The sequence below is a fragment of the Lygodium microphyllum genome, chromosome 21 (genome assembly GCF_053477565.2).
Source record: "Lygodium microphyllum isolate KBCC chromosome 21, Lygodium_microphyllum_v1.1.10, whole genome shotgun sequence".
Lineage (NCBI taxonomy): Eukaryota > Viridiplantae > Streptophyta > Polypodiopsida > Schizaeales > Lygodiaceae > Lygodium > Lygodium microphyllum.
Genome location: NC_141155.1, coordinates 59219300 through 59344544, shown reverse-complemented (window position 1 = coordinate 59344544; position 125245 = coordinate 59219300). Strand labels below are relative to the sequence as shown.

The following is a 125245-nucleotide window of genomic DNA, read 5'->3' as shown; positions in this document are numbered from 1 at the left end:
CATGTTCTTGGTCATCCATAAAAAGTCTAGCCTATACTACCCTCATGCCCATGGCTAAGCTGAGGCTACAACAAAGTTCTCATTAGTGTCTTGACCAAAACCATCTTAGCATCACACTCAGACTAGAATCATAGACTCATGGCAACTCTTTGGGTCTATTGCATAGCTTATAAGACTACTACAATGCAAACTCCATTCCAACTTACCTATTGCCATCATGCCCATAGAATTTTCTATCCCTATCCAAGAACAATGGAAAGGCACTAAGACATGGAAACATCGCCTCAAAGAGCTACAGGATTTAATAAAAACACAATTGGTATAGCTACTCATGCCCTACTTGTGGAGAAAGCTCAATGTAAGGCTACCTAGTTTCACAAACATGCCAAAATGATCTTGTTCTAGTCTACTCAATCAAATGCCATAAGCAAAAATTAAAATTAAGAGGCCTTGAACCATTTTGCACCCATGTCATCAATAGGATAGAGAATGTTGTGCTAGAAACTTTGGATGACCAACCCATTATCCACTTTAATGGTATTACGATTAAGAATACTAAGCACCTAGGTACCCCTTGCATGAACCGCCCATGATGAATCCAAAAAACCCCTTGCTGCGAATAGAACAAACTTTCTACAAGAAGTTTGAGCAATGACAATACTACCTCTCCTTACCACCAACTAGGACTCACTACAACCAAAATCCTTTAGCTGATGCATTGATAGATTAGGGCTTTGATTATGACATCCATCCTTACTACTATTGGAGCAATCTAGGGCAACCCCACTTGTAGCCTATCCATGCAAAGTTGAACCAATATGGAGGACTACCCTTATTCCTTGCTAGGCAAGTGCATATTAATGGTCACTGACTAAGAGCATTCCACTCCTCTTCTATGTTCTCTCAGACAACATCAAGGGCATTGGCACCAAAATCCTCCTAGGCTAAACATTCAAGTTTATCAAAATTTGCATTAATAACTATGTTGACAAGCACACTAACCTGCAATTTGCAAACACTCATGTGATAACAACCTTATGCTCTAAGGAGGCATTGTTTGACCAAGCGCAAAACACCCATAACCTACAACCTAGCCCACATCTCATGAAACTAATGTTTGTGAACCAACTCTTGAATGATCACACAAAAAAAAAGCCCCCTATTAGTGTACCTCCACTATGGCAACGGAGGCTAAAATCCCATCTGCATGCTCCTAAGCATTGCATCCCCCAAAGGCCCAAGCAAAGGTAATCATGCCAACGCCGCCAACCATACTATAGCCCATGCATCACGTAGCATTGGGTCCCTAAAATATTGTTGGAGGAACAATGCTATTAAAGGGCTATCACATGCTTTGGTTTCTGAAATTGCCCAAGCACACCATGACAACAACAACTTCTTCACCCTCCGTAGCCTCCTGTAGCTTGGTCCCATCAACTCAATAGAACCCTTGCACCACACTCCTATCAAAACATAGGGTTCACCTTCAATTCCTTTCTTCTCTCACCTTCCCCCATCCTCACAAAAAATGAATGGAGCTGAGAGGAAAGCAGAGAATGAGCTAAAGAGAGAGGAAGAGAGGAAGAAGAAGAAGAAAGACATAATAGGAGAGAGAAAGATAGAAAAGAGGGGAGAAAGGAGGAAGCCATGGAAGCTAGAGATGAAGGTGAAGAGTTAATTCTTGATAATATCTAGATGCTCTAAAGTGGGTCTCTTACACCTTATATACCCTGGTCAGTGTGACTGGGTGTCTAACCCCAAGTTCCCATGTATCTCGATCATTACATTCCATCCCCACCTTGAAAGTTTTTTCCCCCAAAAACAATAGACAACTAGAAGGACTTGATAGAGGGACTAAGGAGTGGGGTGTAGATTACTACTCTCATCCATTATAGTGAAAAGGTGTGGGTGAAGACTATGGATAGCATGATGTCCACTACAAGCTTGGTGAGGTGAATCTATCATCATAACTTTTGATAAGCTACTCCAAATGGGGCATGCCACATATCGAAACAGAGCTTATGACACTACTTTCATCCCATGTAGGGATGTAATTTAGGCAAGTACAAAATTGTTCTAAAATAGTGTGTAGTCTCTCTATAGGTAGGGTGTAGTCAAAAGGAGACATAACTTGCTATTCTTCAGCCCATTAGGTATCTAGAAGACAAGGAAATTCATTCACAATAGTGGGTGGGCACCTAGGGGCTTCTTCCAAGGGTAGGCCTTCCCATTTCATGAGGTTTTCCTTGATGGATTGAAATCTTAAGTGTTTATCTCGTTGCCCAATTATTGCCTCAAAGATGTACTAAATGATACCTTATTTGTCTATGGGGGGAAACTCTTCAACATAGTCCACTGTGGGATTCACTTAACCGCCAAGACCCACGGACCGCTTATTGATTCAAGCGTTCCAAGCTGAGCACTAATGGCTACCTCTCACATAGCCGACACACAATGCATGCCTTACGGGTGTAGTGAGTCTACCTTGATGCCGTTCGAGTTACCTCCTCTCCCGCACACTCCGGTAGCTCCACGATCCAAGTGCAAGCTGTAAGCAAGCTCCATCCTCAAGCTCCACGCTCCAAGCTCCATTGCCGCGAGCAAGACAAGAGAAGAGAAGAAAAGAGAAGAAGAGAGGAGACGATGGAGAGCTTCTCTTCCTCGGTCCCTCACCCTCACACACTCACTCCCTCTCACTCTCACACTCCTTCTCTCAAGCACAAGCTCAAGCAAGCAAGAAGAAGAAGAAGAAGAAGAAGAAGAGGAGAGCTACTTTTGGCCACACACAAGAATGAGCTTCTCATTCACTTTTCAACTTTATATACAAAACCCTAAATCCCTTTTGGGCGGTCATCCCCTTTTCCCCCTTTTTTACATGGCCGGCTGTAGCCTAGGCCCTTTTCCCTATTGTCCTTCTATCTTTCTAGCTTCCTTTCCACCGCCCGTCTATATTTACAAATTGCACGGGTGAGAGCCCGGCGCTCCTTGAATTAAACCATGATGCGCTTGCGCTCTTTTACAATAGTTGGACTTGCGCTTTTCCTCGTGCACCTTTGTCTTCCGTTTCTCTTTGCCTTGGCCTTTGTCTTTACCTTCTGTTTTAGCTTTCCGGATTTTCCACCGCCTGGCACTCTTTTACAAGATTTCAGGGTGCCCCTTTATATTTTAAAATGCGCCTTTCCCCTTTTGCATTTCCCTTAGACTTTTAAGGTTTCCCTTGCACTTCTGGCCTTTTCTCCTCTTCTTTCTTCAATTGGGCTACCTTTTTTCCGCCTTTGACTTGCATTTTTTTTATTTCCTTTTGCTTTCTTCGTGTTGGGGTTAACATTACCCCCCTCCTAGATGAGTGCCAGTCCCATGGCACTCACCGTCGTAGGTAGCAGACTATAGCATGCACCGAAGACGTGGGTGACAAGGACGCCGGTGGTTTCCGTGGAGGAGTGTTGGTGGTGGTGTGGTAGAAGGTCCGGAGGCCCTGTTGGTGGCCATGGTGGCTGGTGGAAGGTTGTTGGAGTTGGCGGTAGGGCTATTTTGTGTTGGGAATTGCATTAATGGCCAGCACAAGTGGTAGTTTGTTGGGGATTCTGCACATGACGATTCTTTGCGGGCTTCTCGGATGGTAAGGGATAAGTAGTCAGAGTTTGATGAAGAGCGAACAACACCTTATACCTGCAATTAGAAAACCTCGCATGTGGTCTCTCCTTAAGGGATAGTGCTAGTCTTCTTATAGTGCATAAGACATATTTGGATTAGTTTGGGAGACAGGTCAAACTCTAAGCAAGCCTGGAGTATTGTCCTGCACTTGAGGACCCAAACCGTGTATAGGTTATAGTGTGAATATTAAGTGTGTACACGTGCATATTTAGGTATTACTTAGTTAGAAGACTATCGGCCTAGTTCCTTGTATAGCAACCAATGAAGCAAGGGGCTAAGTTGACGGAAAAATTTATCGATGAAGACGGGGAGTACACTTGAAGATTGCTTGAGACATCATTATGGTCTTGTCAAGGCCATGTAGCATAAGTGAGCTCCTTGATGTCTAGCGCTTGGTAGCTAGTGACTACCTATAGTGCGTGAAAGGTATGGTGTACTTTTCCATTGTCTTTCATGCCTTCCTTACCACTGTGGAGTGTAATGGCATTGAGATTAGTGCAAAAGAATTGTGCAAGTGGTTCAGGGTGATAGGTCTAACCATAGGTGAGGCGAGCTCCCTAGGTATGTCCTGCCCTTAATGTGCCCTGAACAATTGTGGGGGATGTACAAAGGGCTAGGGGATTAGGGACGGAGCCAGCCGACCAAGGTCACTAGACGTACCTAATTTGAGGACCCCTAGGTGCGGTGCCGTGATCGTGTGTGCTCTTTTTTTCTTTTTCTTTTTTTTTCTCCCCCTTCTTTTTTTTCTTTCTTTCTTTCTCTCTCTTTTTTTTTTGGTGGGAAAAATGAATACAATCAATGCCATACATTGAGGCTGTTAGCCTTTCATTTGGATTGAGAAATGTTGGGATCCAAAGGCTATGAAGGATGGATATTACAGAGATGATTGTGTCACTAGCCTTGATGCTAGAGGAACTGTTGTTGAGATGAAGAGATACACTTGAGATTTTGCAAACCTCCTTGCGACACACTCGATGTTGATACAAGTGAGGTAACGACTGTCGTGAGCCAACTATAGAGTTTTACCCAAAAGGAGAGCGTGTCCCATGAATGTGCTTTGGACCGTGCGATAGGGGCGGTTGGCAAGGGTGCTTTCGGCAGCGTGGCTTTGCCGCGGCTCATTGTGGGGTTGTTGGTGTTACAGTGATTGGGCATTGAACATTTTCGCACAAGGACCTGTATTATCCTGCATCCACTTGTCGCTTTATGAGAGTACATGCATTGTATATGCCGCAACTATAATAAACCAGTGCAATGCAAGGAGACATCACTTATCGGAATTCTATGGTGTTGACTTAAATATTTATCACCTGCGCTTGATTAGCTTTTTCTTTTGCTAAAGACGTGAAATATATTAAACGCAGATATGAAAAGTTCGTACAATTCGGGAACATGTCAACACTTAACAAGTCGGGAACACTTAACCATTTAAAAACAAAAAGTTATGGCCAGTTATCATTTGATAAGCCCTTTATGCATCATGGGCTACTCGATTTGTATGAGGCGGGGCGAGTCTGGGTGGCCGGGTGATTGGGGCTCTGGATATCGAAAGATCTCCTGTGAGCACAAGGATACTATGAGGGCAACCCCTGGATATGGGTGCCTAAGGATGGACACTCAAGAAGCTCAACTCTGAGCAACCCCACTCCAGCTGGACAGGTTGGCACATGCAAAGCACAAGTCACAAAGAACGCTAAACTAGCACCAGTGATGATTAAGGACCCCCAACACATTCATTGTCCCAAGCCGGATGTCCCAGCACCATCCAGATCAAAGGAGGTGTGCACCCCCATGCCGGCTCGAATAGAATGCAACACGCCTCCCATGCCACGAAAGCCCGTTGCAGCATCTCCAAGTGCTCTAGAGTGCAAAGTCCCATTTGTGACGCTAGCAAGGGAGTCACCACTATCCAGCCGAATTGCGCCATCACCACCAGCAGGTCTTAAGCCTTTATATGAAAGACGATCTTTCCTTTCAGCAGCCAAGGATCTCGCTGAGACCTCGGGGAATGACGTAGTGACATGCATCAAGGAGTTGGATGACACCTTCACTACATTCGCTAGAAGCTATGAGAGGCTTGACCTAGGACTTCTTGACGAACCATTCGCTCCTAATGTTCACGCGTTGCCGTGCACTTGGGAAGACTACGAGTTTATGACCATAAAATTTCCCAAAATTACAGTCGAGCTAATCGCTAATGGAGAAATCTCAAAGGAGCAAGCTGTTCTTAGATGATTAGTCACCTCGTACCGCAAGCCTGCTCGCTCTACACCTGAACGAGAACTGGAGGAGCTCACGCAGCTTGCCAGCTCTGCTTCTCCATTCTTACAACTGTGGTATGCCTTATGTCTCCAATGGGAGAAAAAAGGCCGCCGTATCATGACCAATGCTGAGCAAAGGAGGGCAATCAAAACAATTGAACGTGACCCTACTTATGTGGCACCTCTTTTGTTTAGAGTTTTGGCCATTACATGCAACATGCACTTAGATGATCAAGTATTGGCCCACCCGTACATTGACCAGTTCCTCACGGAAGAGGAGTTGCATGTTGCTAGTCATCTCAACTCCGGGGACATCTTTCATGATGTCTTGACCTACATCACTCAAGCTTCTATACAACCATGAGAACTTGATCATCATGCCTAGTTTGAGTATAACCCTAACCTTTATACTTGGTTGTTGGCCAAGTAGCTTGCCCCACGCAACCCATGCGAGCCCTCCTCCTCCCCTCGCAAATCCTAAAAAGGATTCCCGTAACACTTAGGAAAAAGGGGGGGAAGAGGAGGTGACAACCGAGTGACAAACCAAGTGATGTAGCAAAAGGTGTAAAGGCTGAAAGTGCTCAACTAAATTCAAATAGGAAAGAACGCAAGAAGTAGATGTTGCTTGTGAATTATTTCTAAGTTTCATCCCTTTGAATCCGCACGGCAAACTGTCACACACATTCTTTCTTGGGTTTTGCTAGGAATAAATCAAGTTATAACTCTAACATTGACTTGGGTGATGATAGGCACCTACCATGCCAGGACAGGGTAGACTTCCATTTACGAAAGCGGAGCTGACGAAGTATGGAATCAGCATCGAGACACGGGGATTTAGCCAATTCACATTCAAGCATACTATGAATCTGGATGAAGCCATCTTGGAAGAGCCGACCGTGAGAGAGCTGGTGGACAAATGTAACCTCCAAAAGTACATAGAAAAGGTTGGGCAAGCAGTACACTACAGCATGTGTGCAGATTTCTTAAGGAACTTCGATGAAGGACGGAGCTGTGGCACAATCACAGTGAGGGCGGGTGATCAAGAAAGAAGGGTGCAAGTGCCCCTTAACGCAGTCATTGTCGAGAGAGCCCTGGGACTTGTGCCCAAAAAAGAAGGATGCCCAAAAAGAGATGCGTACACCATGCTGGGAGTCAGAAAAGAGGACGTGCACACGGTCGATGGAATTAGTCTAGCTGACATTCCAGACCTTGCGACGAGGATGCAGCCTAAGATCATCCACGCTCTTTTCTCGGGCCACAGATACAATGCACTCATGAATAGAATCAGCGTGCCAGTGCTGGAAAGCATTACGGCAGGAGTCCCGGAGGAGGTGGACTGGAACGGCTTTGTCCAAAAGACTATCAGGAGTTCAGCCACCCTTCTAGCTCTAGCCACAGCACTAGCTGGTGGGGAATCTCCGGCCTCTACTGCACGATCCACAAGAAAGAATCCTGCCACCAAAGCCTCTACAATCAGGTACGGAGGTATCCTCATAGCAATCATTGATGAGGCTATCAAGGATGCCGGCATGGAGGAAGAGCAAGTTAAGCACCAAGGCTCACCACATCATGAGGAGGAAGGCTCGAGTGAAAAGATGGCAAGCGACGAAGGAGAGCCTGAAATACCACCCGCTCAAACGGCCGAGCCTCAGAAGCAAATGAAGAACAGCAAGAGCCAAAAAAAGGAGGAGAGACTAAGCAAAGAGGAGCGGGCCGAGGTGAAGAGAGCTTGAAGAGAGTCAAGGAGGATGGAGGAGCAACGACGGAAGGAGGAGGAAGAACTCGAAAGAGTTAGAGAAGAGTCAAAAAAGGCAAAAGAGGAAATAAGGCAAAGAAGGGCGGAGGAGGAAGCCCACGAGCTGAGGATGAAGGAACTGGCTGAGTTGGTAGAAGCCACTCGCAGATCTATTGAAGAAACTCATGAAAGAGGAGAGATCAACCCCTTGAGCCCTCACCATGAGGCCGAAGCAAGCGGCAGTGTGAGAGCAGCCCCAATGATCGTAAGCAAGTGGAAGTCACTGTTACACCCCCTGCCTTCCTCCTTCGTGTCGGCGCCAATAGACACCATAACTGCCCCGCAACCCATGCCCTCTCTGGACCCGGCCTAGCTGATGAGCATGATGCAGATGCTTGTCAGTAAAGTGGTTGAGATTGTCCTACAGACTGGAGCGAAAAGACCTGCCATAGCAGATGTTGAGTCCAAGGAAGACCCGAAACGGCAAAAGCTAGAAGCGTCAACCACCACAGCTCCTATTCCCATGCCACCTGGTGCGGACTATGACACCTATGTGGCTAAGCTCCTAGCACAGTTGGATAAAGCAAAGGAAGAAAAGAAGGTGGCTCTGTTGGATCTTGAAAAGGAAAGGGAAACTTCGGCAGCCCTGAGGCTCGAAGTTTCAAGGTAAGGAGATAATCGGCAAAGGGAGATAAAAGTGCTGCAAGATCAGTTGGAGGCAAAAACAAAAGAGGCCCAGGATAACGAAAACCGCTTGAGACAGAGGCTAGAGGACAAAGAACAAAACCTGGTGGCCGAGTAGTGGAGCTTAAAGTTGCTAGTGCAGCAATATGCTGACCTAGAATAGAGAACAGCTAAACTAGAAGGGTATGGACAATTGGCAACTCAAGAGGGTGAGCCGACCGAGCGACAGGAGAATACCATGGCAAAGCTACAGTATGAACTCGAGGAACAAGATAGGCTGGAGAGAGAGATAGAGTTCCTAGCATGGGAAAGCCGGCAACCCTCGCAGCAGAAGCATAAGAGCAGCAATAGGAGGCACAACGACTGCAAGGTGCATTGGAAGTTTCCAAGGAAGCCATAGAGGGCCTCATGGCCATGGCCTTCATGCAACGAAGACTGCACCTTGCAGAGATCCAGAGCCACGAGCAGCTAGTGCATGAAAAATTAAAACTAATTGTTGAGGCAGAATAGAGGTTCAGTATTGCAAATCAAGCAAAAGAAATCGCCGAAGAATAGCTGGCTCGGAAGTCTAGGGAGTAGCACCAACTCTGGGTCTTAACAAACGAACAGCAGCAAGTGGTAACCACATTAGCAAGTGAGCTGGAAGAAGGAAGGAGAAGGATGGATGAAAGAGCCAATGCGTGGGAAGAGAACAACTGTGAAAGAATCAAGCAGTTAGAGAACCGCTTGGCAGTGGTTGAGTGCGAGAGAGTGCTTGCCGAATCCAGAGCTGAAGCAGCCGATGTATGCGCCAACGCATAGAGGCAAGCCTTTCTCAGCACCGTGTTACATGTCACCCAAGCAGAAGGCGATGATTCGGTGGAGAGGGTGAGAAGGAAGCTGGAGTTGACTACCCCAGTGCTAAGATATGGCCTTCAGGAACGGGAGCTCCCCACCGGCACGGGAATCACCAAGGAGTAGCAATTCCACTACCTGCGTTGTGCCGGCCTCTCCACCATTGAGCTCAAGGAGCTAGGGTTCGAAGAACAGGAGCAACTCGCACCACCACCACAAGCGATCCCAGCAGTGGCTGAGCTAAATACCGAAGAGGGCTCGGACTTGGAGCAGGAGGCCAAAGAAGAACAACGAAAAATGCCCAGTCCGTCTCTACCAGACCTCCCACCAGACGAGCCTGAAGATGCCCACATGGCTGAGCGCATCATGGCAGCCAGAAGAAGGAGGCAGGAACTGGCAGAGGACGCACAACACAGAGCCAGTCACTACCCAGACAATTTCCTGACGAGCTGGTGCCACTACGAGGGGACCCCAACCCTATCGATTGGCCTCAAGAATTGATCATTTGGCGTGACCGGGAGTTCCAGAAAAGACCATTTGAGCTGTCATTTTCCTATCCACTCTCGCTGGACCGTGCGTTGCCTCTAGGCATCCTATCCAAGATCAAGGACCTGGCCAATGACCTGGCGAATAGATGGATAGAAGAGAGGAGCCTTATTATAACCAGGTGGAGGCAAGAGCCCGCAGATTACTGGCAGGACAAGGTGAACTGGATTCCCAAATCTGTCCAAGGCTACGAGACGCAGCCGAAGTGGCAGAGGAGGATTTGGGACGCCAATTTTGATGCCTGGACTGCTTTCTATAACTCACTTCCCGAAGAACATAATGATCCCACCTACATGCCCTACCCTTGTCGGCATGGAGTGGATTATGACCGCACTATTCATGGGGATTTTGATTTTCCTAGAATATATAATGTAAGGCCGAAATCCCAAGGAATGCCAGTTTTTAGAGTAGAGGATATCCTTCCATCCATCAATCGCTTCCTCGTGGACTTTGCTTCTTGCTCGGATCCCCGCCTTCCTAACCACCTGCAATTATCTTAGGTTGATCAAATTCCTATTAATGCAGAGGCCTACGCTCGAGGAAGCCCACCTTCCCCCCCTCTTTTTTTGACATCAATCTAGGAATAGATAGCAGGGCTATGACTAGATTAATGATGAGGGCAACCCTGCTTCCCTCTTTTTGCTTAGAACTATTAGAGAATATGAATGACACCCGCTTCATGAGGTGTAACCATCCCTTTTTGTCATCCACACCTCTGCAGGCCCGGGCTGCTATTAAAGAATACCTCCAAAGCCGTGCCTTTCTATCCCAATGCCTGCGGGCGACCACCCCACACTTCGGCTAAAGTTTATATGCTCTAGTCAAAACGCCTTCTATGTATACAATCTTCAAAAAAAAAAAGAGAGAAAAGAAAAGAAAAGAAAGGAAAAGGAAAGAAAGAAAAGAAAAGAAAGAAAGAAAAAGGCACGCAGCCTCACTTTGCTCATTGCACCTAGGGTTCACCCCTAACCCCTCTCCCCACTTCACTCTTAGGGCACATCAAGGGCAGGACTTCCAGACCTATCACCCTAAGCTCTGCACTGCATCTCCAACAACACATGAACTAGATCCTCAAGTGTGGGACATTACCGAGGGCTAGACCCATCTCCCAGTTCCACTACACATGCACTTACACCTCACCGGGAGACAGACACACCCCTTAGGGAGTGCACAACTTTCTCTTACAGGCTGTTCGTAACTCAGTCGGGGCCCGCCATTGAAATAGATCTTGGAACCACGTGTTCTTCAACTGCTTACGGAGCCTCGGTTTTGACAGTCATCGTCGACGACAAATTCCAACTGTGTAACAAAGGCCGAGCATCTTCATGAAGATCAAAGCAAGTCGAAAACTCTCCAAATCATCAGGAATCAACACCCCATCATCTCTCATTCATAGCACCACCTTTTTGATTGTGGTCATCTGCCCACCAATTCCACTCAGCACCAACCCCAACTTCACTGCTGCTCCCCACCCCAGTGCCATGGGACTGGCGCTTCGCTAGGAGGGGGGTAATGTTTATTGTAGCACAGAGGAATGGAAAATGGAGCAGAAGTGTGGGAAAAATGGAAGAAGGAGACAACCAAGAAGGCACAGGACAAAGGAAGGAAAAGGTGTCCTGGATGGAGGTCAGACCCTGAAAATTTGAATGACGGTGTTGCCTCGAGAAAAGAAAAGAGTAAAAGTGCGCCATTAAATATGAAGGCGCTCTCGAATCCTTATAAAAAGAGCATCGGGCTCACTCCTATGCAAATTGTATACATTAGTGGGAACGGGATAAGTTAGAACGGTGGGAAATAGGAAAAGAGGCCCTAGGCTAATGGTCAGCAGGCTAATGGCCGGCCATGTAAAAAGTGGGGATGACCGCCCAAAAAGTAGGGCATGTATATAAAGTTCAAAAGTGAATGAGAAGTTCATTCTTGGATGTGGCTAAAGCTTCTTCTTCTTCTTCTCTTGTCTCTTTCCTTCTTGCTTGTGCTTGAGTGAGGGATTGAGGGAGTGTGTGGGAGTGAGGGAGTGAGTGTGTGAGAGTGAGGGATCGTGGAGAAGAAGCTCTCCATATTCTCTCTGCATCTTCCCTTCTTCTCTTCTCTTCTCTTCTCTTGCACGGCTATGGAGGATGGAGCTTGAGGGAGGGGGCTTGAGGTTGCTTGAGCTTGCCACAAGGATCGTGGAGCTACCGAAGTGCAAGAGAGAGGAGGGAACTCGATCGAGCATCAAGGTAAGCTCACTACACTCGTAAGGTAGGCATTGCACGTCGGCTATGTGAGAGGTAGCCATGGCCGCTCGGCTTGAAACGCTTGATCAATAATAGCGATCCGTAGGTCTCGGGGTAGAGCTCTGTAGCTCCCCCTCCAATCCCTCTACATAGTAATGTCAAACAACTTCGAATCATCTAAGTATCAAGAATGCTACTCTAGTTGTTGTTGCTATTGCCAATATATAGTTTAGAGAGCCTCCTAGTTTGCACCTAATTCTTGGCTTGATATGGTTTCCATTGTTGGAAGTATTGGGACAATTCAGCTCTCCTGCTACCCTCCCTTTAGCTCTCTTGCTACTCTCCTCTTACTCACCCAAAAATTTGGCCAACCCTGGGCACTCATTCAAAACTCTCATTTCCCCCCTTTTAACACACTTGCCCTTGAAGTAAACCCTAGAAGATGGACATCAGTTGTGGACAATTTGGGCAGCCATAAATTCTTCATCTGGAGCTATCTTAGCCATTAAATCTTAGCTCAAGCTTTCCCACCTCTAAAATCTCATTCCTTAGGAGCTCCTTCATCCATTCTTGACCTCACTTACTTGGATTGAAGACATGAAGCTCCACAAGCAGGGATTTCTTGTGGGCAACCATGAAAGCTCTCTTTGAAGATTTTCATTCTTGAAGATTAAGCTCACACACAAGCATGGGAGTCTCTACCATCAATGGAAGCATTAAATCTTTGAAGGATTCATCCATTGGAGTGCTCTAATCAACCGGGCTTGCTTAATGGAGAACTTGGCATCATGGTGGATCATGCCTTGGCATCATGGTGGATCGTGCTTCATTTCATCTATCTATCCCAAAGACTAAAGAGGTATGCCAATACAATCTTAATCTCTCATTTTAATCCACTTGTTGAGCTCAATCCCCTTTGTTGGAGAGATTACAGTTGCATATGCCCTCTTAGTTGAATCTTTCATTGTATGCACGCTACCCACCTGAAATTAGTGAGCATGTATCATGATTAACACTCCATCCTATGTTCTTACTAACATTAACTCTTATTTGATCATGTATGTCTTGCATTAATCTCAAGTGGATAATAAACCATTATAAAAGGGTAAGTAGTAGCCTGTGAGTCATAGGACTGCCAAGATAAGCACTACCCAAGCTCTTGTTTCATCCCTGCAAGACCCAATGATTACTTTCCAATGCACCTCATGCTAGTTGCTTAATTAAAAATGTGTGCCATGTATACTACGATTGAGGAAAAAGGCCGATGCCAAGCGAGGTGATAAGAGAAAATAGAATGAGCCAAAAGAGAGGTGACCCTCCCTTACCACTTAAGATCCTAAAGGGGTGCACAACCCGACTGCACGGGGGAAACTTTGACCACCTTTTGGTGATCTGGAGCCTGATACTTGTATGAGGTGTAGGTACACTCCATGGTTACCCATGGTACCAGTGTATTACACTTGACATGTATGCAGTCAAAGGAGATATATGGCACTAAGATCCACTTATGTAGTGATAGCAGAGCAAATGGATATGTTAGTCTACTTGGGATTATGCTTAGTATGCCCAAGATGTTGCTTATGATGAAGCTCACACCCCTTAGCCCATGAGCCATTCATACAATACAATTGGGAATTGGGATATATAGTGTTTAAACCACAGTCACTCAAGGACAGTCATAGAAATCCAATTACAAAAAATTTTGTATTGCACCTGGGACTCCTTATAGATTCTCTCAAAGAGGGCTTTTTACCTTTCAATATGAATAAAAAATCTCCCTAATTGAAGCTATGATCTAAAAGTTATGGCCATTTTTATGCATTGAGGTCACTGTGGACAGGGTGCAAACCACTTTTATGCATTGAGATCACTGTGGATAAGCACATATATCCAATTGCAAAATTCTTTGATGATTTTGTATCACAAATCTTAATAGCTCATCTTGAAGAGGACTCCTCCCCTTAGATTTGAATTAAAAATCTTACCGATTGGAGTTTCCTACTAGAAGTTATGTCCCATTTACTGACAGTGGGTCCTATAGACTACATCTAAATGTTTGGTAAAAAAATGCAAAAGTAAGGCCCTTGAGGAGATCCAAAGGGAGATTAGAGACTTTAGGAACTCAATGAATGATGAACCTAGATCAACACAAGATTATCATGGTGATATGCATGAGACAGTGCCCGATATGGATCCCGACAACTTGCTCAGTCGTCACACTTTATGTCGGTAGCATGAGCTTTGTCATATGGAGAGGCATAATGACATGATTAGCAACCATCACAAGATGCTGTCTAAAATTGATGTAGAAAATGAGAAAATGGCCTCTCTTGATCTCAGAGACTTAGCAAACCCTAGAGTAGCTCACCACTCTTGTAGCCTAGTTAGTACCACCTTAGGTCAAAGAAAAGGAACAAGTCCAAGCATGAGTCTCGACACTACATGGTTCATAGGGCATTCTTGGATCCAAGGGCATTCCCCCTTCCACCTATGAAGTTGGCAAACCTTCTCATGCTAATGACAAGCCTCTCTTGAGTTCCCCCATTATCCATGCAGCCAACCCCTAGTGAAACCCTTACCCACCATTGGTAGAAGGTCCCCCACTCTTCCTAGGAGCCCTAATGGAACTTAGATGGCTTAGCTCCATCATGGACAATATGGTATTAATGGCTAGCATGGCAATAATGAGCAACATGGCTATAATGGATAGCATGGGATAAAGACACAACATGGTATGTATGGATAGTATGGTATATACAACCATCACTGTATGTATGGACATAAAGGTTTCCATGGGTAGCAAGGCCCCAATGATCTCTTTCACAAGATCCTTCTCACTAAGTACAATGGGTAGTCCTCATCACCATCAAATTTGGAAGAATGGATTTCAAAATTAGAGTCCCACTTCAATATCTACCCTCGCATAGATGATCAAAAATTTATCTTTACATCTCTCCACTTGGAAGGGTTTTCTTACACATAGTGGAGCTATATCAATTGAGAGAATCATAAGTTTATTGATTGGGAAGACTTTAAAATGCATGTGGTTCAAGTATTTGTATTCCTTGTGGAAAAAGAGTGGTTGGCGTAAGATGATGGTACACTCTTGACCAGCACAATCTCACTGTACAAGAGTACATAAACCAGTTTATGAACTTGATCGTGTATGTGGAGAGCATTAGTGATTATGCCAAATTGTAGAAGTACATCTATGGGTTGGAACCAAGCCTATCGGTAGATGTCATGGCTCAAAATCCTACTTCCCTATTTGATGTAATTGAATTGGTTGAAAGATATGGAAGAAAGCATCATAAAAATGAGAGTTTTCAGCAACGTTATGGGTAACTCCGTGCACCCCATGGAGTTTAGCCTCATATGGGGATTTTTAAAGAGGAAATCCCATGCCTTATAGCATCCCCAAAATACCCACTTATCTCCCCTTTCATGTTGAAAGAAAACATGGCACTTTTAGGACAACACTTGGCTCTAATGGTGAGAGCAAATATGCTAAAAATAGACCACACATTGCATCACCTTCAAATGGTTCCAGTGGCGGTCAAAGGTTCATTTCCCCAGTTGTTGTGAAGGAATTGAAAAAAAAAAGGCCTATGCTTTAAATGTGGAGATAAGTACACAATCAACCATGCCTCAAAATGTCCTTACAAGACAACCAAGGTCAAAGTTGGAACAATGATGAGGAAGAATTACCTACTGAAAATGAAGAGTATGCTAAAGATGTGGACCAAGAGCAGTTCTATGATCTGGAGGATGGGTTTCTCTTTGACCCAGGTAATTGCCCCTCCCATGCTCTTGATTTGACAACCCATCCAACTGGCATTTGTTTTTTTCTTGTGGATAGTGGTAGTACACACAATTTTGTCAATAAATAATTCATTGATCGGTTGAAATGCAACCCTATGGAATTACAACACCCCCTAAAAGTTCAAGTAGCAAATGGCAATGAGGAAATTAGCACACATATATGTTCCAAAGCTCCCATGTACTTGGCTGGGAATTATGTGGCATTGGTTGACCTAATCGCATTAGACATGGACCCCATTGATGTTGTCTTTGGTTGTTACTGGTTGAAACAATCAGATTAAATTTCTATAGAATTTTCTCAGCTCTACACAGAGTTCGTGATGCATGGATAGCTCATTTTCTTAGAGGGAGTTCATGATAATGCTGATTTTTAGCTAATTACAGTAAAGCAACTCAAACGGGAGTTTAAGGAATGCTCATAGATCTTTGTCTTGCACTTGAATAAGAAAAATTCAGGTCAACTCTCCAAAGTACCTAAGAATTTAGCCTTATAGGCTTAACTTAAGGAGTATAATGATTTATTTTAGGTGCCTACAGTCCTTCCCCCTAAGAGGCAAGTGGACCACTCACTTGATTTAGAGCCCCATTCCAAGCTAGTGAACAAGCCATCTTATCAATCTCCAAGTGTGAACATGAAGAGGTTGCAAAGCAAGTCAAGGAGTTACTTGAGATGGGTTTAATTAAACCAAATTCTTTCCCTTATGCATCTCCCATCCTATTAGTTAGGAAGAAAGATGGCTCTTTCCACATGTGCATTGGCTACAAGGACTTGAACAAAATCATAGTTAAGAACCGATATCCCATTTCACACTTTGATGACTTATTGGATGGGTTGAAAGGGACATGCTTCTTCACTAAAACTAATCTACACTTGGGCTTCCATCAGATACATATGAGAGAGGGTGATGAGATCAAAATAGCTTTTAGGACTAATCGTGGGCTTTATCATTTTCTAGTGATGCCTTTTGGGTTGATTAATGCCCTTGTTACATTTCAGAGTCTCACGAATAAAATCCTCTACCCCTTCCTGTTCCAGTTTGTGCTTGTTTTTCTTTTGATGACATTTTTATATACAAAAAGTCACAAGAGGAGCACTTGGCACACATGTCAGAAGGGTGTTTGATACCTTGAGAGAGCTTTGGCTCTTTGCTAAGGAAAATGTATATTCATATAGACATCAATGGAGTACTTGGAAACACATTGTTAGCAAAAATGGTATACAGGCTGATTCCAAGAAGGTGCGATGTGTAAAGGACTCTGGCCCACACCATCCACCACTACTTCATTATGTGGTTTCCTTGGTCTGTCTTCATTTTATAGATGCTTCATTAAGCATTATGCTACCATTGCAACATCTTTGACTAATCGGTGAAAGAAGGAATCATTCTTTTGGGATGGTACTTATGATCACAAATTTACACAGTTGAAGGAAATGCTTACTTGCCCCCATTCTTGTACACCCTAATTTCTCCAAGGAGTTTGCCATGTAGTGTGATGCCAGTGGTTGGCAGAGGTATTGATGTTGTATTGTTGCTAAAGTATGGTGTGATTTCTTTTGAGAGCTGTAAGCTTGATGATAAGGAGATGCAAATGAATGTCAATGACTAGAAGATATTGGCCATCCTCCACACTATTAAGAAATGGTATCACTACCTATATGGCAGTAATTTTAGAGTGAAGTGTGACCATAGAGTCCTCTAGTTTTTCCTAACTCTGTTTACTTTGACTCTTAAAAAAAGGCAATGGGTGGCAACCTTGCAAAACTACGATTTCGACATCTCTTACACTCGGGGTAAATATAACATCATGGGGTTGATTCACTCTCAAGGATGTGGGCATGCAGAGTATCCTCCATTTTGGAGTTGCATAGTGATAGAATTGAGGAATTTTAGGAAGCTTATTTGTTGGATGAGAACTTCAACTACATATTTTAGAAATTACAACATGGGGTAATGGCTAAAAACTCCCAATACCAGCTCTTAAACATTGTCTTATTTGGTCCCATGGCAAGATTGTCATCCCCTACACTTCTCCCTTCACATGGAAGAGATGCATTCTTGCCCTACTATTGGTCACTTGGGTGTTTTCAAAACATACAATAGGATTGCCAAGAGCTTTCACTAGAAAGGATTATTAGTGATGAAATGTGTTCCATGCCAACAAAATAAGGACAATGCCCTTAGACCCGTCAGCCTCTTGTAGCCCCTACCTATTTCTTGAAAGGAAATGGACACATATCACCATGGACTTCATCACTAGTCTCTTTGTTACCAAAGGATGGAATAGTATACATGTGGTAGTTGATTGTCTCACCAAGGCAGCCCACTTTATCTCCACTAAGACCTACTATACTGCCTCTCATGTGTAATGTACCCATTACTTAGCTTATTTTAATAGACAATGTGCATATACATTCCAAAAATCAATTTATGTTGTTTTTAAAACTAGATTTAAATATGAAGATAATTGTTATTATTAATGATGTATTATATGCCACTTCATGGAAGAAAGACTTGGGAAACCCTCCCAAGACTAGATTATTAAAACTATGTTTGTAGTATAGAACAACAAAAAGAACTAGCCTAGTGGATAGTCACTTAGTAGTTAAGTGCACTTGGGTGATGACATTGCTAGGATGGGTGACCTCCCCCCAAGATTTTCCTACAAGCTAGTGGAAGCTTCTCACACATAGGCAATAGCCCAACGAAGCCTTCGTAGCCCATTGCCAAGTATGCCAAGGCCAAGATGCCAAGGTCTATGCCTTGGTCGCCACCTCAGAGTGACGGTTGCCCGATGATGTGACATGTGGTGCTTGCCCATATATTCGTAAATTTTTATCTTCGTGCTACAAAAATGGAGCCCCTCTTTGACGTCATCGATGATGTCATCAAAGACGCTAAAAGAAAGTGTTCTCTCTTTATCATCGATGATGTCATCGAAAACTCTAAAAAGCAAGCACCCTCTCTTTACTCCTCTTCCCTCCCCCCCTTTACTATATAAATAGGGGTAGAGCGTTATGTCAAACACAACAACGACCTGTGCAAAAGTCTCTTTGCTATTGACATGACGAAGCTCTGCTCCATCAAGCTTCTTCCATGGCTCCCAAACAAGAGACATTAGGGCGAGGTCATGCTCAGAGAGCTCCCCAATGAGAGGAAGTAACTACTACTATGGGAACTCAACACAAAGCTGAAGTGCAAGTGGAAGTTTCCTCCAAATCCATTCAACCGGAAGGACCGGTTATTCCACAACAAACCAAGGTTGTGGCCATAAACTGTAATCAAGATGTATGGCCGAATGGAGATAATCAGGTTTAGTACATAAGAAAATGATTACTTTTAAGCCATTAACTCTACAACTTCCTAATGAGGGATACATAGATTATGATCAGTTAAAATGCACTTGAACTTATAAAAACATGTTAGTATTATCAATTACTTTTTAGGAAGGAACACAGGAATTGATGGAGGGGATAGATTCTATGCATTGCATACATTGACAAGTGTGTTAAAAATGTATTATGGCTATGACTGCTTTTGAATTTGTAAATGATGAATTATTCTTATGATTTCGTGATTGCATAAACAGATGAGTTGTGGATTGTGGTGGTTTGGGACGTTGGGGTCCCCAACCCAATACTCCCTAACACTCTGCGGAGTGTGGAAAAACTCACCTGCGAGTGGGGGTCCTAGGCTCCCGAGGGAGGTAGGTGTTTTTGGTTTTTGATTACTTGAGCACCTGAGAGGGCAAATGGTCGAGTGATAAGTGTCCCTGTTATGTAGGATGGCTCTTGAGGCTTAGGGAAGCTTAGAGGGGCTCTGAGTGAGTAAATTCCCTATTGACAATGGAGGAGTGAAATCACATACAGCTCAATCCCAAGGGATTGGAAGGTCCTATCCTAGGCTGGAAAAAAGTGTCTTTCTGCGGAAAGATAGATTTTGTTCCACTCTGTAGAGTGATGGTTCTGGATGTTACTATGAAATAAAGTATTTGATTTCCGAATTGTTTGTTATGTGCTAAAGATTGAGTTTAATGAACCTAGTTTAATGGGGCAATAAAAGGAAGCTATTTTTATATGTCCAAACAACGTGGTAGTATGCTTTTCTAATTAGAAAACTAAGCAAACCCAATCGAGGAAAATAGGAGGCCTCAATCCTGACGATCAAATGCCTATGGGTGGCTGGGTGGACTCGATAAGTCTGGGTAACTTTCCAACACTAGATAGAGTTGATTAAATTGTGACTCTCCCAATATGGGTAGGATTAGCTATCAGGTTTAACACTGTTTTAGGGGATCAGAGCTGAGATTTTACCTTATGGGTAGGGGGATTGAGTTACACTCTCCTTTGTCTCTCACTCTTTTTGAACCAAGTGCGGTGTTAACCTCACTCTTGCCTTTGATTGATTACAAAGTGGTATTTCTTAAGTGGGCGTTAGATTGTTGTTAGGGGTGACTTGTCCACACTTCCCCTGTGAAGTAGAACTGAGATTCCCATGTTCAACTAAGTCCGAGGCTTCCCATGGGGAGAGAGGATGGTGATGTGCATGGATATGAATTTTAGTCGACTACTAAGAGGACTCCTCCAGGGCTATTGGAGGAGGCACCTCACATCAAGTGGCCACTTAGTTTATGAAGTATATATTCAAGTTGCATGGATTATCACAAGTCATAGTGCATGATCAGGATACCAAGTTTTTGAGCAACTTTTGGCAGGCAGTTTTCACATCTATGGGCACTAAGCTTGCTCCATCCATTGTATACCACCCATAGATAGATGGCTATACAAAAATGATAAATAAATAACTTGAGACATACCTACGGCACTTCTGCCATGATGTACAACACAATTGGGATATGTGGCTCCACTTGGTTGAATTTTCATATGGCAACTCCGTGCACTCTAGTAACGGGGTTTTCCCTTTTAAGGCATTATACATGTATAAGGTTTCCCTCCCTACAATCTTGTTTGATGATAAGATCAACCCTCGGAGTAAAGCCAGGTTGAATCATATGCATGCTCTACTTCAGCAATGCAAAGTGAATCTCCAAAAGGCATAAACCTGCATGAAGCTTTATGCCAACAAGAAAAGATGGCATTTGAAATTCCAAGACAGAGAGCTAGCCCTCTTGAAGGTACCTAAGTCATGTTAGTCCACTCTCAAAGAAGGCATCAATAATAACAAGCTGGTCCATTGTTTCTATGGCCCCTACTGTATCCTCAAGAAGGTTGGTATCTTGGCTTATTGATTAGAGCTTCCCCCTACCACCAAGATTCACAATGTGTTTCATGTTAGCCAGCTAAAGCCCTTCATTGACACCTCAGTGGATGTTAACCCCAACACGAAGAAAGCAAAAGGAAATAAAAAAGATGCAGGTCAAAGGCGGAAAAAAGGTAGCCCGACTGAAGAAAGAAGAGGAGAAAAGGCCAGAAGTCCGAGGGCAACCTTAAAAGTCCAAGGGAAATGCAAAAGGGGAAAGGCGCATTTTAAAATATAAAGGCGCACCCTGAAATCTTGTAAAAGAGTGCCAGGCGGTGGAAAATCAGGAAAGCTAAAACAGAAGGTAAAGACAAAGGCCAAGACAAAGAGAAACGAAAGACAAAGGCGCACGAGGAAAAGTGCAAGTCCAACTATTGTAAAAGAGCACAAGCGCATCATGGTTTAATTCAAGGAGCGCCGGGCTCTCACCCGTGCAATTTGTAAATATAGACGGGCGGTGGAAAGGAAGCTAGTAAGATAGAAGGACAATGGGGAAAAGGGCCTAGGCTACAGCCGGCCATGTAAAAAAGGGGATGACCACCCAAAAGAGATTTAGGGTTTTGTATATAAAGTTGAAAAGTGAATGAGAAGCTCATTCTTGTGTGTGGCCAAAAGTAGCTCTCCTCTTCTTCTTCTTTTTCTTGTTCTTGCTTGCTTGAGCTTGTGCTTGAGAGAGGGAGTGTGAGAGTGAGAGGGAGTGAGTGTGTGACGGTGAGGGACCGAGGAGGAGAAGCTCTCCATCGTCTCCTCTCTTCTTCTCTTTTCTTCTCTTCTCTTGTCTTGATCGCGGCAATGGAGCTTGGAGCGTGGAGCTTGAGGATGGAGCTTGCTTGAAGCTTACACTTGGATCGTGGAGCTACCGGAGTGCGCGGGAGAGGAGGTAACTCGAATGGCATCAAGGTAGGCTCACTACACCCATAAGGTATGCATTGCGCGTCGGCTATGTGAGAGGTAGCCATTAGTGCTCGACTTGGAACGCTTGAATCAATAAGCGGTCCGTGGGTCTTGGCGGTTGAGTGAAAGCTCCCACATTTTGGTTCCGTTGCTGGGACCAACAGATTCAAGCCTTGAGTGCTTGCGCGCTTCGAATCGAGCATTGGAGTAGGGTTTTCCCCGAACCGGTGCTTGAGGTAGATAGGTAGGAAGCAAGGGGGTTGAAGAGGGTATTCGATCTCCTTGGCAAGTAGGTTTTTTGCTTTCTTGAGATTTATGTTGTGGAATGGAGTAGTATAGGTATTTATTTTGTGATTTGGATGCATTTAGGATAGAAAAAAAAAAACAAAGAAAAAACAAGCAAACAGTAGGGTTTTCTGTTGCTGTATAACAGGCTAAAACAGGGAAACAGGGGACCAGATTCAAGTTTCTGGGTGAGACATGGACAGGGAACTAGCTATAAGTTTCTACAGCACTGGGAAAGGACCTTAAGAGGCCTGGGACGCCAGGACAGACCTCATTTCCTTGGTTGGGCTTGTGAGAGAGAGAGAGAGAGAGAGAGCTTCTGGTTCACAGGACGAGGAAGTGCTACCTCGATTTCTAGGCGACAGTGATTCGTGCTGCTCCAGGTGAGTCTGGTGCTTCCCAATAAGTGCTCTAATCAGATCTAGGAAGTCTGTGGTGATTGTGTGCAATAGACAGTAAGGAGGGGTCAAGCGCGCGGGAATCGCACCCACCGCCGATGCAGTTGGACCAACTCGCAGTGGTCCGATTCTAGGAATCGGACCACCCGAGTTATGGAGTCGGACCGTCCGACTCCCAGAATCGGACCATCGAACTGAGAGTGAGTCGGACCAGTCTGGTCCGATTCCCAGAATCGGACTAGCCCGATCGGACGTGCCACGTGGCACTCGGACCACTCAAATTCGAACCAACCCATTTGACTCAGACACTCGGACCACTCGGACCAACCCGTCCGATTTTGAGAATCGGACGCTCGGACCAACCTGTCCTACTCGGACACTCGGACACTCGGACCAATCCATAAACCGGACCACTCAGAATCGGACCAGGCCATCCGAGTCCCAGAATTAGACCAGCTCAGAATCGGACCTGCCAGAATCGGACTACCCTGTCCGATCCGATTCCCAGAATCGGACCACTTTGAAAATCAGACCACTTTTTGATCCGACTCCCAGAATTGGACGTGACCAAAATCGAACCACTAGGCCGATTGAACCACCCAGAATTGGACGTCCGATTTTGATAATCGGACTCCTGAAAATCGGACATCTGAGAATCGGACAAAAAATTGTCAAAATCGGACAGGTATCTAGAATATAAATTTTGACACATCTAAACCCCGAGATTGACCCCAAAGGCTATTTAGAGCTAAAGGCACATCACACATCCATCACCGGGCTAAAATTTAGAGCACGTAGTTCAAAATTTGGCTATAAACGGTCCTCCAAATTGTACATGGCTTTTACCGTAACGGCCCTGCGGGCCGGGGGGGACTGCCCCCCTCGGACCCTCGCAGAGGGGGCTCCGCCCCCTCCGCACCTCCCCCGAGTAGGTTGGAGAGAAAACGCGCGCAGTGACATGTCTTCCAAACTGGACCCTAGTGAAGTAATGGCTCTACACCAGCATGGAGTCTCACTTGCAATAGAGCAACCAAAAGCCCATACCCGAACAGAGAGAAACAGAGACCCTAGAACATCAATGGGCCAATCTAGCCATCAAGGGCAAAAAGGCCACACCACGAGAACACAAAGACATTGTGTTCAAACCGTGTCTAGTCAGAGCAAAATGCAACTTTAGCAAGCTACAAATGCGAAGATGACTAGACATGACACTCTTGACGAGAGATGTACCTTGAATAGCACTGCATTGACGATCCAAGACAGCAGTGGAGAATCCACATCTGGTCGTGCAGTCGAGAACTCAAGGGCATCTGTTAGAAGGCTTAAATTTACAAGCCAAGACTCGGAAGATGAAGACATAGTACCACCTGCTTATCTTAGGGTCAAACTCACCGCGAAAAGAGAGCATACTATTTATGCTCTAATTGATGAAGGAGAAGATTTTAATATCTTGACCTATGAATCATGGACCCTACTAGGCCAACCAGAGCTCACACCGACTGATGCAACTCAATCCTTACGGGGAACATCCACAAGCACTTCTAGGAAAGTGCAAAATCCTGGTAACAATTGAAACAGAAAGCTTGCCACTCCTGTTCGATGTTCCTCCCAATAGCGAGAATGGTGGAAAGGAAATCCTCCTAGCAAGTCCCTTCAAAAAGGCTACCAAGTGTGAGGCTGACTACGTAGCTCAGAGGATACACTTGACACTACCGAGTGTGAGGATAGTCACGACCTTTAGCAAGGGTGACCTCAGCAAACCTCGAGGGGAAGGCAAGGAAGGTGCTGACGTACAGTCAAACCCATTAACGAGAGCAAGGACTTGTTGGAAGAGTTAATACAAGCACAGGTCGAACAACGAGAGCCAGTGAGTGAGGCCATGCCTGAACCAAGAAGGTCAAGAGACAATGCCAAGGACAGGCTTTGGACTTACAAATATCGTAGAAGACCCCAAAAGAAGCCCAAGCCTTATAGACGCAAGCATCGATGGAGAGCTAGCACAATGCCACGATGGATATCCAAGGCGTTGCTTCGGGCTCAAGGGTATTATGTAGGCAATCGATGGATTTGGGTGCCAAAACCTCTTGCTAAACCTCCGTGGTCGATTGAAGGCCAGATTGTATCAAAAGCAAAGAAGCGTAGGAGGAGATCTAAACGAAAAACCAAGTCTCGAGTCAACAATAGTGGAGTGACCGAGCCCCTCATGGTCGAAATCAAGAAACCAAACGGGACCAATCGAAGGGTAGATCCTCGGCCTAGCGTGCTTGAAAAGCAGATGCCAGATGTAATCGTTGAGGATACGCAGAAGCCGCTAGTGCCCAAGGAGCTTTTGATTCCCCAAGAGGATAGCAAGCATCATAGGCACAACATTGCTCAGGGCAAGGTTAAATGCTCAACGAAGCAAATAACACAATCATCTATCAGCCACGAGCAAATCATTCAGTCAGTGCCAAGCCCACCTAAGAGTCCTAGATCTCCTACATCCTCTTTCGCCAAACGGACACAGAAAGCACAACAGCAATCGTCAAGGGCGGCTGCTCAATCCCAATCTCCATCTCCATCTAAGCTTCCAAATGTCCAAGAGGTGGGACATGACACCATCTGTAGCTCTCGGCCCAAGGATATGCCTATGAGACCTAAGGTGGCTAGCTCAACTGATACTCGACCTACACAAGTGAATGCTCTAAGAGCAACGACCACTTCTGATCTGACTAGGGATTTGACACCGCAATCCACCAAGGGTAGCCAGCCCACTAAACTAGTTGCTACTACTTCCAATCAGGGATCACAGCAATCACAGCCCTTGGCCGTGACAATGCCCCTTGTGGAACATGTCCTTAGAAGTTTACCTATGGAGGAGGTGTCACAACCAACTCCCTCGACAACTCCAGCACTTTCAAAGTGCCTAAAGCCTAGGCTGGAGGAGTCACGCGCAAGGGAGTTGGCTGAAGAGCTAGACTCTCCAAAAAGGGAGGCAGTTGTGCTCTCACAACCTAGCGAGGCTATTCAACAGGCCATGGCCATGTCCCATAAGGACACACTAGAGAAGGAGAATGTTGAGGTCCAACCAAGCACATCAACGGTTGACCAAGAAAAAGAGGAGAAAGCAGAGAAAACAACAACAGTTGCATGTGGTTGTGGACCCCAAGAACATTGAGACGAAGGGCGCTGGAGAGCTGATGAATAAAGCATCGAGTCTATCCACCAATGAACCCACTGATGCCTCTCCTAATAGCGGTGAAACCTCAGACACATCTGTGTGCTCTGACAAACCAAAGCAACAGTTTCCATCAACAGTTGCTTGCAACACTCTATCCACTGACAATAGAACTCACATTGATCAATCAAGAGTGGATACAACGCTATCACAACAGGGTGACAAATCTATACCAGTCACATCCGAGAAGAATCATGACGAAATAGCAGCAAAACCTTAGGAGAAACGTAAGAACCCCAAGAGCATAAGAAATCCTAGCGTTGACCAATCTTGCTCATCTAGGCCTGAGCCCCCAGCCATGCTAACGCCTAAGGAAACTCTTAGAACTTTGCATGAGATAGCAACCGAGCAAGCCCTTATTGAACATAGGAGTGTCACAGAATGCTTAACTGAGTTGGATGCTAAGCTCAAAGTGGTCGCACGTGTCTACGTCCTTGCGGACATGGGCACAATCCCCAAAGAGTAGCTCGGAGATTACTTGACCTTTCCTCTAACATGGGAAGAACAAGAACATCTTAACGGGCACTACGACAGGCTCCTGCATGAACGCATGCGACTCATCCCTGACGAACTGCGCTTAACCGTCACGTTCAATGAAATGCTCTGCCGACCGAATCTCGTAGACATAGAGCAACTAAAGCGACTGTCAGCAGGCCAGAGTCAATTCGAGCAGCGTTGGTGCGAAAGCCGCGTTGTAATGGCCGAACTAGGGGCTCAGATCATGACAGTCTCAGAGGAGAGATTGGCCAAGTGGCGGTCTCAAAGAGACCCAACCTATGTGGCACCAACTTCCCTTCGAGTGCTGACTGCCATTCGAGGTATGGACTTAGCTGGAACTAGCCAAAAGAACGCTCTGTTTGATAAGGTTCTCACTGAGGAGGAGTTACATGTAGCCAGTAGACTCGGACAAGGTTCCATGCTACTCGATGTGGCAAAATATCTATCGGTATTAAGTAAGCTGCCACGAATACTAGATGCGTGTGCCACGCTCTGATACAACCCCGAGTTCTACACTTGGTTCTTATCCTTGTGAAGTGACATGGATTCATAAATATGTATATAAATAAACACTGCTTTTTGTGTCACCGTGTATAAACAACGTCAACACACACAAGCAATGATAGTCAGGCGCAGGGAGAAGAGTGGGGTCAGATAAACTAAGCTCCTCAAGTCCTCCTCTCATCACGCATTTAAAAGTGTGTGACCAGCCCCACCTCCAGGTGAGAGCATGCAACCCACATTGCCGCCATAGGAAGCCTTGACCAACAACTCTGATGGTGTAGACAGGGTGTAGTCCTTTCCAATACACCTGCTTCCCTTTTTGGTCTATCCTTTCGAGGATGTGCCCTGTCCCACTCCACGACAACCAGTCCACGCGACTTAGCATAAACTAATATCCACTAATGACTGGAGGCCACACGAACATCAACATGGGGGCCATTCCTCTACAACAAACACCGCATGCCTCACCCCTCCCCTTCTTGTCATATGCGCTTCATAAACCACACTAAAATCCCTTCCATGCAAACAGTTGTATCCTGTATCAAGGTCTAAACCCTTGGATTGCGTCTTGTAGGTTTCCTTTTGCGGCGGAACGCATGGAGAATCATGGAGATCTAGCATGCAAAGACGCTCTTCGCAAAAGGCGGGAGCATGTGGCATGCACCCCTCCACCGGAGCGCTATGTGCCCACCATCAAGAGGTATGCCAAGAAGCGAGGCCCTAAGTGACATTGCCCAGGGCAAAGGCCGAAGAATCCTCGAGTCAAGAAAGTCGAGACTCGAAACGCGCAACAGGTGGCAGCACTAGTGGCACGAGCTCCCAGCTCCCGCTCGGGCCCTAGATGCTCAAAGGCAGAAAGGGCAGCTCAGGAAAGAGAGGAATTTAATGAATTATTTAAAGACATTCTGGAGATGGTAGCAGGCAAGGACTACATCATTCATGTCCTGGCCGACATGTTCCTTGCTCACCCCCCGGGAGCCCCATACCAATGGCAATGCACCTACGTCAATAGCTTTTGGGCTGCCTCTTAGGCTGCGACTGATAGGTTTTGCATTTAGAAGCATGTTTTTGCGGTCTACCAGAAGGTGGCCCTTGCCATTTTGGCACCCATATATGCGTGGGCTCTTTGGCCATGTGAATGGCTTGGGTGGGTTTGATTTTGGCAGTTGGAGCACGGGGTACGATATCCATGCCTTTATCCTTAGGCTTGGTCATGGGGGTCTCTATCGGTGGCTCTGCAGTTGTAGAAGGCGCACAATGGCCCTTGCTGAAAGTAGTTACTATGCGCACATTTCCTATAGCAAGATGGATGCGGTCTAGGTTGTAGTCCACATTGCAGCTTGTCTGCTTTTTGAAAGTGCGGCCTAGTAATGATTTATCACCGGTCCCCTTAGTGTTTGGTAACACATAAAAGACGACTGGGATGCTTTCAGACTCGACGGAGACAGCCACCTGGCATTTTCCTAAGAGAGAGTAAGTGTTGCCCCCAAATGGGCTAAGTTTTGCATTTGTGGGCTGTAATTTAGGCTGACCAATGAGTGTCCAATGGTCATGCATCAAGATATTACGATCGGCACCTTCATCGATCAGGGCATCAAAAGAATACGTCCGTTCTGTAGTGACCGTGATTCTTAGGTAGGCGGGTGCTACTGTTTTCTCATCTTGATCTGTTAGTTTAGTAATTGTGACCATGCAGACGTTGACAGGAGCTTCGCGCATAGGTGGCTCGTGCAATGGATGGGAAGGAGGATATTACTTTTTCATGTGGCTGCCATTGAAGAAGCCTATTCCTTCCCCTTTGAGCGTCTCCAGCTCGACATTGCCCGTTCTACTAATTGCACGCACTCAGAAAGGTCCCAGTCCTCGAAATTTCATTTTCTGCTTGTGACCTTTCACCAAGTAGAGTAGGACAAGGTCTCCTTGATCAAACTTGCACTGGTTGACATGCTTGTCAGACCACATCTTTCGTCGTGCCTTCTCATAGATCAAAGCGTGGGTGGCTAAAAGTCGGGTCTCCGTGAGATGCTCTAACTCCACTAAGCGGTCAGTCCAAGCTTCTCTTCCCTCCCAACGCTCCTGAGTTGCTATTCTTAAGCTAGGGACAAAGAACTCTAAAGGTAGAATGGCCTCCATCCCATAGGTCAGCCTAAAGGGTGTTTGTCCGACAACAGTCTTATAAGCTATCCGATAGGCCCACAAGGCCGCCATCAATTTATTATCCCAGTCTCTTCGTGATGTGGATACTATCTTAGTAAGCACATTGACTAGGATTTTATTTGTGGACTCCGCTTGGCCATTTGCTTGAGGGTAGTAGGGAGAGGACCTTCTATGAATGATTAAGAAGGTTGAGAGCAAGTGGGATATCACGTCATTAATGAAGTGTGTGCCTTCATCACTCACTAGTTCAATTGGACAACCAAATTGTGAAAAGACTTGCTCCCACAGGAACTTCGCAGTGGTTCTAGCGTCGTTCTTTCTAGTGGCTCTTACCTCCGCCCACTTTGTTAGGTAATCCATTGCAACAATGATGTAGCGTGCTTGGGAGTATTATGCCACAGGACTGATAGGTCCGATGAAATCAATGTCCCATTTTTTTAAGGGCTGTCGCGCTATTACTAGGGTCAACTCTATCTTATCTTTGCACATGGGCACCTTAGTCCTCTAGCACTTATTGCAGTGTTTGACAAATTTAGCAGCATCAAGAAACAGGGTGGGCCACCATAGTTGGGATTGTAGTACTTTGCGGGCAGTCATATCCCCACTAAAGTGCTTGCCAGCTATCTCGCCATGTGCCTCTCTCAATACATCGTGCATCTCGTGCTTGCACACACACTTACGCAACAAACTATCCTGCCCCAACCTATAGAGTTGGCCAGTACAATCAGTTGGTATGGTTGGATTTTTAAGATAAGTCTCCTTAGCCTAGCTTTGACACTGACCCCGGCACCAGTGTCTACGATTCCTTTTCGTATTGCATCCCCCAAGGCTAAAATAGCTAAGACTGCATGCATCTCCGTGCCTTCCCAGAAAGCATTGACGTGCAGTGAACTTGGAACTAAGTGCAGCGTTAGACTTGGAATTTGTGTGACTGCGTCCTGCTCTTGCAAGTCAGCGGCAGTATGCTCCCCCTTTCCCTCCACCCGGTGCTTTAATTCTTGCCATAAGGGAGGGTGTTGCCTAAGCAAATCTCCCAGGCTCACGGTCACTGGGGTGGTTAGTAAAGTGGTGAGGAGGTTGCTAGGTAGTTGGCTTCCTCCTTGGTCACCATTCTTTGGCCATATGTCCTGGTTAGCTTGTTGATAAGCTTCTCCTTGGTCTTGCCTCTATGGCATCTCTCGTGGTGTGGGTGCGCTCCCCAATTGAGGTCGCGATAGCAAAACGGGTGTGCTCACACTAGAGAGGTCTTCCATTTGGTCTTCCAGTATGGGTTCTACATCTTTAAGGCATTCTTGGGCGTCCTTGACCCACTCCTTAACTTTGGTGATAGCTTCGAGTTGCCGTCTGGGATGGGGGTATTCCCGTTACCTTGGCACTCCCTAGTTCTACTTTCTTAGGAGCTGAGGTCTCTGCCTCGGCATTAGTGACCCCCTTTCTGCCACTAAGGTTGTAACTTCCTCAGTCTTAATGGTAATCCTTGCGCCTGTTCTCTTTCTCCTTCTTCTCTGGCTTTTCTTTCCCAACGAGGCTGCATCCAGGTTACTTGGCCCAGGCAACGAGATGCATGTTCGTTTTTTTGGGCTTGCGTCATGACATGCAGTGGGATGGGTGTATCCTCCCCGCCAAAGGTCTCCACACCAAATAGTCCCAAGGGCACGGACGACACGTTGGTAGAACTGGCTAATGGTTTCCGTCTAGGGCAGTCAAGGAACATGTGTGTGATCCCACACTCCGTGCATCGAAGGTCAGCTTTGTCCCGGTTTGCCTGTTCCTTTTCCGAGTGGTGTGATGAAATATGACCTGGATGACCGCAAGTCCATCATGAGATTGGATCTTGACTTGGTCCTCCAAAGCCTCTACCTCTTCCTCAACCCAGCGCCATCATCGGCACCGATCGATAGTCCATCAGGACTGGATTGCCTTCCTCGTCATAGGAGATGTATGGGTTCACATAGCTTTCCTCTTCACTAGGTTCTTCCACATAGTGAACAGGAGCGTCACTCAGTGGTTGGGTCACATAGGGTCCTGGTGGTCTGGATATGCCTGTTGGGTTCATCTCTAGCCTAGGAATGGTTGGTCTTGCGTCATTTGGTGTGGGAAGCACCTGTTGGGCTCCCCTGCCAAAGAAGCTAGGTGGCATGTTGCCTAAGTATGGAGGGTTGTATTGCTGCGCATATGGGAACCTCCTGGGAAATCTGCAGTGCAATGCGTCATGACCAAACCTACCACAGTTCAAACATGGCCTAGATCTAGGATCTTGACACTCGGCTGGGAGGTGGTTTCCACCACGGTGTATACACTTCATGTGAGTCCGTGCAAGCTTCCTCATTTGTTCTTGCAATCATGCAAGCTCCATTCTTACCTCAGCCAGCTCCTAGCCTTGGTCAACATGCTTTCTCTTATCCCACATGCTAGAGTTCTCTCTCTCTCCCAATGTCATTGTCCACTCCGAATCTCTCTGGCTTGTACTGTCCCGACTGGAATTCCTCATGCTTCGCTCCCTAAGCTGATCGTCCATCCTTATTGCCTCTTCAAAAACTATAGCTAACACATCTCTGTGTAGGGTGGAGTTACTAGCCAAGGCCTTATAGAGCTCCTTGCTTCGGATTCCATTTATAAACACTATAGACACAGCCTTCTCGTTAGGTCGCTCATTGGCCGCGGATCCTCTTGAAGAGGCTACACACATGAGTGACGTAGTCTCTTACGTCTTCCTTTTCCCTCTGAGACATTCATCAACTGGACGATGAGGTTGTCTGAGTACCTTGCCTCAGAGAACCTTTTGATAAAATGGTCTTTAAGATGGGCAAATCTCGTGCGCTCGGCTGCATCTAGACTAGTGTACCAAATTCTCCTCTTATCACCTAAACATAGCCCAAAAGCTTGGGAGCATTGTGCAGGGTCCATGAGGCCGTTTGCTTTGCAAACTTGTTCGAACTGCTCCACAAAGCTATATGAGTTGTTGCTAGGCTCATACTTGTCCAGTTGCTTTGCTACTACAGGGATCCTAGATTGCCCCTTTGCCCCTTGTGTGACCCCTAATCCCAAGAGTAATGTTGTGGCTAAGGCTGCTGCGCTCTGCTCAGCGGACGTGTTGTCAATGAGCCGCCTGGCTACAAGTTCACTCAATGATAAGTCAACCTCCACTGCTCGTTCTCTCTCTGCATTTGGTCCTGCTTTGGCTGCTCCAGCTAGGGCTAGAACGCGCTGGGCTTTGTACATGTCCACATCTTGTTGGAGTTTCCTAGCCTTTTGCTCGTGGTTATAGGCAATAATGCTCTCTAGCGCCCTTTTAATCACCCTTCTTTCCTCTTCTAGGGTTGCTACTACTTCCTCTACTGGCCTACCCTGAACAACCGTCTTAGTCAACAAGTCATACTCATTGACTAACTCCTGCACTATGACTGGGAATTCTCCCAAGTCCAGTCGGTCCTCTCCCTTTCCGCCTTGTGATCCTGACATTGCTCCCACTTCCAGCTCCACAAGGTCGTCGATCAACTTGAGTAACTCTAGCAACGTCCAATCCTCTATGTTGTTGCCTTCCGGATCTTTGTGTCCTCTTAGGGTCCTACTGATGGGGCTCTCTAGTAGCCAGCTATGTTCTGGGTTCTTCTCCTAGTAGTGGGTTCCTTGATGTTATTATGTTTCCTGATGAGCTCCTTGTTATTGGAAACAGTGTCAATCTTATCCACAACTTGTGCTTCGTGCTTTCTAGTGCTCAGTGCAAAAACATGCTTTTCCTTTCCTTGTAGTGCACCTTAGGTGATGAAATCAAAAAGCGAGGTGAGGATGCACGAAATGCTCAATGCAGACTCCACCCTATCCCTTACGTCCGTAGCCTGATGTGGCTCTAAGCGCAGGTTCTGGCCGATCTAAAGGTTTACTGAAAGACCCTGCTGCATTCTCTATTCTGCTTCAGGGTTGGTTAGTTGGTTGGATGGTCACCGAACGTCACGTCCAATTCCAAATCTGGTGTGCCCACTGTCTAGCTATTCGGGGTGAATCTTCGGTTATCCCGTCTGGCCTCTAGCTTCTACGGTTAAACTGGGTTCTCTGGGGGATCAGAGACGTAACCAAGGTGGCCAGGACTGTGGGACAGGTTTAAAAACCTTCTATTCAAACTCTAGTGAACTGGTTCGATTCTGGGAATCGGACGAACGGGTCCAATTTTGGGAATCGGACGAGTTGGGGATTCATATAGGGTGGTCAAATTTTACTTAGGTCTGACTTCCCTAGTCTGATGGGGGTGGTCCAACTACTACAATGGGTCGAGTGGTCCAAGTCCGGGACTAAGACATGTGGCCTGAATTTGACACCGGGTCCGATTCTGGGAATCGGATCGAGAAAGTGATCTGATTTTCGGCTCGTCCGACTCTAGAGATCGGATCGGACAAGTGGTCCAATTTTCGGAGTCGAACAGTCCGACTCTAGGAATCGGGTAGTCCTATTCTGGGAATCGGACGCACTGGTCCGATGGCACGGACGCCGGCCTGCGAGTTGCGCACGATGCCTCTAGGTCAATGTCTACTCTTCCGAATCATACCGTGCCTTCCAAATAGATGCAAAGCAACAGAGGGAGCCGCCTGGCATACCTCAAAGCGATATGGCTCTCAAATCGATCAGCACTTCGATTTCCCGCAGCTCTCTCTCTCTTGCTCTCTCCTGGCTCTCAAGCTCACTCTCTTCTCAGAATCAGAATGTCAAATGTGGCATTCCCTGGCTCCTTGGGCCCCTTATTACCTATTCCCAGCCTACTGTAGACTCAAATATTAACCTCGCACACTCTTCCAGCCAGATGTCTGAATCTATGCTCCTACTTCCCTATCTCCAGCAGCAACAAAACCCTTCTTTTTCCTATCCTACACTTAACCTAATGCAACATAAATCAAAAACAGAGATAGAGATGGATGGTTCTACTTTAATATTCAACAACAAATCAGGAGCGACTGGCCAAATGGCGGTCCCAAAGAGACCCGACCTATGTGGCACCAACTTCATTTCGAGTTCTAGCTACAGTTCGACGTATGGACCTAGCTGGAACTAGCCTAGAGAGCCCTTTGATTGATAAAGTTCTCATTGAGGAGGAGCTACATGTTTCCAGTAGACTCGGACAAGGCACCATGCTACTCGATGTTGCCAAATATTTATTATTGCTAAGTAGGCTACCATAGAAGCTAGATATGTGTGCCACACTCGAGTACAATCCTGAGTTCTACAATTGGTTTTTATCCTCATGGAGTGACATGGTTTCATGAACATGTACATAAATAAACAACGTGTTTTATGACTGTGTAAATAATACCAAAAGAAGCAAAGGCCAACACATCCCACGAGCAATGATGACCAAGTGTCGGTGATTCGCATCAAGTCAAAACTAAGGGATTTAGGTTGGCGATGTCTTGTTTAGCTAGAAATTTTCATTATGGTTGAAGCATGTGACTTGCATATACTCTCACGCCTTTCCAAGTGAATGCAGAATGACACAGGTCAATGCCTAGAAGCGTTTAATATCCAAGTCACCACAAGATCACCAACCCCACAAAGAACCATTATGGGGGAAGTGACAAGAATACCAAGAAACAAAAGCCATGACGGAAGTGCCACTACATGAGAACCTAAGGACACCTCTACAGAAAGCACATATTGCAACTGAGCATGGCCAAAGCATAATCATCGATTACCTCCTTCTTCTTGGCCAAACTCTATATTCGGGTAAGAGCCATGCTCTCAACAAGGGCGAATGTCTCTTCATCATCCAGGATTCAATTCGCAAGATGCTCTACCCTTGTCCATGCACAGCTCACTCCAAGTGCTACCTCAATTGTTCGATGTCTCACATGTTACAAAGAGGTTTGCAAACTCTCAAGTGTATCTCTTCATCTCAACAACAGTTCCTCTAGCATCAAGGCTAGTGACACAATCATCTTTGTAAGATCCATTCTTCATAGCCTTTGGATCCCAACATTTCTCAATCCAAATGAAAGGCTAACAGCCTCACTGTATGGCATTGATTGTATTCATTTTTTCCACCAAAAAAAAAAGAAAGAAAAAAAGATTTAAAAAAAACACACACGATCACAGCACCGCACCTAGAGGTCCTCAAATTAGGTATGTCCAGTGAGCTTGGTCGGCTGGCTCCGTCCCTAATCCCCTAGCCCTTTGTGGGCACATCAAGGGCAGGGCATACCTAGGGCGCTCGCCTCGCCTATGGTTAGACCTGTCATCCTGAACCACTTGCACAATTCTTTTGCACTCCATCTCAATGCCATTACAATCAACCGTGGTAAGCAAGGCATGAAAGACAATGGAAAAGTACACCATACTTTTCAAGCACTACAAGTAGCCACTAGCTACCAAAAGCTAAGACATCAAGGAGCTCAATTATGCTACATTGCCTTGACAAGACCATAATGATGTCTCAAGCAATCTTCAAGTGTACTCCCCGTCTTCATCGACAAATTTTTCCATCAACTTAACCCCTTGCTTCACTGACCCATTGCTATATAAGGAACCAGGCCGACAGTCTTCTAACTAAGTAATACCTAAATACGCACGTGTACTCACTTAATATTCACACTATAACCTATACACGGTTTGGGTCCTCAAGTGCACGACATACTTTCAGCTTGCTTAGAGTTCGACCTGTCTTCCAAACTAATGGAACTATGTCTTGTGCACGAAAGAGAAGACTAGCAGTACCCCTAGGGAGGGACCACCTATGAGAGGTTTTCAATTGCAGGTATTGAAGACTCCAACGAAAGTGTCGTTCGCTCTTCATCAACACCCAAATCTCAACTCTTATACTTTATCATCCTGCAAGCCTGCCAAGAATCGTCATGTGCAGAATCCCTAACAAACCAACATGTGTTGGCCATCAATGCCATCCCCAACAAAGAATGGCCCTACGACCAACTCCAACAACCCTACAACCAGTCACCTCAGCCACCAACGTGCCCCCAATGACCTTCCTCCACACCACCACCAACACTTCTCCACGGCAACCACATGCGTCCTTGCCACCCATGTCTTCGGTGCATGCTAACGCCTGCTACCTGTGACGGTGAGTGCCATGGGACTAGCACTCATCTAGGAGGGGGGTAATGTTAACCTTTAAACAAATGAAGGTGAAAAGCAGAAGACAAAGACAAAGGCCAAGGCAAAGAGAAACGGAAGACAAAGATGCACAAGGAGAAGAGTCCTAAATAAGGGAGAAAGGCGCACAAGGAAAAGCGCAAGTCTAAACTTTTGTAAAAAAGTGCAAGCGCATCATGGTTTAATTCAAGGAGCGCTAGGCTCTCACCCGTGCAATTTGTAAATGTAGACGGGCAGTGGAAAGGAAGCTAGGAAGATAGAAGGACAATGGGAAAAAGGGCCTAGGCTACGGCCGGCCATGTAAAAAAGGGGAAAAGGGAATGACCGCCCAAAAAGGGATTTAGGGTTTTAAAGTTGAAAAGTGAATGAGAAGCTTATTCTTGTGTGTGGCCAAAAGTAGCTCTCCTCTTCTTCTTCTTCTTGCTTGCTTGAAGCTTGTGTTTGAGAGAGGGAGTGTGAGAGTGTGAGGGAGTGAGTGTGTGAGGGTGAGGGACCCGGGGAGGAGAAGCTCTCCATCTTCTCCTCTCTTCTCTTCTCTTCTCTTCTCTTGCTCGTGGCAATGGAGCTTGGAGCGTGGAGCTTGAGGATGGAGCTTGCTTGAAGCTTGCACTTGGATCATGGAGCTACCGGAGTGCGCGGGAGAGGAGGTAACTTGATCGGCATGGAGGTAAGCTCACTACACCCATAGATATGATTGGCGCGTCGGCTATGTGAGAGGTAGCCATTAGTGCTCAGCTTGGAACGTTTGAACAATAAGCGGTCCGTGGGTCTTGGCAATTGAGCGAAAGCTCCCACAATCACTTCTATTTGTACACACATAAGTGAAACTACATTACACATATTTTTGCTACATTCAATTGAGCATTATTGCATGGACTTACTACAAGAGGATATGATATCAAACAATTTGTTATACTTATTTCAATAATGTGCGATATCTATTGTTTTTTAAATTATTCAAATAGTTAATATCAGGACTAAAGTATTACCTTGTTACTCAATCCATTATGCATATATACATTCACTTGTGTGCATGCATCTACACTCCACCCTTCCCTAGATATTTTGCACGTGATTTAGTTACACATCTTGTAGTACTACAATTGAGCAAAGGCATGTACATAATCTTCTTCACTTGCACATTCCTCTCTCTCTCTCTCTCCTCTTCTCTCTCATCATCATTTCATTGTGCTTGTAAATCAACACAATTGAATAATTCTAAAAGTATATATTCATCATGCACATCAAATATCAATTGATTTCCATTGCTGGAGGGTGGAATGGGTGATCCCTAACAAATTCCAAGATTGAACCATGAAGCTACATTAGCTCGATCAAGTAGGAAAGCATGTACTCTAGGAGGACCGTGTCCATGGGATTTCCCTCAAATGGGGGTGGGCATATAAAGATGTTGGGTAGGTTCCTCTACATATTCTCCATGCTATCATCCACAAATAGTGTCGTTGTTGGGCTGAAGTGTGGCTAATCAATGTCATCAAAATATTTCAAGAAAATGGGATTTATGTAACTCCTTTCCAAAGAAGTGGTTGTGGGAGTTACTCTGCACTTACCGTATCCACATTGAAATACAATGGTTGGTGCTTGCTTTGACGACTTCACACATTCACTTCTAGACACTTAGAGTAACTCACTTAAGTTGTCATTCTTCATTGAGCTCCAAATGGAAATATCAAACAATGTGAATATTTTCTTCAAAAACTTTGCAAGCCCTAGCTGCAAAATCACCCAATACCTACACACTTCCAGGGGCTTCAGCAGTACGATCCCTTTTGCTTTGGCCACCTATGTAGAAGCACCCCATTCACTTTGAATACAATTAATTTTCAAGTTATGGGCGGTAGTTGTACATGCACACGTGGAAAGGTGAGCACCCATGTATTGGTATGATATAAAAAGAGTACTACACTACAATTAAATATTATACAAGTTTATGTAAATGTGTTACCTTTGCTCTAAGAAATATTTCATCTTCAGTAAAGCGATACAGAAATGCAATTTATCTATTCAAATTTAGTGCTATTGATGCAAGGTCACCACATCCCACATTGCAATCTAAAATATATTTTGTGTACATTTGCAAGAACGAGCTCCAAAAAGCCCTACCACATTATATGTCACCTCCAATATGTGGTATTCATGTAAGGGATTATCATGACTTTAAAACTCTCACCTCTCTACCTCTCCAATGACACAAATAGGTATCTCACAATGAACAACTTGTGCCATGCATAAAGCCCAACATTTCCACCCCAATTCCATCCTCAACATCCATCCTCCACAACCTACTCGACGAGCTCTACCATGGAGTGTGTTGTGGCAAGGAAAAGTAACATCCATGTGTCCTTGAGCATACAATCGACCAAATAGATGGCATCAACTAAATTTGCCTTAGTATGGGAGTTCCATGATGGAATTCTATACCCCAATCCATGCACTACACTATCTTTAGGGAGAGGAACCACCATGATATCAAATTTTGTGTTTATGGTTTCTTTGTCAACCTCCACCATCTTCTGTTGGTTGACCTCCTCCAACACCTCTACCAATTGAGAGAATGCCTCACTTAGCTAATCACTTCGTAATGCATTTTCTATCTCGAATGGGTCTCATAGAGAACAGTACATCACTCCAACTTCGCCATCATAGTGGCATGGGGAACAACGACTTGCAAGGGGTCTTCCATGCAGCTTTCAGTATGAGCCTCTACATATTGACTCCACAATTAGCAACATATTCTTCTTACTGAATGTTATTATAGAAAATATTCTTGAGATATGTTTATTTACTTGTGTGTGTGGCTCGCACATCCTACACCATTGAAGCTTTGTGGGATATGGTCTGTTGCAAGGGGGCTTCCATGTGACTTTCAATATGGCTCTCTCCACAATGAACTCTTCTTTCAAAATGTTACTATAGATAATATTCTTGAGGCACGTTAGTTCACATGTGTCTATGTGGCTAGCACATCCTCCACCATTGTAGATTCATAATCTCGAATCGTACCCCCTTGCAAAAAGACAAACCATCCTTATTGATATTGTATTGTTCGGAGGGGGGGTCACAAGTTATGCTTGTTTATCAATAGCTGCCACATCCCCTAACATAGATAGTATGTGTTCTTGCTTTCTTTCCTTCCCTACATAGGGAGACATATCACTATTAATATTGTATAATGATAGAATGATAGAATGTTCTTGCTTTCTTTCCTCCCCTACATAAGGAGACATGTGAAATTCATGAGCATCATTTATTTACCTCTCTACACACAGGTCATGTCTGCTGTCATTGCAAATCTAAGGCATTCTGTTCTTTCACCCTCTACACAGTACAAAACATTTTTATTGTTATTTAGATGATGAATAAGGTTTACATGCTTTCACATCATGCATTTTCTACATAAGCAAGGTTACCATCTCGGTGCTCTGTGATACATGTGTCAGTGGGATGCTATCATGTGTGTCTCTCTATAGTGGTGTATAAGGTAAGCATCTCCACTGGAAGATCTAGAAGAACTTGCTCTATCCTTTTATCCATGGCAACAACACTGACCTCCTTGGTAGTGGCTTCCACTACAAATCAAGTCCATTGGAAATATGTCAAAGGATGGAACAATATGGATTAACATGTAATAAATGGAAAACTTGTAACTTTCAATCATCTTACCTCCACTACTTGAGTGTGTTGTTTGTTGCATTGTTGGGATTGTGATCTGCTCTTCAATGGTATCAATCAAGGGACCTACATGATCTAGTGATTACAATTCATGTCAATGAAATATCTTCACTACATGAATACAATAGATGTCTAGACTGTAGTACTTCAAAATATCAAACCTTTCAGGTGTGGAGAAACCAAATTAATTAGCAATGAGGATCTATCTCCACTTGGCCTTTCTTCGACGATCTATTTTCTTTTTCTAACAACTGTACTATTAGTATCAGTTTCTTGTAAACCAATCATAGTCTCTTTATTAGGAGACAACAAAGTGCAATATATCACTAAGAATGCAACTCATTTTACTTACCACACCTCTAGAACATTGTGTCTTTTGCATTTATGTTTTTCCTTGAGTATTTCTGATATAAACCTTTCTCATTGGAGGGGTATTCACTGTTTGGGTAGTTGATGAAGATAGGGCATCTCCCATATACCTCATGTGTAGTTTACTCTTACCAAGAATGGGTCATCAAGAGCCCCTTATCAGGAGAAAAATAAAGCCACATGTTCACTTGTGGCTTTATTTTATTCTCAAGGAGGGGTCGTCATCGACAGCCCTTTCTCAGGTAAAGAAAAAAGCCACGTCCACTTGTGGCTCTATTTTTTGCCTAAAAGGGATCGTCGCGACGATCCTCTTCGGGTGAAAAATGAAACCATAAGTTTGAGAATATAGAAAATGGGGGGAGAGAGCAAAAGAGTGATGAGAGAGAGAGAGAGAATACAATATGTACTATTTTTTCTCACCAAGAAGGGATTGTCAATAGCCCCTTCTTACGCGAAAAAAGAAAGGTGCAAATCCACTTGTGGCCTTTTTTTTGCCCCAAAAGGGATCATCGGCCATTCCTTCTTGGGTGAAAAAAAAATTCACAAGTGGATTTGTGGCTTTCTTTTTCACCCGAGAAGGGACTAGCAACCCCTTCTACTTGGTGAAAAAAAATCCACAAGTCCCCTTCACCCCCCTTTTATATATATAATTAGTTAATATTAATAATTTTTAGTACGAATAAATTAATAATAACAATATTAATATTAGTATTAATTAACTCATTCTAACTAATAAACTAATTGTGTAGGGGGTGAAAAAAATTTTCCCCTCTCTCTCTTCCCTTTACCTAGCAGTGTGTCTCATCCGTTGTTGCTACTGTTGCCGCCCATGCCACTAAAGCATCTACCCACCATTGTCCCTACTCGCTACTACCCTTGCCTCTCTCTCTCTCTCTCTCTCTCTCTCTCTCTCTCTCTCTCTCTCTCTCTCTCTCTCTCAAATACAATGCTTGTGTTTTGCTCTTTTAGTTAATTAATTAGTTAATTGGTAATAAGTTAATTTAAATTTAGTAATGTTAAGTCATTAATGTGTTACTTAATCTAAATACATACATACATACATACATACATACATACATACATATATATATATATATATATATATATATATATATATATATATATATATATATATATCCCGGACACGTCTTAGCAGTCCATCGGGAAGGATGTCTAGAAAGCTCCGCCCGGCACTCCCATGGAATGTTACGGGACTTGCGTTCTAGGTCTTCCCGCGTCTGCCACGTAGCGGAAGTATCTTGGCCGTTCCCACTTAGGATCGACCTGAATTTGGGTTTTCCTGTCATTATCTAGCAACAACTAGCATCAGACCCGAGCGAACTACTTTACGCAGAAGCGCCCGGTCTGAAGCGGATTCACGCTGCACTTGGTTCAAGGAGAATGGGAAACGAGAGGGATGCAAGGCTCGACCTCTCTGCCATAAGGCATAGTCCCATTCCGTTCCCCTAAAACAGCGTAAATCGGGTAGGATGTAACACTAGGTCATCGTCCTCGTTATTCGTTTTGATGCTGAAGATCAACCTGCTGTTCGTCGAAGACCTTGAGAAAAGTTCCCGGCTAACCGGGACCACCCATCCATAGGACGGACCCATGGTCCATCCTCCGCACTTTCCTCGGTTTGTTTTAGTTATGTAATTACCTACCACATTAGCTTGACATATACAAACAGCTTCTTTGATTAACCCTGTTATGCACCGATTTCTTTACGTAATCTTATCACAGGACATAAAGAAAACAATGCCAAACAACTCCTTTATTATCATTTTATCCTTTTATCTTTGAAATACAAGGAGTTCCCCGCCCGTAGGCGTATTCATAATCCGCCCGAAGGCTATCCAGTAATCCGCCAGGGATCACTAATCCAAGTTCCCGCCCGTAGACTAGTATGCGGGCCTCGAGATCCAATCCCGAGTCACGTTAGCCTCTTGTGCAGGGCTCGGAAGGCGAGGGATTTACAGCCAGAGCCCCCCTGGCACCCAAGTGTCCTCCTACTCCAAGTAGAACTCAACGGAGAGACCTCTCACGGCGGGTTCGGTCCACGTTCCCGGCGCGGTTAACAACCCCCTCGGTTAGGGTCAGGCAGGCAGTCGGGGGTAACTGAAGCTGCCTCTCCCTTCAGGCTTCAACCTGAAGTATTTAGATATCTTTTCATCCTTTAGTTCATTGAGCAAACAATGCAAACAGTGCTTTTCTAAACTGTTACAAGCACAATCAATTCCAATGGTCGTTTAGCTGGCAAACTGTTAAGGAGTGACTCCTTTTCTCCGAACGCAACCCGCATTCGATCCGGAATCAATTGCAACTTGGCAAGATTCCTATCATTCTTGGGTTAGGGTCATACCCTACCAATACTTTAGGTCTTATTGTGGTAGATTCTAGCGACCATGTCGCTTTAGTTTATTGTCTGGTCATTTGCTTAAAGGCAAATACCTAACTTTCCTTTTCCTTGGCAATTATTTCCCAAGAAAGGTGAGTAACAGGATGATTATTCATCCTCTTGTAAGTTAAGTTCTTTCAATAACTTGCCAACCTCATTTCGAGAGATGACAAAACTCTCTTGTGGACAAATCTCAAGTCTATACACTGTTGCAGCTTTTTGCACATGTATTGCATCTATTCCACGGGTTCATTTCACCCATTGGATGGCATTTTCTGGTCACGGAATTACCTCCAGCCAAGTAGCAGGGTTTAGGGTGTCTTCTTACCCAGCCCATTCCTAATTATATTGGTCCACGGTCTTAGAAATTCGCAACTCCGTCGGAGTTTCATCATTAGAACGAATGATCCTTAGGATAAAACCTTAGATCATTTTATGCATGAGCATCCAATTGATTCGACATTTCGTGAATATGTGTAAGATCTTTGGGTTTGCGGGTTTAGACTTGGCAACAAGTGTAAAACTAGGTCGAAATCTTATTGCACTTGGCACTTGGGATACCTATCATATCGACTGAACCATGCCCATATGAATCCCTGTGGTTTAGGTGATTTAGACAACACAATATACTTGTCTTGCGACAAGGATGAACCTTTCCCAAAGGTGATAAACTAGATCAATAGTTACAACTACACCTATACGTGTAAACATGCGATTCACTGCTTCTACGCAACACATGGTTCACAATAACCCTATCCTTCCTTGGTGTAGCAAAAATGCATGATAATCTGGATACTAACTTTTCCTAAGACCTATTAATCATGCCTACAACCTTGTAGTTTATACTTTCGAATCTTATGCTTTGACGAACCATGCAACCTTTCCTAAATGCGGCTTCTGATGAATGTCGTTTCTGCATGATGACTATGCAATACGCAACATTCTCCTAGCTACAATGTAGTTGACGAAGTTTATACCAAACTAGAGCTAGTGTTAATTCATTCCATTTTACAAGTCCATAGATCATTTTCGTGCCCCTCTATTCCTTTTCGAATAACGTCTTATGGGTGTTAACTTTCCCTCATGAATCATTACATGGAAGATCTGTCTAAAAATGGGACATGCCATTAATCTTTCCATGCCTAGTAAAAAGGTGTACCTCAATAATTTCAACCTTGTAATGAGGCAACAATTATCCTAGGCTCGTCGCTTTTGAATGCACAAAAGGAACTTACTAATAAGGTCCTGCAAATGCATAGACACCTTATGCTCTTTTCATTAACTCCATTGAACGTACCAATGATCAATTGTCATATCTTAAGCTATCTCTAATAAATGTTCAAATAGCCAATTCATTTTCCAATTGCATTTAACTTGACTAGTTGAATTCGAACATGCATGAGTGCTTCCTAATTCGTGAAGTTATCGTAAATAATTCCAATACTTTTGTGTGGAATCCAAATAGATAAAACCTGGACTTGCGGACTCCGGGAAATATCCACGTATGCTCGGGGTGAACCTCCCGCATCGCACCTTGTGATCTTTCTAGAGGCCATCGCGAATTCGATCTCCAGTTAGTCTTTGTGGATTTCAACTTTTTGCCTTGGCTTGCAGTTTTTATGACCTTGGTCCGTCTCCCTTGTATGCGCAATTTCCTTTGAGATATGGCTTCCTTGACCGAAGTTCCGACTTGCGGAATTTGACTTGGGAAGGCCTTAGGGTTCTTATGAGGTCCTTTAGACAATGGAGATTTGAGAGCTTTTAATCCACCTTGAAATTCCGGGTTTAGGAAGGATTTTGTGGGCCTCGCGGAAAAGGGAACTCTGAATCCCAAGCCTAGGGCCTTATGGGTGATTGGTGGGAAGGGCCTTTATGGGCTTCATCTCTTATTCTTCAAAATCCCGGTCCAGGGATGACTGGCGTGGGAAGGGGTTTTGTAGCCTCCTCTTCCTCAAAGTCCCGGAATGGACTTATTGGGTGATTGGTGAGAAGGTTCGTAGCTTTCTTCCCTTCAAAGTCTCGGGGGGGGGGGGGGGGGGGGGGTATGAATGGACTTTATGGGGATCTCGTGGAAAAGGGGGCTTAAGAAGCCCCCTTAGAAGCTTCTTGAAGAAGCTTCTGTCAGCACGTCCCAGGGGGGGGAGTCGAATTCCAGGCGGCGGCGGACTGGCCAGTCAGGTGGCTATGGTGGACTGGGCGGCAACGTGGCGGCTGGCAGCTGGCGGCTTCCTCCTCCTCCCTCTCACGCTTGTCCAGCACGTCCGTCCCTTCCACCCCTTCCTTCACATGGTCTGCTGCCGCCTTTTCCTTCCTCACACGCTTCCTTCCCTCCAGCACGACCCCTCCTCCAGCACGTCGACCCTTCCTCACGGCCGTCTGGCACTTCCTCACGACAGCCTTCTGCCCATTGTTCCTCCCCCTTTCCCCCCCCCAAGAGGGGGTTCTTATAGGCCTTGGGAAAGGAGGGCCTCCACACACGTGGAGGACTCCTCCTCATGCATATCCGTCCCACTCCTCCTTGGCCATTCCTCCCCACACTCCCTCTCCTCCAGCCATGCATCGGCTGGGGGAGGGGATAATAATTAAAAAAATTTGCAATTACCTTATCCTCTTGACCTCTTCCCAAGAGGCTGTTTTCCCGCGGCTATGCCGGTTTGAATCCCCGACTCATTTTCCTAAGGTGGAGTGTCTCCATTTCCCGCGTGTGGATATATATTAGCTGCTGGCAATGGTGATAATCTTTGCACGAGTTTACGATGAGAGCGGGGAGTTAATATTTACGATAGGAAGTACACGGAAATATTACATTCTCTCCCCCTTAGAAGAATCGAGATGTCCAAGGTATTGTGGACCATACAAGATCCTCAAGTGCTTAAGACCTAATGTATATATATATATATGTATGTATGTATGTATGTATGTATGTATGTATTTAGTTAATCATTATTATCAATATATTATTTATATGGGTTTTTAAAAAAAGGGTATGAAGAGAGAGCGCATGTGGACTAGGATCATTCTATTGTTGCCAAAGAAGGGGTCACCGATACCCCTGTATTTGGTGAAGAAAAATATGTCAAACACCCATTCTCCCCCCTTGCAACTCTCTCTTCATATGGCACATGTCTCTCATCTCTCAATCTCCCTCTCTATATGTGTGTGTGTGTGTGTGTGTGTGTGTTAACATGCATTTAATGCTCCACTATCTCAAAGTGGTTATATAAGACCACACACCCCCTATGATACATCATCCCCCCCTCTTCCCTAAGTAGTGGAATATACTTAATCCTACATGTACATACACCTCTCTCCCTTATCCTATCTCTCTCTCTCTCATCTAGCACCCATATCCACACACACTCTCTCTCCAGGTCCCTCTTTTGCCCTCTCCCTCCTACCTAAATCTATATATCCTCTCTCCCCCTCTCTATCTCTCATATATGGCACCCTCATCCATATACATGTATACGCTCTCTATCTCCCTCTTTATCTCCCTCTCTCTCTATCTCATGCACAAACGCTTTGTATATCCTCTCTCTCTCTCTCTCATATGACATACACCCCCACACTAAGTCTTTCAATGTCACCCATATCTGACATACGTACTCGTATATATATAGATAGCCTTGGAAATGAATCCAATGTCAACAAATGCTGCACCAAATACCAAGGTTTGCACATATGTATCCTCCCACACAGACAAACCAATTACGTACTACACAAGTAGTCGGTTCTTGATGTTGAATAAGGAATATATTTTTGCAATGGCAATGGCTACCGTGTTCTTACTATCACCCATGAAAATGGCCAAATACAAAGCACGCCAATCCATTGCAACAATGACCATGAGGTTGGCCATGTATATGTTTTGGACACCTTTGTCTCACAAGATTATCTTATCAAACAAGAAAATGGGTCTACATTACACCCCCCCCCCCCCCCACTTTAGACCTTACCCAGAGTCCTTGTAGCATTGAGAAAATAACAATCATTATGGAAGCCTCACCAGCCCCTCTGGACACTATGAAAAACAAAACTGCCCCAATCATGCTTGATGTGGAAGAGGAGGGGATACAACCATCATCTTATGCTGCAAGTGTGGTTGGGGATATAATGTCTTTGGGGGGCAGACATTGAATGTTATGTCGTTTGCTTTAGAATACAAGCGCTATAGAGAGAGTGGAGAAGTTCCTAGTTTTGTATGATGGCAATGTGGCATATAAGCTTAGCAAACAATATGTGTCCAATGGAGGGTATGAAGCAAAAGTACAATGGCCATTACTAGACAAAGCTCACGTCAATATCAATGGCATTCCCTAGTGTTGTTTGCCAAAGCAAATGCGTTGGAGAACTAGAGTATCCAGATGGAAATTGTGTTGGCCGATCAATTTCTAGCTCACCAAACTAGGTGGCATGGACATGTGTAAGACTCTTCATTTGCTCCACTATCATTAAAATGATTGTAGAGGAGCATGACCTAGTTCTGATACCCCATTACGAGTAAATCGTACTAATTAAGTCCCATTATATGCCATGCAAGAAAACTTAATACCAACATACTGGTTGCCGAAGTGTCAATTGATGGTCTCAGAAGCTTTGGATGCTTCCATTGTAAGAACCCCCCCACCCTGCTCTCCAAGTGTGAGTGTGTAAGGTAAAAATATCGAGAAATTGTTCATCCATCAAGGCACACAGAATCATGAGATTCAAAGAGGCATGTGCAAAGCTAATGTCAAAGAGGTACGCAAGACCATAGAGAAAATGGTCAGAGACTTTAGTGCAGCTAGACCTTGACACTTGCAAATGATAGTGGCTAGAAGACTAGTGATGAGTATCCTCGTTCATGAGCAAGGTGTTCCCATGTTTGACATTGAACTCTTGACAATGTTTGAGAAACTCCAACCACTCATTCAAAGGAATGTGTAACATATTATTCCATTCACAACACATCCAAAAAATATTATAAAAGATCCATGCATATGAAGATCACTATTCTATGCATATAGGTTCAAACACATGGTTTGTGCAGCACATGCTAAGAGTAATCAAGGGATGGAATCTTGTCTTCTAAAGTTAAAGCAATGTTGTGCATGCAAATTTTTTCATGGTAGCCTATTTCTTGGGTAAGCCATTGACAATGATAGTAGGTGTTTTATATTCAAAATGTCAATTATTGGGCTAGTCGTAGGGGTTGACTTAGTAAATCATATGTGAAGGAATGACATTGGGGACCTACGCAGTAGTTGGATATGCTTCGACCACATGCATAGCATTAATGATTGGACCACCATGGCATCACATGTGTATGGCCCAAGGTAGTTTCTCTTACATGATTCTACCATCACAACATGAACTTAATGAACATAGTTCTTCTTAATCTTCAATTTCTGTATTGTGTTTCTGTAGTGTACAAGAGTTAATAACTCTAGCAATATATGAGATGAAGGAAGAGGATACAGATGCACATGCACTTTTCTAGATAAGATGAATGAAGTGTATCCACCCAAGCGCTAATTTTTTAGGATTCATGGCAGATGAGGCAATTGCAAACTAGAGTGCCATCTACATAGTGTTCAATAGTGGTTTGGACAACATAATGCAAGGAAGTGAGAGAACTTGCTTATTTCGTTGGAAACAAAGTCTCTAAATATACACATCATAGTATGTGCACTAGAGTTTCCAAGACCAGCACAAGCGTTTGTGCCACATATGTGGAGGTGTGCAACCACGAAAGATGATGCAACAATGCAATATCAAATCATTCAGGCTTGGTGGGCCTTAGGAAAAGCTGTGGATTGCAATGTTCTAGCAATGGATTGTTAGCTTAGTTGGTAGCATATCAAATATCCACGTTGGAGGTGACACTTTGTTGGGGTACAACTAATTCGTAATAGTAAGATGTGATGTGTGGTGCAATTGTTTTCTCATTCTCCGTACCCTCTCATCTTTATATTTGTCCAGGTAGTGGAGGACATTGCTCATATGCCAACCACGAAACTAACAAAGCCAATGTATGCAAGTTGGTTGGTAGGGGAGGGATTTAAAGGATGTATTGGCTTGTATGATGCATGTGTTAGTGATTTGGCTTATATGATGCATGTGTTAGTGAAGAGAAGCTTTTGAGTCAACTACAACAAGGAATTAGCTCCACACCTCAAGTAGCAACAAGGATGGATGAGGAGGTGACAAGAAGAACTAAATTGCATCAACATCCTGATTTTGAGGGGACAATGTGACTGTAGCGAGGAAACATAAGATTGATGGAAAAGTGGGGTCAGAGGAAGCACATGCCTCTCACATGCTTGAGTATGTGACTAAAAGTATACCTAGAAGAAAGAGCACAAGAAAACTAAACTTTGAGGACCCTTTGCCTTCCAACCAATCAAGGGCAGTATCACCAAATTCATTGCAGGAAATGGTGGTGGAGACAGTCCTTCATGACATCGTTTGGGCTATAAGAAGGATTCTAGCTCGCAGTCATTGCAATATTAAGGATGGTTGGAAGCTAGACATGGAAAATGCATAAAAACCAATCAAAAACACGACACATAGGGTGCTACACCTTCATTGTGGGGCATCGTGGAGGGGTCCAACTCATGAGGAGAAGCTACCAATCAACATGAAATGCAACACTAGTTCATGTGGTTCTATAATGACAGTGTGGGCCATACATGGAACCTTTGTTCTTCCATTCATCGTGCACTGCCCAAAGTTTCACAAGTCTGGCTAGTGGCATGAGGCACAAATTTGACAGCAGAAGAAATCCACATGTTGGAGAGTGGTGGGTTGTTTTACAAAAGGAAATACAAGAAATGGATGCTAACAAGGGCTCATGTAAATATTAGAGAGGTGTTTCACAGGCTGCTGGGAAAAGGATACACTTGGCATTGACTCTAGATACAATTGTGAGGAGGGACCACATAGTGGTGAAGCCCTTAAAGCATAAGCTTTTTAAACTAGAGACACCTAACTCAAGTGTCTTGCAGGAGTGTTATGATATGAACATTGCAAAGAATCCAACATGTAATTGTTGGGATTTCATGGATCATGTCACAAAATGAAAAGTATATTTGGCATGCAAGCACCTGTACTATGTGTAGCTTCTAGTGTTTGGAATGGATACAAATATAAACATGTTTATACACCAACTTATACTCACTGAAGAAAACTGGCACCTTGTATTTGGAAGCATAAGAACTTTTTCAGCACTAACTTTATTATGACTAGCAATGCAATGCCAACACTACCTCTTAGCATAGCTGCATTTTATTTTGTCGAGAAAATACTGTCATAAAATTCACTTGGTTAGCTTATGTTAAAATTTTGACAAGTTTTTGGTGACTTTCTCTCTCACAGTTTGTTAAGCAATAGCACTATTGCCAAAAGTTAACGCAATATAAATGTACACTCGGATTGCTTGTATGAATTGTCTTGTATTGAATTCATTGTTGGGGAAAGATGTGAAAGGGAGAGAGAGGGGTGGGGGAAGGGGAGAGAGCTATCAATTCATTGCAATTAAAGTTCTAATGATACAGAGTAACCGCATTGAGAGAGAGAGAGAGAGAGAGAGAGAGAGAGAGAGAGAGAGAGAGAGAGAGAGAGAGAGTGTGTGTGTGTGTGTGTGTGTGTGTGAGTGATGGAGAGAGAGGCATATTCATGATTTAAGGGAAGTGTTTGTTACAACACGTGTTGTAATTAGATTTGAGGCATTATTATACAATGTAAATTGATCACATGCACGAGAGAGAGAGAGAGAGAGAGAGAGAGAGAGAGAGAGAGAGAGAGAGAGAGAGAGAGAGAGAGAGAGAGAGAGAGAGAGTGTGTGTGTGTGTGTGTGTGTGTGTGAGTGAGTGACAGATTTATATATGTATGTATGTATATATGTATGCATAGGTGCTTACACAACACAAAGAGAGAAATAATGTAGAGAGAAAAATTGCAAGTACAGAGAGAAACACACACACACACACACACACACACAGGTGAGGGCCGTGATGTACCATTCCAGGGTGAACGCATGAATGTATCCACGTTGTATACTAGAGAGAGAGAATCATTTACACGAGATAGAGTACTATTTGAGCAAAGAAAGAGAAAAAAAAGAATATGCATGTAGAGAGAGAAACTGAGAATGAGTGATAACAGAGAGAGAAAGAGAGATAGACAAAGTGAAGGTAGTGGTGGTGGTAGTGGAGGCGTTGAGGGTAATGGTAGTGGTGGCAGCGGTGGTGGAGGTAACCATGGTGGTAGTAGTGGTGGCGGTGGTGGTGGATGTGGAAATATCTAGGGGTAGAATAAGTGGACTAGTGGAATAAGAAATGGAGGTTGCCCAAAAAAGCTTGCTTCTTGCCCTTCCATGTTACTTTCTATTTTATGAGCTTATTGCAATGTTGAGTTTATGGTTTTGTAAGTGCATGATATATTGACTTGAATCTCTCACCCTCACATGTTGTTCCTAAAACTTTACACACATATATACACATAGGGTTTGCATGTGTGCATGATTGCATATATATGTGAGGACAAGTAGCATGAGAGGGCAAGTTTATTTAGGAGAGAGATAGAAGCCTTTGGATACATCTACACAATGGCAAAACCTAAAAACACACCTACAATAGTCTCATACATACACATTGATATGTTACACATGTCTATATGTGGACTGATTCTTAATGAGGGTATCCCAATAGAGATGAAAACTATGCAAAGAATAGTAGTTTTACATATATTATCCCACATGTATAGACATAAAAATACTTGCCAAACAATATTAAATTTAAACCCAATGTGGATGGGGTAACACAAAAGCTATAGTTAAGAAATAGCTATAATGATTCTCTCTCTCCCTCTCCACCTTTCATGCTCTTACTCATGCTAGGCATGTTGGTGCCTATCAATGCATTTCTAAGACATAACATACCCTTAATTTTGTAATTGTTGTTGCAAGTACTCAATTGAGTAACCTCACTAGGATGACAATTTCAAATATTTGATATTGAAGTGGCCATGAAATCAATTATGAGTATGATTGTGAAGCGACATTCCATGTACTTGCACTCAATGTTCTGCTAACAAAGGCAAGTATAATTTGATATTAAAATGGCTATGAAATCAATCACGAGTATAATTGTGAAGCGCTTGCCATGTACTCACATTCCCCTTACTATTCTACCAACAAAGGCAAGCAACAGTGCTACTTGAAAAATTATGTCATTTTGCTCATATACAAATTATATCTTTTTACATGAAATTTGCGAGGAACATTTTGCTTTTATTGTACTTATGCGAGATAAATAGATGACAATTGTATTGATATGAATGACAAAAGGGGTGGAAGTAGTGTAACAACACACACATGTGCACACACACATACACAAAGTTCATCTTACTATTATATTATTTTAGCTATAGGTTCGGAAAGCCCCGAACCTCCAGAGGGCTTTCCGAACCTACCCCCTTTTCCAAACCTCATTTCTTTAATCAAAACCCCCTCCCCTCCTCTCTTTCTCAAGTGTAATATCTCATTTTCTCTTCCCCTTCCCTTTTTTCATTAAAGCCTCCCCCCCTCACCTCCCTTTTTAAAATTAAAACCCCCTCTCCTCTCTCTCACTTATAATCTCTCTCTTTCTTTTCCCCATCCCCTTTTTATTTAAATTCCTCCCCCCTCATCTCCCTCTCTCTCATGTGTAGGGCCTAGGTTCTCTCTCTCTCTCTCTCTCTCTCTCTCAGATTAAACTTCTTAATTTATACTTTTTTAATTAAACATTTTAAAAGTTTTTTAAATTTAAAGTTTTTCGAACATAGTTTTTCACACACTTTGAGAAGGAGATAGAATAAGAGAGAGAGAGAGAGAGAGAGACGAAGAAGAAGAATGATAAAAAGAAGAAGACGGAGAGAGAAGGGGGAGAAAGAGGAAAGAGAATAGTCATTTTTTAATTAAACATTTTTCTTCTCCCCCTCCCCCCTCTCTCTCATGCGTAGGGCTTAGGTTCTCTCTCTCTCTCTCTCTCATATTAAACTTTTTAATGTAAACTTTTTGTTATATATATATATATATATATATATATATATATATATATATATATATATATATATATAAAGAGCAAAAAAGAAAAAAGAGAAGAGGGAGGGAGAGAGAGAGAGAGGGGGAAAATTTAAGAGAGAGAGAGAGAGAAAAGAAAAAAGAAAAAGAGAGGAGAGAGGGGGAAAGAGAGACAAAGAGAAGAAAATGAGAGAGAGAAAATAAGAAGAGAGAATTTGAACACAATGAGAGAATTATAGAGAGAGGAAAGATAAAATTTAAAAGAAAGAAAGAGAATTATAGAGAGAGAAAATATAAAATTTAAGAGAGAGAGGAAAAGAAAAAAGGAAAAGAGAGGAGAGAGGGGGAAGAGAGAGAGAGAAGAAAATGAGAGAGAGAAAATAAGAAGAAGAAGAGAGAATTTAAATACAAAGAGAGAGTTATAGAGAAAGGAAAGATAAAATGTGAAAGAAAGAGAAAAGAAAAAGAAAAAAAATAAACTTTCTTTTAATTAAAATAAGGAGAGAGAGAGAGAGAGAGAGAGAGAGAGAGAGAGAGAGAAAGAGTAAAAAAGAAAAAAGAGGAGAGGGAGGGAACAGAGAGAAAGAGAATTATAGAGAGGAAATATAAAATTTAAGAGAGAGAGAGAGAGGAAAAGAAAAAAAGTAAAGAGAGGAGAGAGGGGGGACAGAGACAGAGAAGAAAATGAGAGAGAGAAAATAAGAAGAAGAAGAGAGAGAATTTGAACACAGAGAGAATTGTAGAGAGAGGAAAGATAAAATTTAAAAGAAAGAGAAAATAAAAAAAATTTAAAGATAGAAGAAAAAAGAGGAGAGAGAAGGAAAGGAGAGGAGAGGGGGGAGAGAGAGAGAGAGAAGAAGAATAAGAAAAAGAGAGAGGAAAAGAGGAAGAGAGATGGGGAAAAAGAGAAAAGAGAAAAGAGATGGGAAAAAAGGGAAAAAGAGAAAAGAGAAAAGAGAAGAATTATTTTTTAAGAGAGAGAGAGGAAGGGAGAGAGGGGGGAAGAGAGAAAAAGAGAGAATATAAAATTTAAAAGAGAGAGAATGAGAGAAGAAAAAGATAAAATTTAAAAGAGAGAGAGGGAGAGAAGAAAAAAAGGAAAATTAGGAGAAAGGGGAGAATAAGAAAAAGAGAGAGAGAGGAGAAGAGAGAGAATATAAACATAAAGAGAGAATTATATATTAAAAAAATATAAAATTTACATACTTTAAAAGAGACTGGGGGGGAGGAAGAAAGTGAAATAAGAAGAAGAAGAGAGAGAGAGAGACCATGTAGAGAGAATTATAGATAGAGAAAAGATAAAATTTAAAAAGAGAGAGATAATAAAAAATAGAGGAGAGAGAGAGAGAGAAGAAAAGTGCAAAGAGAAGAAAAGGAGAGAGAGAGAGAAAATAAAAAATTTAAAAAGAGAATGAAAAGAGAGAGAGAGAAGAAGAAAAAAGGAAAAAAGAGGAGAGTGAGAGAGAAGGAAAATAGAGGAGAGAGGGGGGAGAATAAAAAAGGAGAGAGAGAGAGAGAGAGAGAGAGAGAGAGGAAAAGCGGGGAGAGAAAAAAAGGAAAGAGAGAGAGAGAGAAAACCAAGAGAAAAAAAACTAAAATAGAAGTCAGAGAGAGAGAGAGAATTAGACAGGGGATTTGAGAGAGAGAGAGAGAGAAAGAGAGAGAGAGAGAGAAGAGAGAGAAATATAAGAAATTGATTGTTGAGCGAAGTTGCCATATGACGGCGGCAACTTCGCTTGCCGCTTTGAGGCAGCGAAATTGCCACGAAACGGCCTAGTGCGAAACACTAGTATATATTGATAAACAAAAGGAAGTGGCCGTGTGATCACATAGAGTATGTCTTAGTTTCCGAGCAAACCTTCGTTCACAAAAGCTTTGAAAATTTGCAAACCGTGCAACACACGATTATTAGCAGGACTATCACACGACCGCTTTCGTTTGCTCACGAAATCACAAAATGAACTTTGCAAGTTTGCAAACCACGCATTGTGCATTTACAAAATAGTTCACGAATCGCCTTGATTTTCTTTTGTCTCCATCTCGTCAGAGACCGCTACTGCTTGAAGCGCCATAGCCAACAATCTTAGCGCGCAAATATGGTGCCAACGGCGGATCCTCTGTGGCTTGATGGTCCTCCTACCAACGTGAACCTGGGCGAAGCCTGGTTGGCCAAGATCTCCACCCTCATGCCTGTCTACCCTGAGCAAGAAGCACCGGGCTTCCATGAAAGTTTAGTCTGCCACGGCCTCTCCATCGATCACATCCAGCCTGGCCAGCTTCTCTGCACTCTCCTCGTCACGCCTGGTATTCTGGTGAGTTCCGGAGAGCAACCAACAAATGGAAATTCTCATAAAATTTTTGGTATTCTTGTGAGCTCTTGATGAAAAGCAAGAAAAAACTCCATGAAAGATCTCAATCCATATGATTGGTCAATCAATATAACCAGATGTTTGCATACGGCGTCTCGATACATCTCAGAAGGCTATGCCACAAATTACTGGTCGATTGCCATAGCTGGATTCGCTACTCTCTAGTATAAGAATGAACCTGTTGCCTCTCTCTCCCACAACAAGCGAAGCAAGCATTTGAAGCCGGGGAGAAAACAGCATTGTGAGCAGTAAATGCTTAATCAATTGGGTCATCCCAAGCTAATGTCAATTGACTGTAGTGCCGGTCCATTTGGTTTGTTTGCAACCGTTTGCTTGCAACGGTATGGTCATGAGAGGGTATTGTATGTATTATATAGCCATTTACTTGCAACAGTTTGGTCATGCCTGGTACAACCATTTGCATATACTGTACAAATCGTTTACACTCGGCATTCCAAGTGCAGTTTCAGAAAGATTCCAATTAGCTCAGGCAAGGGTGGCATCCCAATGAAAACAGAGAAATTTCTGTTGAGAGGACTGCTCTGGAGTGACCAGCTGATTATGCAATCATGTACATGTGTGAGGAATGAAGGCTGAAAGGGAGGGGCTGGGTGCTGGAACCCGGTGCTGCTGTAAACACCCACACTGCCCTTAAAGGAGTAGGAAGCTGTCATACTGGTGGACTGCAAGCCGGCTGCTGAAACACTGGCAGAAAATGCTGAAGCTGAGCACAATTGGTGACTGGAACAGGCAGCAAGCTGTCAATTGCAGGGCTGATATTGGCAATGCAAAATGGAAAAAAATGCTGGCCTGAAGAGCACTTATGGGGACTGACTCTTGAATTCTGGCTTTAGACCCTCACTGAAATTAGAGTATAATAAGTTCTAAATCAAGTCATCCCAAACTCAAGTGGGTAACAAGGGATTGGCTAACTGCTTGGTAGCTAAGGGTCACCGCTAGCCTGGCTTAAGCTCACCAAGATGCAATTGTGCCTAATATGCCCAGTCTAACTTGACTTGTGAGACCTTCCACACTCTTACCTGTCCAGACATGTTGTGTGGCCCAAGTGCTCTCAGGTGCATGTGACATCACCTTTCCACTTATGTTGTTGGTGCTAGTTGCATGGTGTCCATATAATCCACCAACAAACTTGGCAACTTTGTAAGAGTGCAGAGTGGAAGTAAATCACGGCGAGAGAAGGGAAGGGGGAGACAAAAAGAACAGAGAGAGAGAATGAACAAAACTCCACTGATTAGAATGCTGAATACAAGGCCGCAACAGTCAGCCCCTGCATGCTGCTGGACTGCATTACTGAGGGTGCTGGAATGTGATAGAAGAATGTTGAGAGAGTAGGCAATGAATGAGAGAATGGAGGCGAATGAATCTAGTGAATAATTGGCCCTGAAGGCAGCAGCAATGTAAATACAGAGCCATCAGAAAACTGATTGACTGCCACCCAAAACTGGCGAAAAATACATCTCAAAGGTGGTCAAGAGCTCATGCACATACTGCTGTTGGGAGAGAGAGATCCCCTCTCAGTTTGCCATATCTCATGACCTAGAAAGAAATGAAGAGGCACCATGTCTGTCACTCAAACTTCTCACGGAGTGCTTTCTTACGTTACTTGACCATTCGGGCATGGCCACTTGTCCTGATGAGATTGTCCACATGAAGCACAGACACCGTGTGCCTTCCAGCTGATGTGTGGACGTATAAATTTGGATTGGATACGCATCTCCGATATGCTAACTTATCCCAAAGGAATGAGTCTATCTTCTCATTCCAAGGATGAGGAGCTTGTTTGAGGCCATAGAGGGCCTTCTTCAACTAGTATACCTTGCCGTCTGAGGAAGAAAATCTAGGAGGCTGCTCAACATAGATCTCCTCCTTTAAGTTGCCATTCAAGAATGTGGGCTTGACATCCAATTGGTACATCATCCATCTCCTTGTGAGAGTGTGCAACGGAAGAAGGAACAAGGGGGGGAGAGAGAGAGAGAGAATTTGCAAGGAAAGAAGAAAAGAAACTTAGAGTGAGCAAGGAAGAAAATGCTGAATACAGAAGGGCTGATCAATCCGTACATGGCGCTAGTGGGGGCACTAGATTAGGGTGATGATGATGACAACATTGGAGACAGAGGAAGATGACGGAGTTAGAGTGTGCTCTTGCTAGGGAAGGAGGGAGATGATCTACCAAGTGTGGGAGGGGCAGGCTATATATAGCCAAGGATCCCCAAATTTGGCCGATGCACCTTGTAGATGCAAAAAAACTGACCAACCAGCATTTAATGCTGGTCATGGTCCATAAATGCTAGAAAAAATACTAGATGGCCTCAAAAAATCCCGATTGGCAAGGAAAATATCCGGCAGGTGAAGGCAGACTGGGAAATGCAGAAATTGCTTGGCAAATGCATACAAAATCCCAACTGGAGGAGAAATTGCACTGACAAGTAATAAATTGACTACTCTAGAATGAGCTACCTTTTCCATCAAGACAAGTGACAGACATGTCAAAGCTCCCAAAATCCTCGTCTCACTCATATTGGGGCTCACAGCCAGGAGATGACAAGGCATGACAAACATGATTGCTAATACCCCCTGTCATGAGGACGTGAAAATTTGATGCTTTGCTTATGTTTAATTGACATTTGATTAAAGGATTAATCAAATGTGCAATTAAAAGATGCACATGTGTTGCACATGTGAGGTGCAAGCTACTTTTTCACAGTTGAAGGCCGAAGGACCCTATGAAAAAGATGGGTGTCAAAGGCAAAAGTTGTAGCAAGTTACACTTGTTAGATTCTAGGTGAATTTTGTTGTCAGTTTGCCCCTAGGATCATTAGTTGGTCATTAAGTGTCAGTGGTGACACTAGGGACTAGGCATTAATTAATGGATTAATACTTGTCCAAGGGTCAATTAATGCATGGGACCACTTTGGGTTGCAAATGGCCTAGCCAATTAATTTTTGGATGGGCAAGGTCAATTTTCTGAGCATGGATTAAGGGCTGAATTAATTTTCAGAATTAATTAATTCTGAAAATTAATTAAATGACTGGAAATTGCTGAAAATGGATTAAGAAAGTTGCCACTTGGCAAAACTTTCCCATGCAAGTAGGGGAAAGGCTGAATAGGGCTGAAGGAAGAGGAAAATCTCGTTTTTTCATTTTGGAGCTATTGGGAAGAGGTGTTGGACTGTTGCTGCCAGCTTTTGGGGCCTTTTCCCAGCCATTGGAGACCATTTTGGTGATGGAGATTGCATATTCTTGACCTTGGGAAGCTGGCAATTGCTGCTGATGCACTTTCTCCTAAAGATCACAGTCTCTGATGCTCCTATTGTTGTTGGTGCATCCGTTTGGGGCTGGTATAGCAGGGTAGTGGAGGCCTTGGAGGATGATGCCTTGCGATCGATCGGGATGACGGGGACTCTCTTGCCACGGCTCTCCCTCCTGTCGCTAGGGCCTTCACCGAAGCCTCAATTATCTTTCTCACGAACCCATTAAGGTTCACCTCATCCAGCAATTGCGCCGCAATGCTGTCAAGCAGAGGTACATTGATTCGGGTCATAATGCTGTTGTACCTCTGGCTTGAGAACAGGGCGTGCACCTTCTCATGGGTCCTCGATGTAAGAAGGCTGGTGTAGAAGACATCAAACCAGGGGGACGGCAGCTAAGTCAAAAGAATCATGGCCATATCCTTTGAAGAGATCATCCTGCCAAGGGATGTAAGCTCATCCCTCGTATCCTCCAACGTGTTGATATGATCCTTCATGGAACGAGAATCATCAATATCAAGGAGCATTCGTAATTTCTTCTTAAGAGTAATCTGGTGGGCAAATGTCTTTTGATGGTACAAAGAAACAAGCTTTGTCCATATTTTTATTGCTAGCTGCCGCAACTTGCACCCATGCACAAGGTCATAATCCTATAAGCTCATGGAGGAAAGATCGGGCTCTAGAGTTGAGATGATTCCATAAGGCTACACGATCCATCAATGATCCAACGATGGGATCCTCCATTTACACTCCACCTTACGCGACCAAAGCGAGTAGTTTGAACCATCAAGTTGGTTGTCTTTGGGTAGAGAAGGGAGTACTGACACTTGTATAGAGGATGCTATGGATGGCATTTTGAGGCTAGTAAAATGGGCCTTTTGAGAAACATGGAGAGAATGGGGAGGAGAGGATTATCGAACAAATGGGCTAGGTTATCTCCGTTCTTCACAATTCGCATGATAATCTTCACGATAATCTCGCCACCGTTTGGAGGAGTGTTGAGAAGGCTCCTCATTTGTATCATCAAAGCGGTGAAATTGGTTGTAAGGCATCTTCAATATCATGCAAAAGAATCACCCATGATGATTGTGTTTGGACTAGACAGGCCCTCAAACAGTGGAAAGTAGCTATAAGATCATGAAGGGTTCGATGTAGATGGTTCGCTGCAGGAAAATAATTGTTCCTTGCCCAAAAAAAGGCTGTATTTGTTGAAAACGATGATGTAGAAACTTGTTGCCTGTGCTGATCTAGTTAGTCGCCTGCTCCATGAAAGTTTGTGTTTGTTGATGTAGACAAGAGCTGACAGAAAAACGCACGAAAGAGGGGAGGAAACATGCTATCTGCAAGGAAATTGTCTCCATGGCAGCAAAATGCAGACTTGGGAGGTGTTAGGAGTAGTTTGGGATGGTCGCCTATACTTTGGAGTGGCTGCCCCAGCAATAGGAGTGCTGCAGCTCCACATAGTTGTGTCCTCTCATGTGGCGATGATACCATGTGAGAGTTCAATGGAAGGAGAGAGAGAGAGAGAGAGAGAGAGAGAGAGAGAGAGAGAGAGAGAGAGAGAGAGTGTGTGTGTGTGTGTGTGTGTGTCTGCAAACAAGGAAAGAAGAAAAGAAACGTGCACTGAACAAGGAACAAATGTTAAATATAGAAGGACTGATCGGTCCCTGCACACGACCCACAGCGTCATTGAGGGCACCAGATCAGGTTGATGATGATAGCAACACGAGAGACGGAGGAAGATGATGGAATTGGAGTGTATACCTACCAAGGAAGGAGGAAGGTGATTTGCCAAGTGTGGGAGGGGCAGGCTATATATAGCCAAGGATCCCTAAATCTGGCCAATTGCACCTTGTGCGTGCCAAAAAATTGACCGACTATTGTTTAATGCTAGTCATAGCACAATAAATTCCAAAAAAAGAAAACTAGATGGTCACAAAAAATCTTGATTGGCAAGGATAATATTGGGCAGGTGGTGGTAGATTGGGAAATGCAGAAGCTGTAAAAACATGGATCTAGAACATGGCTTGAGACGGAAGCTATGGATGTTGGAAGAGAAAGAGTGAGTTCATGAAGACACTGATATGAGTTACACAAGTGAATTAGCTTCCAAGATGGAAGCTTGGACTCATAAATACAATCTTGTGTATAGACTGACAATGACACAGAGACTTTATTGAAGGACAAAAGTACTATGACATTGCATTAGAAAAGAGAGCAAGTACAATGCTTTATAGGAAATTGGATGGTAGCACTTCTCCTACTGTGCTTATGGGATTCTAGTCCTGAGTCCATATTGCTCCATACAAAGAGGCTAAGTAGGTGTGATTACAGAAATCTCAACACCCCTCCTCAATCACAACTAGAAGTACTATTTGTGTAGAGGCTTTAGTGAGAGCAACACTTGCAAAGTGTGGGCACACCATAAACATGGCAAAACACTAGAGGCTATTGCAGAAAAGGCTAAGTGTGGATACCACAAACATGGTGGATATCCAGAGGTTATAACAGGTGCCTCACAAAGTGTATAGAGGTTGTAGTGTAAGGCTACATGAGGAGTTTACAAGCGTATGATAGAGGCATTTGGGGTAGGTGGTGCAAAGCTAAAAAAGTCTATCAGAATAGTGAGAATAGAAGGACTGGTGAGGCTTGTCCTTCTGATCTTGGTGGTCTTTTTCTTCTTCTTCCTCCTTTGCTCCATGGTCTTCTTCTTCTTTCACTGTAGCAAGATATGCCTTCTAGGACCTCTTTCTGGTATGGCAGAACTTTTCAGTGTGTCCGGTCCTTTTGTAAAAATCACAGAATAGCTGGTCCTTTTTGCCTTTGTACCTGTTGCCAACATATAACATTTGTTCATCTCTAGAGGTGCTTGGTTCTTCTTTAGATTTCAATTTCTTTTTCTCCTCTAGCAGTGATGCCTAGATATCAACAAGCTTAGAATTTGGCATATTGATTAAGGTTGTTGATACATTATTATATTCAAAAGGCAAACTTTTAAGCAAAACACCAATACTAATATTGTCATTCATTTTCAAATCTATTCTTGCAAGCTGGGTTAGAAGTCCTTCCATGTGATTTAAATGTGTTGCAAGAGGTGTGTTGGACTTCATGTCAAGCTTGAAGAATTCAATCAAGAGACCATACTTTGATGACTTAGAGTGTGTACCAAACAAAGTGTCAAGTCTCTTCCATGTATTTGTTAATAGTCAGATCCTGTCCAGGTGTAGTCGGACAGATTCTGTCCAGGTGCAGTCGAACTGCCACGTGGCAGTCCGACCTGTTCCTGTCAGTCGGCAGCCGACAGGTCTTTTTCTGGCGGCCAGATCCTGGCTATTTATAGCCGAGTTTTCCAGCAGTCTCCTACACTTTTCTACTCGCAGATTACAGATTGGTGGCTCGCGCAGATTCCGTCTCTGTTCTCAGATTTCTGACAGGAGACAGTGCAGACTTCAGTGGACTTCGAGGTGAACAGCAGGTTGCATCGTTGAGGTGGAGACATGCAGTCCAGCGCACTACGCCCGTGTACATATCTGCATATCTTTGTATACAGCACACTTTATACAACAGATCTTCATCTTCCACTGTCTCTCTCTCTCTCTTCTCTCTCTGCGTTCTCTCTGTCTCAGTCCTACGCTTCCGCACCGCAACACTCTGACATGGTATCAGAGCAGTGTTAAAGGGCTGACTGAGTGCAGAACCAACCTGAAGAGAAGTTTCTATCGCGACACAAGGCTGCGTTTTCAGCGTTTGAGGGCAGGCAGGAGGGCTGCGCCTCGGAACAAGGCTGAAGCAAGCGTGGGCGTGCAGGAAAGGAGTCCAGGTGGTGGATTTGTTGCTGTTTATTGCTGTTTGACGAGGAGGAAGTTTGAGTTTTCAGCTTTCAAGTGTAGGTTTTGCTTTTTCATCGCCTCCGGTGGGTGAAGAAGTTTCAGGACGCGGAAGAGCCCTAGCAGGCTGAGTTTTCACAGTCAGAGGGGGACTGCTTTTGCGTTTGTGAAGGCATTACAGGTGAAGATGTCTACAGAGATTGACTTGGAGTTCCAGACGATTATGGACCGGAAGGTGCCTGCCTTACCGGCTCTTCCCGCAGATCAGAAGCTCGATGGCGACAACTACTGCATCTGGCGCGTCATGATGTTGGCCATCCTTGAGTCCTATGATTTGGTGGAGCTTGTATAGGAGGAAATCGACCGGCCCTCGGTGAGAGATGAGTCCAATCTCTCTTCCGATGCTCGTGCGGAGTTGGCCAAGGCACAGTCTCACTGGGACAAACTGAATGCCAGGATTTGTTCCTTTCTTTTTCTGTCTTGTACTATAGCCGTGATAGCTCACATCGAGCACTTGACGGTGGCTCGGGAGATATGGTTGGAGCTTGATTAGATGTATAACCAGATGACCCTAATGAAGCGGGTTTCTTTGGAGGTTCAGATGTGGACCTTGTCCTGTGAATAAGTCTTCTTTGTTGCGGGAGTACATCAACAAGCTTAGACAGCTTCAGATGCAGGTTCAAAATGCGGGGAAGCCGATTTCCTCCGAAGATATGGCAATCACACTCTTATCCCAGTTGCCGCCACGATTCGGTACTTTCTACTCCGCTCTTATTGCTTCGGGGCGAGAGTCCACTCTTCGGTGGGAAGAGTTGGTTCCTATGGTCTTGGACCAAGAGGAACAACTAAAGGGACAGAATGCTTCCAAGTCGGAGGCACTGACAGGTCAAGCCTCTCAGAAGAAGGGGAAGGACCAAAAGAAGAAGAAGGGGGATAACAAGTCAAAGAAGGACAAGGACAAGGACAAAGAATCCACATGCTATATTTGTGGAAAGTCTGGCCATTGGAAGAAGGATTGCCCTGACAAAGACACGAAGGACACCAACAAGGACACGGAGGATTCTGGAGCGGTGGCTGCACCCTCATCAGCTGCATTTCTTCATCTAGCTGTCATTGAGGACTCTTCACCGAATGCTTCTGATGCTGCGATGACGGCTCCCCAGGCTCGAGAGTGGATCGTTGACAGTGGTGCCTCCCGGCACATGACTCCTTCATCAGATGGTGTTGCCCAGTTGCGACCCTCGCGTGGGCAGATTCTCATTGGAGATAGCTCTTCAGTATCTATTGCAGGACGGGGTGAGATGCAGCTTATTCCAGATGGACGTGGTGGTACCCATACCTCAGAGGTCTTGCATGCACCAGGTTTAGGGTATTATCTACTGTCAGTTCATAAGATTTGTTCCCTTGGACTTTTGGTGGAGTTTGACAGTGATTCGGTGCGATTGATTGTGGGTCAAGGAAGGTTCTCTCATCCGGATATGAGGAGAACGACATCTATAAATTGAAGTCTTCCACCGCCCTCTCTACTCTTCTTCTTACTTCTCAGACATAGTCAGAGTTATGGCATGCTCGGTTTGGTCACCTCAACTATGATTATCTTCGGAGGGTGTCACGTGGACAGCTTGTTCGAGGGTTACTGGATATAGTGGTGAGCCAGCAGCCATGTGTCTCTTGCATTCGTGGGAAGCAGCCTAGGGATGCCATTTCCCACAAAGCTTGGCGGCGGTCTACTTCACCGATGGAGCTTGTATCTACGGATCTTTGTGGCCCTATGAGGAACGAGTCCTTGCGAGGGAGCTCCTACTTCATGTTGATCGTAGATGACTACAGCAGGATGACATGGGCCTATTTTTTGGCATTGAAGTCAGAAGCTTTCTCCCACTTCAAGGATTGGCTTCTCTTTGAGGAGAACCGATCAGGCCGGAGATTGAAGACCTTGCGATCCGACAAGGGTGGTGAATTTGTTTCTAATGAGTTTGCTCGTTTTTGTGCAGATAAATGTATTCACCAGGAGTTTGCTAATACCAACACTCCTCAAGAAAATGGCATTCTTGAACGGAAAAACCGCAGTGTGATCGAGATGGCGCGCACCATGATGGAGCACTACAGACACCTCAGTTTCTGTGGGCCGAGGCTGTGGCTACTGCAGTCCACATCCTTAACCGATCCCCCACTTCGGCAGTTGATGGGATGACACCTTTTGAGGCTTACTTTGGGACTAAGCCCGATGTTTCATATTTTAGGGTCTTTGGGTGTGATGCCTATGTTCACATTCCCAAGGCTCATCGTGATAAATTTGAAGCAGCTTCCCGAAGACGGGTATTTGTTGGCTACAGCTCCCAGTCCCAAGGCTATCGTTTGTATGATCCCGTCAAGCGGGATGTGTACACCAGTCGAGATGTGCGGTTTGTGGAGTTTCCGGCCATACCAGCGGGTGAGGAGCATCCCGTTCTTGGAGATCCAGGGGAGAGTTGGGCTCCTGCTACAGTTTCTTTGGAGCCCATGCCTTTTGATTTTGATTCTGTTTCTGACACAGAGTCCACTGTTCCACCGGTCACCCCTGAGGAGTTACCACCGGTGGATATCCCAGAGTCTTCAGCTAATGGAGAGAGACGAGGGGAGGTCTGGCCTCCTCGTTGGGCCCGTGACACACTTCATGATTCAGGGATCGAGGGGGTTCCTGAGGAGTGGGGACCGCAGGATGGTCCGCGGCGGTCACGGAGGCACCAGGCACATTCTACGGAGCTTGTTTGCTCTAACTATTGTTTGATGACCCGTGTTATGCAGGATCGAGAGCCCACCTCCGTGAAGGAGGCTTTATAGTCTGCACCATGGAAGAAAGCTATGGAAGCCGAGTTGGAGGCTATTGAGAGGAATGGCACTTGGTCACTCGTGCCTCGCCCCCCGAATAAGAAGGTGATTGGCATCAAATGGGTCTTCAAGACCAAGTACCTTAGCGATGGTTCTTTGGACAAGCACAAGGCTCGCCTTGTTGCTAAAGGTTTTGCACAGCGCCTAGGGATTGATTGTCATGATACTTTTGCCCCACTGCTCGTATGGCGACTATTCGAGCTGTTCTTGCCTTGGCTGGCCATAGGAGATGGCCTGTCTACCAGTTGGATGTGAAGTCGGCCTTCCTTAATGGTGATTTGGAGGAGGAGATCTCTGTCGAGCAGCCTCCTGGCTTTGGATCTTCAGATGGGAAAGTCTACAGGTTGAAGAAGGCCTTGTATGGTCTCAAGCAAGCTCCCCGTGCATGGAACGAGAAGATTGATTCGTTCCTTCAGTCACAGTTGGGATATCGGCGTTCTAAGGCCGATCCGCAGCTTTATGTTCACACTTCCGAGGATGGTGTGTGCTTTTTGTGTTGTATGTTGATGATTTGATTGTCACAGGTGATCATGCACAGAAGGTCCAAGAGACGAAGGTAGCTTTACATCGGACGTTCGAGATGATGGACTTGGGTCTACTCCATTTCTTTTTGGGCCATGAGATTTATCAGTCTCAGAGGGGGATCTTCATCTTGTTAGAGATCACAGCTTGATCAGGGGCAGCAGGGCAGGTACGGTGGCAGCAGTGCAGTCGGACAGGTGTGCAGTCGGACTGCCACGTGGCAGTCCGACCAGTGCAGTCAGTCGGCTGCATTTAATGCAGCCGACAGGGTATTTCTGGTGCCCTGTTTTGTCCAGATTTTGGCTATATATAGCCGACATCTCCAGCAGTCTCCTACACTTCTCTGCTCGCAGATTACAGACCGGTGACACGCGCAGATTCCGTCTCTGTTCGCAGATTTCAGACCGAAGACAGTGCAGACTGCAGCGGATTTCGAGGTGAACAGCAGGTTGCGTCGTCGAGGTGGAGACACGCAGTCTAGCGCACTGCGCCCGTGTATATATCTGCATATCTTTGTATTCAGCACACTTTATACAGCAGATCTTCATCTTCCACTGTCTCTCTCTCTCCTTTCTCTACGTTCTCTCTCTCTCAGTCCTACGCTTCTGCACTGCTGCACTCTGACATGGTATCAGAGCAGTGTTAGAGCGCTGACTGAGCGCAGAATCAACCTGAAGAGGAGTTTCCATGGCGACACAAATTTGTGTTTTTTGCGTTTAAGGGCAGACAGGAGGGCTGCGCCTTGGAACAAGGCTGAAGCGAGTGTGGGCGCGCAAGAAAGGAGTCCAGGTGGTGGATTTGCTGCTGTTTACTGTTGTTTGACGCGGAGGAAGTTTGAGTTTTCAGCCTACAAGTGCAGGTTTTGCTTTTTCATCGCCTCCGGCAGGTAAAGAAGGTTCAGGACGCGGAAGAGCCTTAGCAGGCTGAGTTTTCCCAGTCAGAGGGGGCTGCTTTTGCGTTTGTGAAGGCATTACAGGTGAAGATGTCTACAGAGATTGACTTGGAGTTCTAGTCGATTATGGACCGGAAGGTGCCTGTCTTACCGGCTCTTCCTGCAGATCAGAAGCTCGACGGCGGCAACTACCGCATTTGGCGCGTCATGATGTTGGCCATCCTTGAGTCCTATGATTTGGCGGAGTTGGTACAGGAGGAGATCGACCGGCCCTCGGTAAGAGATGAGTCCAAACTCTCTTCCGATGCTCGTGTGGAGTTGGCCAAGGCTCAGTCTCATTGGGACAAACTGAATGCCAGGATTCGTTCCTTTCTTTTTCTATCATGTACTACAGCCGTGATCGCTCACATCGAGCACTTGACGGTGGCTTGGGAGATATGGCTGGAGCTTGATCAGATGTACAATCGGATGACCCTTATGAAGCGGGTTTCTTTGGAGGTACAGATGCGGACCTTGTCCGTAAACAAGTCTTCTTCGCTACTGGAGTACATTAACAAGCTAAGGCAGCTTCAGATGCAGATTCAGAATGTGGGGAAGCCGATTTCCTCCGAAGACATGGCGATCACACTATTGTCCCAGTTGCCGCCACGATTCGGTACATTTTACTCTGCCCTTATTGCTTCGGGGCGAGAGTCTACTCTTCGATGGGAAGAGTTAGTTCCTATGGTCTTGGACCAAGAGGAATAGTTAAAGGGACAGAATGCTTCCAAGTCGGAGGCGCTGACAGGTCAAGCCTCTTAGAAGAAGGGGAAGGACCAAAAGAAGAAGAAGGGGGATAACAAGTCCAAGAAGGACAAGGACAAAGACTCCACATGCCATATTTGTGGAAAGACTGGCCATTGGAAGAAGGATTGCCCTGACAAAGACAAGAAGGACACCAACAAGAAGGACACCAAGGATTCTGGAGCGGTGGCTGCACCCTCATCAGCTGCATTTCTTCATCTAGCTGTCATTGAGGACGCTTTACCGAATGCTTCTGATGCTGCGATGACGGCTCCCCAGGCTCGAGAGTGGATCGTTGATAGTGGTGCCTCACGGCACATGACTCCTTCATTAGATGGTGTTGCCCAGTTGCGACCCTCGCGTGGGTAGATTCTCATTGGAGACAGCTCTTCAGTATCTATTGCAGGTCGGGGTAAGATGCAGCTTATTCTCGATGGACGAGGTGGTACCTATACCTCAGAGGTTTTGCATGTACCAGGCTTAGGGTACCATCTCCTTTCAGTTCATAAGATTTGCTCCCTTGGCCTTTTGGTGGAGTTTGACAGTACTACGGTGCGAGTCCTTGATCGTGGATCGAGGAAGGTTCTCTCATCTGGATATGAGGAGAACGGCATTTATAAACTGAAGTCTTCCACCGCCCTCTCTACTCTTCTTCTTACCTCTCAGTCACAGTCAGAGTTATGGCATGCTCGGTTTGGTCACCTGAACTATGATTATCTTCGGAGGGCGTCACGTGGACAGCTTGTTGGAGGGTTGCCGGATATAGTGGTGAGCCAGCAGCCATGTGTCTCCTGCATTCGGGGGAAGCAGCATAGGGATGCCATTCCCCACACAGCTTCGTGGCGGTCTACTTCACCGATGGAGCTTGTATCTACGGATCTATGTGGCCCTATGAGGAATGAGTCCTTGCGTGGGAGCTCTACTTCATGCTGATCGTGGATGACTACAGCAGGATGACATGGGCCTATTTTTTGGCATTAAAGTCAGAAGCTTTCTCACACTTCAAGGATTGGCTTCTCTTTGAGGAGAACCGATCGGGCCGGAAGTTGAAGACCTTGTGATCTGACAAGGGCGGTGAATTTGTTTCTAATGAGTTTGCTCGGTTTTGTGCAGATAAAGGAATTCACCAGGAGTTTGCCAATACCAACACTCCTCAAGAAAATGGCATTCTTGAACGGAAGAACCGCAGTGTGATCGACCATGATGGAGCACCGACAGACTCCTCAGGTTCTGTGGGCCGAGGCTGTGGCTACTGCCGTCCACATCCTTAATCGATCCCCTACTTCGGTTGTGGAAGGGATGACCCCGTTTGAGGCTTATTTTGGGACGAAGCCAGATGTTTCTTACTTCCGGGTCTTTGGGTGTGATGCCTATGTTCACATTCCCAAGGCTCACCGTGATAAATTTGAAGCAGCTTCCCGAAGACAGGTATTTGTTAGCTACAGCTCCCAATCCCAAGGCTATCGATTATATGATCCCGTCAAGCGGGATGTGTACACTAGCCGCGATGTGCGGTTTGCTGAGGTTCCGGCTATCTCAACGGGTGAGGTGCATCCCGTTCTTGGAGATCCAGGGGAGAGTTGGGCTCCTCCTACAGTTCCACTGGAGCCCGTGCCTTTTGATTATGATTCTGTTTCTGACACAGAGTCTACTGTTCCACCGGTCACCTCAGAGGAGTTACCACCGGTGGATATTCCAGAGTCTTCTGTTGATGGAGAGAGACGAGGGGAGGTTCGGCCTCCTCCTCGCTGGGCCCGTGACACACTCCGTGATTTAGGGATTGAGGGGGTTCTTGAGGAGTGGGGACCACAGGATGGTCCGCGGCGGTCACGGCTGCACCAGGCACATTCTACGGAGCTTGTTTGCTCTAACTATTGTTTGATGACCCGTGTTATGCAGGATCAAGAGCCCACCTCTGTGAAGGAGGCTTTACAGTCCACACCATGGAAGAAAGCTATGGAAGCCGAGTTGGAGGCTATTGAGAGGAATGGCACTTGGTCACTCGTGCACTGCCCCCCGCATAAGAAGGTGATTGGTGTCAAGTGGGTCTTCAAGACCAAATACCTTAGCGACGGTTCTTTGGATAAGCACAAGGCTGGCCTTGTTGCTAAAGGTTTTGCACAGTGCCCAGGGATTGACTGTCATGATACTTTTGCCCCCATAGCTCGTATGGCGACCATTAGAGCTGTTCTTGCTTTGGCTGGCCATAGGAGATGGCCTGTTTACCAGTTGGATGTGAAGTCGGCCTTCCTCAATGGTGATTTAAAGGAGGAGATCTATGTTGAGCAGCCTCCTGGTTTTGGATCTTCAGATGGGAAAGTCTACAGGTTGAAGAAGGCCTTGTATGGCCTCAAGCAGGCTCCGCGTGCATGGAACGAGAAGATTGATTCGTTCCTCCAGTCTCAGTTGGGATATCGACGTTCCAAGGCTGATCCGCAGCTTTATGTTCACACTTGCGAGGATGGTTGTGTGCTTTTTGTCTTATATGTTGATGATTTGATTGTCACAGGTGATGATGCACAGCAGGTCCAAGAGACGAAGTCAGCTTTACATCGGACGTTCGAGATGACGGACTTGGGTCTACTCCATTTCTTTTTGGGCCATGAGATTTATCAGTCTTAGAGGGGGATCTTCATCTCTCAACAGCGATATGTATAGGAGCTCTTGGTGTCTTTTGAGATGGAGGATTGTTGGGCCCTTTCTACTCCTATGGATCCGAACTGGAAGGCCACTTCCCATTCAGCTTCTCCTTTGGCGGATGCTTCCCGCTATCGTCAGTTGATTGGGTCCTTGATTTGGCTTCTCAACACTAGGGTTGATCTATGTTTTGCTGTTGGGCTCTTGGCAGGGTTCATGAGTGAACCTAAGACGGTGCATTGGCAGGCTGCTCAGAGGATACTTCGGTATTTGAGGGGGACGTCTGATTTAGGGATTCATTACCCCGCAGGGATAGATTGTTTAGATCTTGTACTTGTAGGTTGGAGCGACTCGGATTGGGCCGGTGATGTGGACCACAGGCGGTCTACTACAGGTTACTGTTTTACCTTGGGTGCAGGTGTTATCTCATGGAGTAGCAAGAAGCAGTCCACGGTAGCCCTTTCGTCTACTGAGGCGGAGTATCGGGCCGCCTCTTCCACCACATGTGAGGCTGTGTGGCTTTGGAGATTACTGGAGGAGCTTGGGTGCCCCCAGACTCGTCCTACTTTGCTGCAATGTGACAATGAGAGTTGCATTGCCTTGGCACGGAACCCTGTTTTTCATGCCCGGACGAAGCACATTGAGATCCAATACCACTTCATCAGAGAAAAGCTTCTGGATGAGACCATCACTGTGGAGTACTGCAAGACGGAGGACAATCTTGCGGATTTGTTTACGAAGGCACTTCCCCACGCTCTACTTCGGAGACATTCCAGATCCCTCAGGCTTCTGCCCTGCCCAGGCTTTGAGAGGGGGTGTTAGAGATCACAGCCTGATCAGGGGCAGCAGGGCAGGTATGGTGGCAGCAGTGCAGTCGGACAGGTGTACAGTCGGACTGCACAGTTGGACTGCCATGTGGCAGTCCGACCAGTGCAGTCAGTCGGCTGCATTAACCGAAGGGTATTTCTGGCGCCCTGTTTTGTCCAGATTTTGGCTATATATAGCCGACATCTCCAGCAGTCTCCTACACTTCTCTGCTCGCAGATTACAGACCGGTGACACGCGCAGATTCCGTCTCTGTTCGCAGATTTCAGACAGGAGACAGTGTAGACTGCAGCGGACTTCGAGGTGAACAGCAGGTTGCATCGTCGAGGTGGAGACACGCAGTCCAGCGCACTGCGCCCGTGTATATATCTGCATATCTTTGTATTCAGCACACTTTATACAGCAGATCTTTATCTTCCACTGTCTCTTTCTCTCTCTTCTCTCTCTGCGTTCTCTCTCTCTCAGTCCTACGCTTCCGCACCGCTGCACTCTGACACATCTCTCAGCAGAGATATGTACAGGAGCTCTTGGTTTCTTTTGGGATGGAGGATTGTCGGACCCTTTCTACTCGTATGGATCCGAACTGGAAGGCCACTTCCCATTCAGCTTCTCCAATGGCGGATGCTTCCCGCTATCGTCAGTTGATTGGATCATTGATTTGGCTCCTCAACACTTGTGTTGATCTTTATTTTGCTGTTGGGCTCTTGGCAGGGTTCATGAGTGAACCTCAGACGGTGCATTGGCAGGCTGCTCAGAGGATACTTCGGTATTTGAGGGGGACGTCTGATTTAGGGATTCATTATCTAGCAGGCACAGATGGTTCAAATCTTGTACTTGCAGGTTGGAGCGACTCGGATTGGGCCGGTGATGTGGACCACAAGCGGTCTACTATAGGTTATTGTTTTACCTTGGGTGCAGGTGTTATCTCATGGAGTAGCAAGAAGCAGCCCACTGTAGCCCTTTCGTCTATTGAGGCGGAGTATCGGGCCGCGTCTTCCACCACATGTGAGGCTGTGTGGCTTCGGCGATTGCTGGCAGAGCTTGGCTCCCCCCAGACTCGTCCTACGTTGCTGCAATGCGACAATGAGAGTTGCATTGCCTTGGCACGGAATCCTGTTTTTCATGCTCGGACGAAGCACATAGAGATCCAGTACCACTTCATCTGCGAGAAGCTTCTGGATGAGACCATCACTGTGGAGTACTGCAAGACGGAGGACAATCTTGCAGATTTGTTTACGAAGGCACTTCCCCAGGCTCTACTTCGGAGACATTCCAGATCCCTCAGGCTTCTGCCCCGCCCAGGCTCTGAGAGGGGGCGTTAGCAATCAGATCCTGTCCAGGTTCAGTCGGACAGATTCTGTCCAGGTGCAGTCGGACTGCCATGTGGCAGTCCGACCTGTTCCTATCAGTCGGCTGCATTTAATGCAGTCGACAGGTCTTTTTCTGGCGCCCAGATCCTGGCTATTTATAGCCGAGTTTTTCAGCAGTCTCCTACACTTTTCTGCTCGTAGATTACAGACTGGTGGCTCGCGCAGATTCCGTCTCTGTTCACAGATTTCTGACAGGAGACAGTGCAGACTGCAGCGGACTTCGAGGTGAACAGCAGGTTGCATCGTCGAGGTGGAGACACGCAGTCCAGCGCACTGCGCCCGTGTACATATCTGCATATCTTTGTATACAACACACTTTATACAGCAGATCTTCATCTTCCACTGTCTCTTTCTCTCTCTTCTCTCTCTGCGTTCTCTCTCTCTCAGTCCTACGCTTCCGCACCGCAACACTCTGACAGTATCATGTGAAGTATCAGGGTTATCCACATGGTGGATATAGCTGTCGTCTAGCTCCTGTTTGATATTGAGCCTTATCATCATTCTTTTGCCAAGTGATTGCGAGGTCCGCATCACGAGGCTTCTTCTCTTTGCCATTGGTGATGGCCCAAAGATCCTTCTTCATTAGGATGAGCTTGATGCGGGTCTGCCAGGTGTGAAACTCGACCCCTTTGAAGCGAATTGTCGGAGAGTCCTTGCCCATGCTGGAGTTGGAGGATCAGTAGCAAATCAGCTTCAAAATTCTCAGATTTCAGCGGTAGAAGACTTGATCTTGAGTGTACTTGATAAGCACAAGTGCCAAAAGACACTAGAATAGTATCAAGAGATATTGATGCTTGTGGCTCGAAGCTTGAGACCTTCAGAATGACCTTCAGAATCTCCCCTCCTTGATTTGATGCTGAACAAAGTGTTGGACAACTTCAGATTCAATGGATCAGAGTGGTAGAGGCTTGGTTTGAGTGTCAGGAGAGAGAAAATAATGGAAATATGAAGCTTTGAGTTCTTGACTATGGCAGTCACAGTTAGGGTTTGCAGGGCAGCCTGGTTTTTCACAAATTGCAGGAGCTGTAGTGCATCATTTCCAAAACTTTTTTTATAGAAATGAAGCTTACTTCATGGGCTATCAATACCCTATGATAGTGCCCTGAATTGCAACGTGTATAGAGAACGAGATGAGTACAAACAGGGTGGATGCAGTTCTGTGCAGCAGGCCGAAAAATTCACAATGCTGGGCCATGTACAGCCTAATGTCGAGGTCGCAGGTGACAGGAAGAAGCGCCATGATGTGGGGAAGAAGTCCTCAAAAGGAAGCGTGAGGAGATAGTGCTTGGATGTGGAGATATAAGGGCTCCAAGCAAGGTTGGTACTGCCTGGCTATGGCTGCCATGGAAGGTTGGTGAAGATAGAGTAAGAAAATGAACTTATTGGTTGGACTTGAGTTGAGCAGAGTTGGAGAGAGGTTGGAAAGGGGGTTTACTGATTTGAACTGATGTATGCCATGCTCATGATGGCTCTGATACCATGTAAAAACATGGATGTAGAACATGGCTTGAGGTGGAAGCTATGGAGGTTGGAAGAGAAAGGGTAAGTTCATGAAGACACTGACATGACTGACTGTTACACAAGTGAATTAGGTTCCAAGATGGAAGCTTGGACTCATAAACACAATCTTGTGTATAGACTGATAATGACACAGAGACTTTACTGAAGGACAAAAGTACTATGACATTGCATTAGAAAAGAGAGTAAGTACAATGCTTTATAGGAAACTGGATGGTAGCACTTCTCCTATCGTGCTTATGGGATTCTAGTCCTAAGTCCACACTGCTCCATACAAAGAGGCTAAGTAGATGTGATTGTAGAAATCTGCTCAAGAATGAACACAAAATCCCTATTGGAGGAGAAAATGCATTGACGTGTAATAAATTGATTGCTTTAGAATGAGCAATCTCCTCCGTCAAAACAAGTGACAGATAGGTCAGAGCTCCTAAAGTCCTTGTCTGACTAGGTTCACAGGCAAGAGACAAGGCATAACAAACATGACTATTAATACTCCTATGGCTAGCAAGAGCAAGTATTGTTCGAATGGTGGCCATATAAGCTACGAGAGCAAAAGTATTATGAAAGTCAACATGTGCCCTTTGGCAACCAACTGCACCTTGTGCTTGTTGTGTGTACCGTTACCAAGGTACTTGGTCTTAAGGATCCACTTAACTTTAATAATCTTGTGATGAGTAGGCCAATGCACAATGTACCAAGTGCCATTCTGCTCAATAGACTCCAACACTCGTTGCATGACCTTCCACCAATGATCAAACGATAGCGGCTCCTTTACTGATGTTAGCTCCCTATCCTACATGGCATGGGTTATCAAACCATAGTTTGTGTAAACAAGCTCGATGGAATATGCTTGGTTCCTTTGAGATCATTGTAGGCCAACTTGTGGCTGCCATCCTCGAGAAGTCCCTCAATCTTGTATCATGGAGTGTCTCATGAGCCCAACGAGGTGGAGGCCGATACTCCCCTTGCCGCGCATTTTCTTCTATTGAAGTCTTTGAAACTTCCACTGATGGGAAAGTTGGTGACGAAGCAAACTTGTCATGCGGACATGTATTTTTGAAATCTCACTTAACATGTGGATTAATTTTTAATCACATGGTTAAGTACACATGTGAGATGTAAATGGGGTTAGAGTAAATTTACGAGCCTGGGACTCCAAGAAATCGTGGGATGCCAAAGTCAAAAGTTTTTATAAATTATGCCGCACAGGTACTTGGTGGTATCTGGTACAAGTTGTTAGCCTAGGTCATTCATTTGGTGATAAGTGTCAGTTGGTGACACTATAGAAGTGGCGTTTAATGGTATCTAACACCAATCTGATGGTCAAAGATGGTGCAGAAGCACTCGGAAATGAAAGTTGTCTAGCCACTTTAATTACTGACGAGTCATATTATTTTTTAGGGTACCAAAATAATTATTAGATTACTTTCAGTATTTAAAGACTGAAAATTAATATTTAATTATGGATAATGTTGAAAAAACCATTTGAGAAGGTTGCCACTTCTCAGAAAATGCCCATGCAAGACTGAAAAACGTCTTAAGAGGCTGAAGAGAGGCATTTTAGTGTATTCAGCGTGCAAGATAGACGGAGGAGATGCTGTTCGTCTGATTTGCAGCCATTGGAGGACCTTTTGAGGCAGCAAGGGGCAGGAGAAGACCAATCAACAGCAGTGGCAACATCTATAGGATGTTGAGACAGGGCAACAACAGTAAATAATTGATTTTCTTCAGTTCTTTGCATCTACAAGCTGTTGAGATAGGATAGCAGCAGTAAATGACAGATTTTTTTTAGTTCTTCAGGAAGAAAGTCTGAATTTTCTCTCTCCTCAACATTCTCTCTCATCTCTTAGCCTTTCTATAGCCTTGCTTTGAAGATTACAGCATTGAGATCACTAGAGACTAAGAAATTTCAGATTTCTCTACTGTAAACCCTAATCTGAGTAGAAATAAGGGTTTAGCAACAACCTTGGGAGACGTGCCAGAAATTGGAAGCTCCAAGACTGGGATTTAACAGGGCTGAAGTTGTTTTTAAATTCAAGTGGAGGGACCAGCAAATCAATGAATTTGGAGTGTTTTCCATCTACATTAAAGGAGGTGAATACCAATTGATTGCCCGAATTAAGGGGCAAATCAGATTGAAGACTAGCTTGCCATTTTGAATAGCAAGGGGAGTTTGGAATACAGAAAGGGATTGGGAGAATCCCATTGTACATCAACTTCTTTTTCAATTAAGTTAAATAAATATCGAAAGAAGGGGCGCCAGTTCATGGGCCAAGAGAGTGTCCATTGTCCAAGACTGTAAGTTAAATTTGTATTTCTCAGTTTTGTAATAAATGTTACTGCTGTAACTAAGTTGTAATTAGGGAATTACCACCTTGGAAGGAAGGCTGGTTTCATGGTTCCGTCGTCGGGATTACCACTCAATCCCTTGATTGGGTGGGCCTGAGGCATGTGATTGCAATCCAAAGCTTTGTGCTAGTGCTGATTTTTACTCTTAGTTGAGAAATCATAGCATTATATCTTCATATAGTGAGATGGACTCAAGCAGTGATGATGGCTCTCAGTATGAACATTCACATGGAAATGAAGGTAATGTAATGCTTGACCTTGGACAAGGCTTAGACCATGGACAACAAGCTGAAAATGTTGTTGTTGGGCAAGATGCACGCCCTTTAGGGCATAAGGAGATTGATGACCAGCAAAGTGAAGAGGAATTTGATGACCAGTTCAAGAATCGAACGAGGATAGCAGCAAATCTCTTTGCTAAATTTTCAAAGGATACTCAATTTACCCGATTTTTGAATGCTCCAAAGAAGGACATCAAAGGTAAGAAGAAGAAGACGTCTTTTACACCTTCAAGACAGCAAGATGCACTGAAGATACTGTGAACCCTTCATTTGAAGCTACCAAAGATGCTAATGAAATAAAACCGTTGGTACCTATGGGGCAAGGAATGCAAATACAAGGCCATCATGGAAGTGCCAATCCAATTGATTTTGGACAGCTGGGCATGCATGCTATGATGGGGCAGCCAGGATATTTTGGTGGAAGCACGATTTTTCATGCTATGGTTGGACAAGGATGGCATACGGGAATGTACGGCATAAATCCCTATGGTATGCAACAACCAATACATGGTATGCAAGGCCCAATGTATACGGGTATGATTGAAAATATACAAAACCCTATGTATGGCAGCATTGGCTTGATGCTTGGGACACAAAGTAGCATGTTTGGTACTGCATTTGCACCCCTTAATGCTTATGGGGCTCAAGGAATAAATGGTGGTCATGCAAATGCTCCATTTGGTGTTGGTTTTGATGTAAATTCAGCAAATGTATCCTTCTTGCAGGCAGCCAATGTATGATAACTTGACACTGAAAGGGCAGCAAAAGACTATGATGAGGGTGGAAAAGCAATGAAGTTTCAATCCTTCAGTGGTGTACAAGATAGCCTTAAAGCTTTAACGTTCATTCAACAGTTTGATGCAGTCTATTCAAGGGGGAACTTTAGGGAGTCCTTGAAGATTTGAAAGGGAACCACTTTCTTGAAAGGGAATGCATTATAGTGGCGGTTCGCTCTTTTGATGCAAGGTAAAGCACCCTCAACGTGGATACAATTCAAGCAAATGTTTGCATTGAATTGGTTGATAAGTACCCTTGAGGTAGACATTATGATAGCTTGGAATAAGCTATCATGAATAAGCTGGATACTAAGAAATGTAAGAATTTGAAGCAATATAATAAGACGTTTTGGAATGCATTGCTGCCTATTACTTTTTATTGCCCTGTATCCCTTCATGAGCAATATTTTGTTGATTCAGACTTTGCTAATGTTTATGATCTGCTTTGCAATGGCCAAAGGCATGAACACTTTGTGCTAAGAGATGGATTGTTGATGATGTATGGATAACTATGTGTCACAAAGCAGTTAAGGCCTAGAGTTATCACTAAAAGTCATGCTCCTCCATATACAGGACATAGAGGTATTGATGCCATGGTCAAGGCAGTGGAGCATTTCTTTTATTGGCCATTTTTGAGGCATGATGTAGAACAATTTGTTAAGACATGCATCGTATGTTAGAAGATAAAGCATGATAGACAAAAGATACTGGGTTTGTTGTAGCCCTTGCCTATTCAAGATAGGCCTTGGCACAACATTGCAAGGAACTCGATTTTTGAGCTTCCTAAGACACCTACAGGGAATGATGGGATATGGACTATCATTTGTTGGTTTAGCAAACAAACCCATTTCATTCCGATGAGGAAGAAAACGAAGGTTGATCGGTACGATTGTTTTTGCAGCACATCTTTAAGTATCATGGTATGCTAGAGTCGATCATTAGTGATCGAGACCCTTGGATGACTAGTTTATTTTTGGAAGACGTTTGAGAATATAGACACCATGCTGAAATTCTCATCATCCTTCCATCCATAGACAGATGGTCAGTGTGAGGAAGCAAATTTCATAGTGTTAGATCTTTTGAGGTGCTATGTTTCAGACCGCAAGACATAGTGGGAGCAATATTTGCTCTTAGTTGAGTTTGCTTACAACAACACAGTGCGTAGTTCGATGGGCAAAGCTCCATTTGAGGTGGTTGAGGGTGGCAAGAAGGTACTACTTATTCTGCAAACTAAGGTTAAGATCTTTGAGGCTGATCGTTATGTGAAAAACTTGGATGTAGCCTATGCAAAGATAAAATATGCACTTTAGAGATCGCAAGAAAAGCAAAAGAGGGTAGCTAATCGCCACAGACGTACTTTGCAGTTTGCAGAGGGTGATTATGTATTGCTGCGTTTTGAAAAGATAAGGTTGAAAAAGATGAAAGGAAGAGAAAGATTGTATCCGAAGTTGAGTATGAGATAATATGGGCCCTTCCAGGTGTTGGATAAGATCAACGATGTGGCATATCAACTAAAATTACCCCCACATTGGCGGATACACAATGCCTTTCATGTTAGTTTGTCGAGGTCTTTTCATGGTGATATGTGAGAGGATATGTCTGCTAAAATTCAGTTCGAGGTTGAGGAGTTGGATGAGATTTTGATACCTGAGCAAATTTTGATACACAAGGAAAGAAAGGTCAAAGGTAAAGTTTCTAGGAGATACTTGGTGAAATTTCAAAATTATTCACCAATGGATGCCAAATGGATGGAAGAGGATGACTTGGTAGGCCATCCTTAATTGTTGCAGCTTTTTTTGAATGCCTTTCAGTTAGAGCCGACTTTAGTTCGGGACTTCATCAGGTTCAATAGAGCAAGGGTCTGGAGGATTGCCTGATGCTCAAGAGGTAGGTAGCACTTCCATTCCTCCGGTTATGGACAGCTCTCATATGTAGTGGATCTCGAATGTATTCAACATGCGTCCAAGGTACTGCGCTGAAAGTATGCTTGCCATGAGGTCACTACTTAGTATACTAATCACTGTGAGATGTATGCAGATGAGTATGAGTTTTACCCGAGCACTGGAACTGTACTTTTGTATAAGCTTATGATCAATTTGGCACGAATTTTGCCTCAATTTTGAGATAAAAATTCTGATAAGTTTCAACTTAGTTTTTGATAAGCTTGAGAACCATTTATGGTTACTTTTGGGATTAGTTTTGCATCCATTTTTGCATTGATTGCTAGTTAGTTTTTGCAATGAGTTTGTGATCAGTTTGGGGTCACATTTGCAACAGTTTGTGATTAGCTCTCAGATCAGAAAGTGATTAGTTTATGATGAGATTATGCTCAATTTTCAATGGTTTACATTTGGTTCCATGGACAACAACATATGTTATGATGCCATTGATAGCCATAGTTTATGCTTAGTTATGCTATGCTATGGTTTCGTTTTGCCAGATGAGTTGAGCTCATGAAAAATAGACATGTCACATGATAATTTGGCAATGTTTTTAAGATTCTTTGCGAGTATTATATTATGTTATGATTGACTAGTAATTTTCAATATGCGTTGGGCATATTGAATGGTTGAGCAACAATGCGCAATGTTGTGTTAATTATGATGCCTTGTAAAAATCCTAATCCACTGTTTTGCTTTTGATGCATTCGGCATTGCAATTGAGAACAATTACAAGGATTTCAAGGGGTAGGGCTGTAATGAGGACATGTAGTTTTGAAACCTTGCTTAACATGTGGATTAATTTTTAATCATATGATTAAGTAAATGTTGCACATGTGAGGTGCAGCTGGGGTTAAAGTAAATTTACAAGCTCGGGACCCGAACAAATCACAGGATGTCAAAGGCAAAAGTTGCTATAAGTTATGCTGCACAGGTACTTGGTCGTATCTGGTGCTAGTTGTTGGCCTAGGTCATTCATTTGGCCATAAGTGTTAGTTGGTGACACTAGAGAAGTGGCGTTTAATGGCACCTAATGCCAATCTGATAGTCAAAGATGGTGCAAAGGCACTTGGAAATCAAAGTTGCCTAGCCACTTTAATTATTGACCAGTCATATTATTTTTTAGGGCGCCAAAGTAATTATTAGATTACTTTTCAGTATTTAAAGACTGAAAATTAATACTTAATTATGGATAATGTTGGAAAAACCACTTGGGAAGGCTGTCACTTGTCAAAAATGTCCATGCAAGACTGAAAAACGTCTTAAGAGGTTGGAGAGAGGCATTTTAGTGTATTCAGCCTGCAAGAGAGAGAGAGAGGAGATGCTATTGGTTTGATTTGCAGCCATTGGAGGACCTTTTGAGGCAGCAAGGGGCAAGAGAAGACCAATTAACAGTAGATGACAGCATCTATAGGATGTTGAGAGAGGGCGACAATAGTAAATGATTGATGTTCTTCAGTTCTTTACATCTACAAGTTATTGAGACAAGACAACAGCAGTAAGTGACAAATTTTCTTCAGTTATTCGCGAAGAAAGTCTGAATTTTCTCTCTCCTCAGCATTCTCTCTCATCTCTTAGCCTTTCTACAGTCTTTGCTTTGAAGATTACAGCATTGAGATCACCAGAGGCTAAGAAATTTCAGATTTCTCTACTGTAAATCCTAGTTTGTGCAGAAATAAGGGTTTAGTAGCAACCTCGAGAAGCATGTCAAAAATTGGAAGCTCCAAGATTGGGATTCAACAAGGCTGAAACTGTTTTTAAATTCAAGTGGAGGGATGAATTTGGGGTGTTTTCCATCTACATCAAAGGAGGTGAAGGCCAATTGATTGCCTGAATTAAGAGGCAAATTAGATTGAAGACTAGCTTGTCATTTTGAACAGCAAGGGGAGTTTGGAATACGGAAAGGGATTTGGGGGAATCCCATTGTACATCAACTTCTTCTTCAATTAAGTTAAATAAATACCAAAAGAAGGGGTGCCAGTTCATGGGCCAAGAGAGTGTCCATTGTCCAAGATTGTAAGTTAAATTTGCATTTCTGAGTTTTGTAATAAATGTTATTGTTGTAACTAAATTGTAACTAGAAAATTACCACCCATCCACAGAAGGAAGGCTGGTTACAAACCTCCTCATTTGTAGATGGAGCCTCAAGAGGCATAGGCTTCATAGATCGGCAGAGGTGCCTAACTATTACATGGATCTCCAAGAATCGGTACTGCTTATCTCCCTTTGAGCTAGAAACTCAACGTACTACACATCTTGGCTCGTATAGACATTCCATGAGATAGGATCATAAATCTTGTATCCCTGTGACTTGAGTTGTAGCCAATGAATATCTATCTCTTGGAATCTAGCTCTAACTTATCCCTTTACTTCTTGGAGATGTGAAGATAGGCATCACACACAAATATCTTGAAATAGTAAACATCTAACTTTAGTTTAAAATATGCCTCAAAAGGAGTCATACTAGCAACGACAGATAAGGGAGACAGATTTAGGATAGGAATTGCAGTGGTTATTGCTGCAACCTATAGATACTAAGGTGTTGTTGATGCTCCATCATAGTTTGAGCCATCTCGATCACACTTCTGTTTTTCCACTCCAAGTTACCATTCTCTTGGGTTGTGTTAGTTGCTAGTATTAGCAAACTGTTGATGAACCCTTCGTGTCATGAGGACATGAAATTTTGATGCTTTGCTTAGTATTTGATTAAAAGTTAATCAAATGTGCAAATGTGACTTGCACATGTGAGATGCAAGTTAATTATTTCGCAATTTGGGACCCAAACCTTGAGATATCAATTGGTGCCAAAGGGAAAAGTTGTAATGAGTTATGCTTGACAAGTACTAGGTGGTACTTGGTCTCAAAACTTTACCTAGAACATTTAATTAGCCATTAGTATCAGTAATGACAGCAGGGAATTTGCATTAAATAATGAATTAATGATAGTTTCGAGCTAACGAGTGCCGAGGATCACTTGGGTGATAAATTGGCCTAGCCAATTTAATTGTTGGCTAGTTAGATTATTTCTCAATAGCCATAAATAATTATTAGTGAAAATCGTTTTGGAAGAGGTTGCCACTTAGCAATACTTGCCTATACAAGTGGGAAAAACATTTTTGAGGCAGAGAGAGAGAGAGAGAGAGAGAGAGGAGACTGCCATTGTTGTTGCAACAATTGATGGGCCTTTTTCAGCTAGTAGGAGACCCTCCAAGAGTTGGTGATATGCCTAGAAGAGACTAAACAATTGGTGACAACAGTTTGAGGGTTGTTTCAGCCAAGCAACACACACACACACACACACACACACACACACACACACAGAAGGTTGTCATTGCTGTTGCAACAATTGATAGGCCATTTCTAGCTAGCAAGAGACCCTCCAAGAGTTGGTGACATGCCTAGAAGAGACTAAATAGTTGTGCAGCTATTTGAGGGTTGTTTCAGCCAAGCAACTGTGAGATTGCACAATGTAAGAGTATCACAAACACAGAGAGAAAGAGAGAGAAAGACAACAAGAGATGAAGGAAAGAAATCTGCATTGATTGAAGAATAAAGCTGAATACATAGGAGAGGATTGATTAGTCTCTGCACGCAGTCCAAGGTGTCATTGAGGGCATCGGATCAGGTTGAGTAATGATGACAGCACGATTGATGATGACGGAGATTGTGATGGTGATGGAGAATATACAACTGGCAATCGATGACGGAGGAGAAGCCACTTGACGGAGCACCCATGAGGTAGAAAAGTGAGTTATCTGCCCCAACCAGTGGCCAATTATACATAGCTGGAAGTCAAGCAAATTGGCCGACCAATGTAACACACTCTCTCAAATCCTCCGAGTATCTGAAGACCCAACAATCTCATGTGATGAAGCATGGAAGCCTTGGGCAAAGGCTTTGTGAAGAGATTTGCTGCATTGTTTGCCGTAGGATAGTAGATCACCATTAACTCGGAACCCATGATCCCCTCTTGTACGTAATGATACTGAACCTTGATGTGTTTTATGCGAGCATTAAACACAGGGTTCTTGGCCAGAGCTAAGGCACTCTCATTATCCACGCGTAGCTGAGTGGGACTTGTGTGTGGAAACCCAATCTCTACCAACATATGGTGGAGCCAAATTACCTCCGTAGCTATGGAACAAAGGGTGTGGTAATAAGCCTTTGTAGAAGAAAGTGCCATAGTCAGCTACTTCTTATTGCTCCATGAGATAGCTCCTGATCTAAGGAAGCTAGGGCTGGCTTTCAGGACATGCATTCCAAAGAGGGATTTGCCACCATTGGTGACAACTCTTCTATATACCGTACCCGTTTGTGGAGTGAGGAGCATTCCCCTATTACTAGATCAGCAAAACTCTTCAGTCAAAGTTCTCTATGTATCAGATTTGGGATTTAACCTATTTTTTGTTCATGGTCTTACATAGCTAGGTACCGTGTTGTGTTCACATAGGATACAATGACTGTGGAGGATGCTTCTACAGAAGCGGTTCTTTAGACATGTATATAGGAGGGTGGGCTTTATATGCTCACAACCCTTGCTATGAGGACTTCCCACAAGCTTGGACTGCTTTGGTATGCCGATATGGGCATCTCAACTTTGATGCTATTAGGCAGGCTTCACGGAAAAAGATGCAAAGACTTTTACATTTCCCTCTCATACACACTTGTTGCCCCAATTGCTTGAGGGGTAAGTAACATAAGCAGCCCCTTCCATAGGGTTGTCTCTAGGAGGGCTACTACATCGTTGGAGTGGGTTCACACTGACCTTTGCGGACCTATGGATGCAGTCTACCTTGGAAAGGCCAAGTGAAATGTCTGCTAGGATCCAATCTGCAAACAAGACACGATGCAAGCCAAACTCAACACAAAAGGGACTAGACATCAGACTTACCTTCTTGCTATAGAGCTAAATAGGCTCATCCCCAAGCTTGGGAGCTACCAACACTCTAAGCCACAACCACATTCCAAGGGTTGGCATCCCATATCAACAAGCAAGACACACACAGTATAAATGTTGGATGTAAAGTCCCTTCGTCTTCATGTATACAGTCATATGGGTGTGAACACACCCTTATTGTACCCTAATATATAAATACATTCTTTTATTCTTTGTGTACCATTACGATCTGGTACACCTATCTCTGCATTCACTCTCTCTAACTCTCACCTTTGTAGCTCACACCTCGCTCTCGCACTCCATTGCGCACTCTCCCCCCTTCAAACTGGTATCAGAGGTTAAGGCTTCGCGCGCTTGCCGAGACCACCAAAAGGAGATGAGTAGTTGACAGCTCACAGGCGATAGTCGGGACCAGGCAGCAGGTCCAGCGTGGCTAGTATGGACCAGCAGGCAGTAGCTGAAACTGGCCTGTTTACTGGGAAGGGCGGTAGTGTAAAACCAAAATATATAAATGCTTTCACCCAACTCACAGTCGCCCACTTTACCTGAACTTAAAGACACAGAATCAAGAAGAAAAACAGGAAGCTAGAATGCTCCTGTTGCAACACATACACCCTGTTGGCCCCTAAGTTAGGCGCCCCTTGTGCTATTTCTTTATTTTTAAAAAGAGAAAGTACAATGGGCTGTCTTTCACCTATTCTGGGTGAAATTTGACAGCATAACAGTACAATTACTGACCGAAATCAAGTTGACCAGGAGGGGAAACTCTGCCCAAGTCTGAAACTTCTGGTTGGAGTGTAGAATTGACCATTTCAGTCTACTGCTGTAATTACTGGTTCAGACCTGTTCTGAGACCTGTTTACAACTCATACTGTTCCCTGTACTGTTCAGCCCACTGTAATTACTTGTTCAGACCTGTTCTGAAACCTGTTTTCAGCTTATGTTAATCCCTATACTGTTCTGCATCATCTGGGCCAAGTGCCCCTTGATTCTGCCATCATTTGGGCTCTGAATTAACCTCTGAACAGTCCAAAATCTGTACTAATTTAGTGCTATTTCAGACACCTGCTTGGTGAGATTACCACCCTCACCTATTCCTGCTTGTGGGCAGCAAACAACTGCTCCTGAGAAAAGAGGCTCTTGCCTCATGCAAAAACAGCATATTCCACACAGCTGTACTTGAATCAGAAGAAAGGCCCTTGATTCTGCAGCATAACCATACTGTCAGGGGGAGAGAGAGAGAGTAGGAAGCAAGCCCAGCCCTCTGTGCATCATAGACAAGGTAGACCAGCTCTCAAGAGCTCTCCTTCTGCAGAGCTGTCCTTCTCAAATGAGCCCCTCTAAGCCAAAAAACTGCACGCCAGCCCTCTTTAAAGAGGTAAGTGCACACATTTGTGCCAAGTGACAGCACTAGAAGGTATTTCCCGTTCTAGCCTTCCGGTCTAAAATTCTCCATCCTCGGTGCGAAATTTGACCTCGGCACAAACAAGAGGATTAATCCTCGTGCAAAAACGAAGATAATGACGCGAACAGATTTTGAGGTCCAAAAATAGTAACTCCCTAAATTTTAGGAGTTGCTTACATTGCATCTCACTAGTCTTCTGACCATCTTTGCAGACTATGGCTATATCCAAATTTGTAATGTAGCTCAATTGAAAGTGAATTTCCATTGATGACCCCACATGGACTAATCTCTTGAAGATTTGTCCATCTTCACTTTGAACTAGTCTCTTCCAAGCTAGTTCTTCAACACACTTGTCCATATACACTTTCACAAGTTTCTTCCAGGCTTGTCAATCTACAGTGCCATCAGTCTCTTCCAGACTTATATTGGACCTTAACTGTCCAGTCTTGACTCACTAGACATTCCTGTCCGATTCACATACTGGCCATGCAACTCAGGCGCTTAAATTTCAAGAGGGATCCTTCCAAAAAGAAAAACCAAATAAAATATGTAATAAAGAAATCAACAAAAAGGTAATAGTTGTCACAGTCTTGTGACATAGCTCCCTCTCGAAATCGCAAACGTCCTCGTTTGCATGAATGTCATACATGCTTCCAGATAACCCAGTGAACTTACACTTGGCAGCACATGTACAACACATACATGCTATCGGTCTCGACATTGTGAATTGAACACACTGTTAACACATGTATGTTCTAGCTGTGAAACATGGCAGACTATCATCATGTGACTCCACATCACTGTTTCCAGATATAGTGGCCGGTACACCACAATGATATCCCCATAGTGGCAGATTCTCATTTGATGACTCCACATCACCCTGACTAGAGATCTAGTGGCCGGTACATCAAAATGATATCCCCACTGAGTCAATTCACAGAATACATGCCCGATTGAGTAACCATGGTTACAACATGTATTCAATTCAATAGAAGTAAAAACTGTATTCTTGCAAGCAATACTTACTTCTTTAGCATTGAGAAAACCATATGGACACAATAAGTGTTAACCTGTACAAAATTTGTTTCTGTACATAATTTCTTTCTTGAGCAATTGTCACTTTGACAATCTATTTCAGCTTAGAGATACAAGGGGTCAAGGTAGGTTGCAAGCGAAATGCTTCAAGGTAAAGTTCCAACACATTAGGTGACTCTGCAAGTTCACCTTCGTCCATCCACTTAGCATCTATAGCTGGATAGTTCTTGAACTTAACCAAATACCTTCTAGCAACCTTGCCTTTCACTTTCCTTTCCTTGTGTGCTAATACCTGTTCTGGAACAAGAATTTCATCAAGTTCCTCAACTTCGGGCTATTCCTTAGCTGGCATATCTTTTGGTACATCATCCACATAGGGTCTAAGAAGACTTACATGGAAAGCATTATGAATCTTCCAATTGTCTGTATGCAAAATGGGAGGAACCTTTTTACCACCTTCAACAATTTCAAAAGGGGCTTTGCCTGTTGACGAATGCACAATATTATTGTATGCATACTCGACCAAAGGCAAATACTGCTCCCACTTTGACTTGTGTTCTGACACATAGCACTTAAGCAGATCCAAGACAGTAGAATTTGCCTCTTCTGACTGTCCATCAGTTTGTGGATGAAATGACGATGAGAACTTAAGCGTTGTGCCCATGTTCTCAAATACACCTCTCTAGAATAGACTTGTCATCTGTGGATCACGGTCACTGACAATAGACTGTGGCATACCATGATACTTGAAAACATTGCACATAAACAAACATGCCATCTTATCTGGTTTTATCTTCTTCCTGACGGGAATGAAATGAGCCTGTTTGCTAAACCTGCAAATAATAGTCCATATCCCATCATTTCCTGTCTGGGTCCTTGGAAGATCAAAGATAAAATCCATAGCTATGCTTTCCCATGGTTTATCTGGAATAGGCAATGGCTGTAAAAGGCCTGGTGCTTTTTGCCTGTCAAACTTGACCTTCTGGTAAATCAAACATTGCCGCACAAAAGCATCCACGTCTCTTCTCAAAGTAGGCCAATAAAAGAATGTCTCTACTGCTTTGACTGTTGCATCAATACCACGATGCCCTGCATACGGTGGAGAATGACTCTCTGTCATAACTTTCCGTCTCAATGGCATAGTCACACATAGTCTACCATGCATCAACATGAAACCATCCTTGAGAAGATAATGCTCATGATGTTGTCCATTGACAAGCTGATCAAAGATCCTTGCAAAATCTTCATCATCAATATACTGTTCCTTCATATCATCAAGCTCATGATGATAAGGAATTGACACAGCTGAAATTTGTGGCTTCCTTGACAAAGCATCAGCCACAACATTCTTTTTGCCTTCCACATGCACAATGTGAAAATGGAACATTGACAAAAAGTTTGCCCAACGCATATGCTTCTCTGATAGCTTAGTCTGAGTTAAGAAATAACGCAATGTCTGATGATCTATCTGGACAACAAAATCTGCCCCAAGTAGGTAGTGTTTCCAACAAGAAAGCACATGAATCACAGCCAGCAATTCTTTCTCATAGACCTGCATAGTCTTTTCTGGCCCTCGCAAGATTCTGCTTTCATAAGCCACTACCCGGCGATCTTGCATTAGCATTGCACCAATGCTATTGCCACATGCATCACACTGGACAACAAATGACTTCCTAAGATCTGGCAGAATGATCACTGGACTAGAAGTCATCTTTTCTTTAAGAAGATTAAAAGCTGAAATCTCTTTCTGTGTCCACTGGAAAGGGATTCCTTTCTTCTGTAAAGCATGTAAAGGTGAAGCAATCTCTGCAAAATTGCGAATGAACCTCCTGTAGTAAGAACACAAACCCAAGAAGCTTCTAACATCATGGACAGTCTTCAAATGTGGCCATGTTCTAATTGCTTCAAACCTTAGCAGGATCCATTCGGACACCATCCTTTGACACTATGTGCCCCAGGAACTGGATTTCTTCCAAGAAGAACTCACTCTTCTTGCCATTGATAAGCAACCTATCACTGCAAAGCTCATCGAATACTACTTTCAAGTGTTCTCTATGCTCCTGTTCATTCTTTGAAAAGACAATCATGTCATCAAAGAATGTACCAACAAACTGCCTGTATGGATGAAAAATCTTGTCCATCATTCGATTAAACGTAGCAAGAGCATTAGTGAGTCCAAATGGCATTACGAAGAACTCATAGAGACCAAACGTGGTCCTAAATGCAGTCTTATGCACATCCTCTTGCTTAATCCTGATCTGATGGTATCCACTCTTCAAATCTATCCTGCTGAAAATTGACGCTTCTTCCAAACGCTCAAGAATGTCGTCAATTCTTGGAATGGGGAACCTGTTGTTGATGGTACTCTTGTTCAATGCACGATAATCTATGCACATGCGCCAAGAGCCATTCTTCTTTTGCACTAAGAGCATTGGTGAGCAGAAGGGAGATGAACTTGGCTGAATCAGCCCTTTCTCTAACAGCTCATTCACCTGGCTCAATATCTCTTTCTGTTGGGCTGCACTGACCCTATATGGAGGTCTATTTGGTGGGCTACTACCTGGCACCAAATCTATTGCATGATCCTCAGACCTCTCTGGTGGCAACTGTGATGGTAATGAGTAAAAAAAACAATCAGGGAACTGAGACAAGAAAGCAGACCTGTCTCTATCTATCATAGATAAATTTGACTGATCATTATCCTTGACATCACGTGCAAAAATCAAGTACGCAGAAAGATGATTCTTTATTACAGATGTAATGGCAGAAGCCGATACAACAGGCACAGACTCTCCTTTAAGCTTCAGATCAAGCACATGAGTCTTTCCCCTATGTTTCAAAGTCAGTGTCTTGTTAAAGGCATCCAACACACCATGCTTTCTGAACATCCATGGCATTCCCAACAAGACATCACAGCCTTCAAGTGGCATGATATAAAATTCTTCTGCATCAACATAAGACTGTACATGAAGACGTAGCTTTCGAAGAATGGGTGTCACAGATTCTGAGTGACTAGGACATGCCAACCTTGCCTCTTCTGTGTAGCCCATCTCATCTGCTCTAATGCCCAAAGTAGAAGCCAACTCTGGTAAGATAAAGTTTGCCTTAGCTCCAGGATCAAAGAAAATGAGTACATGTTGATCCCTAACTTTACCCCAAGCTCTGCAAAGCTCATTAGCATCCGAGTGTGGCTTGTCTCCCAACATATCTGGCATATCTGGCACTAAACCTGCTGAAGGTTTGGGCTTCTTTCCTTTCCTGTCCTCTTTATCATCATCAGCTGGTCTCTTATTCTTGTCCGGACAATTAGACGCAATATGACCAGTTTGCTCACAGATAAAGCACTTCCTCTCAGCCATTAAAGCCTTTCTCTCTTCAAGAGACTTGCGCACAAAAGGTTTCTTCTGGTCCTTTGGCTGCTGTCCAAAGAACTTGGCTGGCTTCTTCTTGAACTGCCAAGATTTACCTATGCTTTGAGAAATCTGAGAAACCTGTTTACCAAATATTTTCTTTGCTGAAAATTTCTCAGATTTGTCCTGTTTAATGCTGCCCCCAAAACCACTTGACTGTCCCAACAATAATGCATTTCCTGTGGTAGCATTCTCAAATAACTGAGTCAACGTGGTGACCTGTGTCTTTGTACAATAATTCCGGAGTTCCTTGGGCAGCCCGCAGCAATATTTCTCTATCTGCAGTCAATGGCAAAACCCTGTAAGAAGTGATTGGAAGCAAGGCCTCCCAAAACTTCTTGTGATAATCTTCCAGATCCTTGCATTTAGATGCATCCAAATTGTGCCAAGCTGACATAACATCGATCTCAAATTCATTGGTCAACCAAGCAGAAGCAAATACTTGCTTAAAGTAAGTCCAAGTGGCAGGAGCCTGTCCTTGCATTAACAGTGTTCTCCACCACTGACTAGCATTGTCCTTAAGAAAGGTGGCAGCTTTCCGGACCTTAGAAGGCTCTGTAAAGTTCCCTCCTGCAAATGCGGCATCAAACTGCTGTAAGAAAGAGAGAGCCTTAGTCCTATCTTCAAATCCTCGAAAGATGTCAAACTGTACGGCTGCACCACCTTCCTTGTATGGCTTTGGCTTCTCATGAGCCATCAAAGGGTCCGTAGGATATGCCTGTAACGTAGGAACACTAACATGTGGCATGGAAGTTGCCGGAACCACTGACTACAGGGCTTGTAGACACAATACTTGCTTGCTGGTTTTGATAACCAGCGATACCAAAAGTGCCCTGTGGCATGCCAAAACTGCCTTGAACTCCCTGAAATCCAGGCTGCATGCCTATATTGCCATGCATGGGGTTTGGCATAAAACCCTGTGTACCCCCAAACACTGTTCCTGGTACATAAATCTGGTTTCCAGGTGCATAACCAGCTATACTCTGAAATACAGATCCAACTCCAAAGTACCCAGGATGTACAGAGGTTGGTGGGAAAACCTGTGGTAAAGCCTGAAAACTGTTTCCCTGTCGATTTAGGCCAACATTTGGCTGCTGTAAAGAGGCGAGCGGAACTGGCAATGCCTGTGTAACTAGCATTTCCGCCACCTGTTCCTGGATAGTTGGAACCAATCTTGGAGTCTCCATTGACTCCGCAAGCTGCCTTGGTGTTTCCATTGAATCTGCAGCATGCTTACCCTTATCCTGGACCTCTACTGGATCCAAAATCCTTGCAGATTGCCCAACTTGCTGTAAAGGAAGGGAAGGCTGCAAAAATGCCAAAAACCTTGGATTCTACATCACTTGAGTAAACATAGTCACAGCAGCAACTAACTGAGTCTTGAAAATGTCTTCATCCATAGAAGAAGCTGTAAGAACTTGTGGCTCAACCATAACAGGAGGAGTAACAAACTGTGGAGGTCTAGAAGACTCTCCCACCTCATGAGCAATAGGGATCCTCTGTGATGAAGATGCTTCCTCTGTGGTGTCTTCCTTTCTATCAGCCATAATGCACAATTCTATGTCTTACACCCAAACAAACCCTGGCTCCTCTTTAGGGAAAAAGTGATTCGATCCCAGCAATGGAACCATGAAACCGGCCTGTTCACTTGGAAGGGCGGTACTGTACAACCAAAATATATAAATGCTTTCACCCAATTCATAGTCGCCCACTTTACCTGATTAAAGACACAGAATCAAGAAGAAAAACAGGAAGCTAGAATGCTCCTGTTGCAACACATACACCTTGTTGGCCCCTAAGTTAGGCGCCCCTTGTGGTATTTCTTTATTTTTAAAAAGAGAAATTACAATGGGCTGTCTTTCACCTATTCTGGGTGAAATTTGACAGCATAACAGTACAATTACTGACCGAAATCAAGTTGACCAGGAGGGGAAACTCTGCCCAAGTCTGAAACTTCTGGTTGGAGTGCAGAATTGACCATTTCAGTCTGTTGCTGTAATTACTGGTTCAGACCTGTTTTGAGACCTGTTTACAACTCATACTGTTCCCTGTACTGTTCAGCCCACTGTAATTACTGGTTCAGACCTGTTCTGAAACCTGTTTTCAGCTTATATTGATCCCTGTACTGTTCTGCATCATCTGGGCCAAGTGCCCCTTGATTCTGCCATCATTTGGGCTCTGAATTAACCTCTGAACAGTCCAAAATCTGTACTAATTTAGTGCTATTTCAGACACCTGCTTGGTGAGATTACCACCCTCACCTATTCCTGCTTGTGCGCAGCAAACAACTGCTCCTGAGAAAAGAGGCTCTTGCCTCATGCAAAAACAGCATATTCCACACAGCTGTACTTGAATCAGAAGAAAGGCCCTTGATTCTGCAGCATAACCATACTGTCAGGGGGAGAGAGAGAGAGTAGGAAGCAAGCCCAGCCCTTTGTGCATCATAGACAAGGTAGACCAGCTCTCAAGAGCTCTCCTTCTGCAGAGCTGTCCTTCTCAAATGAGCCCCTCTAAGCCAAAAAACTGCACGTCAGCCCTCTTTAAAGAGGTAAGTGCACACATTTGTGCCAAGTGACAGCACTAGAAGGTATTTCCCGTTCTAGCCTTCCGGTCTAAAATTCTCCATCCTCGGTGCGAAATTTGACCTCGGCACAAACCAGAGGATTAATCCTCGTGCAAAAATGAAGATAATGACGCGAACAGATTCTGAGGTCCAAAAATAGTAACTCCCTAAATTTTAGGAGTTGCTTACATTGCATCTCACTAGTCTTCTGACCATCTTTGCAGACTATGGCTACATCCAAATTTGTAATGTAGCTCAATTGAAAGTGAATTTTCACTGATGAACCCACATGGACTAATCTCTTGAAGATTTGTCCATCTTCACTTTGAACTAGTCTCTTCCAGGCTAGTTCTTCAACACACTTGTCCATATACACTTTCACAAGTCTTTTCCAGGCTTGTTAATCTACAGTGCCATCAGTCTCTTCCAGACTTATACTGGACCTTAACTGTCCAGTCTTGACTCACTAGACATTCCTGTCTGATTCACATACTGGCCATGCAACTCAGGCGTTTAAATTTCAAGAGGGATCCTTCCAAAAAGAAAAACCAAATAAAATATGTAATAAAGAAATCACCAAAAAGGTAATAGTTGTCACATTCTTGTGATAGTAGCAGGCGTGATGGCAGTGGATTTTGTGTCCAGTGTGATGGCAGTGGACTTCGTGTCTAGTGCGACGACTGGCAACTGCTACGGGACAGGCGACGTCCGTTAGGGAACTAGCGTGGCAACGTGCAAGTGACAGCTGCAGGGAGTCATCGTGATTTGCGTGACACTCGATAGAGGAGTGACAAGCTGACGGGGTTCGAGGTCATGCGACGTGATTGCCGTCAGAAGGGCAGGTCAATGGACCTTGTCACTTCTCTTTTATAAGTCAAAAATATGTTTTTTCTTCAAAATCCTCTTTGAATTTCCCCTTGGCTTGACGGGGGTTCACACGCGCAAGCACAATGCGCAGATTTGTGCAGATTAGGCCCAGAAAATTGGGGCTTTTTAGATTGAGTGTTATTCATGCATAATTGAGGCATTTGCATTAGAAATTGCAGACATTGTGCACGTTTGAATTGGGGATTTCGCCAAATTTACTGAAATTTTGCTCATTTGAGTGAAATTTCTCAATTTCTCAACATTGGACCCATAAAATTTGGGGCTTTTGTTGTATTGGTGAAATTTTGTTCAGCTGAGTCGGATTGGCTGGCTGACATTCGTGCACACTTCGACTTGGAAATTTTGGGGCTTTTGCAAAATTTTGCTAATTTTGCTAATTTTGCCCGTTTTATGCTTTCGAGAACATGTATTAATGTAAATAGGAAAGATCAGTCACACATGAAATTTTGGGGCTTTTATTGAAATCTGTGGATTTTGGCAAAGTTGATGCATGACATGTACTTTGGAAATATTTCTGAAGCAATCTTGTTGCCATAAGTAGAGTGATTTGAGCATTTTTATCTCCCGCTTGCGCGATTTTGTAGAAATTGCAGAGATTTCTTGGTGTTTTTTGTATCAGAAGTTGATATGAGCACAAATGTATGCAGTACACATGCTGGACAACTCCCATTGAGTTGATGTATTGCTGATTATTCATGTTGCAACAGTCTTAGTGATCATTTGCAGATCTGGGATTGTTGCAGATGTATTTTTGGGTGATATTGCTGAAGTGGGAGTTACCTGGGAGTGATGTATGCATTTAATGTATGCTGAAATTGTAGTCATATTGCTGAAAGTCATTCGTTCTATTGCTGGGGCTGAAATTAGTTGAATATTCAGCTCATTTTTGCTGTCATAAATTGCAGCATTGAATTTCTGGTGTATTGCTGAAAAATGACTGCAAATGCTTCTAGTAGTAGTGACACTAAATCCCTCTTTGAAATCAAGAGGTTTGATGGCACTAGCTTTGACTTGTGCAAGGATAGGATGCAAGACATTTTGTTTCTCAAGGATTGTGAAGATGCTCTCTTGGAGACTAAGCCTGTAGCTATGAGAGATGTGGATTGGACTAGACTTAACAAGAAGACCATTGCATACATTAAGATGGGAGTGTCTGATGATGTACTTACAGACATTAAGCGTCTTGATACAGGTTATGCTATATGGAAACAACTTAAGGATACTTATGAAAATACAACTCCTATGAATCAAGTGCATCTTATGTGTAAACTTGTGAACATGGAGTTGGATGAGTCTAGGCTAGCATCTGAGCATTTGAGTGCCTTCACAAGGGTTTTGAGTCAGTTGTAGGACTTTGGTTTGGCGGCTTTCCATGATAAATTGAAAGCTATTTTCTTATTGATGGCTTTACCTGACAGGTGGGAATCTTTGGTTGTGTCACTTAGCAATAACCCTGCTTTGACTTTTGATGGTGTTAGAGGTTCAATCCTTAATGAAGAAATCGGAAAAAAGTTTAGTGGTGAAAGCAATGGCTTAGCTTACCATGTAAGAGGAAGGTCTGAAAAGAGGGGTAATGCAGCCATTAAAGGCAAAAGCAAGGCCAAATAGCAGGATGCCACATGCTATCAGTGTGGGCGTAAAGGGCATAAAAAGCCCGATTGCCGGTACTTCAAGAAAGAGCAAGAAAGAAAGAAACAACAGGGTAAGAAAAAGAAGGATGATAAGCAAGATGATGACAACTCTTCCTCAAAAGAAGTTGCAAAGGCAAATGTTGCGTCTAGTGTGGTCATTGAAGAGCTTGCTGACACTGAAGAGATACTTGTTGTAGCCTCATGTAATGATGGAGATATTATGGCAGCAGCAGGTGATATGCACATCACCAAAAAGGAGGTAATTGATGCCTTACTTTCAACTCACGATGGGCTGTCACAATCATGGATAGTGGACAACGGTGCCTCTTTTCATGTTACCCCCTCTTTGGAGTCATTTTTTGAATATACTGCAGGTTGCCTAGGCAAGGTTTACTTGGGTAATAACTTTACATGTGAGATAGAGGGTGTTGGCACCCTTCACTTGGCCCTTGAAAATGGCCAAGAGCTGATTTTGTAGGATGTCAGATTTGTACCTGGCATAAAGAAAAGTCTACTATCAGTTGGGCAGCTTGATGCTAAAGGGTATTTTACTACCTTTAGTGGTGGATCTTGGAAGGTCCATAAGGGCTCTTTGCTGATTGTTAAAGGCAACAAAAGGGGGACTTTATATTACTTGCATTGTATTGTTAAGTATTACCTGCCAAGAGCTGATTTTGTAGGATGTCAGATTTGTACCTGGCATAATGAAAAGTCTACTATCAGTTGGGTAGCTTGATGCTAAAGGGTATTTTACTACCTTTAGTGGTGGATCTTGGAAGGTCCATAAGGGCTCTTTGCTGATTGTTAAAGGCAGCAAAAGGGGGACTTTATATTACTTGCATTGTAAAGTATTACCTGGCAGGTTCTTGATTGTGGCTGAAGTCCATTCACAGATGGAGCTTTGGCACAAAAGACTTGGTCATATGAGCCAGAAAGGCCTTCAGGTTCTTTCCTCTTTAGGGAGATTTGATATAAAAGGATTTGGTCTCGAATTTTGTAATGATTGCTCATATGGAAAACAAGTGAAGTCTCCTTATTACTTTGGTGTTGTTAAGAAGTCTAATGCTCTTGACCTAATATACTTTGATGTGTGCACTATGCCTGTTAATTCATATGGGGGTGTACGCTACTTTGTTACTTTCATTGATGATTTCAGTAGAAAGTCATGGGTGTACCACACAGAAAGGGCTTAAGTTGAAAGCCATAAGAACAAATAATGGGGGTGTGTATGTCTCAAATGAATTTAACAAGTTTTGTGAGATGCATGGCATTAAGAGGGAGTTGACAGCTCCTTATAATCCTGCATCAAATGGTGCGGCTGAAAGATATAATCACACACTTTATGAGAGAGTCAGATGCATGCTGTCCACAACTAATCTCTTGCAGCAGTTTTGGGGAGAGGCTCTTAAAATTGCAGTTCATGTATGCAATCGCTCTCCCAATCGTGCACTGAAAAATGGCATTCCTGAAGAGGTTTGGTTTGGCAAACCTGCTTCATATGACCATTCGTGTGTCTTTGGTTGTGATGCCTTTGTGCATGTACTTGTAGAATAGAGGACCAAACTAGACATGAAAATTGAAATCCATCAAGGGCATCTTCATGGGATATTGAGATGAGGGAGAGATGGGTTATAGAGTTTGGCTTCCTTAGGGTAGGAAGATAGTACGCAGCCAAGGCGTAGTATTTAATGAGGCAATGTTGCTGAAAAATGCTACACATGGTGATCTTGACAAAAAGAAGGTCAAATTTCAGCATGAACAGCTAGCCATTCAGCAGCCATTAGTTGAAAGTTCTGTCCCTTTTGACGCTGAAAATTAGCAGCAACCTATTGTGCTACAGCCAGAAGATCATGGACAACAAGTTGATGCACAGGATGAAGTAGGACAGCAAGAAGAACATGCTGAAAATAGATTACAGCAGCAGGAAAATGCTGAAAATCAACCACCTGATGATGGTGTGCACATTCCTTAGGATGTAGGCCCACTGCCTGATAATACAGATCATTGGGTAAGAAGGTCTACACGTATCAAAAGGTAGCCATAGAGGTTTCAGCCATCTTTGGATTGCATTTTGTTGACTGATGAGGGTGAGCCTCAAACATTTAAAGAGGCACAGTTATGTGAAAACAAGAGAAAGTGGGAGTTTGCTATGCAGGAAGAGATGAAGTCTCTATATGCAAATGACACATGGGAGCTTGTACCTTTGCCCAAGGATAGGAAAGCTATTCCTAATAAATGGGTTTACAAAGTGAAATGTATTGATGGGAAGCTCAAGTACAAGGCATAACTGGTTGCTAAGGGCTATACACAGAAGGAAGGCATAGACTTCCAGGAAGTCTTCTCACTAGTGGTAAAAATGACTAGGTTTCGTATTTTTTTTGCTCTCACTGCATTCTTGGATTTAGAGTTGGATCAGATGGATGTGAAGATTGCTTTTCTTCATGGTGACTTCGATGAAGAGCTGTACATGAAGCAACCATAAGGATTTGTTATTCCAGGAAAAGAGCATTTGGTTTGTAAGCTGAAACACAGCTTATAGGGGCTGAAACAAGCCCCTAGACAATGGTACAAAAAATTTGATACCTTTATGCTCAGCCATGGATTTAAATGCAATCGTCCAGATCACTGCTTATACACTAAAAAGGTTGATGATGGAAGCCTTATTGTGTTAGTTTTATATATGGATGACATGCTGATTGCAGGACAGCATAAGAGTACTTTGAATGCTCTTAAGAGGCAGCTGAATTCAGCCTTCTCCATGAAAGATTTGAGGGCAGTGCAACATATTTTGGGCATGCGCATTAAAAGAGACAGAGGGCAGTGTTTGTTGTTTCTCTCACAGGACAAGTACATCAGCAAAGTACTTGATAGGTTTAATATTGCTGATGCTAAGCCTCTTGGTGTGCCTTTATCACCATATATAAAGCTTAGCAAAGCTGATTGCCCTAAGGATGATGCAGCTGCTAGTGCTATGAAGGGTATACCTTATGCATCAGCTCGTGGATCTTTGATGTATGCCATGGTTGCAACTTGCCTTGACATTGCTCATGTAGTGGGAATTGTTAGTAGATTCATGTCTAACCCTGGCAGGCCACATTGGGAAGCAGTGAAATGTATCTTCATATACTTGAAAGGTACACAAGAAAAGTGTATATGCTATGGAAAGGGTATACTAGAGCTGCAGGGATTTTGTGATTCGGACATGACAGGAGATCTTGACACTATGAAATCTACCAGTGGGTATGTTTTTACTTTGGTTGGTGGGGCTATCTCTTAGTGTTCAAGATTGCAACAAATTGTGGCATTGAGTACTACAAAAGCTAAATATATTTCAGCCATAGAAGCTTCTAAGGAAGCCATTTGGCTTGGCCGTCTGGTCAAGGATTTTGGCCTTTCTTCATGTACTCTAGTGCTTGGTTGTGATAGCCAGAGTGTAGTACGTCTGGCTATGAATGCCATGTTTCATGCACATACCAAACACATAGATGCTCGGTATCACTTCATTCGACAGGTCTTAGATGATGGTCTTGTCACACTGACTAAGGTCTAAACCCAAGATAACCTTGTAGATTTTCTCACTAAGTGTCTTGCAAAGGCTCAGCATGAGTATTGCATTCGTTTATTGGGAGTTGGTTAGCTTAAAGATACCACTTCGGGCCTTTAAGTGGGAGGTTATTGGGTGTAAAGTCCCTTCGTCTCTGTGTATATAGTCATACGGGTGTGAACATATCCTTATTGTACCCTAACATATAAATATATTTTATTCTTTATGTACTATTACAATCTGGTACGCCTATCTCTACGTTCAATCTCTCTAACTCTTAGCTCTGCAGCTCGCGCCTCGCTCTCGCACTCCATTGCGCACTTTCTTAATCATGAGGACATGTATTTTTGAAACCTCGCTTAATGTAACCGGCCTGTTCATTGGGAAGGGCGGTAGTGTACAACCAAAATATATAAATGCTTTCACCCAATTCACAGTCGCCCACTTTACCTGAACTTAAAGACACAGAATCAAGAGGAAATACAGGAAACTAAAATGCTCCTGTTGCAACACAGACACCCTGTTGGCCCCTAAGTCAGGAGCCCCTTGCGGTATTTCTTTATTCATTAACAAAGGGATAATCCCACAATAATTTGCCTACAAGCTGTCCCTGTACAAAGTGGAGAAGGAAACACAGTTCCAACCCGATTTCGACACCATAACGGCAGTACAACTTGACCTGGTTATTATCCCTACTCAATTGGTGCCTCCATACACCTAAACACACTCAATGAAGTGCCTGGTAAGAAATTCAGCACGCTGCATTTTCTGGTTTTTGTCTTTAAACTGCTCCAAAATACATGTACAGTGTCTCAGGAGCTTCCTTGAAGCTTTTGGAGCAAATAGACACCAAAAATGTCCAAAAACCCAAACCTGCAAAAATATACAGCAGGATGTAATTTCCTGTTTTGGGCCCTGTTTTACCTGCCAATCACTTGTGTGCGTAGCCAGCGGGCTCCCGCACCTTATGGGCCACTTTGCCCTTTGAATCCTGCAAGATTTCACGCGAGAAATCTCAGGAAAACAGCATTTTCCACACAAGTATTTGCTTGGGAATGCAATTAGCAAACCCTGTACCTATTCAAGAGGCTCTTGCCTCGGCAATTATGCATAAACCCACAACACTGTACATGATCCATCTGCTTAGATAAGGAGAGAGTGACCTAGGAGGAGCAAGCTCAACCTCTATACATGAGTCAGAGATGAAGAAGTACCCTCCATAGCTGATGTATTTGCAGCAATCTGCCCTCATCCCCATGAGTTCCATGCTCCAATCTGCCCCTCATGCATTGAAACTCGTTTTTTTGTGCTGCTCTCTCTCTCTCTTTTGGGAATTTATGCCCAAATTATGACACATGGCATGCATGTGCAAAAACGAAGATAATGACGTGAACAGATTCTGGGTTCCAAAAATAGTAACTCCCTAAATTTTAGGAGCTGCTTCCATTGCATCCCCACTAGTCTTCTTACGATCTTCGCAGACTATGGCTACATCCAAATTTGCAATGTAGCTCAACTGAAAGTGAATTTCCACTGATGACCCCACATGGATTAATCTCTTGGAGATTTGTCCATCTTCACTTTGAACTAGTCTCTTCCAGGCTAGTTCTTCAACACACTTGTCCATATACACTTTCACAAGTCTCTTCTAGGCTTGCCAATCTACAATGCCATCAGTCTCTTCTAGACTTGTACTGGACCTTAACTGTCCAGTCTTGACTCACTGGACATTCCTGTCCATTTCACATACTTGCCATGCAACTCAAGCGTTTAGATTTCAAGAGAGATCCTTCCAAAAACAAAAACCAAATAAAGTAGTAATAAAGAAATCAGCAAAAAGGTAATAGTTGTCACAGTCTTGTGACATACCTCCCTCTCGAAATTGCAAACGTCCTCGTTTGCATGAATGTTATACATGCTTCCAGCTAACCCAGTGAACTTACACTTGGCAGCACATGTACAACACATACATGCTATCAGTCAACATTGTGTACTGAACACACTGTTAACACATGTATGTTCTAACTGTGAAACATGGCAGACTATCATCATGTGACTCCACATCACTGTTTCCAGATATAGTGGCCGGTACACCACAATGATATCCCCATAGTGGCAGATTCTCATTTGATGACTCCACATCACCCTAACTAGAGATCTAGTGGCCGGTACATCAAAATGATATCCCCACTGAGTCAATTCATAGAATACATGCTCGATCGAGTAACCATTGTTACAACATGTATTCAATTCAATAGAAGTAAAAACTGTATTCTTGCAAGCAATACTTACTTCTTTAGCACTAAGAAAACCATATGGACACAATAAGTGTTAACCTGTACAAAATTTGTTTCTGTACATAATTTCTTTCTTGAGCAATTGTCAATTTGACAATCTATTTCAGCTTAGAGATACAAGGGGTCAAGGTAGGTTGCAAGCGAAATGCTTCAAGGTAAAGTTCCAACACATTAGGTGACTCTGCAAGTTCACCTTCGTCCATCCACTTAGCATCTATAGCTGGATAGTTCTTGAACTTAACCAAATACCTTCTAGCAACCTTGCCTTTTACTTTCCTTTCCTTGTGTGCCAGTACCTGTTCTGGAAAAAGAATTTCATCAAGTTCCTCAACTTCGGGCTGTTCCTTAGCTGGCATATCTTCTGGCACATCACCCACATAAGGTCTGAGAAGACTTACATGGAAAGCATTATGAATCTTTCAATTGTCAGGCAATTTCAGCCTATAGCTAACATCACTAATCTTCTCTGTTACTTGAAAAGGCCTATAGTGTCGCATACTAAGCTTAGTGAAAAGACTTTCCTTGCCTTTCCGCTTCTTTAAGCGTGCCTTTTCAAACCGCAACAGTACCCAATCACCAAGTGAAAATAACAATTCACGACGGTGATGATCAACAGCTTTCTTTTGCTTTGCTTGAGTCCTTTCAAGGGCATGCTTAACTTTCTGATACATTTCATCCATACTCTGCACATACTGATGTGCCTGAAAGATCTTATCCTTTGTATGCAAAATGGGAGGAACCTTTTTACCACCTTCAACAATTTCAAAAGGGGCTTTGCCTGTTGATGAATGCACAGTATTATTGTATGCATACTCAACCAAAGGCAAATACTGCTCCCACTTTGACGTGTGCTCTGACACATAGCACTTAAGCAGATCCAAGACAGTAGAATTTGCCTCTTCTGACTGTCCATCAGTCTGTGGATGAAATGACGATGAGAACTTAAGCGTTGTGCCCATGTTCTCAAATACACTTCTCCAGAATAGACTTGTCATCCGTGGATTATGGTCACTAACAATAGACTGTGGCATACCATGATACTTAAAGACATTGCACATAAACAAACATGCCATCTGATCTGGTTTTATCTTCTTCCTGACAGGAATGAAATGAGCCTGTTTGCTAAACCTACAAATAATAGTCCATATCCCATCATTTCCTGTCTGTGTCCTTGGAAGATCAAAGATAAAATCCATAGCTATGCTTTCCCATGGTTTATCTGGAATAGGCAATGGCTATAAAAGGCCTGGTGCTTTTTGCCTATCAAACTTGACCTTCTGGAAAATCAAACACTGTCGCACAAAAGCATCCACGTCTCTTCTCAAAGTAGGCCAATAAAAGAATGTCTCTACTGCTTTGACTGTTGCATCAATACCACGATGGTCTGCATACGGTGGAGAATGACTCTCTGTCATAACTTTCCGTCTCAATGGCATAGTCACACATAGTCTACCATGCATCAACATGAAACCATCCTTGAGAAGATAATGCTCATGATGTTGTCCATTGACAAGCTGATCAAAGATCCTTGCAAAATCTTCATCATCAGTATACTGTTCCTTCATATCATCAAGCTCATGATGATAAGGAATTGACACAGCTGAAATTTGTGGCTTCCTTGACAAAGCATCAGCCACAACATTCTTTTTGCCTTCCACATGCACAATCTGAAAATGGAACATTGACAAAAAGTTTGCCCAACGCATATGCTTCTCTGACAGCTTAGTCTGAGTTAAGAAATAACGCAATGTCTGATGATTTGTCTGGACAACAAAATCTGCCCCAAGTAGGTAGTGTTTCCAACAAGAAAGCACATGAATCACAGCCAGCAATTCTTTCTCATAGACCTGCATAGTCTTTTCTGGCCCTCGCAAGATTTTGCTTTCATAAGCCACTACCCGGCCATCTTGCATTAGCACTGCACCAATGCTATTGCCACAGGCATCACACTGGACAACAAATGACTTCCTAAGATCTGGCAGAATGATCACTGGACTAGAAGTCATCTTTTCTTTAAGAAGATTAAAAGCTGAAATCTCTTTCTGTGTCCACTGGAAAGGGATTTCTTTCTTCTGTAAAGCATGTAAAGGTGAAGCAATCTCTGCAAAATTGTGAATGAACCTCCTGTAGTAAGAACACAAACCCAAGAAGCTTCTAACATCATGGACAGTCTTCAAATTTGGCCATGTTCTAATTGCTTCAAACCTTAGCAGGATCCATTCGGATACCATCCTTTGACACTATGTGCCCCAGGAACTGGATTTCTTCCGAGAAGAACTCACTCTTCTTGCCATTGATAAGCAACCTATCACTGCAAAGCTCATCGAATACTACTTTCAAGTGTTCTCTATGCTCCTGTTCATTCTTTGAAAAGACAATCATGTCATCAAAGAATGTACCAACAAACTGCCTGTATGGATGAAAAATCTTGTCCATCATTCGATTAAACGTAGCAGGAGCATTAGTGAGTCCAAATGGCATTACGAAGAACTCATAGAGACCAAACGTGGTCCTAAATGCAGTCTTATGCACATCCTCTTGCTTAATCCTGATCTGATGGTATCCACTCTTCAAATCTATCCTACTGAAAATTGACGCTCCTTCCAAACGGTCAAGAATGTCGTCAATTCTTGGAATGGGGAACCTGTTGTTGATGGTACTCTTGTTCAATGCACGATAATCTATGCACATGCGCCAAGAGCCATTCTTCTTTTGCACTAAGAGCATTGGTGAGCAGAAGGGAGATGAACTTGGCTGAATCAGCCCTTTCTCTAACAGCTCATTCACCTGGCTCAATATCTCTTTCTGTTGGGCTGCACTGACCCTATATGGAGGTCTATTTGGTGGGCTACTACCTGGCACCAAATCTATTGCATGATCCTCATACCTCTTTGGTGGCAAGTGTGATGGTAATGAGTAAGAAAAACAATCAGTGAACTGAGACAAGAAAGCAGACCTGTCTCTATCTAACATAGATAAATTTGACTCATCATTATCCTTGACATCACGTGCAAAAATCAAGTACGCAGAAAGATGATTCTTTATTACAGATGTAATGGCAGAAGCCGATACAACAGGTACAGACTCTCCTTTAAGCTTCACATCAAGCACATGGGTCTTTCCCCTATGTTCCAAAGTCAGTGTCTTGTTAAAGGCATCCAACACACCATGCTTTCTGAACATCCATGGCATTCCCAACAAGACATCACAGCCTTCAAGTGGCATGATATAAAATTCTTCTGCATCAACATAAGACTGTATATGAAGGCGCAGCTTTCCAAGAATGGGTGTCACAGACTCTGAGTGGCCAGGACATGCCAACCCTGCCTCTGCTGTGTAGCCCATCTCATCTGCTCTAATGCCCAAAGTAGAAGCCAACTCTGGTAAGATAAAGTTTGCCTTAGCTCCAGGATCAAAGAAAATGAGTACATGTTGATCCCTAACTTTACCCCAAGCTCTGCAAAGCTCATTAGCATCCGAGTGTGGCTTGTCTCCCAACATATCTGGCATATCTGGCACTAAACCTGCTGAAGGTTTGGGCTTCTTTCCTTTCCTGTCCTCTTTATCATCATCAGCTGGTCTCTTATTCTTGTCCGGACAATTAGACGCAATATGACCAGTTTGCTCACAGATAAAGCACTTCCTCTCAGCCATTAAAGCCTTTCTCTCTTCAAGAGACTTGCGCACAAAAGGTTTCTTCTGGTCCTTTGGCTGCTGTCCAAAGAACTTGGCTGGCTTCTTCTTGAACTGCCAAGATTTACCTATGCTTTGAGAAATCTGAGAAACCTGTTTACCAAATATTTTCTTTGCTGAAAATTTCTCAGATTTGTCCTGTTTAATGCTGCCCCCAAAACCACTTGACTGTCCCAACAATAATGCATTTCCTGTGGTAGCATTCTCAAATAACTGAGTCAACGTGGTGACCTGTGTCTTTGTACAATAATTCCGGAGTTCCTTGGGTAGCCCGCAGCAATATTTCTCTATCTGCAGTCAATGGCAAAACCCTGTAAGAAGTGATTGGAAGCAAGGCCTCCCAAAACTTCTTGTGATAATCTTCCAGATCCTTGCATTTAGATGCATCCAAATTGTGCCAAGCTGACATAACATCGATCTCAAATTCATTGGTCAACCAAGCAGAAGCAAATACTTGCTTAAAGTAAGTCCAAGTGGCAGGAGCCTGTCCTTGCATTAACAGTGTTCTCCACCACTGACTAGCATTGTCCTTAAGAAAGGTGGCAGCTTTCCGGACCTTAGAAGGCTCTGTAAAGTTCCCTCCTGCAAATGCGGCATCAAACTGCTGTAAGAAAGAGAGAGCCTTAGTCCTATCTTCAAATCCTCGAAAGATGTCAAACTGTACAGCTGCACCACCTTCCTTGTATGGCTTTGGCTTCTCATGAGCCATCAAAGGGTCCGTAGGATATGCCTGTAACGTAGGAACACTAACATGTGGCATGGAAGTTGCCGGAACCACTGACTACAGGGCTTGTAGACACAATACTTGCTTGCTGGTTTTGATAACCAGCGATACCAAAAGTGCCCTGTGGCATGCCAAAACTGCCCTGAACTCCCTGAAATCCAGGCTGCATGCCTATATTGCCATACATGGGGTTTGGCATAAAACCCTGTGTACCCCCAAATACTGTTCCTGGTACATAAATCTGGTTTTCCAGGCGCATAACCAGCCATACTCTGAAATACAGATCCACCTCCAAAGAACCCAGGATGTACAGAGGTTGGTGGGAAAACTTGTGGTAAAGCCTGAAAACTGCTTCCCTGTCCATTTAAGCCAACATTTGGCTGTTGTAAAGTGGCGAGCTGAACTGGCAGTGCCTGTGTAACTAGCGTTTCCGCCACCTGTTCCTGGACAGTCGGAACCAATCTTGGAGTCTCCATTGACTCCGCAAGCTGCCTTGGTGTTTCCACTGAATCTGCAGCATGTTTACCCTTATCCTGGACCTCTACTGGATCCGAAATCTTTGCAGATTGCCCAACTTGCTGTAAAGGAAGGGAGGGTTGCAAAAATGCCAAAAACCTTGGATTCTGCATCACTTGAGTAAACATAGTCACAGCAGCAACTAACGGAGTCTTAAAAATGTCTTCATCCATGAAGAAGCCGTAGGAACTTGTGGCTCAACCATAACAGGAGGAGTAATAAACTGTGGAGGTCTAGAAGACTCTCCCACCTCATGAACAACAGGGATCTCCGGTGATGAAGACGCTTCCTCTCTGGTGTCTTCCTTTCTATCAGCCATAATGCACAATTCTGTGTCTACACCCAAACAGACCCTGGCTCACTGTTTGGGGAAAAAGTGATTCATATCCTGGCAATGGAACCATGTAACCGGTTTGTTCACTGGGAAGGGCGGTAGTGTACAACCAAAATATATAAATGCTTTCACCCAATTCACAGTCGCTCACTTTACCTGAACTTAAAGACACAGAATCAAGAAGAAATACAGGAAACTAGAATGCTCTTGTTGCAACACAGACTTCCTGTTGGCCCCTAAGTCAGGCGCCCCTTGCGGTATTTCTTTATTCATTAACAAAGGGATAATCCCACAATAATCTGCCTACAAGCTGTTCCTGTACAAAGTGGAGAAAGAAACACAGTTCCAACCCGATTTCGGCACCATAACGGCAGTACAACTTGACCTGGTTATTATCCCTACTCAATTGGTGCCTCCATACACCTAAACACACTCAATGAAGTGCCTGGTAAGAAATTCAGCACGCTGCATTTTCTGGTTTTTGTCTTTAAACTGCTCCAAAATACATGTACAGTGTCCCTGGAGCTTCCTTGAAGCTTTTGGAGCAAATAGACACCAAAAATGTCCAAAAACCCAAACCTGCAAAAATATACAGCAGGATGTAATTTCCTGTTTTGGGCCCTGTTTTACCTGCCAATCACTTGTGTGCGTAGCCAGCGGGCTCCCGCACCTTATGGGCCACTTTGCCCTTTGAATCCTGCAAGATTTCACGCGAGAAATCTCAGGAAAACAGCATTTTCCACACAAGTATTTGCTTGGGAATGCAATTAGCAAACCCTGTACCTGTTCAAGAGGCTCTTGCCTCGGCAATTATGCATAAAACCACAACACTGTACATGATCCATCTGCTCAGATAAGGAGAGAGTGACCTAGGAGGAGCAAGCTCAACCTCTATACACGAGTCAGAGATGAAGAAGAACCCTCCATAGCTGATGTATTTGCAGCAATCTGCCCTCATCCCCATGAGTTCCATGCTCCAATCTGCCCCTCATGCATTGAAACTCGTTTTTTTGTGCTGCTCTCTCTCTCTCTCTCTTTTGGGAATTTATGCCCAAATTGTGACACATGGCATGCATGTAACAATTTTCCTGTTTAAACTTTTCGGTCTAAAAGTCTCTATGATCTGTGCAAAATTTGACCTTGGCACAGACCAGAGAATTAGTCCTCGTGCAAAAACGAAGATAATGACGCGAACAGATTCTGGGTTCCAAAAATAGTAACTCCCTAAATTTTAGGAGCTGCTTCCATTGCATCCCCACTAGTCTTCTTACGATCTTTGCAGACTATGGCTACATCCAAATTTGCAATATAGCTCAACTGAAAGTGAATTTTCACTGATGACCCCACATGGACTAATCTCTTGGAGATTTGTTCATCTTCACTTTGAATTAGTCTCTTCCAGGTTAGTTCTTCAACACACTTGTCCATATACACTTTCAGAAGTCTCTTCCAGGCTTGTCAATCTACAGTGCCATTAGTCTCTTCCAGACTTGTACTGGACCTTAACTGTCCAGTCTTGACTCATTGGACATTCCTGTCCATTTCACATACTGGCCATGCAACTCAGGCGTTTAGATTTCAAGAGGAATCATTCCAAAAAGAAAAACCAAATAAAGTAGTAATAAAGAAATCAGAAAAAAGGTAATAGTTGTCACAGTCTTGTGACACTTAACATATGGATTAATTTTTAATCACATGATTAAGTAAATGTTGCACATGTGAGGTGCAATTGTGGTTAAAGTAAATTTACGAGGGACTCGAAGAAATCATGGGATGTTAAAGGCAAAAGTTGTTATAAGTTATGCCTCACAAGTGCTTGGTGGTATCTGGTGCCAGTTGTTGGCCTAGGTTATTCATTTGGCCATAAGTGTTAGTTGGTGACACTAGAGAAGTGGCGTTTAATGGTAGCTAACGCCAATTTGATGGTCAAAGATGACGCAGAGACTCTCGAAAATGAAAGTTGCCTAGCCAATTTAATTATTGGCCAGTCAGATTTTTTATTGGGTATCGAAATAATTATTAGATTAATTTTCAGTATTTAAATACTAAAAATTAATATTTAATTATGGATAATGCTGGAAAATCCATTTGGGAAGGTTGCCACTTGTCAAAAATGCCCATGCAAGACTGAAAAACGTCTTTAGAGGCTGGAGAGAGGCATTTTTAGTGTATTCGGCCTGCCAGAGAGAGGGAGGAGACGCTACTGATGTGATTTGCAGCCATTGGAGGACCTTTTGAGGCAGCTAGGGGCAGGAGAGGACCAATCAACAACAGGTGACGGCATCTACAGACTGTTGAGATAAATGACTGATTTTCTTCAGTTCTTTGCATCTACATTTGTTGTGGCAGAGCAGTAGTTGCATTTGACGGGCGGTGGAAAGGAAGCTAGGAAGATAGAAGGACAATGGGAAAGAATGATTTCCGCTCGTAAGAGGGTTTAAGGCCCGCAGGTGGCTCGGGTTTGATGGGGTTAGAAGGCTCGGTGGCAGATGGTGGCAGTTGCCTATGAAGCGGTGGTTGAGCCTCATGGATAAGCATCAGAGTAGTAGCTGCTATGGATGGGATGCTACACTTAGTGTGGGAGCTTTCGCTCAACCGTTAAGACCCACGGACTGCTTATTGCTTCAAGCGTTCCAAAGCGAGCATTAATGGCTACCTCTCACATAGCCGACGCGCCATCCATATCTGCGGGTGTAGTGAGCTTACCTTCATGTTGATCGAGATACCTCCTCTCCTGCACACTCCGGTAGCTCCACGATCCAAGTGCAAGCTTCAAGCAAGCTCCATCCTCAAGCTCCATGCTCCAAGCTCCATAGCCGCGAGCAAGAGAAGAGAAGAGAAGAGAAGAGAAGAAGAGAGGAGAAGATGGAGAGCTTCTCCTCCTCGGTCCCTCACCCTCACCCTCACACACTCACTCCCTCATACTCTCACACTCCCTCTCTCAAGCACAAGCTCAAACAAGCAAGAAGAAGAAGAAGAAGAAGAAGAGGAGAGCCACTTTTGGCCACACACAAGAATGAGCTTCTCATTTTTGTGTTTCATGTTTAGGGTTTACACCCCTTTTGCATTTAGGGTTTCCACAACTGTGAATAAGGGTTTGCACCCTCTCTTGGGCGTCCTACCCACCACTTAGTGGGCTCTAGGACGGGGTCAATCCTTGAAGCATGCTTCAACCTTAGTCTAAATAGACTAAGCCTATACTAATCTAATCACAAATCCATGTGTGCAACCCACGCAACACTTGCGGGTGCGACAAATACAACTACGAGAGATAAATACAATGTGCAGAAGAGTGAGCCTGGCTCTCACAATATAATACATCCATGATAATGTGGTGATGTCCATGAGTACAAAATAATACAAATATAAGGGTTACTTGCGTATGAGCCAAGTATAAAATTTTGCCAACTGAGCCTTGCGGTCCAGAGCGAAGGGTCAAGTACTTATGTGTGTGATGTAAGTGAGGTCATATGTTAGGAAATCGCCGGAATCGACGCGGCTAGCGATGTGGAGCTCTTCTTCGGTCAGGAGACGATCAAGATATGGGTGTCCTTTGGCGTGCTCTTCCATGGGTCGGCCACAAAGAGTGGTTAACACTCTATATAAGGTGGGTGGTTGGGTCGTACTCCGATGTCTTGATTGTGCAGCGCTACTCAGTGTTGGTCATGATTTGACATCCTTTGAGCTCCCATTGCAATCGGAGTTTCGTAGAAACGGGGAGTCGGTGTCAGCTAACTTAGAGACTTCTCCTTCTTCTTTCTTCTTCTTTTTCTTCTTTCTTCTTCCTTCTTCTCTTTCTTCTTCTTCTGTCTTGGATTCAACAAGGCTGAAGGTGAATTTCAGCTAAATTCAGGTGGAGGACTAGCCAGCTATTGAATTTGGGGCATTTCCATCGTCTATGAAGTGGGTGAAGGCCAATTAAGTGTCCGAATCAAGGGACAAAATAGATTGAAGACTTGGTGGCCACTTTGGATAGCAAGGGGAGTTTGGATTGCAAAGGGGATGGGGAGAATCCCATTGTAAGTCAACTTCTTTTTCAATAAAGCTAAAGAAATACCGAAATGGGTGCCAATTTTGGGGCCAATCGGGTGTGCATTGTCCAAGATCAGTAGGTAAATTTGTATTTTCAGATTTGCATTAATTGTTTGCTGCTGTAATTAAGTTGTAATCAGGATTTACCGCCCATCCACGGAAGGAAGGCTGGTTTCACTCTCCCCTTCAATAAAAAGAAAATATATGTAATAGGTAGATAAAAAGTCGACGGTAAGGGGGACTCACATGTGGTACTGTAATGGTAGGGCTAGGAGGAGGAGAAGAAGGAAGTAAGATGAAGCTTGCTCTACCGCTGCGTGGAGGAGGAGAACGATGAAGATTGCAATCCGGCACTTGCTTTCCTCAAATTTTCTATTCTTTAAGAGAACTTTGAAGATAAATTGTCACACCATTTTGGTTATCACTACCCTCCATGAGATGAATATAAGGAAGATGAAGAGGCTAATGAAGCCATACAAGGTCCAAGTCTGCATTTTCAGCACATACTTACAAAACTATGAAAGAAGGCCTGCAGTATAAACATCTTGAACCCTAACTTGCTTAGATTCTAAATCCACATTTGCACCTCCAAAGAAGCCCTCTTTATTATAGTCACATTGTTATACAGTTGATCTATTTCCAACCATATCTCAGGAGCATTGGTCAAAGGCCCTGTATGGGCTATCAGGGCTGGTATGCATGAGGGAGAGATGAAATAATAGATGTGGACATTCAGCTTGTCCCAGTGTGCTTGTACCTTCATCAACTTAGCTTTCTCTGAAGAAGATCGCCAAATCATAAGAGTCCAAGATCTAACTTTTGATCCCCAAGTTTGAAGATATCCGTTCTTTCTTATTGGTTGTTGAAATTATAGGTTTTAGCCTTGGAATATTAGTTGATAGCATGAATGGAGTGTCGATAGTAGTAGTCTTCTCCTCTTGGCATGGGGAATCGCTTGTGTAGCTTTGTAACTACATATGTAGGAAGGTATGCTGTTGTTTTTTATGTGAATATCATAAAACAAGCCACTATAGCACTAGGGCTGAGGCTCTCTCTTCTCCTTCAAGACCTCAAGCCTTGTGCACTTTCTAGACAACTCTATTGTGACGAAGGTGAATTTCTCAATAGTTTCATTGCAAGAAATCCCTCTATTTGTGAGGAACAATGTGGGATTGCATGGGAACTGTGTAGTGTGTGTTGCCGATTGGGAATTGTTGATCTCAAGTCTAAAACTGGTAGGGTTTAGGGTTTGCATGGTTGCATTGGATACATGTATGCATGTTTTAGTATTCTATGAAGGTTGTGGGTGCATATTTGGTTTGTGGATAGTAAGTTTGGGGAGATTCCGGAGGACTATTACAAGGTTGATTCGCATGCAATCGGAGAGGATTTAGTTTGGGCTTCCTTAATTGTGGAATCAAGGGGAAAATTGGATGTTATGGTTGTTGGTTACGGAGAAGAGGAAGATCTTCCAAATTTCGTAAGAGATTGACTTGGTCAATAAAGTAAGTGGCGACTTGAGGGCCAAGCTCTTGAGTTTGTGGCAAGGCCTTTCATCTTCCCAAGGATTCGATCAATTCTCTTGGTTGTACACAAGATCTTGGAATAATGTGAATAGAAGTACTGCAATGGGTGCCAATGTTTTTAGGCCAATTTGGTGTTGGCTCATCTCAATTTCTTTAAGGGCATTCTAGCACAAAAGTGGTAAAGTGTTGATTTCGCAATGTATAATTTATTTAATGGATTTATTGCTTGCTGTCTGTAAATCAGTGTTATTTAGGGTTCCAGCACCCTTTCTTGAAAAGGCAGGCTGGTTTCACACTTTCTCAATGAAGTCATTGAGAATCATCTCTAAGAGAATCAGGGATACGAGTGAATTGATGAGGGCTGGAGGCCACCATCCAGAAAAAACTTGCCATTGAATTAGTGGTCTTCCATAGGACACACACACTCACACACACACACACACACACACACACATCCAAGTTTAGTGCAATGATGTTTCTTTATTAGGGCATTAAGTGGTGGCTTCCTAACCTTCCCTAACACTTAGGAAACATAGCCTTAATAGATCAGATAGTACAGTGCATGTGAGGCCATATATTTAAATTTGATACTATGGTGTGCATTGTTTCCTTATGGTCTGCATTGTTTCTTTTGTTTGCTGTGTTAAAGATGCTCCTTATTCTAGAATTATGCACATGCAAATATGATGACAAAAGCTAGCATCTGTGTGTTGTTTTAGTGACTATCTTTTTCTTATGGCTATTTATTCTAAGATTATGCTTATGCAAGCTCTGTAAGTACAAAAGCTAGCAGCTTAGAAGTATACTGTTGGTTTGCAGAACAGATATGGGACCCTTCATGGGGGTGCCATTGGGGCTTTGGTTGAAATTTTGGGAACTGCTGTAATCAAGAGTGTAGTAGGGCCCTTGGAAGGTGTGGTTACTGACATCAATATCTCTTATATCTCGGCATCTGACGTTCAGGTCTTGGGCTCTTCCTAAATTTTCAGGATCTCTAAATCTCAAGTATTGAACATTTGTGTTTGCTCCTGAAAGACTCTTATAAGGACTGAAAAACCAAAAAGTTATGCAGATTTCTGTTGAATTTTTTGTGTCTAATTTGGTGCTAATGAATGTTAGCAAGACATTCTTGCATGGTCAGAACATGATGTGTGTATGTGAGGACCTTTTTTAAAGGATCTCTCTTTGTTAGTGAATAGGGAATTATGCTATGTAGTACCAGGCTTGCAGGCCTGGATTTTCACACATGCAAACAAGAGAACAATTGGATGGTTCTTTTTGGAGATGGTTTATCAACTCTTGGCAGACAATTCACACCTTGCTTCCAAGCTCAGTCACCAAATCAGTCAGGACTTTTAGGACAACTTATATTCGGATGAAATCAGCTGACAAAATTTGAATAGGAATATTCAAGACCAAAATAGTTATAATTTATAAGTAAATCAATTCAAACTCAAAACCAAATCATAATCACAAAACTTCACATCAAGATCTCTAGAGCAACTAGCATCAAGATACCTTCTTCAATAGATGTGTGTATTAAAAGATGGGCTACAATCGGGTAGATAGAAAGGTTGTCCTAAGCATCAGATCAACAATAGATTATGATCATTGCATATAAGATTGATCATAAAATTGAGATCTAGCTCAAGATGATGAATAATATGAAGCTTGTGTTTAGATGACAAGACAAAACAAAACATCAATGCATTCAACTCATATTTGAAAAACTGTTGGGGATAAAGGCACTTGTTCCTAGGACGCCCGTGTATTAGTACATTGACAGTATTCGCACACCTATACACTGTAGGTGGCAGGCGCCCATCATTGTCACTTCATTCTTTATTATTTTAGTAACATTCGAATAAGGGAAGGCCGGGCACACATTGTGACTATAGGAGTTCCCACATCTCGACTCTCTCTCTCTCTCTCTCTCTCTCTCTCGCTCTCTTACTCCACCCGCTATAGCTTACTCCTCCATTGCTTCTACTTGCTCGTGCTCTCACTTAGGCTTCTCCCTTCATCTAGTATCAGAGCCTCGGTTCGAGGAGCTTCTCTTCAGTTTACTTCAGCCGGGATTTGCAAAGCTTTAGCTCTTTATTCATGGCAGCCATGGCTTTAGCTTCAAAGGTATGCATTTGATCTTCCCTTCTTCCTAGCTTGTTCTTGTCTCTTAAGGCTTGCTCTAGGGCTGTAATAGGTCTTGTCCATTAGTGATTGAGCCTTCAAATTGAGCAAGATAACCAGCGACCGGGCCAGCACAGCCAACGTGATTTGTGCCTGCCGTGTTACCCATCTTTCTTGGCTCACTGCACTACTCCAGTTAGATAGAAGGTAGAGATCCCATACTTTGTTTTGGGGTAGTCTCTAAGAGATAAACGTCAGTCTAATCAGTTTCCACTCTCTATGGATTATGTTATGGTGATAGATGCTGATGAGTCTTACCTGTGATGGGCCCATACGCAAAGGTGATAATCACTCTTGGGAGAGGGCCATTTAGTCAGAGTATGACTCATTGCAGAAAAATCATATGTGGGATTTGGTTCCTTTGCCTTGTGGAAAGCGTGCTTTGCTATGCAAGTGGGTTTACAAGTTGAAGAGTACACTTGGATGCCCTAAGCCAGCCTATAAGGCCAGATTGGTTGCTAAGGATTTTAAGCAAGACAATGGTGTTGACTTCGATGAAGTCTTCTCTCTTGTAGTCAAGGTAACTATCCTATGCTTGGTATTGGCTTTGGTTGCGCAGCTAGATTTGGATCTCTATTAGATGGATATTAAGACGGCTTTCTTACATGGGGACTTGCATGATGAGATTTATATGCAGAGCTTAAGGGCTTTAAGGAAAAAGGCAGGAAAAACCCAGTATGCAAGTTAAGAAAGAGCCTTTGTGACCTTAAGCAACACCTAGGGAATGGTACCACAAGTTCAATGCTTTCGTGCATTCATGGGGGTATACATGCAGTGATATGAATTCATGTTTATATATGAAGAAGGCACGTGATGGAAGCCTTATGATTTTGATACTCTATGTGGATGATATGTTGATTGTTGGGAGTGCTCATGATGAGTTGGATACCCTAAAAAACTAGCTCAAGAAGAGCTTTGAGATAAAGGGCATGGGATAGATGTCATATATGCCTGGGATGCGCATTATGTGTGATTGTTGTAAGCACCTCCTTTACTTATCAGAAGGAGTACATCCAAAAGATCCTTGAGTGGTTTCATATGCAGAATGTTAAGTCTATTGGCTGTCCTTTACCTTCATATGTCAAGGTTAGCTAGGCAGATTGTTTGCAGTCTGATGAGTAAAAGGCCGAGATGGCCAAGATCCCTTATGCATCTGCAATGGGCAGTTTGATGTATGCCATGATGGCCACTCGTTCTGACATATCATTTACAGTGGGAGTTGTGGCATGCTATATGGCTACACCTGGCAGGCGGCATTGGGATGCCATAAAGGGTATCATGTGGTACCTTAAGAGCATTGCAGATATGTGCATATGTTATGGTGGCCAAGATACAAGAGTCGTGGGGTACACTGACTCTGATTATGCAAGACGTGCAGACAGTAGGAAGATCACCTCTGGCTATGTCTTCACCTTTGTTGGAGGTGTTGTTTCTTGGATGTCGAGGGTGTAGAAATGCACGACCCTATCTACTACAGAGGTGAGTATGTTGCAGCCATAAAGGCTTGCAAGGAGGCTCTCTGGTTAGGCCATTTGGTCATATACTTTGGTATTATTGATTTGGTTGCTACACTCCATTCGGATTCTATGAGTGCTATTTAGTTGGCCAAGAATCTGGTCTTCCATGCAAAGACAAAGCACATTGAGATGAGTCACTACTTTATCAAAGAGGTCGTTGAGGACAAGTCCATTGAGCTTGTAAAGATCTTAATTGACAAAAATCCTGTAGACCTACTCACTAAAAGTCTCTCAGGGGAGCGTTTTGCTTTCCTTAGGAAGTTGATGAACGTTGGATGAGATAATGCCTTTTCTCATCTAGTTGTACATTATGTATATTTGTACTTTGTCTCACTTTTTTCTTGTTCTCACCTCACCAAGGGCACATTCACCTTTAAGTGGAAGGTTGTTGGTGATAAAGGTGCTTGTGCCTACGCCGCTCGTATATTACTACACTGATACTATCCGCATATCTGTACATTGCAAGTGGTGGGCGCCCGTCATTGTCACTTTATTTTTCATTTTGTCAGTGACATTTGAATAAGGGAAGGCCGGTCACACATTGTGACTTTCTCACATCTCAAGCCTCTCTCTTGCTCTCTTGCTGCATCTGCCATAGCTCACTCCATTGCTTCCGCTTGTTCGTGCTCTCACTCAGGCTTCTCCCTTCAATAATCATCTCATCACTAAGTCAGTCCATAAAAGCACAACCTGCAAGCTGCTCTTCATTTCAAAAAATGTTGCTATTCCCAAGAAAGAAAAAACTATAGCACTTCTGACACACTCTAAATATCAAGACCTTAGGTACAATTTGGGACTGCAAGAGCTGATTCCAATGCATTTCTGGGCAGTAGAAACCATTGATGATATGTGCTAAAGCAGCTAGGAAGATGGACAGCTAGGATGGTCCTCCTAGCAGAGGATTTTGAAGGTGAGGAGTAGGGAGCAATTACATTTTTAGTTCAAGCTATCTGGTTGGGATGAGATGTCTCCAATTGATGGAATGGGTTTTTTATATTCTGAGGAAGTACGAGTCTTTCTTTTGATTTTCCGCTTTAAGTTTCTTTTGCTTTTCCTTGTATTTTTGCTAAAAGCATGCCTTTTAATTCGGAATCTTTTTGGCCTGCTAAACGGAATTCCTTGAATAGTGAAGTTAAACTGCGTAACTTAAGACACCCACCATATGGAAAACAAGTTGTTCTTTATGTGGCTGGTTGTGGAGATGCTGTACTGTATACTAGAGTGCCTGTTGGCTGATGAGTTGGTGCTGATGTGTGTATTATGAGAAACTGGGGTCTTCAAGTGTGGGCTGACCATAGTTGCACAACACTGTTCCTTGCATTTAGTTTCTGCCTCTTGCTAGAGATGGGAAACATGTTTCTGGTCATTCATGGGGGTTAAAGGCCTCCTCCTCTTGGCATAAGGCTCCATCTCTCCTTTTTGCTATATTTTAGACTTAATTATTGCACTATGACATATTTGGTTGCTTTCAATGATGATATTCTGTTGCACAGTTAAGTTTTGATTGGCATTGATGGTTTTGAATTGTGATTGAAGCAACAAACAATCTCTATGTCTAGTTTATTATTTGATCATGTGTTGGTTGTCATTCTCAATGATCGTCAATTCAACTAGAAATTGAAAGTCCAGCGTAACAAGTTAATTAAGGAACGATGAATAGTTAAGTTTTAATTATGGCAGTCAACAATTGTGTCTTTCAACATGCATGCATGCTGTTTCTTGGTGGGAGAGACTCTGTTTTGACTGTCTCCAGAGTCGTGACACAAGAAAAGAATCAGAATACTTTCCAGTGACACCACAATGTGAAAATGGTATAACACTGGATACCATGCACAGAGTGGCAGTGAAGAATAGGAATTCTAAGAGGATTGCTGTATTGTTGTCTTCTTGATGGTACTTGTTTACTGCTTCATAACAACGCTTGCTAGCTGGGGTCATGATGTAGCTACAGAGGCCTTAGAAAAGGCTGCCTGCTGGATTGGGTCATTAGGAAGGTAGCTGCAAGAACTGCTCTTGGTCTCTTCCCCAAGAACAGTTTTGCTTGGGTCCTCTTTAACAGTGAAACCAGTCCTTCAATAGGAACTGTTCCTTTGTATTGCTGGGCAGGTCTTCTGGAATAATCATAGGAAGTTGTCCTTTCTTGCCATTCTTGTCAAGTGATCAAGTGACTGTCTAGGTCAAATGGGCATTGTATAGACCTACTAGAAGTCAAAAAACAAAGGTGGTATGTTTGTGTCAGTTGTCTGATTTGTAAAAGTTAACTATATATTTGCGGTCTTTGTTGATGGTAGAACTTGACTAAAAATTTTCAAGTTGTGGTCTTTCTTTCACCTTAGACAAGGCATGACCTTTCTTTTTAATATTTTCGGAAGGCGGGTGGGGATATAGTTGATGTTCCAAATGTTTGTTAGCATTGCTTGTAAGGGCATGCTAGAATAAATGTTAGGGGGATCTAGCTTGTTCTTGAGGGGAAAATCTTTCCTCTTTTAAGGGCTTGATTCTTGACTTGCAAGAGAAAAGAAGAAAAGTTGCTCTTGGTAATGTTTCAATTGAGGTATTTTCAGGAGCAAGTGGAGTTTGAAGCAAAGGTATTACGACATGGTAGGAGGATATGTGTGGCAAGTGTAGATGTGCGCAGCAAGGCATCTCAAAAGCCAGCTGCCCAAGGCAGGGTGACAATGTGCTTTGGACAGACCTCAAAACTGTGATGGTTTACACGGCTCCTGATGACTTGGATGATGCGTTTGCAGTAATGTTACTCGGCAGCTGAAGCTACAGTGATCCTGTCCTCAAAGCAGGCTTTATTGACCCACCTGACAGCTTGCCAGGTAGGAATACTATTCGTGCCTCATGCCCACAATCATCGTTTGTAAAATTACTGTCCCTACCATTATTTGCATCCTATATCAAAGAAATATTGTTGTAACTGAACTTAGATACATAAATGGTGAAATTAAGAATCTTCTATTCTATATAGTATTTAAAAAGGTTTACTGAACCTCTTTTTCCTAAAGCACCAAAACCTCTCTTGAACCCGAGGAAGCTCTCATAATAATGTATTTCTTCACCAACCACTTTTAAGTATCTTCCACCTTGTGTCGAAATTGTGTGTGGAGTCACGCCATTACTTTAGTTCTATTTTTAGATGATCTGACACATGAGAAAGAAAGAAAGATATATTAATGTCTACGTAACGCCAATGTGACCTATGAAGCACAATCCAAAGTACATCCCTGTCAAATGTTATCTCATTAGTAACATGGATATAATAGTAAAAGTAACTAAAAAATAAGTGGCATATGAAACAATGCTGAAAATAAATGTACAATGAGATAATTGCTAGCATCCTAGTGTTATCTCATCAATAGAAAGAAAAAGAAATTTGAAGTTCTAATTTGACACTACTATTCTAGAGACTAGGTTACTGTTGCTGGTTCGGCTATGGGGTGAGAGAGAGAGAGAGAGAGAGAGAGAGAGCGAGAGAGAGAGAGCGCTAAGGCTTCTTGGCATCATTGGACTATTTGGAAGGTGTTCATTTTTATTCCCATTCTAGACTGCATGATCATATTGGTCTCCTATATTAGTAGTTACGCACCATACTACAAACGTGCCTCATTTGCAGGGATGATTTGGCTTCTTGGCATATTGTTGCCTCTTTCATCTTTTTGTTGTATATATAGTTCTTTTGTGACTTGTGTTCTACGTTCACAATAGTTAATACAATTACCATTATGAAAAAAAAGGGAGTAAAGGTACAAGTACCATTTGACTAAAATGGTCTCGGATTTGCAAACTCTTATGCGCATGTACAAATAATAGTTCATGAGAAATGGCTCAGTTAGATATATGAACATGTTAAAGATCAAGTCTCCCTCGAGTCTTTGATTCTACTTCTTGATGTGCTTGCGATTCTACAATTAGATATTAATGAGGGTGAGATAGATGTCTTAGTGCATTTACCTAAAGACGAGTGGTGGGTGGGGTGGTATCATGGCGGAGTTCTTTGCAAGATGTAGATTTGTTGAAGTCACATTTGACAACCATGTGTCTGGAACTTTAGAGATTGGGGATTATGTGCTTGATTCTTGGAACTAAGGCATAATCAAATTATTATCCAAGGTGCCATCTCCTTTCAAACAATGGTTGCCCATTTCATTGATGGGAGGCATGTACAAGATTTTTTGCAATAGTGTTTGACTCATCGATCATATAAGCATCCTACCTGTATATGGGTTCATCAAGGAACATATTACATACTTTTCTAAAAGTTTCGATGAGAGTTGATTTAGTGCATTATTTGAAACAAAAGTCATGGTTCAATCAAACTTAGAGAAAGCTTTTGATAATTTGGATTAGCCTTTTTTGACCCAACTCATGGAAAACATGGCTTTCAAGCCTAAGATTTCAAATCTCACATATACACATGTTAAGAGTCTTTGCTTTGTGAGTAATGCTAATGGAATGTTATGAAGGCATTCTTGCTTTCTACATTAGTTCGATAAGGGTTCCTCTCTAGATTGTTGTTGTTTGGTCTTGCTAGATATCCTAGGTTGACGATATTATCCCATTCGGTTGAAAACTAGAAGTTTCCAAGATTGCTTCATGGCCCAAGAAGAAATAGGGTTAGGGCTTGTCTCTTATCATTGATGCACTTTTCACCTCATGGAATATTTTGATGCCTTTTATTTTGTGTAGATAGATATTTCATGTCTTTAGGGTAGCAATGTGGCAAGCTTGATGATAAGGCCATAAAATGCATCTTTATTGGTCATAGTGTTGACTTCTGCCCTAAAATCATGCATGGATCTCTAATAAAAAGGAAGAGTCATATTCACATAGTGGTGGATGAAACATATCAAGGCTCTTCCCTATCAAGTTGAAGGCGAAACGTTAATAGATGGGGGGAAAACACACATTGATCTCTAGGATAAAGGACTTTATCTAGCAAGTTTGTTTATAAGGGAGCCATGTGAATTTCACACTATAACATGATTACATTTATTGGCAATATGAAGCTAGACTCACATGATGAGACAAATGCTTGATCAAAATCATCATCCTTGGGAGAAGAAATATAGACTACAAGCAAGTTGATAGATGTAGGTATAGACTTGAAATCTTTGAAGGTGCGATCATAGAATCTTACAAGGGAGAACAACAAACAAGGGTGCATGGTCATGTGTAAGAGCATTGCCTCTTTTTTTGGGAGAGGGGGCTTGTGAAAAGTCAAAGTGATAAATATTAATAATCTTATATCATTTCGTTGTACATTGAGGTTGAGCAAAGGGCTTGAGCCATCATTGTTCTATTATTGAAAGTAATAATGACAATAACACATGTTTTGTAGACTAAACATCCTTGATGAATTGTCTTTGTCATACTTAATCATCCCCTTAAAATTATAGAGCATAACTCTCCATCTGCATTAATAAAATGAAAAGCATTATTGTAGATAAACATGGACATTCTACATATCGATAAAATTTTAAAAAGGACATAGCAAATCCTTCTTTCTTGATACAAAACTTGTTTCTTTTCAAGCTTGAGTTGAAGATCATTTGTTTGTGTTTTAACCATAACAACACATCAAATCCTTATTGTGCATAAAGAAAATTGTTTTTGTTGAAGTTTTAGTTAAAGGCATCAATCTACTAAGGAATCCATTTGTAATTTTGGTCATGTAAAGGCTAGAGACTAACTTACTGATGGAAGAGGGAGAAGCCAACGTTACTTTAAAACAACGGAAGTTGAAGAAGCACCATCATAAACATAGGCATGCACATAAAATTTGCTACTTCAAAGGATTAAATTGCTTCTTATGGGATTGCCTCCTCTCTTTATGTGTCTCAATTATAATGACAATAGCATGGGGAAGGAGAGAGATGAAGAGGAAGCATGCCTTTTGTCTCCTATTTAAGGCTTTTCTTTGCCAAGAAAGCAAAAGCTACAAAAATAATAAATTATATTTAAAGTAAAGTATTTTTTAACAAATCTAAAAGTGGGCCACTTAAGTGGTGGGTAATTTTCTTTGGGGTAGGCATCACCTCATCATTGCATCATTGTAATAGCATATGCCCTAAAGGGCAATGCTAACAAAGTGATCATCTTCCTAAGTTGAGAGCCTCAATGATGTGGTTGGATTTAGGTTTAAAAAATATGAAATTTCAAGCAAATAGTTCAAAGGTGTAATACGAATTCACTTTAAAAATATACACTTTAAGATGTGAATAGCATACAAAAATAAAGAATACATTATCAATATGATCAAGGATCCAAGTACAAGGTCACTATGTCGGAATATGTAAAAGGAGACAAGTAAGGATTTTCAAAATCAACTAAATCAAGTTGTGGAAGCATGCCATAATGCTTTAATTAGAAGAAGGAATATCTAGTAATTGATAAATTAGTGGTAGGTAATCTTTGTCAACATCGTTTATGTGCTTTCACTCTTTTATGACCACACATAATTGCAAAGGAGAGAGATAACAAATCTAACAATTATGAAGCTTTTGGGTAGCTATAAGCATGCCACAAATTCAATACTTTTGAAAAGGCCAAGGAAAAACAATGCACATGCTTTCTCCCAATAAGCATAATAATGTTTAGGTAGATCTTAGGGGTAGCAAGTGGTGATGGTACATAATTATAACATTGACTCCAAAGAACACGAAGGGAATGCTTACCTTCATAATTAAGTAAGAGTAGCCAACACATATCAAAGCATCAAAAAGTGGAACAAGCAAGCATTGCACTCGTGAACAGAGCTCTATGACATGCGATGGAATTTTAGTTTTAGAGTGAAGCTTTAAGTGTCTAGTTGAGAAATGATCTACGGTGGATAAGTGCAACATAAGTACTTAATGATAGCAATGAGAATATAACATAGTTTTCTCCATTATAGATTCTCAATCACATAGAAACCCTAAGCATTGTTGAATTACAAGATAGAGGAGCACCTAAGTGTAAGACCTTGAGCCATCTAAAGTGCAATGGCATTTGAGTATTGACTTTAAAGCCATAAAATATTTGTCTAGGACCTTTGGAGGAGCAATAAATGCTTGTATTTATGAATGAAATGACCTCTTTAGGTTGGTTTGATACAAGAACCTAGGTGTGGCCCCATTAAAGGATAAAGTGAATAGTGGAGTAATGATAATAACCAATAGAGAAAACAAAAGAAAAGAGATGCATTCCAATAAACAAAGGATCCATATTGGGAGATAATCTTGCAAGTTTCATTGGAAAGAGTATATGTTGCTACATTGATAGGCTATAACTCCATGGTCTTGATATAGAACAGCCTTGACTAAAGCTATGTTGCCCGTCATCACTGACTTGCCACCGTGCCCCCGCTACCTCCTGTCTCTCCCGTTGACTTGCCACATCGCCGCCCACAACCCACTCGCTTCGCTCGCCTATCCCCTGTCGTGACGCGCTATATCTCTCTCCCCTGTTGCCAGACTGTTGTGCCATTGAGCTGCCTCCCACAGCGCTGCCCCACTCCTGTCAACCCCCCTTGCCATGGCTCCGCCAGTAAAACCTCTTCAGGTCAACCCCCCTTCGCCCTGGGTTTGCTATGACGCCCAACGCCCCCCAATCCTGCGTTGTCCCCCAATCAGACGTCCAACTTGACATTCTTTCCCCCCCCATTTTGACCCATTTGTGCTTTCCCAATTTGACGCCCAGCGCCCCCTCTCCCCCCCCCCCCCCCCCACTCCCACGTTGTCCCCTATCCCATTCAACCGACAGCTCTAGGTCCCTCACTTGCGCAATTTCAGTCTGGAAACATCTCTAATGGTGCTAAGTGCCTCCATCATCATTAGAAAACAAAATAGAACCCCCCCCCCCCCCCCCCCCCCCCAGCAATTTAGCAGTGTGATCGGCACGTTTCTCAGTAGGGACGTGCAATGAAAACCTCTGGTCAACAGACATCGGCGCATTTTGCAAGTACCCCTAGTCAAACTCCTTAAGCGTCGTCCTCTTCGAGGAACAACTCTTAGTAGTCCATGCCACAGAGTTGGAGCTAAAAGAAACAACGATTTTTGGTCATGTTGTAGGACACTCCCCATCCAAGACTTAGCTTCGGGATTGGCTTCACTCCACACTCCACATTGGCACTATGCGGATCGTGGAGGCAGTCCTCATGGGGCAAGGAATCTTCATGGTATGGCTCACCTTGGTAGACGCAGCCCTTGAGCTAGTGGCTAGTTCACCCTATGCTTCCACGAAGAAGGCCATCTACATGGTTCCCTAGTACAATGGCTTCACAATGGAGGCATTCATGCTCCACAACAGGTTCCTCAAACATCCGGTCGCCCTACTCTTTCCTAGACTGGTGGTAGAGTATCGCCAGCTAATGGAGAATTTCAGATGACTCTTCGGCATTGTCCTTCCCGCCTCCTTCGCAGACATAATGACAGCAACAGGAGTCCCAAAGGTACGGGTGGCAGTGAAAGAGACAAAGAATGTACCACAGTTTCTGGAGATTGAGGCAAGTGGACACTCCTTCAACAGCATGTTATTGTGACCGGGCAGCAGGGTAGTGCCTGTGTTGCCATGAGTTTGGGCATCAAGCAACAGATTGCATGTGATTTAGAGCCAACATGGCTTTGTTGACAAGCCCACAGGTGGATGTGGATGGCTTTATACAGGTTCATAGACGACAGAGGGGAAGACAGCAGGGGGGCCGTAGCCACCCCCTCAAACACAGCCACGACAACAAGGAGAAGGAGGGCATGCGTCCCCCCGACAATGTTGCCATGAGTTTGGGCATCAAGCAGCAGATTGTATGTGATTTAGAGCCAACATGGCTTTGTCGACAAGCCCACAGGTGGATGTGGATGGCTTTACACATGTTCATAGACGACAGAGGGAAAGACGGCAGGGGGACGGTAGCCACCCCCTCAGACATAGCCACGACAGCAGGGAGAAGGAGGGCATGCGTCCCCCCGACAAAACACCCCCCCCCTCCCCCCCTCCTTGCCTCACTCGGCAGGACCATAGTTCTACGTATCCACCCCCCCATGGAGGCACCACAAGCCACCTCCCTTGTGGGCCCACATCCCCGCCCCCTGTCCCCACCTGTCGGATGCCCCCGACCACCCCACCACCACCCTCGCCGACTATCCCCCCGATCCCCACCCAGTACAAGTGACCTCCCTCTCATCCATTTCCCCCCTCCCCCCACAGGAGGGGAGGAGGCCAATACGCCGACATCCTCCACTCATCGGTAGTCGAGCCCCCCTTCCTCCCCCCATACAGCCACCAACTCATCCATCCGTGCCGCCTGTCACACTTTCCTGAGATAAGCGTAGTTGCTACCACATGAGTAGTGGGCCATGGTCTTACCTAAGAGTTGCGGAGCGCGGGGAGTTCCCACTACCCTTGGAGGTGGGAATCTTGGTGGTGCACAAGTCAAGGAGTGGTAAGGTCTATTTAATAACACCACTGTGGATGGACCCAACTATGCCTTCTTCTTTCAGATCTCTCACACAAGAGACTGAACGACGACATAGATAGAGGAGGTGAAGAGCCAGGTGACAGACCACATCTCCAGTGGATGGAAGAAGGTGGACTTGTACTTTTCTCCCAGCAGTGGCCAAGTTGCATGATGGACATTACCGGGGGTTGGGGCCGAGGTTCCACATCTGAGCATTATCGTTCGAGCCCCTCCACAGTGGAGAGCTCCAATGGATGTGATCGAGTGGCCCGTGGCTCAAGTGGCTCGCTTCTACCAGTGTACAGAGTGTTGCCTCTTAGCCTTGTGATGGGACCTGAAATGGGCCGCCACTGGCTATAGTACTAGTCGGACCTCATGCTCATGACACACAAACACCCTCACGGCCTCGCGGACCAAGAGCGTCAATCTAATGCTAAAGGACACACTGCCCTAAAGCTTAATCTATGCATTTATAGTTTATAGTCCAACGTTTCTCTAAAACTCCTCAGAGGGAGAACCCAAAGTACATAGGCATAACGCCTCGTGACACACACATATAGGAGGCACTCCACCGACTAATAGTCGGAGCCCCACTGCAGCTCTCCTACATCGTAGGGATTGGCCCTTTGATGCGCTGCTAAACATATAATACAAACGAGCACAAACTCCTCTCAAGGTACCAATATTTTACATTCCAGGATGTACCGTTCCTCACAATAATTTCCCTTTAGGACCCAACGACTAACCTACAGCTTGGGACGTCCTCTCACGCTCATCATTGGTTACAACTTAAGGAAGACAAGTGCCATACATCCAGGAGGTTT

The 125245-nt window shown here is 43.6% G+C and overlaps 1 protein-coding gene across 1 annotated transcript; it reads left to right on the top strand.

Annotated features, from left to right (window-relative positions):
* The first annotated feature begins 54504 nt into the window (after positions 1-54504).
* On the top strand, positions 54505-117969 carry LOC148018053 (uncharacterized). The gene is made up of 3 exons (XM_087661392.1): positions 54505-54869; positions 112098-112241; positions 117547-117969. Exons 1-3 carry the CDS (start codon positions 54654-54656, stop codon positions 117688-117690), a joined length of 504 nt encoding a protein of 167 aa, XP_087517518.1. The 5' UTR covers positions 54505-54653; the 3' UTR covers positions 117691-117969.
* Positions 117970-125245: the final 7276 nt, after the last annotated feature.

Bases quoted from the DNA above. Each gene is read 5' to 3' on its own strand.
- LOC148018053 (XM_087661392.1), top strand. From the start codon at position 54,654: ATGGTGCCAACGGCGGATCCTCTGTGGCTTGATGGTCCTCCTACCAAC. The intron at 54,870-112,097 runs GTGAGTTCCGGA...GTTGGTTTGCAG, and splicing joins TCGTCACGCCTGGTATTCTG to AACAGATATGGGACCCTTCA. The intron at 112,242-117,546 runs GTCTTGGGCTCT...AGGTATTTTCAG, and splicing joins TCTCGGCATCTGACGTTCAG to GAGCAAGTGGAGTTTGAAGC.